Source organism: Indicator indicator, chromosome 33 (assembly GCF_027791375.1).
Source record: "Indicator indicator isolate 239-I01 chromosome 33, UM_Iind_1.1, whole genome shotgun sequence".
In the NCBI taxonomy this organism is placed as follows: domain Eukaryota; kingdom Metazoa; phylum Chordata; class Aves; order Piciformes; family Indicatoridae; genus Indicator; species Indicator indicator.
The window spans coordinates 7,784,476-7,926,153 of NC_072042.1; the positions used below are offsets into that span (position 1 = coordinate 7,784,476).

Genomic DNA, 141,678 nt, shown 5'->3' on the forward strand with positions numbered 1-141,678 from the left:
AGAAGACTGAATAGCAACCCGCAGGTGGTGACACATGTCCCCACCTCCTGTGTGCACACACCTGAGATGCTGGATAGAGTTCTGCCACAAGGTCTTTGAAAGGAAGGGAAAAAGATCAGACAGAGAATAGTTCTGCAATGAGAAGAGACTGGGAGCCATTGGACTGGAAGAGTGAGTAGGAGACCACAAACACAGAGGAAACAAAAGGGCAACACCAGAGGCTTTCCAGTAAAGTCACTTGGTAAGAGACTTAAACCCCAGGTGGTTTTGTCTGCTAAGTTGTAAAATTTACTGCTCCAGAAAAAAAATATTATAAATGTCCATCAGATGTAAATAAATCCAGTAGCTGAATTTGGTGCCATTGGGTGGTCTTTCTGACTCTCCATGTCCTGCTGTGCTGGGTAAGAGGAAGAGCCAGGCACTGTCTGCAGGCCCCTGGGAGATGCCAGCAAGGGGATTAGAACCGGGCAGTCTTGGTAGGTCACTTCAAGCTGTTCCAGAAACTAACTCTCAGGCAGTTACAATCCATTACTTTCTTCCAGTCTGCCAGCAGAACAATTCCTTCCTTTGGACCAAGAGAGCAGGCAGCATCACAGAGAGCACAGAGGAGCAGACCTGGAAGTCTTTAACTCATCTGCCAGCAGTGCCAGCACAGGCTCCTGCCTTTTCCTGTGGAGCGAAGGATCCTGCCTGTAACACCAGGCACTGCTTCCTCCTCAAAGCCATCTCACTGGCAATCTGTAGGCAAACAGGATTCAATAACCTTGTATCTGATTCTTCCACCTACAGGAATGAACGAGGCTCTTCCTCCCACAGGAAACGAAAGAGAACATTTTGAGACAGGAAGATGAAGGCCAGACCATGAGCAAGATTGAAATGAGATGAAAGTGTGAATGTTCGGTGCAGCAGTGCCCACAGCAGCCACGATGCTGTGCAGCAATTAGGCAACAGCAGCCACTGCTTAGCTCCTCCTGTGCTTCAGCTCCTCCTGTGCCATCAGAGCCCAGCAGTGCTGCTGCCACACAAAGGGACAGAGCAGCACTGGGTACAACAGCTGGGGAAGCAGAAAAAGCCTGAGCTGCCTTATCTGAAGGGGACAGAACAGTCAGAACTCAGAGGTTTGAGCTGATAGGTTTGTGGTGGTATGATTCTCCCCCACTTGTGGCCCACTTGTTACAGGGTGCAACTTGCCACTTGGACCACACAGCAGGAAAAGGTTGTGAAAGGCCTTAAGGCACCTCCTGACTCCCCTTTTCTCTGGTGAGCATAAGGACAATCACCTCCTGCAGTGGGCTGCTCAGTGCACCTGGCTCCTACTCCTCTCCTTACTGTCTTGGATGATCACTTAACCCTCTTGCTACTTACTGCCCTGTACTTGGGGTGTGGCACAAAGTAGAGATACCAGGATCCCAAGATCCAGCAAGCTCTGGACTTGCACAGCTAATGGAAAAACACAAGGACTTTAAAAGCTCCAGACATGTGCAAACAAAAATATTCCATCACTGAGTCAGGCCAACATGGAAAAGTACCTGACAAAAGTCAGTTATCATAGACCCTGTGGACAGTGATCCAGAGTGAGACCCTGTGAGCTACCCTGGATCTCAGCCAGCTGCAGCCAGCATCTTCCCTGAGCTGGATGCCTGTCAGGTCCATTTGATGGCAAAGTCAACAAAAGCTCTGGGCAAGACTATCTCTTCCAGTAAATCCTCCTTTTCTCTGTAGGCTGCCACATGGACCTACTGCCCACCCAGGAGCTGGATGCTGAGTGGAAAGAGCAGGTCAGCAAGGACCAGAATCATAGAATGGTCTGGGTTGGAAGGGACCTCCAAAGCTCATCCAAAGCTCATCCCCTACAGTCAGCAGGGACATCCTCCACTAGATCAGGTTGTCCAGAGTCCTGTTGAAACTCCCCTTGAATATCTCCAGGGATGGAGCCTCCACCACCTCCCTGGGCAACCTGTTGCAGTATTCCAGCAGCCTCCTGGTGCAGAACTTGTTCTTCCCATCCAATCTCAATCTGCTCTGCTCTCATTTCAAACCATAGTCCCTGGTCCCATCCCTGCAGGCCTTTGCAAACAGTCCCTCTGCAACCTTCTTGAAGCCCCCTTCAGGTACTGGAAGGCAGCTCTAAGGTCTCCCTGGAGCCTTCTCCTCTCCAGGCTGAACACCCCCAGCTCCCTCAGCCTGTCCTCATAGCTTAGGTTCTCCAGCCCCCTGATCATTTCTGTGGCCTCCTCTAGACCTGCTCCAGCAAGGAGTCTTTCCTGTGTTGAGAGCTCTAGACCTGGATGCAGTATTCCAGGTGAGGTCTCCCCAGAGCACAGTTAAGCCATCCATGACTGTGCTCAGCCCCTGCAATGATGCCAATGCAGCACTTTTCTCATGTTGTGGTCTTGACAGGATCCACAAATGAGATTTTCCTCCATCTCACCTTTGGAACATGATCCGTCAGATTTTGGATTAAAAAATAAAGTCAGCAGACTCCACTATGTGTGGCACAGGTTTGCCCTCATTCCTGTGAGCTTGCTGTCCCTCTGCAGCCTGCCCCATGCTCTGAGAGCTCAGCAGGTTGGATTTAGAGAGAGTAAACCCTCTGAAATGCCAGGGGGTAAAGCCTGGCACGAGGGACTGAAGCTTTTGCTCACTGCCTTTGGGAAAAGAAAACTGGTCAAGCATCATGCAGAAGACAGTGGAGTAAAGCCCAGCAGAAACTACCAAAACTACCCTGATGATCCCACAGAAGCTATTAGAGCTTTGAACTTGCTTTTGAACCTGCCAAGCAGAAGCAGAGCAGACACTGGTGGGATCACTGTGGTCTGACCAAAGTAGCCATCCTCAGAGGTCTCCACCTTCCTGTTTGAGAAGCTGGCATCAAACTCTGATAAGGCAGCCCAGGAAGGGAAGCTCTGTGTGCTCTAGGTGGGGCTCTGCATGTTTAGAATAGAGCAGTTTGTGCTTTACAGACTCCAGGCAGCTGTAGCTCCTGCAGCATCCTGATGGCTTCTGTAGGCACAGAGCTTCCACCTTGCCAGACAAACACTGGTCTGCAGCAAAGGGTTACAGCAAAGCTGAGCACAGCACTATCAGAGGGGCACTCTGCCTCTTTTCTGTGCTAAAGCAGCAGGTTTGCTGTCTCCTTCCCCCAGTGGTCCTCACTGAAATGCACTCACAGAAGGATGCCCTCCAAGAGCACCTTCATTGTAGGAGCAGTTGACCGATGAGCTCTGGGAGATTGCTGTTCCGGTAGAGAGAATGAAAACTACTGCTTCCAGTGGGAATAACATGAGGCTAGCTAGAAGAAAAAGCAGGTCAGCAACGACCCAGGCAAATTCTGCAGACCTCCATGCAGTCTCTGTAGATTTTTGCACAGTGTTTGGCCACTGTGAGCACTTCTGTCCATTCAGGCTTTCCCTTCCTGCAACCTGTGCCATTGGCTCTTGGCTGCTATTCAGCCACAGCACTCAGTGTGTGAAAGTACTGTTTGGGGAGGCAGGGAGCTTTGGGAGGCTTGAGAAGATCAAAGGGATGAAACCTCCCCCCAGAGCCACCGCTTAGCATGATATAAAGCTTCCCCTGCCTGAACAGCAGAGGCTCCATGTCTCTTCTGAGATGCTAAACCCTGAAGAAATGGAGACCATAGCCTGCTCTGGAGCCCTGGGCCCTGGAGCATTTGTAGGAACTCAGACCATTGTTGTTTTTCAATCAGTTACAAACATTTCAAACCCAAACACTTTATTTTGTATCAACTGGAATATTTTTTTGGACTTTCCAGAGAGTCCATTTCACTGTGCCACATTTTTGTCATCATTTTAGCTTTGCTTCTTTGGTGGCTTTCTGCCACCCCTCAGATTCCAGCAGTGCCAGAGGAAATGGAAACAGACTACACATAAATCTATTGAGCTCTAATTTCAGTTGTGATCTAAATTTGTGATTTTCAATAATCTGAAGCACCAAGCAGTGTTCCCAACACAGATTGTGTCCCTGCATTGTGTCTCCTGCTCTCAAAGAGCATTGTCCTCCTTTACACTTTTAGGACCTTTTTTTTTTTTTTTTTTTTGGTGTGTTTTGGAGATTGCAGCACACCCAGGTAACTTTTAGAGCTGCACTGCTGAAAAACAGTTCAAAAAACACAGGAGAAGAAAACTGGAGCCCTCAGATGGAGCCAAGAAGGCTTTGTAAGGCTCATTCATTAAACACTAAAAGCAGTGCTGTGAGTACAGGGAGTCCAAAAGCTTCACACAGGTGGGCGAGTCTCATGATGAGCTGTGAAGAGCTAATCTCTTGTTCTCCCTGCTGAGAAAAGAGAGGTTGGGAGCCAAACCCACAGTGTGCTGCAACACTGCTGCCAACAGATATTTCAGATGAGGCAAGACTCCCTTCTGGCTCTCTGAACAGTGCTGTGAAGTCATCAGGGATATGGTCTGGGTGGCTCTGGAGATGTCACACATGGTGACTTTTTTCTGCTCCATGCACTCAGGAGAGCTCTGCCTTGGAGACCTCCCTGGCTGTGTCAGTACCGTGAGTGTGTCAGGACCTGAACAGTTCACCCACATCTTGGTGTCAGGAGCCTCCTTCCAGTCTGCCAAAGGGGACACAAAGACATTTCCAGAGTATAATTGATGGTGAAGAATGATGAACTTGGATGCACTGATGGGGGCCAGAGATCTGAGCTGTGGTGGGCTGAGGTTCTTGGTCTCTGCTGCACAAGTGGTGGTAGAGGGCATTGAGGGGCTGCTAAGGAGCTCATACCAAGCAGGGGGAGGTTTAGGACCCCGTGCATGCATCCAGAGTGCCTTCGCAGTCTGCCTGTAGCTCCAAGGCAACAGCCTGAGTGGTGGCCCAGTGGGACCCCCATGGCAGGTGGGAGTTCTTGTATGGAGTCCAAACTCCTGAGTGTGTGTGTAGGAGGAATGAGGAAAGTGGTGGTAGGAAAGAGGATCCAGAGCTCAGGGGCTCTGGGATCTAACCACCAGGGGCTTCTGGGATGTGAAAAGGATGAAGACAACTCCCCAGGAATTCCTTCTGCACTGCCTTTGGGCCAGGAACCTCTGCCCAGATGGGAGTTCAAGGAGAAGGGGCAGTGGCCCATGGCTGGGTTGTAGTCTGAGCCCAACTAGCTGGCAACAAAGCCCCCTGCCAGGTCTGCTCCACAGTGTTGACAGGGCAGATGTGAAACCTTGGGCCCCAGTACTGGCCCTGGAGGACACTTAAGCACACAGCAGGGCAGACAGAACCATCTCATCACCTGACTCATGCAGAAATCACCAACAGCTCCCAGTAACCTCAGGAGAAAGCCCAGAATGAAGATATCTCCCTTGGTTCCTTCCCATATCAAGTTCCATCTGCTGCCCGTCTGCTGAGATCTACGTTTGGCTGAGGGAGCTTCTCAAAGAAACTGACCTGTGGCTGAACCTGACACATCCACTGCTTGCTTTTGTGCTGAATCACTTCTGTAGGGCTTCACTCAAACTCTTGTTCAAATCACCAGGGAATGTTGAAGCTGGAGATGATGAAGGTTTGCAGAGGGAATACAGAGTGGGCAAGGAGCAAACCACCAGGGGTTCATTGGAGAAATGGAGGTAGCACTCTGAAAGTAGCTGTTGCCTGGAGTAGCTGTTCAGTTGTCACTGTAGGCAACCATCTAATTTGATCTGCTCTTCTGGAGTCCCCCCAACACCTGCCAGCGGGCAGACTGTGGAGGGGTTCTTCTGGGTGGGACCTGCCCAAGGTTGAAATGGGAAGACTTGGAAAAGTAGGAATCCAAGATTGGAGGGAGGCACCCAGGGGCACTGCCTGAGAGCCAATGGAACTTTCCAGGAAGTTCTGGACTTCGATGGCCTCTGCCTTCACCACCCACATGGAGCCACTGTCTTTCAGCAGACTGGGTGCCTTTGAGAAATGCCTTCCTCCTGAATGGAACTCTCTGGAGTACAAGGAAAGCTCTGCCTTGAGAAGGCATTGAAATAGGCTGGGGTGATGGTTTCAGAGGTCTGTTCCAGCCTCAGTGATTCTGTGAAATAGGCTTTGACTCACAGGGCACACACTGGGACATGGTGTAGGACAAAGAGGGAGCAGAGGTGTACAGCAAGCAGAGCTGGGCTGCTCCCTGCTGCTCCTGAGGGCAGTCACATTCCACCCATCTGCTCACACCTCATAGTGCTGTCTCATTTCAGTGCATCCTTCTCCAGCCCATGCTCCTCCTGTGGTGCAGAGGATGTGTTGCCTTCAAAGAACATTGAGCACATCTCCTAACCCCTATTTCCTTGTGGTAGTTTGAGCTTTGAGTTTAGGAGCTCAAATGATAATAGATATAAATTCCTCCCCTTGCCCCTCTCCCTTTTTCCTCAGCAGGGTGGAGAGAGAGAAGAAAAGAAAAAAAAAAAAGGGTAGGGGAAAAGAAAAAAAAAATTTTGTGACAGAAATATTCTGAAGTCGGTTTGGAAGTAGGAGGAGTAAATTTTTTTTCTTTTTTCACAAAAGGGAAAGGAAAAAGAAATAATTTTTTACATATATATATCAGTAACAGGGGGGGGGTTCACAGAGGTGAGGGATGAGGGTAAGTGGGAAAAAATATACAAAACCAAGCCTGGATGGCCTTGTGTTCCCCTGGATGTCGGTGGATTCAGTTGAGAGAGAGAAAGGGCCCCAGCCACGTGGTCCGGTGCAGGAGACAGTGACAGCAACAGCAGCAGGAAGTCCTCTCGAGCAGACGAGGCAGGAAAAAAGGGGAGAGCAGCAAGATATCCACCCTTTTATAGGCTTGCTGGACAGGAAGGGGAAGTGGAATAGACCACCTCTGAGTCAGGGGACCACCTTCTCCCAGCAGGGGAGGGGCCAAGCCCTCCCCAGATTAAATTCCTTTTGTCCACCTGGGGCTGGGTTCTTCTCAGCCGCATCCAAGATGGGTGTGCCCCAGCACATTCCTTTACAGCCAAAGTGACTGAGCTTTCAGAGCACTGATGAAGAGTCCTCCTTCCACTGGAGAGCCTTGCAAACTGTCTTATCCTCCTCAGTCTGGGCACTGGAGGCCACACAGGTAGGTGTCTTGACAAGGCTGCTTCAGTCTTGCACGGAGGGTATCTCCACAAGGAGAGGGGCCTTGTGGAGATGCCCCTCTCTATACAGGCTCACAGGGCTGGACCAGCAGTCACTGAAGCTTCATCTTAGAGCAGTGCCTCTCACAGAGCTTCATCTCTGCCCTACAGAGGCTTACAAAGCCAACATGTGCACCAGACTGAGGCGCTCAGCTTCCAGAGAATCATAGAATCAAGAAGGCTGGAAGAGACCTCAAAGATCATCGAGTCCAATCTGTCACCCTAAACCTCATGACTATCTAAACCATGGCACCAAGTGCCACGTCCAATCCCCTCTTGAACACCTCCGGGGATGGTGACTCCACCACCTCCTTGGGCAGCACATTCCAATGGCCAACCACTCTCTCTGTGAAGAACTTTCTCCTCACCTCCAGCCTAAACCTCCCCTGGCACAGCTTGAGACTGTGTCCTCTTGTTCTGGTGGTGGTTGTCTGGGAGAAGAGCCCAACCCCCTCCTGGCTACAACCTCCCTTCAGGTAGTTGTAGACAGCAATGAGGTCTCCCCTGAGCCTCCTCTTCTCCAGGCTAAACAGTCCCAGCTCCCTCAGCCTCTCCTCATAGGGCTTGTGCTCAAGGCCTCTCCCCAGCCTCGTTGCCCTTCTCTGGACATGCTCCAGCAATTCAACATCTTTCCTAAACTGAGGGGCCCAGAACTGGACACAGGACTCAAGGTGTGGCCTAACCAGTGCTGTGTACAGGGGTACAATGACCTCCCTGCTCCTGCTGGCCACAGTATGCCTGATGCAGGCCAGGATGCCATTGGCTCTCTTGGCCACCTGGGCACACTGCTGGCTCATGTTCAGGCAGCTGTCAACCAGTACCCCCAGGTCCCTTTCTGCCTGGCTGCTCTCCAGCCACTCTGTCCCCAGCCTGTAGCTCTGCTTGGGGTTGTTGTGGCCAAAGTGCAGCACTCAGCACTTGGATTTGTTGAATGCCATCCTGTTGGACTCTGCCCATCTGTCCAGCCCGTCAAGGTCCCTCTGCAGAGCCCTTCTACCTTCTAACAGATCAACACCTGCTCCCAGCTTGGTGTCATCTGCAAATTTACTGATGATGGACTCAATCCCCTCATCCAGATCCTCAATAAAGATATTGAACAGGATGGGGCCCAGCACTGATCCCTGGGGGACACCACTAGTGACAGGCTGCCAGCTGGATGTGGCACCATTCACCACCACTCTCTGGGCTCTGCCCTCCAGCCAGTTCCTAACCCAGCGCAGAGTGCTGCTGTCCAAGCCACAGGCTAACAGCTTGGCCAGGAGTTTGCTGTGGGGGACAGTGTCAAAGGCCTTGCTGAAGTCCAGGTAGACTACATCCACAGCCTTTCCCACGTCCACCAGGCTGGTCACCTGATCATAGAAGGAGATCAGGTTGGTGAGGCAGGACCTGCCCTTCCTAAATCCATGTTGGCTGGGCCTGATTCCTTGGCCATCCTTCAGGTGCACAGTGATTGCCCCCAAGACAATCTGCTCCATGATTTTCCCTGGCACTGAGGTCAGGCTGACAGGCCTGGAGTTCCCAGGTTCTTCTGTTCGTCCCTTCTTGTGGATGGGTGTCACATTGGCCAGTTTCCAGTCTTCTGGGACCTCTCCAGTGAGCCAGGACTGGTGGAAAATGATGGAGAGAGGCTTGGCCAGCTCATCTGCCAGCTCTTTCAGCACCCTAGGATGAATCCCATCAGGTCCCATGGACTTGTGAATATCCAAGTGACTCAACAAGTCTCGAACTAATTCCACATGGATTTCAGGAGTACAACACTGCTCCTTGACCCCATCGACCAGCTCAGGAGGCCAGTTATCCTGAAGTCCTTCTGCCTTACTGCTGAAAATGGAGGCAAAGAAGGTATTTAGAGCTCTCCTTTCTCCTTGTACTAGTCCCTGCTAGCCCAGTTCCCCTGTTTAAGATATAAATGTTATCCCATGGAAAACCACTGTCCCAGGGCATGTGCCCAGCAGCAGGCATCAACTTTCCTCCGTAAGCATCCAGTCCTTGGCCAGAAGGGGAGAGGCACTAGGGGAGGACGACTCCTCCCCTTCCCATGCCTGCTCTGAGCAAGTCCTTCAGCTTAGCTCCTGGGCTCCAGAGACTTATGGCTGTGTGGTAAAGGTGAAACAGGGCTCACTGGGGGAGCTGGATGTGGAGGTGCTGTTGGACCTGCTGTTCCTCCCTGCTGGAAGGCCATCTCCCTCCATTTCACAGAGGATCTATAGGCTGGCATTGAACCCAGCAGCAGCTTCATGTGGGACCCCTGCAGCCTAGCTGTGCAGTGCCAGCAGTGCCATGCCACCACCAAAACTTGTGAGGGTTTAATGCCACCCAGCTGGTCGGGGGGAAGCTCAGTGTGCTCTTGAGTTATAAACAGTGATAAAACAGTGGCTTGCCACAGAAGTCTTTCTTCTGCTATCTTTAGCCACTTCACAACCATTAATGAATACAGAGAGTCCACTGTACTTCTAAATAAGGCCTGCAAGCATCAGGAGGATCAATGCTGCTGTTCTTTCATCAGACATTCTGGCCCTGATCACACAGCTTTTCCTGGAAGCTGCTGAGGTCAGCTGCAGAGCTGCAAGCATAGAGATTCCATGCAAATGAATCACAAAAACACCCATTTTCAGATATTTTCATGTATCATTCAGGATACAATTAACTGGATCCTGAGTTCTTAAATGTTTTGCTGTTACTGTTTCTGCATTGCCGCTCTTCCCCACTGATGCTGAAAAATCCCTGTCTAATCTGGTCCATCCTGTGGTTTCCCTGACACAACAGATACTGTGCAATGACAGCCAAAAGGGGACCTGCAGCATCTAAATCTAGGAGAACGAGCAAGAAACGTTCCCCACACAGGTTACACCTGGGAGTGGAGACAGCATGAGGGGAAGCTGCTGTTCAAGTTTCAAGATTCCTGCCCTGGGGAAAGAACCAAAGGTTATAAAAATAAATTTTGCCAAACCAGCTGTGTTCTGCTGTGGGTTCTGTTGCCCAGGGGGTGATGTAAAGTGTCTGTGCCTCAGCATGTCAGAACTCGGTTATTTTGGTAGGCTTGGAGATGCTCTGTGGTGGCACAGCTGATGCTGCTGTGCAATTCCAGACGCTAGCACTGATGCTGCTGTGCAATTCCAGAGCTCAGGCAGGCTGAGCTGGGCAGGGACAACCCCTGCCATGGCACAGTCGGTGTTGGAGAGCTGGGGAGGATCATCCTAGGCAGAAAGAAGTGAGGTGCTCAGGTGGATGCAGCCTTGGGGTGAAGAACGGGTAACACAAAGCAGCCTGCAAGGAGCAAACCCTCCTGCAGCGCTCTGACCCTCAGGTCATCACTGTCCTTGCCAGAGACCACATGAAGCACCACAAGCCACAGTCTCAGTGTGAGCCCCTGCCTCCTGCTGCCGTTGTACATCCCAGTGCTTGTCTCCAGCTCTCTTCATCTCCAGAGACCTACAGGGTGTCACACACACCCCTACTGCCCCAAGCCCACATCCTGCACTTCTTAGCCTTTGCCCTTGGGCTTTTTTCACACAGTTTTCCTTCCCCAGACTGCCATCTGTATTTATTGGATTTTTATTCTTGACAGAAGAGTTTCTTTTGTGGTCACCTCCAGGGTGACCATTCTTGGTCTGGAGAGACAAATCCTGTGGAGACACGGAACTCCAGAGAGGATTGAGTCAGACAACGGAACTCATTTCCAGAACAATCTTGTAAAGAACTGGGCCAAAGAGCACAGCATCGAGTGGATATTCCACATTCCCTACTATGCACCAGCTGCAGGGAAGATCGAATGCTACAAGTTTGCTGAAAACCACTCTCAAAGCCATGGGAGGTGGACCTCTGAAAAACTGGGAGAAGCATTTAGCACAATCAACCTGGTTGGTGAATAGTAGAGGTTCAGTGAATCAAGCTGAACCTGCTCAGTCAGATTTATTACAAAAGGAGGAAGGTGATAGAGTTCCTGTTATCAGAGAAAAGAATATGTTAGGTAAAACTGTTTGGGTATTTCCTCCTTCAGGAGAGGCCAAACCTGTCTGAGGGGTGGTTTCTGCTGAAGGTCCTGGTCACACCTATTGGGTGATGCAAGAGAATGGTGAAATTCAGTGTATTCCACAAAGAAATCTAACTTTGGCTGAGAGAGGTTAAATTCAGAGTGTTGTACAGATATGACATCATGCCCAAAGGAAGAATCCATGAGGAATCTATGGTGCACAAACCCTAAGAACCCTGAGAGCCCTGGGTCACCTGAAGATCCCTGTTCCTTTTCTTCCCTCCATCTGTGAAGAAACAAACTGTTTCTGTCTTCCTGGTTTTTTGAACTTTTGAATCGTCTACATCTGAGAGAGACAGAATGGATTATGATCTTTATTCACTTGTTGTAGATACGGTTTTAGATTAGATGGATAGTAGTAGCAGCCAATGGAATCATTTAGAAGGGGTGATGGTTTTAGGGCTATATCTTTAAAATTTTTCACAGATCTTGAGCAGAAAGTAGAAAGAATGTAAATAAATCACTGTTGGGTGTAAAAAAGAAAAATAATGATTATTCTAAACGATTCCACTGGAGGGATAGCTCCCATTAAGATTTAGCACTCAAAACAGAGTTCAGTCTGGTGTGTGTTTCTATTGGGCAGCCAAGCAGGGTGCTTCTGTGTTTCTCTTCTTGCTTTCTTCGCTGAAGACAATAATGCACTGACCTTGAACACTAAGTCTAACATAAATCTCTGCTTTTTCTCCCTCTTTCCTTTGGCCATGGGGGGCTGGGGAAGGCGGGGAAGGGGCAGACAGAGAGACAGCTTTCCTGGCTTTGGCCAGGAGGGGTTTGTGCTGTTTTTGTTAATTGTACATATCTGTAAATATTGTAAATAGTATATATTTGTACATATTCATTGAATTCCATTGTAGACTGTAGTTTTTGCTTGTAAATACAGCTTCATTTGCTCCTCAAACTGAGCTAGTCTGGGGTGGTTAATGTGGGAGGGAAATTTCAACCCACCACAGCCATGATCTCAGCACAGTAGTAACCTGGTTGGTGTCAGCTGAGACACTGCTTGTGTTTAAAGACTGACTGCAGCCAAGTTCTGCCTAGCAAAGAGAAGAGCAATTATCATCTATCAGACTGTTCTGCACTGGGCTGGTCATGTTCTGAAGGCCTAATGCTGTATTTCAGAGGGATCAATTGCCCTCCCTGGAACATGGTTTCTGGTGTTACTGCTTTGCCGTTTAACTTTTCTGTGCCTCTGTGTTAAATCATTCTGTGCTCAGCCATTGTGACAGCCTGGGGTGGAGGGTGGGGGGCAGTGCCCCTCACCACCGTCTGAAGGACTCTGTTAGCTTGGCACAAATTGAGGCAAGTGTACATCAGGACTAGGTTAGTATGTGGATGGGAAAGGTGTAATGAGAGTGTCAAAACCCTGCAGTAAGCAGGGGCTGTGTGATTTGCTGCAGTGCTGCATGCACACAGTCAGCAGTTTTCCTGCAGCAGCACAGCGATGCCACCGCTGAGGCTGGGGGTGGCTTGGCCAGGCAGAGAGGAGCAGCGTGGCTCAAGGACAATTCATTTTGACAGCCAGGAGCCATGAAACACAAGACAATGTCAAACCCTGATTCACCATGGCCCTGTGCCTCCCCTATCTGCAGAGCAATTTCACTCAGATCACAGCCCTCTCCCCACTACTGCAGAACAGCCCCCAGCTGGCACCACGCTGGACAGGAGCTGATTGTCCCTTTAACCAGTGAGCCAAGCACCAGAGATCCCACTTTGATCCCAAATTCCATATTAGCCCTCTCTATCCCAGCACTTTCACAGAATCACGGAACTGTGAGGGTTAGAAGGGACCTCAAGGATCATCCAGTTCCAACGCCCCTGCCATGGGCAGGGACACTTCACATCAGATCAGGTTTTTCAGAGCCATATCCAGCCTGGCCTTAAAAACATCCAGGGATGAGGCTTCCACCACCTCCCTAGGCAAGCTGTTCCTGTTTCTTCTACATCCAGTTCACAGATTAAAACCATGGGTGGCTGTGGCTGGTGCACATCTTTTGGTTCACTTTTCTAGAAAGAAAATTCCTTGAAGCCTGAGGTCAAAGCTCAGTGAGTTGCACAGTGGTGTGCTCCTGACTGACATCCCAGCTCATCATGTATCTGCCAGGGGTGCACAGTAATCCTGGTTACAATAATCCTACACTTTGGGTGGCTGCTGCTGCTTTGTGGGTGCCTCTGTGCCTGGGTGAAAGCTGCGATTGCTGGGGGCTGGGCACTGCCTCCTTTGCATGCAGCAATGTCATCAGGAGGCCAGTGCAGACCAGCCAGCTGAGTTTTCTTTTTAGCTGTTTTTCAGGAAAAATTGCAATTGTGATTTAAATAAACCTTAAAGTGCTTGTGAGTTCAACCCAAGCCTGCAGCACCATGCTTGGGCCAAACTACCACCAAATAGAGAGAACAGCACCCACCTAGGGTACTTCTCCCTGCCCTCTCTGCCTGCAGGATCTAAGCCTCCAGGTGTGCCTCAGGCATCAGCTGAGCATTGATGTTGAGCTGCTCTTGCCTCTGCTGTCTTGTTCTGCCTCTGAGTCACCCAGAGAAGGGCTCGAGGTCACCAGAGGCAGTCCTGCCTGTGAAGCAGGCCCTAGTGCAAGGCCACCAACAGCTCTGCAGTCCGTGGGACAAAGATCCCGGCACAGCCTGAGGGGTGAAGGGGATGAGGATGTGAGCACTGGAAGTGGAGGGTTGCCCTTTACACTTCAGTCAGGTTTACCTTGGACAAACCTGGGACCCAGACCTCCCGAGCTCCCCTAGGAGGATGGTGTGGGACAGTGTCAGTCTTGCTGAAGCTGAGGCAGACAACAGCCACTGATGTCTCCTCACCTGCCCAGCTGTCACCCATCACAGCAGGCTCAGGCATGGTCTTCTCTTTCTGAACCTATGCAGACTCTTCCTGATCATTTTCTGCTCCTCCACATGCTCAGACATGACCTCCAGGATGAGCTGTTCTCATCCAGTCACTTCCCTCACACCAGTTATTCCCTAATGTCTGTGACCTTTGCTGCCCTTTTCTGACCTCCTCCCAGGGCTGGTTCCCCTGAGAACAGAGGGGCAGGCTGCAGACAGCATCACTCTCCAGGAAGACTGAGGTTTCCCAGCCCAGATAAAGACCCTGTGTTCTGTAAGAGCTTCTCACTCTTGACTCCAATCCAGAGCCCACTGCTGTCTGGGTAAGATCAGAAGCACTTTTTTTACACCCTTCCAGTGGTGTCCGTAGCCTTGCTGAGGAGCCATCATGGCCTGGATAAAGGCTGGAAACCTCCACTTCAAATGAGCTCCCCACATGCTGTGAGTGTTTTGGCTTCAGCTGTTATTGTATTTTTAGCAGCATTTTTCACTCTGATTTTCCATCTGTCTCTGTTGTTTTACTGCGCCTGCACAAACATAAACTCCATAAACTCAATAATAAAAATAAACTCAATAAACACAATCAAATCCTAGCTGCTAACCAGACCATGCCAAAAGTCGCTTCTCTTGTGGGTTCCCTGCTCTCTGCTCCAGACTCAGCCCTAAACTTACTTCACCATCACGTCCAGGCTCTGCTGGGGTATCAAAGTCCTCCTTGCTACTCTTGTTCCTGACTCCAGCCTAGAAGGTCCAACGCTGATCTTTTAGCTTTTAGGCCTCTCAGTTTGGTTCAAAAAGTTCCCAAGTTATTCTAGAGCCACTTTCTAACTAAGGAGACTTCAATGTTTTGTTAACACCTGGCGCCACTCCTGCACCAGCACCCGAGACTCTGCTGCACACCATGCATCAGTGACTGCCTCACACCAGCTGTCTGATGGATTTTTTTGTGCCCTCATTTTTAAAACAAGGCTTTCAGGTCTTTCCTGCTGGCACCTGCAAGGAAGAATGAGCCACTTGTAGATATGGGCATTAAGTACAAAACATCACAGCTCTGTAACTCAGGGGTCCTCCCAAGAGCCTGCATCCCACTGGCTATCAGAGGCAACCACTCTGGAATCAATTAGTTTTTATCAAATCCCAGCAGGTGCCTTTGAACTACAGCTGCATAAACCCTGCCCTTAGCCTTCTGCTCTACCACACTCCCTTCTGCCCAAAGCAAATCTAACAATTTCTGCAGCATAAGCAGCAGGAGATTTCCTCTTTGCAGCCATCCTTTCATTCACCCAGCACAGGAAATCACAGCTAATGCTCCTCCATCAGTGCCTTTCTCTGCCAGCACCTGCAGATATCTCCTGCAGCAGTCAGCAGAGCAACATCAAACACAGCATGGTGAGCTGCAGGCTCCTGCCTGGGATGAGCACTAGCAGTTTAAATGCCTTGGCAACTCAACAGCCTCCTTCCTGCTGCCCACCAAGCCTGGCACTAAGTGAATAACGTTTCCCGTAGTGCCATGCCAGGTCAGCCCCGGGATTGTGCAAATGGCCCTGAAATACCTTGATCATTAGAGGTCTGAAGGGCTGCCTGTGCTTCACCCACTCCAGTTCTGCCCCTTCCTTGTGTCCTTACTCTGCACTGCACTCGGGGTCCAGGCTCAGTCTGTCCCATCAGGCAACTGCTTTGGATACAGCAGAACCCTGAGCTATACTGACACCTGACTTCAGGGCCCCTCACAGCCCAGGCCACTGCTGGAAGCTCTTCAGTGTGGCAGCTTAATCCCTCTCTTCCCATCACACCTCTGCATGCACCAGGGCTGATTCCCCATGTCCTTGTTGGAACCCCCAAGGAGTAGAGCTCAGGGCACTCCTGATCTAACCATAACTGATCAGCTGGAACACAACCCATGGGGACAGTTCTTTGAAGAGAGCTGTGAGCCCCATGTTCCTGTCCTGGTAAGAGACAGAGCAGAATCCTCTGAACACTTTTAATACTGTCTCCCATAACATCCTCATAAGAAAGCTCAGGTGATGTGGCATAGAGGGCTGGTCAGTGAGGGGGATTGCAAACTGGCTCCACAACAGAGTTCAGAGGGTTGTCACCAGTGGCACTGAACCAACTTGGAGGCCGGTGGCCAGTGGTGTTCCCCAGGGATGGGTGCTGGGTTCAGTTTTGTTCAATACCTTTATCAACACCTGGGTGAGGTCATTGAGAGTACCCTCAGCAAGTTCCTGATGATACAAAACTGGGGGGGACGGTTGGTGTCAGGTTGTGCAGCCATCCAACATGACCTGGACAGGCTGAGAACAGGCAAACCTCATGAAGCTTAATAAGGACAAGTGCAAGGTCCTACATCTGGGGAGCAGTAACAACAGGCAAGCAGCTGTTTGCTTTGAAACAACACAGATTTTGTTTTGGAAAATAGAGATTTTGCCTCAAGCCAGCAGTATCTGCTCCTGTGGGCAAGCCCAGGGTTTTTCACTAGGACTCTAAGAACATTGGCATGGAGTAACTTTGCTTCCCACCATGTGAGCCAATACAGCTGCAGAAATCTCTTGCTTCCACTCCCTCCTTCACAGATTCACAGGATGGATTGGGGTGGAAGGGACCCCAAAGATCATCCAGTTCCAAGCCCCTGCCATGGCTAGGGACACCTCCCACTAGCCCAGGCTGCTCAAGGCCTCATCCAGCCTGGCATCCACAACCTCCCTGGGCAACCTGTTCCACTGCTAAACTTAGATCCCACAGCACAGAGCGAAGCAGCATCCTGCTCAATCCAACTGCCACAGTCTGGGAGGCAGCCACCACTGTTCTCTCCTTTTAGCTCTTCTGTCCAACCAATCTCTGGTTGGGTCCCTCCTCGGTTTGGTTGCCCTGCACCAGCAGTACCACCAGTAGATGGCTTGTCAGGCCTGGTGCAGGGAAAGCAGAAAGTGCTGCCCACCTGCCTGCCTCTCCGTGCAAAACGTTTCCTTGGGCATGGCAAAGAGCAAGGCAATGATCCCAGCAAACAACCAGCAGAATGAAGGGCACAGAGCCTGCTCCAAACACCATTATCTGAGGGGGAAAACAGACTGCCAGCAACTGCAGCCCAAAGGAAGCCCTGCACCTCAGAAAGGGCCTGAGTTGCGGGAAAAGATGCCTCCAGCAAGCAGAGAGCACACACAGCTTAGGCAGGAAGGTGGAACTGATAGCAGCATCTTGATGTTGACAACTGATTGCTGATGACAACCTTCTCCTGCAACTAGTTGAAAGAGCCAACAAGGAGAAGTGCAATGCTGGACCTGGTATTAACAAACAAAGAAGGCCTGGTTGCAGGTGTTCAGGTTGGGGGTGATCTTGGTTGCAGTGACCGTGACATGTTAGACTTTAATATCAACAGAGTGCCCTTGTGGCCAAGAGAGCCAATGGAGTCCTGGGGTGCAGCAAGAAAAGTGTGGCCAGCAGGGCTAGGGATGTTCTTCTCCCCCTCTCCTCTGTCCTGGTGAGACCTGGTCTGGAATACTGCATCCAGTTTTGGGTTCCCCAGTTCAAGAGAGACAGAGATCTGCTGAAGAGAATCCAACGGAGAGCCATGAGAATAATTAGGGGACTTGAGCATCTCCCCTGCGAAGAGAGACTTGAGAGCCCTGGGGCTGTTTAGTCTGGAGAGGAGAAGGCTGAGAGGGGATCTGATCAATGTCTATCCATATCTGAGGGGTGGGGGAGAAGTGGAGGGAGCCAAGCTCTTTTGGGTGCTGTGCACTAATAAAACAAGGAGCAACAGCCTGAACATAGAAGATTTCACCTCAACATGAGGAAACTTCCTTACAGTGAGGGTGACAGAGCCCTGGAGCAGGCTGCCCAGAGAAGTTGTGGAATCTCCTTCTCTGGAGGCTTTCAGAACCCACCTGGATGCATTCCCATGTGGACTGCCCAAAGTGATCCTACTTTTCAGGGGGGTTGGACTGGATGATCTCTTGAGGTCCCTCCCAGCCTCTAATGTACTGTGATCATGATGGCCAGAAGCTATGACTGAAGCAACAAGCTGCCCCTGGCACAGCACTAGGCAGAGGTGACAGAACAGCCAAGTCATCCAAGGTCATAGCAAAGGTCTATTGTGCCCAGGACAGATCCCCAAAGCGCACTGCAGCTCTAGGACAATGGCAATGATTTGTCCATGTTTTATCTGCAGCTGACTCTGCTGGTTCTTGTTTTCCACATCAGTTCCCAGCTTGTCTTTACCTTGCACACTTTCATCTCCAGTAGCACATGGCAGTAATGCCCCCTTCACCATGGTCTAACTGCACTCATTACAGATACTGCTCAGAGCACTCTTGTACTGCTGCTGATTTAGCAACACCCACCACTGGAACCCTCTTGTGAGCTCTAAGGAGACTTCTGAGGGTGCCTGTAGACATCAGACACAGGCAGGGATGCCTGTGCAGAGCCTGATAGCTCCATCAGGAACCTTGTGGGCAAACGCTTTATAACCCTCCACAGAAGTGACTCTTTGGAAGGTGTCAGATCCCAGACTGGGCACAGTGTGAAATCTCCCCACAAAGGGACCATCCTTTACCCTTACTCAGTACATTTGCATTTGTTCTACTTCTATTCCTGTAGACCTCAAAATAGTCAAATTCTTCCTCTCTGAGGCACAGTCTTCCCTGCACCACCCTCCTCAGGATGCTACCCCACAGGGAATACTTTCAAGACCACCATGTATCAGGAACTGTCCCTGCAATTACCTCTGATCTCTCAGCAGGCCAAAGCACTCTGGATGGAACAAAGAACAGAGACAAAATGTGAGTGTGAACAATGCCTATTTTATTTCATAGCTCCCCTGTACAATTAAACAAATAAATAATAAAAAGCAAACAACTCAGGCTGCTGTGCCTGCAATGGACATTGGGCAGTTAGTACCAGCTGGCATGTTGTGGCCTGTCTCACCTCAGCCATTCTTTTACCATGGCACCTCAAAAAGGAGTAACTGAGAGCAAAAAGCTGGAGCCAGTTGATCTTTGTTGTGCTGCAGACCACAACCTTGCCACAGAGGACCAGGAGGGTGCAATAACTGCCACAAGCAGGGAGGACCCAGGGGTTCTTGCAGGAAGCATCACAGATCATGATGGCCAACAAGAGCTTCAAGGGCTGGCTGCATCTTGTCCCCTCTAGCCAGAGCTGACTAAAAGCCCAAGTACAGCACAAGGGATGAACTCCTCTGCCCAGGAGAGCGGAAGCAAGTGAGAGGACATCCAAGCCATCCAGCCAGCCCACCAAGAGATGACAAACCATGCCATGGTTCAAAGGGGACAATTTAGAGAGCTCCTTGCCTGCAAGGCCCTGGCTTGCCAGTTCTCCAGGCACAGGAACAGGAGACTCCCTGGGTTTAGCACAGGCACCTCTACACCTGGAGATTCTCTCCATACAGGCAGATCCCACAGCAGCCACTGTGACCCTGCAACTCTGCGCTCTGCCTGCTGTGGCCAGTGCCCAACCTTCCCACCCCCAGCAAGACTCTTGCTGATCAGCGACAGAGGAGACCTCTAGCTCCAGCCAGGCTTCACTCCCGGCTGCTGTGGGTCTCTCCAGCAGCCCTCACGAGGGAGCCTGGCTGTGAGCCCTGCACAGTGCTGGGGAGCAGCCCCCCTGCCACTGAACCTCCCACGACACTGGGCACAGGCACACAGCATGCCTCAAAATCATCCCCAGGTGAGGGAAGGAGGTGAGGCAGTTGTGCATTCAAATGATGGCCACCCAAGGATTTCAGAGCACTGAGGTGCCTCAGGATTTGTAACCTGAGACACTGTCCCATTGGAGCTAGACAGGGAACCCCCACACTGGAGAGGGAAGCAGCAGGCTGCAGGGAGCCAGCCAGAGCACAGCAGCTGCAGGCTCTCTGGCTCTCAGATGTGCTGTGCAAACCTTCTCCCTTGAAGGCACCTCAGGTTTGGGTGTGGGAGGCTGGGTGGCAGAACAGGAGCGTGGGAGGCAATTGTGGCAGCCGTGCCAGACAGATAGAGAGAGCTGACTACTGCAGCAGACAAAGCTTGGGGGAGGAGCTGCAGATGTGGATGGCTGCACAAAGGGGGCAATGGGAGTTCACTCAGGTTCAAGAGCAGGAGGTGTGCCTGTGTTTCCAACCATCACACACTGGAACACAGACACCTCTGCAGTGATGCTGCTGTCAGCATCTGGATGTCACCAACCATCAGCTCTCTGTTCCTCCAACAATGAACTTTGTTTGATGGGTGCAAAGAACAGCAAAGCTGCCACAAATTTCAGGTGGAAAGCAGCTGTCTGAAGAGCATCACTCAGAGTAAAGTTTGTTACAAACAAAAAAAATGGAGGGGAAAAGGGAAAAAGATTAAAAAATATAAAAAAAAAAAAAAGATTAAAAAGATTAAAAAAAAAAAAAGGGTAATTTCCCTTCAGCTGGCAGCAGGTTTTCATTCCACTCTGCAGCACAGCCTTTTCCTGGTGGCTGGAAAGCACCTTTGCAGACCTCACCCAAATTAAGTCCCAAGCAGGGCAACTTGCCACCCAAGCTGAGGGCTGCAGGGATGAGACCTCTCCAGCGCTGCTCTCCTCACAGAGATGTTCCCTGCGCCCACTGTGAAACTTCCAGGACACTATTGGCGGGTGCTGAATCTTGCTACTCCCCAGCTCAGCACCATCAGCTTGCTAAGTACCCTTCAAGGAGCTGTATGGTTGCTGCTGGATCACATCCTAGCCCTTTCAGCCATGACCAAGATGTTTCAGGCCAACAGGCATCTCCCTTTTGTTCTGGCAGGCGACCAAGGAGATCAAGGAAACAGCACAGCCCTCTGCAGCCCAGCTGGCAGTTGGAGATCACCATGGGTTTGCAAAGGCTTAATGTTGATTGCTCAGATCAGGCAGGGCGAGAGCTGTCGTACAGCCATGCTGCGAGGCAGGAGCCAGGCCGGGCTGAGGCTGGCAGCAGATCTGGAGCACACCAGTTCAGGTGCCTCCACCAAACCCACCTGCCCTAGGAAGAGCACAGCCAGCTCTGCTCACTCCAGCAAAGAGAGCAGTTTCTGTTATCAATTATTTGTTCTTTCTTTCAATGGATCACAGCAGATGCCAATAGTGTGAGCACAGCACTGCCCCAAAGCACCCAGAGCAGCCCTAAGCAAGGCTTCCTCCTGGGCACACAACTGCAGCTCAGGGCATGTGCCCACAGGCACTGGGGGTTCTGTGCTTCATGGCTCATGTCCCTGGGTTCTGATAATGAGGACATCAGTGCAGCATGACCCAAGCTGCTTCAGGCTTTCTTTCTGCAGTAGGTGGTTCAGCTTTCCACAGCAGCAGGTCAGCTCAAAGCCTAGAAAGCAGGCAAAGATTCAGTTTCTACCCTGCCTCACTCAGCAGGCCCTAGGCTGCCACCAGCCTGACTTTGCTGCTTCAAGCCTTTCCTTCAATGCACTCCAAAGCTAAGGAAGCCTTCTTTAGCCAGCAGAGGCAGTCCTGGAGCTCCTGTGCTGCATCCGCCCTCCCCATGCCAGGGCCCAGTCCTGCTGATCTCTGGACATCCATCTGCCTTCTCATTCAGCATCTCTGGACACACAGAGTCCCCCCAGGACAGGCAGGGGGGACTGTGGCAGCTGCAACTGAAATCTGAAGTGCTCTGTAGCTCTGAGGGGTCACGATCAAAGAGATCTTACTACCTTCCCCCAGAAAAACTCTGTAGGAAATCCATTTATGTGGTTCAGGCAAGAATTTCACAAGGCAAAAAGAAGATGCATAGGCAGAAAGTGCAGGGGAAGACACCAGAAATAAAGAACTGAAAGAGTGAAGGCTAAAGCAGAAACCAAACTTGAATTTTGATTTTTTTTTTCCTATTGGGAATGGTTACAGGGCACACATTTACATTGGATCAGGAGGTCACAACTGATAGTTCACGACACTAATCAGGTAAACAATCACTACCACCTACTCTACTTTAGTTTACTCTTTTTCCATCAGCTCCAGGTGACCCAGGCTCAGACAAGCCATCCACAGGATTTAAAGTGGCACCAGCTCCCCTGCAATGCCATGAGGCCACAGAGGGAGCAACAAACTCTTCTGTAGCTTCCACAGCCACCCAAACAGCCCACAGCAGCAACACCACACCTCCAGTTGTACCAAGTCTTACTCCAACATGACTGTTACCACCTTCAAAGCAATTTGCACACTGGGAGCAGGAAGTTCCAGAAAATCCCACAGTAATTCCCCCAAAGAATGGATTCCTACTTACAAACACCATGGCATGTTCCTGCCAAAAAGGTACTTCCAGTGTTTAGTTTGTAGCGCTTCACAAGGACACAGGTTAAAGCAGAGTGACCCAGAACACAAAAGCATCACAGTCTGCAGGTGCTCCCACCTCAAGCTAGAGCAAAGCAAGGCAAAGCTGCCTGCTGTGTGTCAGAGCCCAGCTCCAGTTCTAATGCTACACGGTTCATGCACTGGTCAATCCAAGATCTGCAGGCTGTGACAAACAACAGCTCTGAAGAATATCTCAGGATCCTTATTCCTGCAGTGCAGCATCTCTGACTACTTTACCATTTCACTCCTCAAAGCACAGCAGGATCTGAAGAACCACAACCAGCCCCAGGGCCATGGTGACAAGAGCTGTTCCCACCTACAGATCAGTTTACTGCATCAGAGCAGCACTAACTGCTGCTCTTCAGCCAAGAGAACACCCAGAGGCTGTGCACATCCAAAGGATGATCTCAGCTCTCTCCTTTCCCCAGACACAACTCACACACCAGGCTGATTCCCAGCCCCTGTACCAAAAGCAGAGAATCACACACTCAAGCACACCCAGGGCATGTTTGGTCATCTTCTGGTGCATTCGAAGGGCAGCAGACAGCTCCTCATCAACAAGCAGCTGATGATTCCTTCATGCCAGTTCTGACTGAAAAGTGTCTCCCTTCTCACCCCATGAAAGCAATTCCTCTGCTTTTCACAGGATGCTAAACTCAAAAGATTTAATCCCAAACTTTTCCCTACCAGGAAAGTCACTGAATTTCAAGGGAATGTAACCTCCCAGCATCCTCCTCCCAGGGAGCAGGCTGCCTGCCACAGGCCACACCACTTACAAGCCCAGAGCTCCTAGGACTGGGCAGGCACAGCACTGCCACAATCTGACAAACCAAGGTCTTGGGGTTTTGTTTGTTTGAACAGCCAACTTCAGACCTTCTGGGTATTTTTATTTTTCATTTGCCAAACTTGTTTATTTATTGCAGGATTCATTCCAACCCTGCTTTCTTGGTCAAGTTTCCAAAACAGCCTGATGCCAGCTCCTGAATTTACACTTCTGCAGTAGTTGTTTTTAGGAGCTGTTCATTCCTGCTGCTCAGGAAGACTAGTACAGCACTGCATGGCAAAGGATTAAGCAACAAGGGGAAAAGTCTGAATCATTCTGCAAGTGTCTGCACAGCTGAAATGCAAAGCAAAACTGAACTGAACTACATGGCACACACCAGAACACTTCAGTGGAAGGAAGGGATTTATACAACACACAAATTCTCACCTCTTGAAAACATCTGTGCAGGCACACAGGCCACCCTCCCCATGCTGCCTGGAAACAACCAAATAGGTGAATATTGCAACAGAGCAAGGGGCTGCACATCAAAGACCACTCCTTGCTGCATTTGTGTACAGCAGCTGTCTTCTCAGTCTTCCTTTGAAACAAAAACTAAGAAGCCAGGATGAAGCCAAACTCCTGATCCTGATGTAAGTGAGAGGTAACTCAGCTTCATGTCACTGCAGGTTCCAGCAGAGATTGGCACCACACCACTAAACTAAACCACAAGACTGTAACTCCAAGACTGTAACAAGACTAAAACCACAAGATTGTAACTCCAATCTTTTTCACCACCATTTCCCAGCAAACATTCAGAATTACTTTTGCTGCTTTGAGTTTGCTTAAAACGTTTGCTCTGATGCACCAGGCAGGAAATACTCCAAGCAGAGAAGCTACCAGAAAAGGTCTCTTGCACTTTGACCTGGCAGTTTAAAATGAAGCTCCCACCCAAAGGAAGTGATGCTGAGTTTCTCTTCTCCTCTTCCCTGCATGATGCTTTCTACAGAGTCCCCTGGTGAAAACAGGGGAGGGGTGGGCACAAGTTGCTGCTGGGGAGATTCAGACCAGATGCCAGAAAAACTTTTTTCACCATTGGAACTATTAAACATTAGAATACACTCCCCAGGGAGGTGCTGGATTCCCCTACATCAGACAGCTTCAAGGCCCAGGTCATTTCAACTCTGTTCTTACCCTGAAAGGTTGGAGTGGATGATCCTGGAGGTGCCTCTCAAGCTACGAATCTATGAACCAAAGGGAATGTGTCACTGAGGACAAGCAACACATGGGAACACTCAGAGCCTTGGAAAACAGCCACAAAGCAATGGCTTCGAAATATATTTATTTGAAAAAGTGGACATTACAAAAGGAGAGAGAGGGTAGGGAACAGATTACACAGGGCAGGTGCAGCTGCTAGTGCACTGCAGAGCACAAGAGAGAACAGAACAGCACAGGTGCAGTGCACACCTGACACACCCACCTGAACTCTCTGCTCCCACCTCTTGCCTCCACAGGCAGATGCTGAAGCTCTTCTAGAAGACAGCTCATCCATGGCCTGTCCTGCAAAAGCACAGGGTGTGCACAGTTCTCAGGACAGTCAAAGACCCAGACTCAAGCATAGCTACAGCATTCTTCCAAGCTGGGGCATTAAGATACTGACAGAATATCCCAAAATGTTGTTCATTTGTTTAATGCCATCCAGATTTCAAGTTCTTATACCACATTTTTCCCCAGGAATAATAAACCACATGGTTCCACCTAGCAAAGGGTGTGTTCCTAGTTACCTAAGGAAGAAATCCTGAGACTTAATGATCTGGCAAAGCATGATTCACAGGCCCAAGATACAACTCAGAGAGCTGAGATCCACATTAGCTAATGCTTCCATGCAGCTGCAGAGCAAGCCCCAGCTACACTTACCCAAACCTGGAATTCTTGTCTTTAGAGCACAGCCAATAGCAACCAGCAGCCCCCATCACAGAGCAGAGAGCAATACTCAGTTGAACTCATAGTGGAGAAATAAATGAGCCTGAGCAGCTCAACATTTTCCAGCCACAGGCACTATACAGACAGTAATTCTCCACCAGGAAGGTGACAGATTCCTCACAGAGCAGACTTTGCATCTGGGTCTGTCTTGAAAGACAGAAAAATTACTCCAGGAAGAGTTAAAAATTTGCTTCTCCAATGGGGTCTCTCTTCCTCCCCATGCTAAGAACATGCCCTGTTTCCTGCACTGCTATGGTTTTGCAGCCATCTGATCAGTCCTACATCTGCCCATAAAACTGTAAGGATTAGGTGAGAAACACTAGAAATTAACCACTGAGGGCTCGGCTGCCAGTCACTGCCCCCTCTCCCCACCAGACTTACCTTCCTTCTCTGCTGCAGTGCAGCTTTTGGACATACTACAAATGAAGGCTTTTGTACCACCACTGAAATTCAGAAATTGAGAGCAGAGAGAAGAATGGCCAAGAGCAGTCTGGCCCCTGAGCTTTCCCCAGAGAGGTCACAGCACCAGGACGAGATAGGAGTACCTGCCAGCAGAGCTCGGGCTGCTTTAGAGCCTGTCCTGCAGCACCTACAAGCACACAAGAGAAGAAAGAATTACATTGCAAACAGAAGGTTACAACAGAGCACAAGTTCTCTAACCTCACTCCAAGGAAAAGAGGAAACTGGCATTTAGCAGGCACAAAAGCAGCAAAGGAGATCTCCACTATAAATAGCATGAACAAAATAAACTTCCCAGCTTGGGAATGGCTCTGCTGCCCTCCTCACTGCTCTGGTGCAGAATGTAATTGAGGTTGCTGGTTATCAACAGCAGTGTGTGACCAACTGTCACACACCGGCATGGCTCAGAGAAGGGCAGTCAGCCTGAGAAGGTGTCACCTGCTCCTGAAGCAGCAGCAGGTGATGGGATTCTGCTGTCACTATGGAGGCCTAGAGCCCTCAAAAATTCACTCAAATCAGCTAAGCCCTTGGCTTCCCAAGTGTAATTTGCATCAAAAAGCATTCAAACAATAAAGCAAAGCCCCAGAGCCAATAAAGGCCAACCACTGGTACTGTTCTGGAAGATGGAAATTCTTCCCAGATGACAGTCAGCAGCGCTAGGAAGACAGCACCGCAGAAGTGGGAAGACCTCAAGAGAACAGGGAGGTAGAGTCAAAGCAGCAGTGCCACCTCCAACACTACCCACCGCTGCCACACCTAAGACATCCACCAAGGCTCCAAGTGATGTCAGGCGGTTCTGCCAGTCTCTGACAAAAACCTACCAAGAAGAATGAGAGAGCAGAAAAGATGAGGAGGAGACTGGAAGAGCAAGTTTTGAGAAGTCCTCATGAGAAGGTAGGGTAAATGGTCACACAGAAAGGAGCACAGAGCCAAGCACACACTTCTGCTGCAGGAGGCATCAACAGCTGAACAGCTGCAACCAAAGCCACGCTTTTTTTTAGTTTGTTTTCTGACAAGATTAGGAACTTCCCTCTCACAGGGCTGTGACAGAGCTGGAAAGGACACAGGCCTAAGAGAGCTGACATGTTTCTGAACAAAGCAGGAGAAGCTGCAGGGAGAGTACAAGCCCCCTTGGGTCCAGGCTTCTGCAATCCAGAAGCAGGTGAGTGTGACCATGCTGCTTTTGGAGGCACAGCCACCCTGCAAACAGCCTGGATGCTCTTCTGAGTCCTGACCCAACTTCTGCTCCACCAGACCTGAATGTGATGACCCAGCACAGCCAGCACAGTTGAGGAGGATCTCAATGGCTCCATGCAGACCTCCTCAGGGGTCCCTGCCCCAGCTCCCCATCACACCCACAGGAACTACATCATTGCCAATAAACTCGTAGGGGTGGTAGTGTGGGTTTGTGGTTGTTCAGAGCATGCTAACTCCTCCCTCTGTGATGCTGCTAACACAGCAGGATTAAAGCAAGCTAGGAAAGCAGAGTTTCACATTGCAAGGGGTGCTAAGGCTCACAAAGTTGCCCGAGGGTCTAATCTTCTCTCTCCAGAAGATGCAGTGCTGTGCAGCTCTTCACCAGGTGATCAAGGAACAAAACAGCAGAAACATCCATCAGATGCTAAAAGAGCAGCCACTGGGCTGCATCTCTGAGGGTACAACTGACCCCCATCTCCTGCTCTGCCCTTCCTGTCACCTGGCTCCACTGAGTCTCACAAGCACTCCATGTGAGCACTGCCAAGCAGCAGGTCTCTCAGGAGGCACTGAGATGAGCCAGGTGACACCCACAAAGCTGTTTTCAGACCAACAGAATGGGCAGTTCCACCAATGATCCTCTAATTTCACCTCCACTGCAACGTAATTAAAAGCCAGCTTCCTAAACACTGCAGTTCAGAAGCACAGCAATCCAGGAGGAGTGAAGCACCCCTTAGTATCTTTTTCTTATTGTTCTTTTTTGTTTTTTCTTAATGTCTGCAAGGACCATCAGTTCTAAACTGCAAAGTGAGTATGAGCCAAGCCGCCTGCCAAGAGTGCTGACTGGAACCACAAGAGGTTGAGAACAATAGAGCCCAAGTCCAGAAAACACCTAGAAAAGGGAAAATACTGAAAAACAAATAAAATTGAGTAATAGATATTGAAGAGAAAGGAGAGTCCTAGAATCCCCTGTTTTATAAGTTTTCTTTTTTTCCTCCCCAAGATGGCTTGCAGAAGGGACACAGAGGAGCCATCTACTGGCATGCTGGAACTCCTTCAGTCAGGGGTTGTGTGCAAAGCTGCACACAGCAGTCACAAATATTTCAAAACAAAGCTTTGCCTGACCCATTTCAATTCCAAAAGCTCTGGGCAAAAGGCAACATGATTCTAGCAGTGAAGCACAGCTTGATGACACCAGGCTTCAGCCCAGCAAGTTTCCAACCATGGAACTTAGCACAAGAACCCAGGAAGTGATCAATGAAGCCTTCCCCCGACTCAGTGTTCTGCAAATACCAGTGGACAGGAGGCGATGCAGCTGCCCCCATCATGCTGGGAGTCACCACCAGAGAAAGGTTTAGTAGGCAAGGTTCTGATCAGTTTCAAAGGACATCCAGGAAACTGTCTGCAAAGGCCTGCAATGACAGGATGAGAGGCAGTGGCTTCAAACTAGAGCAGAACAGATTTAGACCAGATGTGAGGAACAAGTTCTGCACCAGGAGGCTGCTGGAACACTGCAACAGGTTGCCCAGTGAGGTGGTTGAGGCTCCATCCCTGGAGATATTGAAGGTGAGGCTGGTCAGGGCTCTGGGCAACCTGATCTAGTGGAGGATGTCCCTGCTGACTGCAGAGGGGGTTGGACTGGATGAGCTTTGCAGGTCCCTTCCAGCCCAGCCTGTTCCATGGTTCTGTGATCCAATCTGGCTACTGGGACACAATTTGGGCAGACACGTAGGCCTGCAGTACCAGGCTGGCATGGATGGGGAAGGAAAAGCCTGAAACCACCCTTCTCCAGAGGTATAAAGAGAGGTGACTTACCTGCCAGCTCAGTTCTTATGGCACCATGAACATTCTTCAGGGGTTAGGAGACAAGATGGGGATGGAAGCTAAAACATTATTAGTAGATAGAAGGCATCAGGCACTGAAGATACCAAGCAAAAACAGTTCAAACTTTTTTGGAACCTAACTTCTAATTGCTGTTCAGTCAACTAGCATTTTCAAAGCATCTTATTTTATTTAGACAACTGTTTGACCAAGAACGTTTAATAAATCATTTTACACCTACACTTTCAGTCTGCCACCAGGCATCCTCCTCAGACCCAGCTGGGTTGGCTGAACAGCGACTGGAGGAGTCCAGCAAGCAGGTGTCTGTAGACTCACACATTCCATGCCCATTGTCATCAGGCAATCCCAACTCTAATGCACATCATTCCCAGACTCCTGGTATTAAAGCCTGACTTTTCTTGCCAAAAACTTTGTGGTGCCAGCACAGGCACAGGCTCAGTGGATAGAAGCCTGGCTTTACCTCAGAGTAGTGTGGCTTTGCCAGTCCCAAACTTCCTCCTGTAGCTCCTCTTAATACTTCCATCCTGCAGTCCCTCTCCACAGGGATCCAGAAATTCAAGCATTACCATTTCATTTTCACCTACCAACAGAGAAACTCCCAGCAGAGAATCCTCAGGAGTTACAAAGCCAGGATGAAGCTCTCAGGTTCGGTTGCCAGCATCTGAAAGAGGCATTTTAAAAACAGTTACACAAAAGATGGCTGTGGGCTGCCCTGCATTCATTTACTACTTTTTGGAGGCTTTGTAAGAACCATGGTAGCTGAAGAGGTGTGGAACACAACTTCTTTGCATTTCAAGCTTGTAGGACTTCACCCTGAACCATAAACAGATGCAGAAGACAGCACAGAAAGAATTTTGGGTTGTTCCTGGCCACTCCTTCTGCCTGCTTACCAAGCCTCAAGACAACCTGGGCCTTGGGTTCAGATTCCACTCTAGGACAGAGCTGGTCCAGCCCTGCCATGGCTTCTGCCATACACCTCTGAAGTGCTTCACCCTGAGTCCTTACTCAGAAAGGCTGCACCTGAGTGGGACTAATCACACTGCAGGAGACTGAGGTGGAAAGGTACAGACCCCTGTGAGCACACCAAGAGAAAAGGCAGGGGAGAGGGAGGCAGGGGAGAGGGAGGCAGGGGAGAGGGAGGCAGGGGAGAGGGAGGCAGGGGAGAGGGAGGCAGGGGAGAGGGAGGCAGGGGAGAGGGAGGCAGGGGAGAGGGAGGCAGGGGAGAGGGAGGCAGGGGAGAGGGAGGCAGGGGAGAGGGAGGCAGGGGAGAGGGAGGCAGGGGAGAGGGAGGCATAAAAAAAGCAAGTGTTACTTTCTAAGAAAAACAAAACAAAAACCACCCCAACCCCCCAAAGTAAAACCCAACAGCTTTCCCAGGCTTTCCTGGCTTTCTTCTCCCCATTGCTGCTGCTGCTTTGTCCCCCATTAACATATGTAGAAGAATCTAAGGCCTAGGAACACAGAAGCCCAAAGCTACACCATCTGACCACATCTTATTTCTTTTCATGCAACTTCAGTCTCACTGCAAGTGAGACTGCCCCCACAAAATTATTCTAGAAACTCTTCCTACCATTCAGGATTTTTTGCTTCAGCAGTTTGAGATGACCTTAGTGGCCTAACATACCTCAGACCTGAAAGCACTCTGGTAAGGTCTTTACTGGTTTTGTGCTGGGTAGTGTTGGGAGAGGACTCCTTGTTGCAAGAGCACAGAGGCCAGACATGGTTTTCAGCTACATTACAGGGAGACTGAAGGCAAACAGCAGGATTCTCAGGACTGCTCACTACCAGCACTGACTTGCAGCACAGCCCTTCCAAAAGATCTTGGCATGAACCAGAGATGCCACATGCTGCCCTCTTTCCAGCCTTCAGATGGATTTGCCTCCCTGCTGGATATGTCTGCCCCAACTACCACTCCCTCTTTCCAGCCCTGCGCGCAGGCATCACCACCAGGTTATATTTATTTAACCCAAAGGAAAAGCCTACAAAGAACTTGCCAGCTGCTGTCCTCACTGAGGAACTGTCCATCACCACCCTCCTGCACTTTTAGGGGGACATCTGAAATTATTTTGCTGTCCTGGCCTTCCTGCTCCATTCCTGGCAACTTCCTCATGGCCTCCTTGCCATAACTTCTGGTTCTGGTAGGGACTGCCTGACTCACATGAACATACAGCAGGTGGGGCAGCAAGGAGATGGAGCAGCATGCTCCCAGCTGGTGCAATCAAGCTGACAGAAGTACTGCTTGTCCCAAAAGTCAAGTAGGAATTGGTGGGATGCACCACACCTACTCCTTCCTGGTGGGTGAGAAGGGATGGGCTGTGCAAGCCAGCAGTACCTGCTTGGGACCACACCTGAGAGACAGGCACAGATGCACTGCTCTGGCCCTTCCACAGCTGTCACTCCCAACCCTGCACAAAACCTGCATGGAAGCCAAAGCAGAAAGAAGCATTGGGATTCCCTTATGTGAGATCCCCAGTGCAGACAACAGCACCAGCAGAAGAAACACCTGTGCAGGCCTGCTGCCTGCACTGACAGGCTCCCACAAGCTATCTGCACAGCATGACTGGAGGCACTGGCTGGGAGAACTTCCTTCTCACTCCAGCTGCTGGTCAGAGGAAGAGATGAGAGATGAGAAAATAAAGATGAGAGAAAGTGAAAACCAAGACCACTCCCTAAATTTTGTAAAAACTCCAGTCCTTGGCTGTTGAAACAAACAGGGCTCTGACTGCATCAAGTCTGGATGAAAGCCCCCACTCTGACCAGCAGGGCTTCCAGACTTCATACAGGGATAGAAGGACTAAACAGAACTAAACGAAAGATATTATGAGACTATGGTTCCTCCAGCACCTTTAGCAAGCCTGTTCCTGTACTTCACAACTTTCAGGCACACTACCTCGAAGTTCTTTTCCTGGTCAGGGATCGGAACAGACTGCCCAAGGAAGTGTGGAGGTGTTCAAGGAACGTGTAGCTGTGGCACTTGGGGACATGGTTTAGTGGCCATGGTGGTGTTGGGTTGATGGTTAGACCATCTCAGAGGCCTTTTCCAACCAAAGCAATTCTATGGTAGAGCAAATGTGCAGCTCTCCAAGCTTTAGCACTTACCAGCAGTTCATCAGCACAGGTGTGGTCTTAGCAAGGGCAGCACGCAGCAACTGCAGAGGTTTATTTCAGTAGTTAATGGACACAGCCCTGATGTGTACCTTAAACTGAACCGTAAAGGCAGAGAGGCAGGAAGAGATAAATCCACTCCTGAAAGATAATGGCTGGCTGTGTAAGATCACTAAAGTGCATTAAATTACTAAATTGCGGTAAGATTACAAACGAACCACCAAGAGGTGGCTAAAGGAGATCAGCACTGTGGAACATTCCTCTGCAGGATCCTTGTGCTCACTTTGGAAGCTACTGAGGTGTCCATATTTTGACAGACAGATTCTGCAAGCCCCTGCATAGTTCAATCCCCTTGCTCTCACAGTGGTCCCTTTCCAGGGACAACATCAAAGCCCAATGAAAACACAGCCAGCATACACGTGAGCTGACCTCATTTCTGTCTTGACTGAGTAGGGAAGGGCTTAATTCACCAAGTGAAAGGTTTTGGAGAGCCACTCAAAGTCTATGTCACGCCAGTCAGAAGTGCAGTTGGAGGAAGAAATTGTCACAACGGGAGGTTGTGACCCAAGGTAAGTCATTGTCCTCTTCTGGGAGGTCTCTTAGAGCTCCCCACTGGCAGCTCTCTGGAGCAGGCTGGAAGCACCTTGTCACCATGTAGCTCCCCACAGTATAGAGCTGGTATCTACAAACAACGAGCCAGAAGTGTTGGACAGTCTCAATTTGTGCATGTAGGGGTTTCTACCACCTCCTAAGCAATAGGAAGAGTCTCCCACTGCTAGTAAGAAATGGATGAACTCAGGTTGAGTTCATGAGGGCCTGTGCGCACTCAAACACCAAATGCTTTTCTGCCAACACACCTGAGACAAACCACATCCTGCACTCCTAAGAGACCTTTGGGAGGAAGAATGAACTCCAGTCATGAAGCTATTCTGGCCTAATGGGTAACCTCCCTTCCTCCTAGGTTTCTAAAGGTCCTAACCTGTAGAAGGTCCCAACCTTCTCTGGAAGTAGTGAGTACAAAACTTTCCCAGCTAATTCACCTCAACTCTCCTCTCTCATGCAAACAGCACTGAGGAAAGGCTAACTCAGCAGAAAAATCTTTATGTTCAACATTTGCAGCCACCTGCTGTCTCCTGTACCTGCCACTTCAGCCAAGGTAAGCCCACCAAAAAAAACCCAGCTATTTCCCTCGTTCTCCCTAAAATCTCTACCTCACAGAAAAGTCTTCATGGAAAGTCAGGCTATCATATCCTAGGCAAATTTATGTCTTTTATATAACCAGAGAAAACACTGCATTTATGCAAAAACACTAAAAAAATAAGTAAAGCTAAAGGAATAAACATTTCTAGTGGTGCCTCTAAAAAGGAGGATGCCAATTCCCAGCACAGAATTGGACTCTAAACTTTGTGCTCTAATGGATAAACACCAATTTTTGATTTAGTTCTGAGACTGAGATTTCATTTTAAAATCCATTACCACTGGATCTTGGCTGAGGGACTGGTGAAGCTACTCAGCAACCAAGAGCTGGAAAACTGCATTGTCTTCCTCCCTGCAGTATGAGCTCACTGCCATGCCCCACACTGCACGCCCTTACACTAGAGAAATCACTTGGAGCTATTCAAGTATTTAGTCAGCAGCTTCCACTGATACAGACATTTGATGTCCTTTAGCTGCTTCTATTTTAAACCTCAGCTCAGTTGCTAAAAGGCTTTTTTAAGCCACTCCCAATGGATGATGCCCTACATTTGTGGAGCTGCCTCTCCCATTTGCAGGGTGGAAGAGGCAGCACACTGCAGGTGTCCTCCATTGGCCCAACAAAACAGATTTCATTCCTAAGCTTTAGGCTTCAGATGCTGTGCTGTACACCTTTTTGGCTCATAGAATGGCTTAAGCTGGAAGGGACCTCAGAGATCATACACTCCCTAAATGCACTCATCAGGCACAAAGGTAAAGAAATCTATTTGACACGAGAGAAATGGCTAAAAACTGGAGAAATCTATTTGAAAAAAACTTCTATTTGACAGAAGATAGATGGCTAAGCCCAGTCAAGAGCCAGTCAAGGAACAAATAAAGAGAGAAAAGCAAACAAGGCCAATTCTTTTCTATGGATGGCCACTGGGGAATCCCACAGGAGGAACATGCTGCAGAACATCAAATTTTTACAAGGGACATTAAAGAAGATTCATGGTTCAATGCTTTGCAGCCATGAGGAATAATGAATGCTTATTTGCATTGAATGGGCAAATGAAATGCAAAATTGGCTGCAGTGCTGTGTGACATGCATCACCTACACATGCTGACAGAATGAGTAACCTGAGATCTCATAATTCATGTAGGTAAGGTAATACCAAAGCAGTTCAAAGGATGCTGTAATGTTCTGACTTCTATGCATCACATCAAAACTCCTCTGAAGGGTAACAAGGTCCACTGAAAACAAAAGGAACTCCAAATTTGCACCTGTAGCTTGCTGGCTGTACAGATCCTGTATGCAGTGCTGCAGGTAACACTTTTCTCTCTTCTCTCTCCCTGCAAAGAAAGACAAGCAGAGGTGTACACTACCAAAAAGCCTCCAGCCTGCTTTCTTAACTGCAATACATTAGAATGCTGAAAGGTACAGCAAGACAAACCACTGACAGTTATAGAAGCCTGGCACAAGAGGGACTGAGCAGCTACTCATTAGCAGGGCTTCTGTAGTAAACCCCTAAACAACAGCTGAAAGAATGTGTGTGGGGTGGAAAACCAAGCATTGGACAGAAATGCTGAGCATTAAGAGTCTTCTTTAAAGCTGTGTCCACCAAAAATTGACTTTGCCTCCAGAGCTGCTAGGACAAGGGAACAAAGGTGGCTGCTCAGCTTTCTGGATAAGCAGGGCAGTGCTTACTCATGAATTTACTGCTCAGCTATCTGGAGTAACTTTGACAGTGCTTATGTCACCCAAGAACATATTCTGCAGTATGTACTACTCCAGGTTTTGACTCTTCACAATGCCTGGCAATCCTAAGCAATGCCAGCTGGCTATCACCTTCCTGGCTTCTTTCCCACCACTGTATGAAGCCTTTGTATTCCCAGCATCAGAGTTCCATGAACCCCTTACCAAAGACCTCCTAACTTTGATCCTCCTGTAACAGCCTAGAGCCTAGCCTGTGACACCCCAGCTGCTGCACACCCAGACTGAGCAACCACCTGCACAACAACCACACCTGCAACACCAGGAAGCAATGAGGACCCACAGCTCTGCTCCTTCCCCTGGCCAGGCACACAACAAGTCCACAAAGCTGGTGTCTGCCTGGAGCCATCTCTGCCAAGGACTCATTTGCACTGAACAATGCTAAGCTGGATCTCTGCTTTCAAACAGCTGCCTCAGTGGAATGCTCCCCACCTACCTGAGTGGCTAACCCCCACCCGCAACACCACCACTGCCAACCACTTTGCTCTCTGCAGACGCAGAAAGCAAAGCCCCCCAGGATGAAGGGTGCTGGGGGCATGGCCATGCTGCCTTTCCTGCTTCTGTTTTTTTGTGGGGTTTAGTTCATTGGTTGGATTTTTGCTTTTGGTTGGGTTTTTGTTTGTTTGTAGGTTGGGTTTGTGGTACGGTTGTGGTGTTTTGGTTTTTTTGGTGGGGGGGGGAATTTTGTTTGTTTGGGGTTGGTTTTTTTTTTTGTTTTTTTTTTTTTTTTTAAATAAGAGCTGCATGCACTGAATGTTAATTCCATGAACTGGGAAAATGATGAGACAAAGCGGTTTCAACTTTTTGTGAACTGCTGTATTTTGAAACCACAAAACCCCTGAAAAAGGATCATACTCAAAGCAACTTTTTCTATACTGCCCAGCACTGGTAAAACTGATGGCCTGATTCTTCCCAACAGTCTACTTTCCTCTTGCTCTCAACCCACAGAGTCCTTTGGGACACCTTTTTGTAAGCTGGAAAAATCTTTCTGAAGGCATTAAAATCCCCAGTAGTCAGTTTTGGCTACTGATCATAGGGCTGAGAAAATGGCTTTGTGCACGGGAGCTGCACAAATTAACCACACTGGGAGATACTCCTTTGGGTTTTAATATAAGCACTCAAAATAAAGCTTATTTGGAGGAGCCCTTTGAGGCCCTTTGCCCCACCCACACAAATCCTCTAGAAGCCAATACTTGTGATGACATTGCTGTTCCAGCTCTGCCAAACTCAGTGAAGTGCTCAGCTTTGATCTGAAAGCAGCATTCCTGGCATGGCAGAAAGGTGAAGCCACAAGGAAGCACAGCAGGATGAAAACTCGTCTAAGGAGTAAAAATCAGGATGATTTTAGTTCAACTCAACTCAGCACAAGCATGGTATTTGTCAGAAGACACACACCCCTTAGAAGAAATCAGAGAGCTTATGCACCAACACCTGACTGCAGCCAAAAGCTCTGGTCTGCCAAAAACACAAAACAAAAAAAACCAATCAAACAAAAACCAACCACCAAAAAAACCCCAACCAAGTAAACAAAAACAAACAAAGAAAACCCTTGTCCTGGTTTTGAGCCACAAGCTGCCCAGGGCAAAAGGACAGAAAGGTATTTTCCCCCCCAAGGGAGTAAAGTGAAGATGCACGGATGTGGAGGTTAACCGAATGCTATTTACAACTATACACAGAAACACACCAGGTACTGAGGAAAAGGAAGAGATACACAAACTCAACCCAGTTCTCCCCCTGGGCCAGAACCTTCCCAAAACCTCCCCCTCACTCAACCTCAGCAGGCCCCAGAGCAGGCCAAACTCCCAAGACAGGCCTACCGAGGCCTCAATTCCCCCCCTGCAGCAGCACACCAGGCCTTCGTCAGGCCTGATCGCCCCCCATAGGCCTCTCTGCCCCCTCCCCCCCACCAGGCCAATATTGTATAGCAAGAAATTCATTTGCCAGCTCAAGGCCGCAGAAGGCTCAGAGTGACCCACGCCAGCTCAGGGGTAAGAGCTGTGCCATGTCGGAGTGGAGAGAAAGGAGGGAAAGAGAAGGAACAGACTGTCAGGTCTGTCTATACAGGGAGGTGCAGGATGATGGGAATGAAATAACTAAGATTACACTTGCCTGTGTCTACCTCCTTGTACTCTCTGGTACTCTTGGAGGACTTTTTCTCCATGGTGGGACAGCCCCCAGCCTGTAACCCCTCAACACCACCCCCAGACAAACAAAGCCACAAATGAAGAAAACCAAATCATGGAATGCTTTGAGTTGAAATGGACCTTTGAAGGTCATCTAGTCCAGCCCCCTAATCCATCAGGTTATTGACTAGCTATTACAGAGATACTGAACCCTCTGCTGTACAGCTGGAGCACTTAGATCAGTTTGAGTTATGGCAGGAAATGTGCCTCCAGTTCCCTTGAGGCTTAGAGCTGGTTCACAGGCAGCTCATCAGGTTCTTTATTTGCTGTACAACACCTAGAACCTGCCTAAAGACATCTGCATGAGGAGTTTGATCTGCATTTAACAAGGCGACTTTATCTGTTTAACAGTCATTTATTCTTTTGCACCAAAAAAAAAAAAAGATCTGCCTTAAGTGCATCCCAGCCTTCAGAATGGCCATTTCCAGCCCATTTCCCACCCAGAACAAGCTCACAGAAGAGCTCTGCAGCAAAGGCCTGGTGGGAAGCACCAGATCAGCACAAGTTCTTCAGACTGAACTTCACCAGAAGATATGGCAGACAAGACAAAATTTTCCTTCTGACTAAAAGCAGCTGCTACTGATGGGCTGCAGGCTTAGACCTCTTCAGCTACATGGCTTTTCTACCTCTCCTCTTTCTGTTCAGAAGCAGAACAGTAAATAAGAGACATGGATAAGACTGGAACATGTATGCACACCCTAAGAGCTACTGCTGCTGGCTGTTCAAAGGGGAAATGCTCAATAAAACAGGCTGCAGGTGCTGCCTGGTAACAGGAGCCATTGCTGTTCAGCTCTGGGGTTTGCTGGGTAAGTACAGGTTGCAATGACTAATGCATTAACAACAACACTAATGTATTTTGTTAAGCTGCTCATCAGCAGCTTATGGAGCTGTCTCCAGCTGCTTGAATCCTCTGCCTGCTGTTCAAAGGGGAAGGCTCCATGCTGAGTATCTGACCCCAGACAGAATCTCCGGGAAAATCCTCTTCAGATTCCTACCCATGCAACATGTGTCCAAGTCCTCCGGAGTGCCTATCCTCAGTTATGCACCTGACCTATTTTTATCCCAGACTTTCAGCCTAGGCAGCATTTCACTTCCTTTTTTTTTTTTTCAGCAGGAGCTAAAGCAGCACAGCAGGAAATTTAAAATGAGCAAAGCCCATGCACTGCTAAAGACAGCTGAATGCTCTCCAGAATTAGCTTTGCTTTCCTACTGTGAAATCAGTGCTCACACCACACACTCCCTCTTAAATTCAAGTTGGGTTTGCGTTTTCTGCACGCCAGGTTTGAAATGCCTGAATGTCTGTCAGAATCATGTCACAGAAACAAGGCACTGATGCAATGGATCCCTTGAAAATGGAAATGCAACCACCTCTCAGAGGTGAAGATGTAGGCAAAGAGAGGAATCTGTGTGTCCCCTACACTGCCACAAGCTCTGCAGAAAGCTCAGCAGGAAAATGAATGAGCAAGGCTGAACGCTCACTGGTCCTGAGGGAAGTGAAGCTGGACTTTGAAACAAGGAGCACAGGACTACAAGTTTGGTCTGCTCTTCCTTTGACCCTTTTCTTTTTTTCCTTAAAGCAATCTGGCAGATTCCAGTCACAGCAATGCATCTGGAAGTTGTGTTTTAAACTCATAAATCTCACTGCTAAGAATCTGATGCTTCTGTTTCAGGAAGCATAGCTGGTTGTATTCCTGCAGTTACCTCCAGATTCCACAGGAGCAAAAGCCAACCTATTCTTACTGGAACAACCTTGCCATCTGCTTCATTTCCAGAATCCTGAGCATATTCAACAACTCCTACCACACTTATTGTCAGTGACTCCATGTGACTGGGAACACTGAAGAAGGCAGGTGAGAGATCCTCTTATTTCTGTGAAGATCTTTCAAGTTAAAGAGCATTGACAGCTCTGCGCACTCACAACTCTTCTCAGATCAAGGTGCCCCAAGCCAAGTTTATCTGGAACTAAACAAACACTTCAGATCTGAAAAATCCTTACAAAATACCTCTACTCACCAGTTACACTTCTTCTGCAGCTGACTATTCAGGTGCACAATATTGACTGAACCTGGAATGCTCCTGAGCCTAGCAAGCTGCTCCCGACTCCTCTGCAACTTTCAGAGAACTGCACAAAGGGACATCAGGAAGGAAAGGTCTTGATGCCTCTGGATGAGGAAGTATGCAAGATGAGCAGGTGCCACAAAGAACTCAACAAGTCCAAGTGTTCCCAGTCTGATTTGCAAATCTGTTCCTCAGCTTTTGCTGTGTCTGTCTAGAACCAGCAGACCACACCCCCCACAAAACCAGACAATTACTAAAATCCAGAGGTTTATCCCATTATAAACTACAACTGTGCCTTGGCTTAGGGCCAACCCTCTCTCAATTAATGCTAAGCACTACCAAGTGATCCAACCTCATGATATGCCAGGCTTGTGTCTGTTTTCAAGATAAACATTTATTATTTTTATTATTTATTATTCTTTTACAGAGATCTACTTAGACTCATTTCTCAACAGCCTTGCTGGACTTTGCAGAAGTGTGCTCTAAGTTCTTTGCTTTTTCATGGTGGGGGAAAAAACAAACACCCCAGAGCTGCATGGAATTACAGAGGGGAAGTTTAAGTGTTCACAATCTTTTATGCCTTCAGCAACCCTAAAATAGCAGCCAGTTCTCCTCTGAAATACAAGTTACCTTTACTTCCAATCGCTTTCAGCTGTAGGAACACATGCCATGCTCCTCTTGGACATGGACACACCTAAATTTAACCTTTACCTTCTGGGCTGGGAATCCCTCCATGGCAATGGCGGATTTTCAGTAATATTCCAGGGATCAGGCCTGTGGAGCTCATCTCCTCCCTCCTCCCACCCCCAGCCCTTTAATGGTATCGAAGGAAATGAGAAAGTTGTCTTACCGATAGTTCCAAGGTTAATGTCCCTTGCGACCCCCACCTAGCAAGTCGACATCATGACATGTCAGGTCAGCCTCAACCACGCTTCCCTGATAGTCAGGTAAAAGGAAGGAGTTAAAATACAAAAGTGACACTTGCAGACTTCTGGATATCATCAAACGTGATGCAACATATTCTGAACTGTCTTTCAGAGCTTCTGGTAACCTCCGAGATGTTAAAACATTTTTTCAGCAGGACTCTCCTGTTGTAAAATTTCAGCAGTTCCTGATCAACAAATCTTGCAGATCCACATGGATTATTTAGTTAGAAGAAGAATGAAAGCTTTCCATCAGCACCAACAAGGGGGTTAGCCCCTGCTGCACACGTCTGATCAACTAACAAATGCCCATCTTAGCCACTCTGGGTCTCAGAAGACATTTTAGGCCAATAGACTACAACAGCCTCATTCAACTCCAAGTTAACAGAAGCTCTCACTTTTTTTTCCCCCTCTGTTCTTTTGTATTTAGAAAAGGAAGCACAACTTGGTACACTCTTGGCACTCTTTCTATAAGGCTCTGATCTACTGAAGTAGTTCATATAGATGCCAGAATCCAACCTCGCAAACCTGCACTGGCCAAGCAACCCTTAATCACGCAAGTATCCAACTCGGGTCATGTAGGATCAAGGATTGCTCAGGGCAGATCTACAGGGCAGGGTCCTTGCTGTTCTAGGATGTGCTTCATCATCATTTTTGGACAACCAGTCTGGTGAAAATGCACACATCTGCATCATGGTCCACAGCTCCAGGTGGCAAACCCTTTACTACCACTTTCAGGCCTTTTTGCTCAGTTATTTTTCTGCTAGCTTATAAAAAGAGCACCTTCTGCATTCCGCTCTGGGTAGTTCAAAAATACAGAAATGGGCTTCATGTCCAAATGCAGAGGGCAGAAAAAGTGCTCAGGGATCTATACAACCACCAAAACCATGTGGTGAGTTTCTACTGGTTGAGTCTGCAAGGGCTTCAGCAGTCGTCATTCTTCAAGCATTAAGACTACAGAAACCAGGTTCTGGAAACTACTGCCACAAAAATTGAAAATTTTAACACTTTGAAAAAAAATGCAGTTATGTTTAACAAATGAGTAGAATTAAAAACCTAGTTTGGTAAATTGCTTTGTAAATAATGTGGAAGGAAGTTTCTAATAGCACAACAGCTCAGGTGTGGAATTGCTAAGAATGTGTCAAGCTACTTTTTCAGTCAAACACATTATCAAAACAGACATTTAAGCAACTGCTGTAAATGAGTGATCAAATGGTTATTAAAATCCCATTTCATGGCTCCTCCTCCAATGCTAGCAGGACACTCAAAGTTTAATACTGAAATCTATTTTCAACATTCTCTAAGAGGACCTTTGCTAAGTAACACTGAAGGAATGATCAAAACAGATGCATGAGAGGAAATTTAAATTTATTTGGGGTTTTATCCAAATTGTGCCCAGAAGCCAGTGCAAAATTCTTCCCTTGAGTATCTGTCAACAGACAGGGTAGATTTTCCCACTGTGCTACAGTCTCTTTGTTCAATAATTAAGTTCAAGTCCAATATCCACACTACTCAAGGCAGCTGTATGGAGCACAGGCAATTGTTAAGGATTCAGCAAAGCACTGCTGCAAATTTAAAATGGCGAATTTAAGTATCCATAGCTCATGTAAATTGAAGAACTTGGTATGCCTTGTAATCAGCAATTTCTACTAATTTTAACTCTCTTATAAAAATGTATAGCTCAACTTCTGCTGTTCAATAACAACATTAACAGGCCTGGTGCTTTGAGCAGATATCACCAGATCCAAGATGCAGCTTTACAGTTCTCAAGGAAGATACTTGAACATTTTTGTTCCTTAGTTGTTTTGCAAACTTTAGAATTGAAATGCTTCACTTCCTCCCAAACCCCCCCATTAGCATGCACTGGCACTTCCCCTCTCCTGGGCTAACATTTGAAAGGTGCATTAAGGACAGATTAAGTTGCTTCCAGAATCACAGAATGATAGGGGTAGGGAGAGTGCTTTAAGTTTGCTTCCAGTTAGGCTCCCTTTACAATGAAATACTTATTGGTACTACAGGTCCTGCTCAGCACCACAAAAGCTACATAATGATTTTAAGTCAGTCCTTGTATTAAAACAGAATTAGAAGCCAGATTCTTACCCACAAGCCTGAAACCCAGGCAATACCCCTCTGACTTCACCTGCTCAAGTAAGGAACAGAGAGGACAGGATTTGGCCCTATTCACTTGATGTTTAACAATAAATCAATGGAGGCAAAGCAAAAAAACACCACCAAAAATAAAACCCCAAAATCCAAACAGGGTTTGAAACATACCAAATAGGAATTTTGAAAAGCACTTTAGATTATTTATGACCAATTTGAAAAGGAGGGGCAAACCCATTTTTGAGAAGTTCAGGTCAAACTATGCAGTCAGGTACCAGCCCCACAACAGTACAGCATGGGAGACTCAGCCTTCACTTTACATTCTGACATAATACAATTGAGAGACACCAGACAGAAATAGAAGACAAAGGGAGGAGTATGACCACTGAAGTTTAACTTCCTCAACAGCTGTGTTTGGAATGGTGTAAATCAGGTATGAACAATGTATTTGATTTGGATATTTAGAGGTGCAGCAATAGTTTTCTTTAGAGCAAGTTTAAATCCGTTTGTTTCTCTCTTTTCTTGAGAAGCAAATGTTCTTCATTGGGGTACAGAATGGCTCAGATGCAACGGAAGAGCAATGTCATGACCTGCCAGTTAAAAATGACATCTGGGAATGTCCAAGACAAGGGTCAAAGCAACACATAATACCCCAATCACGTAGCCAGTAATTGCCCTCAAAAGGTACTAGGTTGGATTTTTTGAGCAGCCTTTATTACAAGGCATGAGAATTCTAAGGCAAATTGTTCATCATGGCAGAACATCAAATTAAAACATCAAGACAGAAATAAGCAGAATACGGAGAGTTACATTTGTGTGATCTGTAGCAAGAAGTTTACTGTGCCACAGGATCTAATTCATCATTCTCACTCCTAGTCAAATATTATCCTAAATTACGCTAAGATTCTCAAGATCAGACCCACATCCCTTTGTTTGCACACTGAGCGACAGGATCTAGAGCAGGATCCTAGCATGAGAGCCTCTGGAAGGCCTCTGCAGCACAATCAAAAGAACAAAATTAACACCATTGTAGGCTCTGCTTCCTTCTCCACATTGCATTAGAAGATTATATTTAAATTAGATCTCTGTGAACATTTGGATACATTTCAACACTTATTAAAGGGGAAAGAAAAAAAAATCAGCTTCAAAATTAATGCTGGTAAGTTACTGAACAGCAATTACACAAAGAGTGCCCTGGGGGCCAGCTGTGATCTCTGCTAGTTCTCAGTCTGATGTCCGCAGTGCCACATGTTGAAAAGCACAGGAAATTTTGCAGGGATTTGATCACTCACATAGGCAGTTTAGACTTTGAAAACAATTCCCAATGAAAGAATGTTTTAGGACACAATTGAATTTGAAATAGGTAAATGTTTTGAATAGATTTTTGAGTTTTATTGAAATCTTACATGAACAAGAAATTGGAAATACAATCACATCAAGGAACAAATTGCCACGGCTTTGACGTTTTTTTTAAGCCAAACAAATTTTTGTAGGGCAGATTTTCAAAAAGGTGTGAAGTTATAACAATTTAAAAACACAGTTAACCTACTTCTAGGAATGCAAAACATACAATCATGTTATTTTCAATACAGGAAAACTTAAATTTGTTGTAATTTCTTAAAACTACTAAGACAAAGCACTAGCTTTTACTTTTATGTACAGCATACTCCTATGTAGTCTATCCCAAATAAAAAGAAGAAAAAAGGAAAAAAAAAAAGAAAAAATAAAGGAAAAAATAAAGAAAAAACAAACCAAAAAACCTGTCCAAAACCAGAGGTTCTGCAAAATCATGATTGAACAGTGTGCCATTCCTGCTTTTAAACTGCTAAAATGAAGCCTAAAATGATAAAAGCATTGAAACCCCGTATGGAGTTCAGGAATTCTGCAAGCCCAGGAACGTCCAAGTGCGTTATGAAAAAAGAAACCTAAGAGCCTGGAGTATATACACGAGAGAGATTCTTCAGCCAGCACAGGTAGCAACCAATCGCTACGGAAGGATGAACATTAAGCCAATTTTGTTTTGAAGGATGTAGAGCTAGAGCCAATTCTATCTTTCCAATACTCTCTCAAATCCCTCCTCACTTGTCTACTTCCACTGTTGCCCATAAGTATCCTGATAAAATTCCTGGTTGTCATTATTGTAACCATAGTTACCGGCATAGTCACCACCTTGCTGGAGCGGCTGCTGAGCGATGGGTTGGGAGCCCCAGTTCTGCTGGTTGTTGGTCTGGCGGCGCTTGGAATCAGGCTGGTTGTACCCATCTGCCTTTCTCTTGCCTCCTACGTTGCCCCCACGGTTGCCCCTGGCTCCACGAGCACCGCGTCCTCTCTGCTGCTGCGCAGGACCCCCTCTCCCACCCCTGGCTCCTCTCGGCGGTCCCATGGGTGCCCCCCTCTGTGAATAGCCAGCTCTACCTCTTGGTGGTGGTGCTCCCCGCCCCCTAGGTGGTGGAGGGGCACCTCTCCCACCCCTTCCTCCTCCTCCTCTTCCTCTTATAGCATAGCCATCATCGTAGCCATAATACGGATCTTCATAGCCACCACGGTAGTCGTGATAGTCATAGCCATAGTAATCATCATAGTAATCTTCATAGCCATAGTAATCTGGGGGGTAGCCATAGCCACCTCTGCCTCCACGGCCTCTGCCTCTAATAGGAGGTGGCATACGAGGTGGAGGGTAGTAATAATAGTCTTCATACCTAGTAAGAGAAAGAAACATGCAGTTACTGATCTTCAGAAGGCTCCCAAACACCAGCAGACATATCCTCTTGTCCATTAACAACACCCAACACAGAGAAGCCCTTCAGGCTCTTCCAAACTAGCTCCCCTCTGACAGCAGCACCTGGTCTGCAGAGGAGCAGTAGTGCAGGAAGGGACACTCACGCAGTGCTCCTGGAGGCCTGTCTGGCAGCCTGACGCTCTTTCCTTTTCTTATCCGGTGGCTTTGCTAACACTATTTCAATTTCTTCCCCTTCTATTTCTTTCCCATTCATTTCATTCATAGCCTGTAAAAAATTAAAAAGAGAAATATTTAACAATTTCTTTCCATTCAAAAGGAAGCTAAAACCTACTGAAAGAAACTAGATGGAGATAGTTAGGCTGCTCCAGTCCAAACTATGCAACAGGCACAGCCCCTGTGCCACTTCAACAAGATCATAGGCAGCATTCTTTCAAGTCCCACTTTTTCAGCAGTTAGAGAAACAGCATTTAAATAAAAAATTAAATATCTATCTTATAAGGTAAAAGAATGGGATTAAAACATGGCGTTTGTTTTTTAATCAGACATACTGCCATCACCTTATGTGCCTATACGCTCTAGAGAGAGTTCAGACATTCTCACTACTCAGTGGGCCAGGCAGAGAGCAGACACACAGGAGGAAAAGAGCACTTCTGTATGTGGGCTTCCTAGATGGCTCAGTGTGCTGCATGAGTGCCTCTGAGGAAATCAACTATTACTGAGGACTTATACTTTAGGACAAAAACGATGTTACTGAAACCTGGTGATCTCCTCAAGGGAGGCCGGAATCCTCCAGCAGAAGTGATGTCACTTGTCTCAAATGCAGACAGAGATCATCACACACATACACAAAGGACTGCTCTCCCCCACAGCTCTTCACCTGCAATTAGCTGCTTGGCATTTAGTATTTCTGGGTATTACTATTTGCATTAACACAAACTTTCCATATCTGTACAGCTATATGCCTCATGAGCATGAGGGATCATGGTGATTTACTTCAAAGAAGGCATGAAAATAAGCAGGCACTGGAATCAATGAACCAATCCCATACATTCCAGGCATTAATATCATCCTGTTTCCATTAAAAAACAACCAACACGGCCATACACAAAAATCTCTTGTCAAATTCACAAACCAATGTAGTAGCCATAAAGCAGTCACAGGGGGGAGATGTGGGAGCATTCCAGCTGGTGGTCCAGGTAGTACTGCAGAGATGAACATCAGAAGATGCTCTGTTGTGCTGCCTTAGATCTCTCTCCTCTGCTACAAATTTTCAGCTGCTCTTATCCAAAAGCATTCAGCAGTAAGGTCTGCTGGGCAGGGACTGGAGGATGTTTAAAGACACACTACAACAAACCACGGCAGAAGGCACTGGTGACTTACCCTTTCTGCGAACAAGCTCTTACCCTCTCTTGAACATGGTCTAAACCTATTCAAAACAGACTTCAGCTCCATTAACGAGTGGCATTCATCCTAAAGCCAGTGTCAAGAGTATTCTAAACCTTCTTTGGGTGGGTAAGTGATGAAATGCTTATAAAAAGCTGCAAGCAGTTGATTAAAGAGCCTTGGATCTGTGTAGCCACATATACCACATGCAGAATGCTTGCTCAAAACACCCAGGTGCAAAACACTTCCTCCCCTCCTTCTTCCCCCCATAAATTATGGATTTAAAAAGCACATGGAGTAATTTCTATCAAATTCAATCCACTGAAGTACAAACCGCAGAGATTCATGACCTTCAACTGCTCTTAGATACAAAGGAATACATCTTTGAAGCTTACAGTAACTACCCCCAATGTTTAAGAAGTCTTTTAAAGGAAACCTTGTAGGGAGCACGCAGTTAAAGCCAATACATTAAGGGAGCTGCTAGTGCCATTCTTCTCCCCTTGCAATTTCTATTCAATACTTCTGGCACTCCAAAGCTACACACAGCCTTTTAACAGGGGTCTTGGGGAGACAACCAATACCTTCTGTCTGTGTTTCCTCAGAATAAGTGACTAGGTTGGGTTTTTTCCTCTTCTCTAGACTCCTGCACTGGTCTACAGCTCTTTTCCAGTCTACTTGTTAACTTGCTACAGTTTTGTCCTTTGCAAGTCTCACATCCTCCTAGCTACTGGAATCACAGGAACAAAATCATTAGTGTTACAATTGTCACAAGGGGAACCCTATCACATGGGCTCTACAAATGTCTTAGAGATATTCAGTCTAAAGAGGTCTTTAAACCACTTGTACAAAAGAAACCACTGACATCAATTTAGCTGGGAAAGACAAAGCAACCTACCTTCACTGCTGCACCTCTGTCCTCAAAATGAACAAAGGCATAATCCTTCAACTTCTTTACTCTTTCCAGCTTTCCAAATTCAGAAAAGGATTTCTCAAGAATTTCCTCTGTCACAGTAGTGGCCAAGTTTCTTACAAATAAAACTTTAACCTGGTGAAAAAAAGAATGAGAATGAAAAGATGCAATCTCTAAAAGTCAAACCTCAAAGGAAACTAACAGAGACTGTTAAGATCTGATTGCTTTCCTCTCTGCATCAAAATTCAGGGTGACCTTGTGAATGCAGTATTAGTTTTAAAAAAAACAAAACTCAAAACAACCACCACCCCCCACAGCCTTGTAGTTACCTGCATCAAGTTTCTACAACTTCTGTCCTTCCACAGTTTCTTTCCATGACCAGAAGAATATCCAATTTTGATTTGCTGTTTCTGGGATGCTACAAATCCCAGTAAAATTTTAGTAACATGTTAAGAGCAGCAAAGAATTATCCCAGAATACAGAAATAAAGAGGATGTCATTCCTTACACTGCACTTCACCTTCACCTCACTCTAGAGACAGTTTGGCAGAATACCCACCTCACGTTCACGAGCAGCCTGCTGTGCCAGTGCAGGACAGCCCTGCACACTGCCAGTTCAAAGGTGAAGGGCAGCTTACACCAGCACCTTCCCAACCTCTTACCTTACAATAGCAACTCACCTGCAGTGCTCAGACCAGCCCTGTTTACATGGTTCAACACAAAAATGCCCTCTAAGAGCTCTTTCTGCCTCAAAACTACTATTGCTCAGCTGGAGCAAATCTTTGTCACTGTGGTTCAAGGACATTTCTCCTGAAGCACAAAGGCATACAGTTCAGTCTTTTACTTACCTTTGCCATGACTTCTGGGTCAGGTTCCTCTACTGGATCAGCCCATTCCACTGTCACAACGTTTCCCCAGACTTTTACTTTCCCACTCATCAGGCGGCGGCGAGCTTGAGCTGCTGACTTGTGATCCTCATATTCCAAGAAGCAGAATCCTCGATTCTTCTTTTTATCATCAGGTTGATGATATAAGATTACATCCACCAAACCCTCTGAAAAACAGGTCTTTAGTATTCAGCTTCAAAAGGAAAACAAACAAACAAAAGCAAACAAAAACCATACCAGAGGCTGTTCTAAAATGCCTTCCCTTGTTTTGTGTAACACACAGCCTTTAATTTAGCTGCTGAAAGCAGGATGGAGCAGAAGAAAAACAACTCAAATAACAGCTTCCCATCCAATTCACTCACAAAGAGGCTACCCAGCAGAAACTTTCCAGAATAAACTTACCTAACCATTAGGCCTCGCAAAACACCAACCTGAACAGTTCACACTGTGTAAGTTTTCTGTATTTTGTTTTAGCACTTTTATATTTTTGAGAAGCAGTCACCATGTGACATCACTCCTGCCTCCATGGGAAGCTGCAAAGAATTTCTTCCACATTTCTCCAAAGAGGAGAGAGAACTAAATTAACATTCACCTTCTGTTTTCACCACTTCCCTGAAGTACTTATAAATAGCAATCCTTAAAATGAAGCAGCAAGTTAAAACCCTTCTACAGGAGCAAAAGCCAGTGACCAAGAACCTCAAGCTCTCATTTAAAGCAGAAGCATCCTTCCACTGTCACTGAGCTGACATCCCTTCCTCCTACTTGCTGCATACACTGGGGAACAACACTGATGGATTGGGACAGAGACTCATCTGTCATTAAGCATTTCTACAGTAGCATTGCCGTTACAATTATTTGGCACTCCCTCCACCCCATCATTTATCAATAATATGTTTATTTGAGGCTTCCCAAAAACTTCTCAGCTGTGAAAGCAGAATCTACTGCAGATCCAGCTATGAACACACAACCTTCAACAGGAAGCTACAACAGGTAACACAATTAGGACCTTCACATCTTTTCTGAGCTCATTTGTGCTGTTTCCATCTCAATTTGTAAACCGACAACATCATTCATTTAAGAATCAGTCAACCAGACATAAAAGATACCTGATCTATAAATTTTTTACCAGACAAGAATTTGGCATCCGACCTGGGAGCAGTTTAAACGAGAGCTGAACACCTCTGTCAAATACCCAGACTTACAATAGAGAGGGCCTGAAGGGTATTTTGGGATCAGTGCTGAACTCTCACTGAGAAAGTCTTACCTGTGACTTTATTGAACTCTTCCAGTATGTTTTCCTTAGTCTTGTTCTTTGGAATTGACCCAACAAATAACCTGTTGTTTGCCACAGAGATGCACACTCCAAGGTGCTTCCCAGGACGGATTTCATAATTGTCACACTGAGAAAATAAAAAACCATTCATTTGCTTTACCCACATCAATCTGATTATAAAGATTCTCAAAATTATCAAATCAGCTATTTTCTTCAGGATCTACGACTTTTATACACAGCAAGAGGATCACTAAACCTGCAGGTCTGGGGTCTGCCTTCCCTTGCAAGAACACTGCCAAGCACAGGAATGTCCAACATTCTAAGGGAAAGCTGCAAAGAAACTGACAGAGGAGGAACAACCCTGAGCATCCAAACTGGACAGCCTCAACTCATTCACCTACTGCTTGTCCCAGATGTGATCCTAGACAGTTTGTGACTGTTTCCTGTGCTGGGGCTCAGTATCAGCTGTTGCTGTTGTTATTAAGAAGCAAGCACAGAGTATTAGAGATCCTGGGATCTCTAAGAGCTTTGAACACTGAGCACATTTGTTGGGAGATACTCAAGTCTCTATCGGTGCATGACCTTGAACCCACCACCACCTCCCAAGCATGAGGCAGGGATTTTTTTTGACCTTGTAAATGCTAGAGACCTTTGTAGATTTTCTGTGAAATTTAAAACTTCCCATTTAAACAACCTGAGCCCACTGCTTCATACTTGTGCCCACAGTTGGGCTTCCCTGAACACCACCACCCGACAGGTCTTTAAAGGTACAAGGGTTCAGCTTAAAAGAAAGCAAACAAAATAAACCCTCCAAAAAAACCTTTCAAAACACACATCACCTTTGTTTTAGGTAGGATTTTCAACTACAACCTTAGAAAATGGATCACCAGCCAGCTCCTGAAAATCTCAGCCAATTCTTTAAAACCAAGTTTTCAGCCTTTTCCCCTAGCTGAGGCACAGCCATGCAGATGACAGCACAACATTGTCACTAACCTTCATAAAGAACCAGGACAACACTAACCTACCACAGGCCAAGCAAGATCACTTTAAGAAAGATAAAACATTTCAGATTTTTGCTTCATCTACAAGAGTGATTCAGAACACAAAACTTTGTGTTCTAGTGCCATGAACTTAATCTAAATCTGCTTTTCAAATGATGTCTTATCTTACAGAGCCATTTGACCTGCAATCAACCCCATTTCCTCTGCTATCTTCACACATAAGCACGAGGCCCACGCTATAGACAAATGAGACTTCAACATTTCAAATGTATTTTCTGAAAGAAAATGTCACCATCAGTAGCAGATCTCTTGCTACATCTCCTATTTCTTCAGTACCTTGCCCTTCATCTCCCTCAATCAATAAAAATTTAACATAACAGCTCTGAGCATCTCTTTGACCACCTGGTCAAAAAAAAAATAAATAAAATGAAAGTTTCAAAATCATTTTTCCTCCTTGGTGACAATAACTCATACCTACCACCTTCAAACACTGAGTCCCAGAGGCAATCAACTGCAAAAAAACATTCAGGAAACACAAGTAGGTTCTAGAAAAGAAAAACAGCCTCAAGCAGGGACAGACCATTTCCAGCCCCAGAAGAGCCTAACAAAACTGCAACTGTTTCCAAACACAGGGAAGTATCTGAGGCACAAATGGCAGAACAGTTAGAAGCAGCAAGCCCTTATGAAGCCTTTACAATACAGTAGGAAGCATTTTAAAGTCTGACCAGGTTCCCCCCATAGCTTCAACAGGTGTTGAAGTCTCCCCCTCCCTCTCTCACACAGGATCAGCTGAATTCTGCTAAGGCAAACAAGAGCCTAATTTGCTTCAAAGTGTAAGAAGCATTTCATAGCCAACGCCAAAACCTTGTAAGACACACTTTGATCTGCCTAGTTCTACTGGCTCCTCTCAAGCAGAGGCAAGGCCAAATACAGCAGGGCCCCAGTCAGCCTGCTGTCTCTCACGTTAACTCTCCAAGGCTTGCTTTGTGTCCCTTGCTAAGTCACCTCAGCACCGGTGTCCATGTAGTGAACAGACCCCATGACTGCCATTGGAAAGAATTAAAGGGCACTGTAAACCATAAAGAGCAACTTAGAGACCTCCTCCATGGCAGCAGCAAAACAAAGCACCTCTAATCAGCTCTTCTGGTAGGAAGGATGTTAAAGAACAGGGAAGCTTAAAGAATGCACTTTTCCAGCGGTAATCATGTAAACTCTTCCCACAATCCCCAAGTACTCCAACAGACTGCAGGAGGCTGCAGCAGAGTGTGGTCCTAGAAGCAGAACATTGAGGGTATCACATTAAAAAAGTGAAACTGAGTCTGTTAATGAAACACTCCAAGACTTCATTATCTGAGAGATCACCAACCTGTTTGTTGTTTGTATTATCTTGGCCAACCTGAAAAGTAAGTTACTCACCAGTTTGACTGCTTCCTGTGCTGCATCTTTACTACAAAAAGTAATGAAAGCATAGCCTCTGTTTTGTCCAGAAAGAGGATCCATCATGAGGCGCAGGTCCCAGATGGGGCCAGCCTTCTCAAAGAGTGGCACCAGTTCATCTTCATACAGGTCTCGGGGAATCTTACCAACAAAAACCTAAAAAGGAAGAGGACACTTAAACCAAGCTTCTTCAGAAATCCACACTTACTTTTAACACTTTCCTGGGAAAGGAAGATCACTGCAGTACAAACCACCACAGCAGAAACACTGCAGCCATGACTGCAGACAACATTAGTGGATGGTCCTACCGAGACTTCTATACCTCCTGCTCTCAGTACTGGGTTTTACATATGAAGCATCTGGGTTTGTAACTTGTATTGAAGAAACCCACCACTGAAGAGGTAAATGGCTCTTATCTGGTTAGAATTTTAGCAATTAAAAACAAAGACCTTACAGACTACCTATCTGGGTATCCAGGTTAAGGCAGGTGGAGCACTTCCTTGCTCATCTCAGTCATTCTAATGAAGATTGAATTACAGAAAGCTACAGAGAGAAAAAATCTGAACAAATCCTTACACTGCCCAATGCACATTTTCAACTTTTAACATACACTGCAGTCTTATTTCTAGTCTGCATTTGTTTCACCTTCTGCCAACAAAATGTTTGAGTATCTGAGAAAACCTGGAGTCCTCTTATGTTGTAGCTTGCAGAGCAAAGACAATGAACTGTGGTAAAGCTCTGGTAAGGAGCTGAATCTCTTCAGCTGAGGAAGTTCCCCAGCCTCTTATCATTTAATCACTGCAGCTCTCCTCTGAATTGTCAAAAGCTCTGACTTGCTAATACAAGCAAAACATTCCAAACCCCCATAAAGATCAAATTCTATTTATTTTAACTTGTAGTATTTTTTGCATTAAAGTCTTGCCAGTCACAGCTGGTGCTGAAGGACCAGCAGACAACTCCAAAGCTAAAGGCACCTGGAATGCCCACCTAAGCACTAAAACCAGCAAACCCATGAAGAGAGCTTGATGACTCATTTTAGAAGTGTGCAAAACAAATTATTTTCCACCAAAGGAAAGCTAGAACCTTTAGATGCCTAAAATTCAGCCTTCAGAACACTTCTTTCACTTAGCATAGCCTCTCTAAGCTCAGTGTGAATGCCAACTGACCAAGATTTATTTGCTATTGGAGGAAAAAAAAAAAAGGAAAAGAGCTATCATACTGAGCAAAAATGTAAAGGCAGAGCCAACAGGCTCTCCTCCTATCATATTCCCAGAAAGTTCAGAGATCCCTACAGAACAGTAGGCATTGTCAGGACATCACAATTCCCTTTGTCAACCCATTTAGAATATTTAATTCCAAACCCCAGACGACGACAAAACAGACTGATGCCATCATGGAAGCACAGCACAAGAACTCCAAGTTGCTACTGCCACTGTCAGCTGAACTCTCCACAAACTGTAACTAAGTCAGTCAAATGTAAGAAATCCACGTTATGTTGTCTCAGATGCCACCATCTCAACCAGAAACTGAAGGTGATACATCAGAATAGAAAGCTGAAGAAAAATCCCAATCCCAGGTCTACTTTCCCAGCTATTTATCAAAGATTTACCACCCTAAACATTTCTGACTCCTCCCTTCTTTCCAGTCTCTTCAGCTCACTCTACAAACCTTAGAGCACAGCCAGTGCCACCAGACTGCTCTGCCAAGTCAGGCAACACACCCTGGAAACCACCATGAGAAACAGAACCAAGAACATCCTCTGAATCTATTCCCAACTGACCTCTGCTGAAGGCTGCATTGGGAACAGGACTACCCAGCTCTGGAGGAATTACATCCAAGTGGATCTGCTCTGAGCCTGTAAATTTACTATGTTCATCAACACAGGATCAATACAAGGCAGGACAAACAGCAGCTGAACATCTTGCAGGGGACAGAAGAAACATCTGCAGTGCCTTTGTTTTAGATGTGTTGACAGGCTTGAATAGAGTTGCTGAAAACCAGGTGAGTTACACTGGAGTGTAACTAATTGTGGCCAGTCACTACTGGTGTCCCCCAGGGGCCAGTGTTGGGATCACCCTTGTGTAATGTCTTCACTGATCTTGATGATCAGATTAAGAGCACCCTCAGCAAGTTTGCAAATGACACTAAATTGGGTAGGAGTGTGCATCTGAAGGAAGGCAGGCTCTGCAGAAGGACCTGGCCAGGCTGGATCCATGGGCCAAGGTCAGTTGTATGAGGTTCAACAAAGCCATGGGTCCTGCACCTGGGTCAGAACAACCCCATGAACACTCCAGGCTTAGGCAAAGTGGCTGGGAAGCTGCTGCCAGAAAAGAACCTGGGGTACTGGTTGACAGCAGCTGAAGATGAGCCAGCAGCATGTCCAGGTGGCCAAGAAGGCCATGAGCATCATGGCCTGGATCAGCAATGGTGTGGCCAGCAGGAGAAGGGCAGTGATGGTGTCCCTGTACTGGGCACTAGTGAGGCCTTGAGTGCTGGGTTCAGTTTTGGGTCCCTCACTCCAAGAAGGACATTGAGAGGCTGGAACAGGTCCAGAGAAGGGCAACAAAGCTGGGGAAGGGTCTGGAGAACAGGACTGCTGATGAGGAGCAGCTGAGGGACCTGGATTCAACCTGGAGAAGAGGAGGCTGAGGGGAGACCTCACTGTCCTCTACAACTGTCTGAAGAGTCTGGAATGAGGCGAGAGTTGGTCTCTTCTCCCTAGTAACAAGCAACAGGACAGGGGTAAACTACTTCAAGTCGTGCTGGGGGGGGTTTAGGCTAGACATGAGGGAAAACTGTTTGACAGGAAGGGTTCTCAAGCACTGAAACAGGATGCCCAGGGAGGTGGTGGAGTCTCCACCCCTGAAAGTGTTCAAGAAACCTGTGGCCATGGCACTGAGGAACACAGTTTAGTGGCCATAGTGGTGTCGAGTTGATGGTTGGACTTGATCTCAAAGGGCTTTTCCAACCTTAATGACTATGAAACGCCAAAGAATGCAAATATCAGGTGTCTGGGGGTTTTTTCAGTTCCACACTATGAGTACTATGGAAAGCCTTTGGAACCTGGCTCTGTCAATGAACCAATGTCAGACATTTTGTCTCAGCAGGATGTAAGTGCAACACTTCCAGGCCTTTGTTGTAATCTCTTGGCCTTAAGACTTCTTCCAGTTTTGCTTCCCAAAGGACTTGTACAAAGTACTTCATTTTACTTCTTACTACTGTTTTGGATTGATAATGCCAATTCTTAACTAGGAAACAACTGAGCTGCACTTTCCTGAACAACTCTGTAGAGCATTACTGAGGAGTGCATCCCCCTTGTTCACTCTACATGATGTGCTACTCTTCAGTTGTCTCAATAGCTGAGCCTCTTCTGTGGCCGTCGCAAGCTATGAGCAGCGTACAGCAGTGCTGCAAGAGCTTCTTCAAACCCCATCCTTTCAGTGGCGTTCTTTATGTGCTTTGAAGTCGAACTTCCCTGAATACCAGATTTAAATGCTAATTCATATAGGCCACATGACTCACCTCATCTACAATCTTCTTCAAAAAAAAGAGGAAAATCATTCTGGCACAGTGCAATGATTTGGAAGCCCCAGAGCTCTGTCACTACAAAGATGATGTTTCTCATATACTCACCCAATACATTTCAGCTCTGAAAAGGGCATGCAACAATCCCTTCACTGTCTACAATCCAAGCTCCCATACAGATATCTAAGCTTGCACATCGTCTTAGCGCATTATGGGCGAGCAATCTATTTGCAAAGTTTTCAAGTTTTTATTTCATGCCACTGAAAAGCACTGCAACAGAAGTGTCTCAGCCTCAGGAGTTTCTGCTTAATCTTGAGACCCACCAATACCACTGAAACCAATCCAGCAATCAGTACAGACTCTAGCTGATCATAGAATGGTTTGGGTTGGAAAGGACCTCCAAAGCTCATCTAGTCTAACCCCCTCTGCAGTCAGCAGGGACATCCTCCACTAGATCAGGTTGCCCAGAGCCCTGACCAGCCTCACTTTGAGTATCTCCAGGGATGGTTCCTCAACCACCTCCCTGGGCAATCTGTTGCAGTGTTCCAGCAGCCTCCTGGTGCAGAACTTGTTCATCACATCCAATCTAAATCTGCTCTTTTCTTCCTTCATACCAGCTGCACTGTGCCTATTTTAAGAAGGGCTTTCCCCCAACCCCTGTTATTGTGGGGTGCAGGGCTGGTATCTTCCAGCTACCAATGGAGCCTCCTGTTCTTCACTTTATGCCTTATATGGTGGTGTATCAATTTACACCAGAAGGTAAAGGATGGAAATGAAGTGCCACATCAGTCAATTCCTGAGTAGCTGCTGTACCATTAGCCTGGACAGGACCATCTGCATGGCAGACATTTTTTTCTTTTTTTTTCTTTTTTTTTTTTTCTTTTTTTTACAGTGCTCTAAAGAACAAAAAGAATAACCGTTTTTATCTATACGGATCTCTATATGTAAAATAATGGTCCTTCAGTTTTCCTAAATTTCACACCTAAGAACTCCTCAGTCAGCAGACCTGTCTTTTACCCTGTTTATCAAATACAGCTCAGCCCCCTGAGACACCACTCACAAGTGCAGACACTAGAGACAATGTTGGATTTACTACCCAGCATTAACCAGCTAAAACACTGAATGCTTGCCTGGTTTGTATCCAAACTTCATCATCCCTGCCTAGTAGTGGACTTACAACTAAAATTCCTTTTGTTAACTCCTCCCTGCTTGCAACTGAATTTAATGAAACATTTCTAACATTTGATTTCCTTGTCTTGTCTGCACTTGATCTCAAAAACTTACTGAAATTGCTACATAGGTGCTACTGCTGCCTCTGCTATGCTCCCTCCAGCACCGCTGAACAACTGGGTTTATTTTAAACCACAGCAGGACAACATAAAGTAGTTTCATCTAAAAAAATTACTAGATTTTAAGATTTTTTCTTCAGAATTTCTTCCACATACACTTTAGTAAAATAATAAACTACAATTTGCATAGAACAAGCTCACTTAAGCAGAGCTTCAGAAGTCCTGCGAATCACCAGTTACTCAATTTCAGCCTAATCATTTCTTCCCCACCACTTTCATTTGTGGAGTATGAATAATTTCTTTAGAAACCATCTTTACAGTGACACTGCTGAGCATCTTCCTGACAGTACACACAAAAGCTTCAGCATCCCAGAGGAGGGAAAACTACTCTATAAACTGAAAGACATCCAAGGAGTTGATGATTTTATTACATCTCATCTGGTGGTTTACAGAAAAACCTCCAGATGAACTCCTGTTTCAAAGACAAGTCACAACAGTGTGACTGACAGCATTCAAAACATCTAGAGTAACCCAGAAAACTAGCTGCTAGAGCCCAGAGCCTTGCAGAACAGGTAAGAAGGCAACACACAGTTCAAGCATTTTCATGACCAAACCAAAGACTGCTCACAGCTTGCCAGCAAGAGGCACAACTTCAGCCATGACCATGAATTCCCAACCATGCTTCATTGGAGAAAAAAAACCATATATGTTTATTAAAAAAACAAAAATGTATCTTTGAAACTCTTCTAACCATCTTCAACTTTAGAAAGAACAGCTGCTGTAAAGGTAAGGAAAGGCAAGGGCTCAATCTTGTTTAATATCTTTATCAATGGACGAGGGGATTGAGGCACCCTCAGCAAGTTTGCAGATGACAACAAATTGGGTGGCACTGTGGATCTGCTTGAGGATAGGAAGGAAGGATTTGGCCAGGCGGGATCCATGAACCAAGGTCAGTTGTATGAGGTTCATCAAGGCCAAGTGCTGGGTCCTGCACATGGGTCACAACAACCCCATGAACACTTCAGGCTCGGGGCAGAGTGGCTGGGAAGTCGCCTGGTAGAAAAGGACCACACGATGCTGGGTGACAGCAGTGTGCCCAGGTGGCCAAAAAGACCACCAACATTCTGGCTTGTTGTGATGGTTTGAAACTGTCTTTTTAATTTTTCCTTGCAAAGTTCAGAACAGAGAAAGTGAAAGAATGTAAATAAGTCACTATTGGGTGTAAGAAAGCAAAATAACGATTGTTCTAAACACTTCCATTGGATAGATAGAAATGTTTAAGAACTATTACCCAAAACAAAGTAGGCACTCTGCACATTCTGCGTTCGGCAGTGGGGGCAGTTGCTGGGCTGTCTGGCTGCTGTTTCTTCTTCTCTTCTGGCTGAAGATAACACACACTGACCTTGGCAGCTAAGTTAACAACTTTCTGCTCTAACTAAACTGTGCTTCTCTGTCCAGGGGGGGTCTGGGGGGGAAGCTCCTGGGAGAGGGAGGCCCCTTTGGGAGGGTCCCCTTGGGGGGAAGCAAAGGGAGCTTGGTTGTGCTTTTCTGTTGATTGTATATATTTGTTAATTTTGTATGTGAATTTTGTATATTTGTACATATTCATTGCATTTCATCTGCTTGTAAATACAGCTTTTCATTTGCTTCCAGACTGAGCTAGCCTGGTTATTGTCGGTGGGGGGGGAATTTCAGCTCACACCGACACGCTTTTTATTTTTGGCGCCCAACGTGGGGCTCGACTGCTTGTGATTTATTTCTGCTCAGATTAGGAAGCAAAATGAAGCTGTTTTGGGTTCTGAGTCATTCTATTTTGTCTATTATCAGTGTGATTGTCTACAGATGGGCTGTTTCCTGCATGATAGACAAGATTGTGAGATATGTGGCATATAAGTCGTTTCTTTGGGTTAAGAACAAGTTACTGAATGCTGTTGAATTCTGTTGTGGTCTTATTGGGCTTAGAAGATATGGTAACTCAACTATGAATCTGCTAGCAGACACATTTGAGTTTGTTACTCCTCTTACAACTACAGAGGGTCTTTGGAACCAGTGGTACCCTAGATATCTTGTGCTAGCCTTAATTTTGTTGTTTCTTGGAATAATCATATGGCTGCTGATAGCACTGTGTCAAGAAAGACGTAAGGCTACTTGCTCTTCTGACCTGCATAGATGTAAGAGGAAACATAGAAAAGCTCAGAGAGGTTCGGAATTGGTTTCTGATTCTGATTACGGTGACCAGGAAATCACAGTTCAGGTTTGTGAGAAAGCTGCCGATAGTTTTGACTCAGAGCCAGCAGCAGTAGCTGCGGGACCTTTGCCAGAATCTGAGATAACAGACTCGGGTACACAGGCAGACATAGTTACACAGACAGACTCGGCGACACAGACAGACTCGATTACACGGGCAGACAGGGGTACACGGGCAGACAGGGGTACACAGAGAGAAATGGTTGTGCAGACAGACATAGTTACACAGAGAGAAATGGTCACGCAGACAGACATAGCTGTGCAGGCAGACGCCATTAACGAGGCACAGTCTCCTCCTCCTCCCTCTGCTACCCAGACGGACGCAGCAGTGGCTGCAGGATCTCAAAGCACACCACCTGCCAACCCTGCACAGACTCCCTCTGCTCCTCCTAACCCTGCACAAAATTCCTCTACTCCCTCCAACTCTGCTGTGAACGTGAAAGCCAATCCAGTAAATTTGGTGGCCACTGTAAGCAGAAAGCGTAAAGGAGCTGCAGGAGGAGATGCAGATGCTGCAGGAGATGGTGCAGATGGAGATGAGGGTCCTTCTACTCAGGGTCCCTCTGTTAAGATCCTTCTGGTGAGGAAGAGAAGGTTAGCCTTAAAACTCTGGCAGACCTCTTGAGACCCCACATGGATGATGGAGATGTAGACCCTGCTGAATTAGCAACTGCAGGCAGTGCCTCTGAACTCAAGGAAATTCAACGGAGGATTAAAATAGGATTATGGGGACAGCGACCTCAGGATGATGATGATGATGAGAATGACATACAGTCAGCTAATGCACCCAGACAAGAAATTAGACATGTGAGGAAGGATTACATCAGAGGAGATAATGAGCCAGTCCTGTCTTGGCTAGCCAGGTGTTTTGATATGGGAGCCCCAGCACTGGTGGTAGGCGACAAGTCGGCCTCTCAGTTGGGGATGCTCTCAAAGGATACAGGCATAGACAGGCATCTAGGCAAGTGCATTGGTAAAGCTTCTCTGTGGGCACGCCTCTTATTGGCAGTCTCACTGAGGTACCCCAGCAGAGATGATTTACCATGGAACCCTAAGCCCTGGACCACAACAGATGAGGGAATCAAGCGTCCGAGAGAATTTGCTGTGAGAGAAATAATGCATGGAGATCATAAAACTCTGAATCCTGATGAAATTCCTGTTGGAACAGGCCTTGCCAAAAAGCTCATTAAGCTTGCTCCTCCTAATTATGCTACTATTCTGGCAAGCAGGATTGTGGCAAGAAATTATGGTGGAGTGCCTCCCACTGTTGGCCATTTCACTGACCAAATGAGGCAGCTGGAGGATAGTCTCTCACGTACTTCTTTGGTTTCAGCCATTGAAACTCTGTCTGGAGAGATAAAGAATTGCATGAAAGAGCTGAAGGAGGAACTTAAAACCTCCATATCCAACTTGATGAAGGGGGATGATTCTGATTCCTCTTCCTCTAGATGGATACAAGTTTCAGCTGTTAGGAACAGACGTGCTCCAAGAAGGCCATTCCAAAACAGGTCAAACCAAAACAGACAGCAGAGGCAATCACGTGGCAGTATCTAGATAACTCTGCGTGATCAGTTTGGTGAGAACATGAACAGATGGGATGGTCAACCAACTTCTGATCTTTTCAAGAGGTTACAGGAGCTGCAGAGGGGCAGATCCCGAGATAGCAATACCAGGAGGGTAGCTGTCGCTTCCTCAGTTTCCCAGAACAACTCTGATAGCTCCAACAGTAATCCTAATTCTGGTGCTGGACATTGTGCCAGCTGTACATGTGGAGGTAATCCCCACCATTAGGGGTGCCCTGCCTTCCACCAGGGGGAGGTAAGGGATAATGGAGATAACAGAATCTATTGGGATGTGTACATCCAGTGGCCTGGCACTTCAAAATTTCAGAAGTACAGGGCCTTGGTTGACACAGGAGCTCAGTGCACCATAATACCATCAAATTATCAAGGGGGAGAATCTATAACTATTCAGGGAGTCACTGGTGGATCTCAAGAGTTGTTTAAGATAGAGGTTCATATAAGTTTAACTGGGAAGCAGTGGAAGAAACATACTATTGTAACAGGTCCTAATGCACCTTGTATTTTGGGAATTGACTTTCTGAGAGAAGGGCGTTTTAAAGACCCTAAGGGTTACAAATGGGCTTTTGGAATAGCAACTGTAGAAATTGATGGAGGAAAATTGAAGTTGTCCATTAGACCTGAGCTTTCAGATGAATCTGCAGTTGTGGGACAACATGAGATAGAGGACGTAAAGCTGCCAGTTGCTTCTCAAACTGTGCATCACAGACAATACAGAACCAACCGTGACTCTTTGGTGCCCATTCAAAACTTGATTCGTCAGTTGGAGAGTCAGAAGGCCATCAGCAAAACTCATTCACCTTTCAACAGTCCAATCTGGCCTGTGAGAAAGCAGAATGGAGAGTGGCGTCTGACAGTTGATTTCCGTGCCTTGAATGAAGTAACTCCACCCATGAGTGCAGCTGTACCAGACATGATGGAACTCCAATATGAGCTGGAATCCAAGCAGGCCAAATGGTATGCTACCATAGACATTGCTAATGCTTTCTTCTCTATTCCCATAGCAGAGGAATGCAGGCCTCAGTTTGCTTTCACCTGGAGAGGCATTCAGTACACATTCAATCGTTTGCCCCAGGGGTGGATTCACAGTTCAACCATCTGCCATGCAGTGATCCATGATGCTTTGGAGAAAGGTGGAGCTCCAGAACACATTCAGTTCATCGATGACATCATCGTCTGGGGTGAGACTGCTGAAGAAGTCTTCGAGAAAGGTAAAAAAATCCTTGACATTCTCTTGCAAGCTGGTTTCGCTATCAAGCGAGACAAGGTGAAAGGACCTGCCAGAGAAATCCAGTTTCTGGGAGTGCGGTGGCAAGATGGTCGCCGTCACATCCCAATGGATGTGATAAACAGAGTCTCCACCATGGCAAATCCCATCAACAAGAAAGAAACCTTGCGCTTCCTAGGCATAGTGGGATTTTGGAGACTGCACATTCCTGGATACAGTCAGATTGTGAAACCTCTCTATGATGTGACTCGAAAGAGAAACAGTTTCCAATGGGGTCGTGAGCAACAAGCAGCCTTTGACCAGATCAAGCGAGAGGTAGTCCAAGCGATGGGTCTGGGACCTGTCCGAACTGGTCCAGGCATTAAGAACATTCTGTACACGGCCGCGAGTGACAATGGTCCAACCTGGTGCTTATGGCAAAGAGCTCCAGGGGAGACACGAGGACGTCCTCTTGGTTTCTGGGGTCGTGGCTACAGAGGCTCAGAGGCAAACTACACTCCAACAGAGAAAGAGATTTTAGCTGCTTATGAAGGAGTGAAAGCTGCTTCTGAAGTGATTGGAACTGAGTCACAACTTCTTCTAGCTCCTAGATTGCCAGTTCTGAATTGGATGTTCAAGGGCAAAGGTTCTTCACCACATCATGCAACAGATGCTACCTGGTCTAAGTGGATGGCTCTGATAACACAGAGAGCTCGAATGGGAAATCTCGAAAGGCCTGGTTTGGTGGAGGTGATCACAAACTGGCCAGAAGGCACAAGCTGTGCAAAACCTCCAGAGGAGAGAGTAACTCGTGCAGAGGAAGCTCCTCCTTACAGTGATCTGTCTGATGATGACAAGAGATATGCTTTGTTCACAGACGGCTCCTGTCGTCTGGTTGGGAACAAGCAGAGATGGAAATCTGCAGTGTGGAGCCCAACGCGCAGAGCTGCAGAAGCGAGAGATGGAGAAGGAGAATCCAGTCAATTTGCAGAGGTAAAAGCTGTCCAGCTAGCTCTTAACATAGCTGAACGTGAGAGATGGCCAAAGCTTTATCTCTACACTGACTCGTGGATGGTAGCCAATGCCTTGTGGGGTTGGCTGAAAGACTGGAAAAAGAATGGCTGGCAGAGAAAAGGAAAGCCTATCTGGGCTGCAGATCTGTGGCAAGACATTGCTGCTCGCATTGAGAGAATCCCAGTGAAAGTGAGACACATCGATGCTCACGTTCCTAAGAGCAAAGCTACTGAGGAACAACAACACAACCATCAGGCAGATCTAGCTGCAAGAGTTTCCCAGGTGGACACAAACTCTGATCCTGATCCTGATCTTGACTGGAAACACCGAGGTGAGCTGTTCTTAGCTCGGTGGGCCCATGACTCGTCAGGACATCAAGGCAGAGATGCAACCTACCGATGGGCTCGTGACAGATCCATTGACATTTCCATGGATGCTATCACACAAGTCATCCATGACTGTGACATTTGTGCTGCTATTAAGCAGGCAAAGCGGATCAAGCCCTTGTGGTACGGTGACCGATGGTCCAAGTACAAGTATGGTGAAGCCTGGCAGATTGACTACATCACTCTACCTCGTTCTCGATCTGGTAAGCAGTATATGCTGACTATGGTAGAGGCGAGCACTGGATGGCTGGAAACTTATCCAGTTCCTCATGCAACTGCACGTAACACCATTCTTGGTTTGGAAAGACAAATCCTGTGGAGACACGGAACTCCAGAGAGGATTGAGTCAGACAACGGAACTCATTTCAAGAACAATCTTGTAAAAAACTGGGCCAAAGAACACGGCATCGAGTGGATATTCCACATTCCCTACTATGCACCAGCTTCAGGGAAGGTCGAACGCTACAACGGTTTGCTGAAAACCACTCTCAAAGCCATGGGGGGTGGATCTTTGAAAAACTGGGAGAGATATTTAGCACAAGCAACCTGGTTGGTGAATAGTAGAGGTTCAGTGAATCGAGCTGGACCTGCCCAATCAGATTTGTTGCGAAAGGAAGAAGGTGATAGAGTTCCTGTTATCAGAGAAAAGAATCTGTTAGGCAAAACGGTTTGGGTATTTTCTCCTTCAGGAGAGGCCAAACCTGTCCGAGGGGTGGTTTCTGCTGAAGGTCCTGGTCACACCTATTGGGTGATGCAAGAAAATGGTGAAATTCAGTGTATTCCACAAAGAAATCTAACTTTGGCTGAAAGAGGTTAAATTCAGAGTGTTGCGCAGACACAGCATCGCGCCCAAGAGGAGAGTCCATGAGATCTACGGTGCACGAACCCTGAGAGCCTTGAGTCACCTGAGAGTCCCTGTTCCTTTCTTCGTTCCATCTGTGAGGAAACAAGCTGTTTGCTGTTTTTCCTGTGATTTGACTCTTTTGAATCATCTACATCTGAGATAGCCGGAATGGACTATGATCTTTATTCACCTAGTGTTGTAGGTATTATTTTAGATAAATGATAGTAGCAGCCAATGGAATTGTTTAGAAGGGGTGGACTGTGATGGTTTGAAACTGTCTTTTTAATTTTTCCTTGCAAAGTTCAGAACAGAGAAAGTGAAAGAATGTAAATAAGTCACTATTGGGTGTAAGAAAGCAAAATAACGATTGTTGAAAAACACTTCCATTGGATAGATAGAAATGTTTAAGAACTATTACCCAAAACAAAGTAGGCACTCTGCACATTCTGCGTTCGGCAGTGGGGGCAGTTGCTGGGCTGTCTGGCTGCTGTTTCTTCTTCTCTTCTGGCTGAAGACAACACGTACTGACCTTGGCAGCTAAGTTAACAACTTTCTGCTCTAACTAAACTGTGCTTCTCTGTCCAGGGAGGTCTGGGGGGGATGCTCCTGGGAGAGGGAGGCCCCTTTGGGAGGGTCCCCTTGGGGGGAAGCAAAGGGAGCTTGGTTGTGCTTTTCTGTTGATTGTATATATTTGTTAATTTTGTATGTGAATTTTGTATATTTGTACATATTCATTGCATTTCATCTGCTTGTAAATACAGCTTTTCATTTGCTTCCAGACTGAGCTAGCCTGGTTATTGTCAGTGGGGGGGGAATTTCAGCTCACACCAACACACTTGTGTATGGAAGAGTGTCACCAGCAGAAGTAGGGCAGTGATCATGCCCGCTCATTGGTGAGGCCACACTTGAGTGTTCACAATTTCTCACTCCAGGAAGGACATTGAGGATCTGGAGAAGGCCCTGAGAAGGGCAAGGAAACTGGTGAGAGGTCTGGGAGGAACAGCTGAGGGACCTGTGATTGTTCAAGCCTGGAAAAGAGGAGGCTCAGGGAAGACTTTCTAAAAGGAGGTTGCCATAAGGTGGGGGTTGGTCTCTTCTCCCTAGTCTCAGGTGACAGAAGGAGAGGAAATGGCCTGGAATTGTGTCAGGGTGGGTTTAGGTTGGAGATCAATGAAAATAATCTTTGCTGCAATATCAGTCAGGGATTGGAAGAGGCTGCCCAGGGAGATGGTGGAGTCACTGTCCCTGAAGGTGTTCAAGAGACAAGTAAATGTGGCACTTCCAAGATATGGGCTAGTGGTCATGGAGGTGCTGGGTAGAAGATTGGATTGATGACATTAGACTTCTTTTCCAACCAAGGCATGAGTCTATGATTCTATGAAAGGCAAAGAAAAAAGATCTTAGAAATTTGAAGCAAGGAGCACTGTACAAGCCTCTCAAGGATAGGCAGTTACCAAAGACAAAGGAAGGAAAGAAGGAAACAGCAAAGAATTGCTTCCATTCTCATCCCATAAACGTTTCCATGAACATCTCCAAGAATCAACATCATGTGGCCTCACTATAAGAAAAATGTTTTACATTGGAAGAGGAAGTGCTTAAATACAATGAATGCTCAACTTTAATATCAAATCCTACTGCAATTATTTCCTCCTCCTCAATTCTGCACAGCTGTAACTACTTTGCCTTTATTATAGAGTCACTTCCAAAAATGTCCAGCTGCTCCTGGAATTTGAAAGAATACACTGGACAGCTTCACTGACAGAATCCTCCCAGCATCCTATCAGCAGAGTAGTCACTGTGATGATTTGTGAGTGTTCACCATACCAAACAGCACTAAGACTGGTTGTTATTATTTAGGACCTACAATAAGGACAGAGAGAAACTGTTTACAAAGACCTTTACTAACAGGACAAGGGGCAATGGCTTCAAACTAGAGCAGAGCAGACTGAGATTGGATGCAAGGAACAAGTTCTGCAGCAGGAGGCTGCTGGAACACTGCAACAGGTTGCCCAGTGAGGTGGCTGAGGTCCCATCCCCGGAAATACTCAAGATCAGGCTCAACAGGGCTCTGGGCAACCTAATCTAGCTGGGGATGCCCCTGTTGAGTGCAGGGGGTTGGACTGGATTAGCTTTGGAGGTCTCTTCCAACCCAAAACATTCTATGATTCTATGATCAATACTTCAGTAGTACTGCACAATGGTCAAGTATATACTTAGAGCTGGAGCTACAGTTAACATGTCTGAATACCACTGTAATGTTTTAAAGTGATGAATTACCTGGTATACAAATATCTACAGTAAAAAGATCTGATACATTTGGTGCAGTGAGGTGGGGAAGAAGTCTATCTACTACCTGTCATCTTAAAATCTTAACAGTACAGTCTTTAAAAACAAGTTTGCCATTTCTGCCATCAGTGCCAGCTCTGGCATCAACATACCTGAGCTGGCACAAGCTACAGGAGTGTCAGTATTAATTAATTAAGTTTCAAACACAAAATATTCACTGTGACAATCCAAAGGGATACAGCTTGTGTTTTTCATATTTTTACCCACAACATTAGAAAAGCAGCATTTACACTGCTATAGAACCAGAAGTGTTGAAGATAGAAGTGGTTCTCAAAAGCTTAAAGAGACAACAACAACAAAAAACCCACCACAAACCAAGCCAAAAAAATCAGCAAAAAACCCCACCCCAAATCTGCAAAACGCCACCACACCAAAATACATCCACCTCATTCTGAAAAAAAAACAAAAAACAAAAAAACAACCAAAGCCACAAAACTCTCCAGTCACTTGTATTCAAACCTGGTCTGCCTAGTTTACCAAACCATAAAATCACATCTAAGTTGCAGTTGTTGCTCACTGTGCCTTAGGGTTCAACAGCAAGAGCTGAAGACTAAATTTAATTAAGCATACATCAGCTTCAGGAAGGTGTTCAGCATCTCAGCCATGCAAATCAGGCAGCATGTTTGAAGCAGCAATCCTGCACAATGCCAGCAGTAAGTTCATGTGGTAGAGGTATGGTTTTCTCTAAGTAGCTGGCTGAGTTTTGCTACAATCACCAATGCTGACACAGGGCAGCAGCATTTACCTTCTTGCCTTAAGGGAGCTTCCACAAGTTATGCATTCCAGCAAGCTTCAGAAAACTTAATAGTACAAAAATCTACTCTTAATAGTAATACAGCACAGCCAGCTTCATGGCCTTCTTGCTCCATCCTGAAGAGCCTAGCCATTCTGATACTGACTTAAGGTCACTCATGTATTTCCAGGCATGAATAGAACAGCTCAGTTGGAAGTAACCCATAACGACTCTCTGGCCTGACTACCTCACCACCTCAGGGCTGACCAAAGTCAAGGCACATCGCTGAGGGCATTGTTCAAATGCTTCCGAACATCGACAGGCTTGAGGCAGCAACCACCTCTCTAGGGAGCCTGTTCCAGGGTCTGACTGTCCTCTCAGTAAAGAAATGCTTCCTAATGTCAACAGACAGTATAATTAAGGAACACTTTATACCATTACATAATCACCCTGGCAACACCACTAAGTTGGTAAACAACTTCAAGCCACCTTTCTGAACACAAATTTAAAGATTTGCACCAGAAAACAAGCTTCAGGGACTCCTGTGTGGCAATTTGACTGCCAGTCCATGCAAGCAGCAAGGATGTTTTCATGTAGATCAAAACAAAAGCAAATAAACAATTCCTCATCTCAGCTGTCCTCTACCAAACTTCATAAGAGTACCTTCATACAGCACCCAAGTCCTTTGCACTTTCAGCACACTGCATGAAATAGACCTTGTCACTGTCACTTAAATTCCATTGATGTTATAAGCAAAGACTTTTGAATCTCACTTTTACCCAGCTCTACAGCCATCACCTACACTGGTCACTTGCTAAGTGATGGACCATAAGGTTCAGGGTGGGCCATCAAGTCTGGCAGTTTTCTGATCTATTTTACATTCTATCTAGTTTGACATAGCCTTTCCTACTGCATTCCACCTGCTTCCCCCCTCTCAACCTACTTGGATTTTGCAGAACACTGAGGACTACTTTTGATGTATCAGATTGCACAAGCATACAAAATAACCATCAGAGCAGTCTGTAGATACTAACCTCTGTTCCAATACCAGGCTGCACACCTGAATACACAGTATCAGGAGGAGGACCCCCATATTTCCTCTGTCCCGTAGTTACATCCAAAGTGTAACCAGTCCTCTCTAGCAGAGCCTGAAAAAAAATGTGTCACATCAGTTACCAGGAAGTTAAAATACAGAGACCAGAAGTGTCCTAAGATAAGAATTTATCTGCTTCTTACCACATTTGATAACAAGGTATATACAGACAGAACCTAAAAAAAAAAAGTTATTTTTGGAGTTTAAAAAAAAAAAAATCTCCACCACAAATAGCTACATTTTTCTCATGCTCCAAGATCACTGGGAAGAGCTGGTGTTTCTTTTTCCCCATTCTCCATTTCAATTGCAGTACCCCAAGAACTCCGGCACACCAGGTCCTTCTTCTCACCCCTTCTGTACACAGGGTTTTGCACAACAGAAGTGTTTCTTAACACAACAGTAACTTGCTGAAATGTCCCATTAGTCTCAAAGTAGTTTCATGAGTACATTAAAGCTTTAATAAAAAGGACATCTCAGACCATTCTTACACAGATATCAATGTTTTCACAGCCCTTAGGGAACACTAAGTCCAGGCATTTTGGCAATTGTGTTATCAGGAAGATGTGCATTTCAAACAATCACTACCATGCACACATTTCTTTCAAGTACCCAGGTAGTACTGAGCCTTTGTAAGTGCATCCAAAATCACTTGTCTGTGCAATCAGAATCAGAGTTCTTCTAAATGTTACCTTGATTTTTGCTTCATCTGGTCCCTTCGTTGATTCCTGTACTTTGCTGCCTTGTTTCTCTCTTTGCCTGTAGGTCTTCATAACTCCACATAAAAATGCACTTTTGTTCTGTAGATACAATTTACAAAATAATTCAATTGTGTGTATGATGAGCCCTGGGAATCCTGAATCTTACACTCCATACCATGAAGCCACTATATCAACCCAATGCAATAAACGAAATGGCAAAAGAATCCTTTAGAAAAATACAACAATTCATTGAGCAAACTTGTCAGACTGAAAAAAAGGCAGATTCCAGGTAGCATTTTTACCTTCTGTTCTCAATTGCACGCTCATTTTTGTTATCTAGGAGCTTTTGCTTTGCACTCAAATGCCTACGCATTTAAGGCAATTTTTAACAGGCTTGTGATTTGGGTTTGAAATGTAAGAATACAGCAACATCAATGAATTTCTAAGTTACAGCTCTCCTGCCAGTTTTGCCAGAACACTATTTATACTGAAGTGCTCACACTCCTGGAGCTCTCACCTTACCTGTACATGCGACAGGTCACTTTCTTTAAACTGCTGTAATACAGAGAGGGCTCCTTCTTCATTAAATTCCCTAAGAGCATCAATTGCTCTTTCATCAAGATCGACATAAGCTACCAACCCTAAAAGTTAAAGATAAAGAAGTTACAGATTTCTATTGAATTCCATATAAACTAAGAACTAAGCAGTTTGCTTTTAAAATCAAAAGTTACGTTCCATAGCAACAGAATTATACGTTTAAAATCATTACATATTCCTACACAAGTATATGAAAAAACATGAGTACAACAATGAAAAAAGTTAAAATTAAAATGTATATTCCTAAGCACTAACTGATGTGCAAGGTTATACCCCATGTGTAACAGTTTTCTAACATTCAGGACCCCAATCTGCTACATAAAAGCAGCATTACACACCAGGGTTTGAAACAATGAACTCTGGCTCACTTCTAATAATTTGGGGTTTGTTTGTCTTTCACTTAATGTTCAGTCTTCCTTTTCTGGAATGGAGCTAATCTGGAGTAAACTGACATGTGACCATTGCAGGTATTCTACTGTCTGTGACAAGGAGCTACCTAGCTGGCAATCAAATACTTATGAAGCTTTACCCCATAGAATATTCAGAAGCAGAATGGTTTGTTCACTCTTTCCTCCAACTTCAAAAAGCAAAAATCAGTGGACTTCCTGCACATATAAAATAGTATTTTATTTTACGTTTTAACCATTTTGTTGCTTTATGCAGTGCCAAGAGCCAGAATTCAAAAAGAGATCATTTCGAGCCCTGCTATGTACCCGAAAAAGCTATATGTTAATTTTACAGGTACAGACTCCCCCAAGAAACACTGGACCAGTTCTGAAGCACTTTTTTCTTTTTAAGGGTCTTTCCTTATGCACTTGCATAAGCTGTGGAGCATAACAAGTTTAGACCTCAAGATTTGCACTTTTTAAACTACATGGCAAAGTTTAGAACAGATACCAAGAACTCCACATGCTCTGCAACAGCTTGGTCTCCAGAACACAGATTGGTTAATTTACTTCAGTTAAAAAATGCACAGTAGTGCCAAGCCCAAGGACTACATTTCAGAAGTGATCCTGCATATTGGAAGGCACCTGTATCTTTCATGTAAAACCTCAGGAGATTAATAATCCCTAAATTCAACCCCAAATTTAGCTCAAAAGTAGTGTGCTTCACTGACAATGCACAATGCAAACATCTTCTGTGTCATTAAGGAAGTGTGAATAAATGCTTTCAGGTTGCTCATGCAGTGTAATTCTACTAAGTAGTCAGATTCTGGGATGAAAAGCTTTTAAATACCTGGAGAACTCCTCATAACACAACCTAACTGCAACACTTGTTAGAGCCCCACAAGTTCCTCTGCCCAGGCATTTACACCTTCTCTCAAACCATCAAATGCACATCACTGTGACCCACAGTTAGAAAGTGTATGTCTAAAGCTAATGAAAGCTTGATGAAAGCTCACTGTGAATGACTTCCGAAAGACACCACCCACGTGAGCCAAAGCATCACAATGGAGATTGATAAGGTATTGTTTTTGAACTGCCTTCACTTGATCAGTGCCATTTTGACTCTTTTCAACAAAAACTGTCATCTTGCCACCAAGGCATTCAAGATCAGCACATAGAGCAGTTCTACTGCTTCTTGTAAATCTGTTCACAGAACACACTCTAAAGAGGAAAGGGAAGCCTCTGTCTATAGGACAAAATCATAAGAAGGTTACAAAATCAAAATAGAAAAACGTTTGTATGTATAAAGAAACCTTTCTATAAGTTGCAGAGACACTTGCTACCAGCAAGGCATTACTCAATTTGCTAGATAGCTTAGTCCTCAACTTTGTTGAAAAGCAGTTTGTGTCAAACTGAACATTTCAGTGTAATAACCAACATGGATTCAACTGTCCACTCAGAACTAGAGAGAACAAAAAAAATCCACAGGCAGACTCAATTCAAATGTAGTCCCAGGCAAGACAAGCTAGTTGGTTCCTTCCCTAAGTCATCTATCCAGCCTTTCAGTGTTTAAGAATCACTGTGAGGAGTTGACAGTAGAAAAGTAAAAGCAAAATGGTGAATTGAAGAAAAAAAATAAATCAAAGTACAGTTTAGTATGCTCCAACATACATGTTTATTTGACAGGGTCTAGGAAACTAGTGCTCTGTGCCCTAAAGCAACTAAGATATCACATTAAACACTAAGGATGTGTCAAGTATTAGTCAATGTCAAACCCAATTTGCCTTTAGGGAAGTCAAAGTAGCAAAACATTCAGAGCTGCACAGATCAAAAACAATGAATTTTTAAACCTTAATCTATAAAAATTTGAAAATGGTATGCCCTCACTTTCATAACCAGTCAGAAACAAGAAATGCATATTATACCTGTCTGAAATATTTCATCAAGTCTCTCTGCCACCTTCTGTGGGAGGCCTGCCTCTATCAGTGTCTTGTAGTGTTCTGTGTGAGTTACACTGGAAGTATCCATTGGTTCTTCCTCTTCTTTTAACTGTACCGCATTACCATTCACCTGATTAGCCATTTTATTATGCTGCTGGAAAAAATTCAGGAGCTATATTACAATAAGCCAGAAATAACTAGTTTGTAGGACAATGCATGAGTTATCTAAACTAATTTGTATACATGCTGCAAATGACCTGTATCAAAAGTTTTATTTAGTACTTTTTTGGATGCAGCTGATCTAAAGTTTCAAAAGAAAGTACAACTCTTCATACTGTGGCAAATGTACATGGAAGGATTTACATCATCTTAAAAAAAATGGACTTCATGTACATAACGAGGTCTAAACTTTATCTGCTGGTTTGCAGGAAGTCAGCTGGTTACCATAGCAGCTACAATGTATGGGGACACAAGAACAACATCCTTCAACCAGAATCAGAAGAGCTCTAGCACTATTTGCATTTCCCATTCCTCTACTTTTAAAAACAATCATTTAAAATGTAGTGAACACAGAGCCCTGCAGGGTAGCGTCACATACAAAAATGTCAATACTTTCTGCTAATTTTCCACTTTCTTGGCTTGGTGCCATGTCTTCCTTCAAACCCAGCATGCCGCACAAGACTAGGAAAAAAAAAAAAAAAAAACAACAAAACTTTCTGATGGCGTTGTCAGAACTCAAGGAGGACAGGAGGAAAACTGCACTTAATGCACATTAGAATTTGTAACTGCAACTGAACTGTTTCCATGTTATATTCAAACAGGAGCTCTACAAATCACAGCTAGTTATTTTAGAACACATAGTGGTTTACAAGGAAGCCATGACTGCAGCATCTTTAGTTCATATACAAATCAAAAGACTTGCTTTCAGAATCAAACTGATTCCAAAAATGTGCACTGAAAAATGCACAAAGATCTTCTCAGACAATTCCAGTGGGCTTTGCCCAATTTATTAAAAACAGTTCCAATTTCTCAATTAGCCAGCCAGCTGGTATTTAGTAGTTGCAAATAAAAAGGCTGACAAGAGACAATTCAACTACCCAGCAGAGAATATTAGGATGATCAGCTGTTAAGCTCAGAAATGAAATGAGCCTCAGGCTTTAAAATACAGGGAAGAAGTCAATGATCAGCAGTGAAATGATACCCAGATGGACATATGCAGCATGGTGGGAGCAATGCATTAAGTACTGGAATACAGGTATGGAGATGATTCAAGAACAGGGTTTTTTTAAAACGCTGAAGCCTGTAGCTATTTACTATGCTGCAAAGTGAACCTCCAAACATAACCACACCTCAAAGTCATTTCTATGTCCATCCCTTCTAGGCTACAGCTCAGGAACTTTTTGGAAGATATCTTATGAAGATCTGCAAGCTTGAGCAAGGGAAAAGAAAAAAAAAAAAGAAATATTTTTCTTCAAATAGAAAAGCCATAATTTTACTAAAGCTGTCTTGGCTTGAAGGGCAATTCTAGAGACATGTAAGAGCCTCACGCTGCTTCTCTGTCAAACATCACTTTTTTAGGAAATAAATGAAGAAAAGAAAGGAAGTCTTCGGTAGCTACATAGCACATAGGTGTACACAAGCACACACTGTGTTACTTGACAAAGAGGAATTCTTTCTAACCAATTCAGTTCACTTAAAAGCAACCATGACTATAGCTTCATCACAGAAGAAAAAAAAAGAAGTACATGAAGACTACAGTAATGCTTACCAACAGCTATTAACTGCACCCTCAAACCACCAACTGGACATGAATTTTCTATAGGTTACAAAAGTCACAGAAAACAAAAATCATGAAGATGTCTCCTTGCTAGAGAGCCCCTGCAAGATCTCAAATATGAAAACAGGGCATGGCAGAGGGGTTTAGTTCAACTGAAAATGCTCCGAGTACAGGAGCATTCTCAATTCCTCTTCTCAAAAACACATAGGATGATATACACACAAAAAAGCCACACAGCGTGGGGTATTTTGGTATTCACCTTTATACTGCCTTATAAAACCAACTACTTACACATATAAGGTCTTCTCTGTACAACAAACAAACAAAAAAAAACAAACAAAAAGACCCCCACAAAACATCCCACCAAGAACTGTGAGGCTAAACTAATACCTAAAGCACCTTCTAAACTTCAACAGCTTATGGTGGTGCTCCTGGACATGGTTTTTTTTTTCCCAATTAGCTTTCAAGTGTCACATACCCCAAAGTTTAGCACTGTTCTCAGTGGTGTCTACAGCTGAACAAAAGGCTGACTCCTACTCTGAAGAAATGCCTCATCTGCAGTTCACTAACTCAAACTTATGACAGGGAAGATTTGCAGCCTAGCATCATGAAAAGGTATCTACCCTCATCACAAACTACACCAGTGTCTGCAGCACTACCTAACCCCTACATATCAGATTATGGCACAGGACTACCGCTGATCAAATGCTTTATAAAGTAAGCTTCTAGAAAAGGTAAAGTAAGTCTCAGCATTTTAATTCCTTAGCTGAATGGTTTATTTTGGGTTAGGAATTACTATCCTCATAAAGAACTAAAACCAAATGCATGTTCACCAGCAAGGAAAGTTCACTCTGGGTGTTCAAATGTTACCTATTTCCTGTCACAGAAACTTATTTAAAAGATTTTCTTAAAGCAATTTATTTTGGAAAATTTTGAAGTGACATAGCTGTCAAAATATTCAGGTCCTAACAGCATCCAGAAGAAATATATTGTTCACAGATACAGTAATAGGTTCCCTGCTGGCTTTGCAAGCTTGACCTGAAATCTGAGATTAGATTGACTTTTCTTCCTGAATGATCACCAACAGGCAAAATTACATCTCTCACAATACTGAATCTGCACTCTGAGTTCAGCAGAGATACATAGGTGAAAGGCACAGCTGAAAAAGATCATTTGGCTCTCCCTCTAGATAACATGAGCTACACATAGCCATCAAGAGAAATATTTTTTAACAGAATTTTATGAGTAAGGAAAACACATCATGATTTTACTAACAGTTTTGTTGTCCTCTAAAACACGTTAAAAGCGTGTTAAAGAGGAGAGTGATCCCTGTGTCTGCATGGGTAGTGTGTCCATGTGACAACCTCTAACAGGCCAGGCCACACAGAAGAACACACATACACTCAAGTTTTTCATCTGCACTGAGCAAGTCAAGTATCTAGAAAAGAGGGAGACTGGTTGAATCAAAAAACTTTTAATTGTGGATTGTAAGTAAAAGATTATGTACATTAGTATGTTTGGGATACCTACTTGGTTTTAAAACATGCAGAAATGAATGACTTCAAAACAGTGTGTGCAAAAAAAGCACTTACCAAATAAGCAGCAGTACTAAAGACACACTGAAGGCAACTTTACACAGGCAGGGAGAATTTCCTCTGGTATCTGAGAGGTTGCCTCTCAACACCTCAGAGCTGTGCACAGGGAAAGTGAGGATTGCTTTGTTTTAAACTTCACGCTGCTGTTGCAAACAATGTATCTCTGAAGACCATGAATACTTCCTAATGCAAAACACAGGTTTAGCCATCCACTATCTTTCACCTAGGATTCCTGCATCTGAAAAGAGCAACTTGCAAAGAGACTAGTCCATTTTGTTTAAGTTCTAATCACATGACAAGTAGGAGGATAAAACTACAGGTGCTTCTAAATTACCCAGGAACAACCTCAGTCATTTTCCTGGGTGGGGATATAAAAAAACCCACATCTAGGCCTGTGTATGGGGTCTTGAAAACAGAAACTGGACCTCAGCCTCAACCCAACAATCACAGGTTAAATAACCATGATGTTACTATTCCCTGCATTTTATACCTCTTAACAGAGGTTGCCACCCACAGACTATCTAAGTATAACTCCATCCAAGTAATTATAAATTCACAGACTAGTTAACAAAACATGCTTAGTATCAGCTTATATGAACAGGTATGGCAGTGTCTTGCAAAGGGACAATATCTCAAACTACCATAACCAGCTTCATAGTGATTATATATCAGTACTGTTTTCAGCCTTCTGACTTTTGATTTTATAGAAGAATTAAACTTATTTAGCTTACGTGCACAGGCAACATAACTAATTCATACATAAAAACTCTACACCAGAGTAATTCAATTTGCTTATTCATTAGTTTACTCTTTCTACCCAATTTTCATGACAAGCATGAAAAACAGCATTGAGGAGAACTTTGGGGTTTTTTTTTCTTTCTGTTGTTCTTAGTTTATTTTTTATGAACCACAACAAAACATACTTAGCTACCTCTTATAATTAAGCTTTAGACTTCAAGAAGGTTCTTGTCAAAACAGGAAGAAACAAAACACGAGTGCAGGGAAGGTAAGAACTCACAGTGAGAGACTAAAATGGGGATTTATTAAAGCCTCACTTGTTTGCAAACATAACTGACCCATCTCTTTACTCCTTACATGAAGGCACTATAGCCATTTCTTTTGTACCATAGCTTATCAACCACAGAAAGTACATTTTAATAGCTTAATTATTATATAGTTCATTAGCATGAATTATAATAAATCTCAAAGTTATCCAACTCTGAAGACCTTACACATTAGCCAGGTTTCCATACCAGCATTTCAGTGACAGACTCTTTAGAGCAAATGGTAGCTAGCACCCCCACCCCTCCAGCACAGAGTTCTCAGCCTTTCTCACTCCAAAACCCAATGGAATGAAAAAAATCAGAGAACCTCTGTCATGATACTAAGCAAGAGATTAGCACAGCCCGTACACAAACTACAGTTCAACATCTACACAAGCATCACCAAGAGATTACTGCAACACGTTAGCAAGGTGCACATCAGTGCCAGGAGAATACAACACTGACTGCATCAGCAGCTTCTATGTTCTGCTAACCTGCACTCTAAGTTTGTACCTGCTTGTTTCCAACTGGAGTTGGCCATTCATAGCTCATCTGGTTGTCTGGGTTGTACAGAACTTTTATGTCATTCCAGTTCAAAACAACATTTCAACAAAAAGGAGCTTTGTTCAGACAAATTTATCCTCACAGAGTTTTTCAGATCTTTGCCTAAGCAGGCAGGGAATGTCGCCTTTTCTGACAAAACTAGTAAGTTGAGTATGAGCAGGAGGCACAAGTATTATTCCAAATATTATTTGCATCTAGACAGAAAAATTGAGCAGTAAAGATATGAAGTGCTCATGGAAAAAAGTTTCCAAGGTACAAAATTATCAGACAGACTCTGCTAGTTTGCAAACATCAGTTTCCATCAGTAAAAAAAAAAAAAAAAATTACACTGCAAGATGCAGAATTGTAGTTGGATTATTTTCACTTTTAGAAGACAGGTAAAAATTCAGCGCAAAATTGTAACTTCGAAGAAAAAAAATCAAAACAAACAAAAAACCTAAAACCACAAGCAACCAAAAAAAAAAAAAAACCAACAAACCCCCAAAACCTCAGCTTCATGAGCAGTCACATCCTTTGCAGCACAAACTGCTGGTGCGACTCTTTACCATGGTATACAGGAGAAACGGAATCCAAGCAACTTTTTCGAAAAGAGAAGTCTAGTACAGCTTATGTACAGACTTAGCCACGTTCAAATACTGACAAGGCTCTTAAGACCCAGTAACTACAGCCGTACTTTAAAAACGATAATAACAATAATTATTTATTTAAGCAAAACTTTGGAAGATTGAGTAAAGGCTTTTTTGTAAAAGAGCGGTTAAGAAAAGCAACGACTTTGCAACAAAATTCTGGAGCTCCTCCCTTGGAACACTTGTTAGGTGTTACTCTTTCAACCATAGAATTAAACGCGATCTGAGCGCTGCAAGTAGGCGCACCGCTGTCTGCCATCTCTAGAGGCAACTTCATCACAATATGGGCTACGCAGGATTCAGAGAGCACCGCAAGTGCGGTGCATGTTCTACGGAAAGCTTTCTTCAGCCTCTGCCGGCACACTGCGGCGCAGGCTGGGCAGCAGCCGGGGACGCTGCCTAACAGGACGCCCGCACCGTTACACTGTTACTGCTCCGCAGCGCTGGGACAGAACTGGCAACGCATCGCGGACGCACCACCGCTACCCTTCGCAGCAATACCGCGAGACGAGTGCGTTCCATCTCCCCGCCACATGCCAGCGTAATCCGCACGGCCGGACGGAGTCCGCAGCCGTGCCGCCCTCCCCATGCAAGGCCCACACCGGGCCCGGCCGCCCCACCGAGCCGCCCCCCTTCCACCCGTCAGGCCGCAGGGCCCGCCCCCGGCGCCAACTCCCGCGCGCAGCCGGCCCGCCCGCCCCGCCGCGGCCTGCGGAGCAGACATGCCGCGACCAGCACCCCCAGACGCCCCCATCCCGCTCTCCTACGCGGCGATAGCGTCCTAGGCCCACCTCCACCATCGCCCGGCCTCCCCGGAGCCCGCAGCTGCCCGCGCCGACGCGGTGGCGAGGGGTGCCTGCGCGGGAGCCCTCGCCCCCGGCCGCGGAGCACTCCCCCTCTGCGCGAGGCCGACCCCCGGCGCTCCTGGCACCTCCCAAGGACTCACCGGAGCGGGGCCTGCACGGCGCAGCTCGGGCCCAAGCAGCGACGGCAAATGGCGCGCGCTCCTCCTTCTCCTCATGGACGGCGGCGCGACCCCGGCAACACGCGGGGTTTCCCGGAACTGTTTCCAGGGACCGCTGCCTCACCCACTCAGCAGCTCACGCTCCGAATGAGCGGTCGGCGGCGCCTATTAGACGTGGGAGGCGGGACGCGACGTTCCGCCCGAAGACCAATCAAAGGGAGGCGCCATAACCAATCAGGTGGCGCCCTCGGCTCGGCGCGCCGGCAGGGCCGGCGCTGGAAGCACTTACAGGCGCAGTGCCGCCCGTGGCCTCTGAACAAAGGGAGCGCGGCGAGTGCGTGGGGTCGTCTCGTCTCCACCCTCCCGTGCGGCGTAAAGGTGGAGCCGGCTATGGAGCCTCCGCCTGAGGGCAGTGGCTCGTGCGAGGGTTGTTGATCGGTGGGAATACTCATGGCTCGGAGAGTGAGCGGTGGATGGAGCATCTGCTGCGCGGGCTGGGTCCTGCCCAGTCTCTCCCGGATGCTGCTTCCTGCCGTGGGGCCGGCCAGGGCAGCTGTGGGCACAGGCCTGGGCGCAGAGCTCCCAGCCCGCGCTGGCGCTGCTGGGCGAAGGCATCTGGGGCTTTCCCCTGCCTTTAGCCAGCCAGGGCTGGTCACGGTTGGTCTCCAGGCCAGTGACAAGCAATGTCGTGCAAGCAGGAGCAGTTCAGGCCCCTCTCAGGACATCGATGTGATGGACTGTGATGTCTGGGTCTGCTAATCTGAGATTAAATACAGCATTCGTGATTCACTTGATCAGGCTCTTGCTGTCCTTTCAGGAGTATAACCACAACTAACTCTCCTAAAGACTGCCTTCATGTGAGACTCTCTGGTTCCATCACTGCTTGTAGGGAGCCACACTGTGTTGGCTGACCTTGAAAGAAGCTTATGGAACCAGAGGTCGGGGGAGAACTTGTACAGGTGTTTGGAGGTGTTCCGTCAATCCTGCTGAACCTGTCTGGTGGCAGACATGCTGCTCTTGCAAAATCTGTGCTGCCTCTGTGACTTCCCTGTCCTGATGTGGCAGAAGTGACAGCTCTTTGCTGAATGTAGTCTATCGTGGCATGAAGGTGAAAGGAGATAAAATTGTTCATTACCTCATCCATCTAAGTTCACTACAGCCGTTTATTTCACTAGGAGGCAAGTTTAAGGTGTTCTTGCAGCATAAAAATTAGGAAAAATTGAGGAACCTGAGCATCTGTCACTTTAGTGGTGCTTAATAAACATCCTGCCAAGCTCTTAAATACTTTATATTACAGTATCCAAGAGTGAAATATGGAGTGTGCTGACACATCTGTTAGCTGACAACATAATGAGACTACAGCAGAATGTACACTGAGGTACATCTGCGCCTGGCAGTGTGATTGGCTATTGTTGAGCACTGCAAGATGTGCATCAGGAAGATTCCTGATGTACTAATTGCAAAGACAAAAGCCTCCATGGCAGTGCTGACACTGTCTATTGTGCACTGGCATGCAGATAGTTGTGAGCATTAACAGGGGTTTGTGGGCTAGGGCTTTTTTTTTGGTAGCTCATCTTTCCTGCCCAAAATCAATATTGATTTTGTAGTAATCCCGGCATGGTGTTGCCAATACAGCCCTTCAGCACAATATTTTTCTGATGAGAGATTAATAATTTAAGCAGTTCATAAATTGATGTTCAAAAAATAGAATTTGTAATTAAACATGGATTAAGTCTATGCTCCCACCCTGTGTTCTTGAAGAAGATCTAGCACTAGGACATTTTCACTGGAATGTTATACTTGCACTGAAATTATTTCCCTTTTAAAGTGCTTCCATCAAGCAGTCTAGTTGGTATTTTTGGCTATGCTGAGGTACATGAGATTTGATGCAGATGACAACAGAACCCTTACACTGGGAAAACTGGTCTGGAAATTCTGTGTGCTGCAGGGAGCACAGGGCTCCCTGAGCTCTGGTGTGAGGGCATGTCTGCATCCTTCAGTGCTGCTGTGCTTGTCTGTCTGTGTCACCCGGGAAGAGGTTGTTAGCTCTGAGTGAGTCATGCTGCTGTTGGCCCCAGCTGAGGATGGTCTTTTCTTTCCGTTGTTACTCTGGCTGATAACAAAGTGGAGGGGTGAGACCACAGCTCCTGGCAGTGAGCTTCTGCTTTCACGACTCTTTTAGCACCCAGAAGTCACAGATTCACAGAATGGTTTAGGTTGGAAGGGATCTTAAAGCTCGTCCAGTTCCAACCCCTTGCCATGGGCAGGGACACCTCCCACCAGCCCAGCTTGCTCAAGGCCTCATCCAGCCTGGCCTTGAACACCTCCAGGGAGGGGACTTCCACAACCTCATTGGGCAACCTGTGCCAGTGTCTCCCCAGCCTCATTCTCAAGAATTTGTTCCTAATCTCCGGTCTCAATCTGCCCTCCTCAAACTTCAGTCCATTCTCTTTCATCTTATTGCTACAAGCCCTTGTAGAAAGTCCCTCCCCAGCTTTCTTGTAGGTCACCTTCAGGTACTGGAAGGCTGCTCCAAGGTCTCCCTGGAGCTTTCTCTTCTCCAGACTGAGCAGATTCAGCTCACTCAGCCTGTCCCCATAAGGAGGCTGTCCAGCCTTCTGATCATCTTCCTGGCCTCCTCTGGACCTGCTCCAGCAGTTCAATGTCCCTCTTATGCTGGGGGCACCAGAACTGGATGCAGTACTCAAGATGTGCTCTCACAAGTCCCTAGAAGAACAAGAGTTGCTTCTGCTGTAGCTTGGATGTGAGCTGTTAACAGTACATGGAACAGGACATTTTCCAGTGCTTTAGACCAGTTATCAGTGCAAGTATTATGGATAATGTGCTATGGATGTGCCTGCCTCCAGCAAACTTCTTAATCTCTGGTGCTCTTCATGAGGCTCTTCTCAAGTGTTTGCAGAGGCCTAGGCTTCCAACAGGAGGAGATGTGTCTTTAAAAACCTCCACAGGCTTTACTGATCAGTGAGGAACTTTCTGAAAGCCCCCAGTGTGTTCCACCCACCTCTAAAGCAGGGACATACTCAGGAGAAGCTCAGCCTGTAAAGCCATGCTGCTATTACCCTGCCTTCTGCTGAGCCAGTGTGTTCGATCTGGGGGAACACAAAAGCTTGCTTTGTGTTCTGGAGTGGGGAGGACTGGTGTGAGAGAAACCAGACTGGGCAGCCTGGGTACTATGCACTAAAACCAGCTTGCTAAAGATCTTGGATGCATCACTTCCCTCTGTTGTCACTTCTGTCACCACCCCTCAGCCCAGGATTCCTGGCAATTTCACATCATATCTGTGTGGGATGCAGCACAACCTAAGCACCTTGGGAAGGTTGTGTTGGCTGTGGCAATAATCACCAGCTCACTTTTACCTGAGAAAAGTGCACTTTTCCTGCTTCTGCAGTGCGCCATGACCTCTAGGAGCAAAGTGCAGACATGACCTAGGGTAAGGAAAGACATGCATCTCATCAAGATGTAAAAACCACTCCAAGAAGTGAACCTTTGTCTTTCTGAAGCTGCTGTAGGTAGCTGTTAAGAGTTAGGGTGTTGTCAGTGGGGTCAGCCCAACCCTGAGGAACAGATGAGTGATTGGGTGCACTAGGGCTGGCAGGGAAGAGAGAAGAATCCCTTCATTTGTGTAGCCCTATGCCTGTGTCATAGAGAAGGGAGGAATTCAGGCCCTCAGCCCTTCCAGAGCAGTTGAGGAAGCCCAGAACAATCAGCCCTTCTCTGGCTTGTTGTCTGAGTTAAGTGACATCCTTGCAGCCTTACCAGCCTCCAACATCAGCTTTGGGTTCTGTTTGCTCTGCAGCAGAGCTGCCTGGGAATCACAGAATCGCAGAATGGTCTATGCTGGAAGGGACCTCCAAAAGTCATCCAGTCTGACCTCCCCTCACTCAGCAGGCACATCCCCAACTAGATCAAGGCTGCTCAGGGCCTTGTTGAACCTTGCCTTGAATGTCTCCAGGGAAGGAGCCTCAACCACAGCTGGTAGTTGGTAGCTACTCACTTCCAAGAGAACTGAGCCCTGTCCTCCAGGCCACACTGGACTGAGGGGAGATCTGGGAAGATTTCTAGGCAGCTCCTGCCTTCTTAACCTTGCAGCCATCAGGTCAGGTCTGAGGTGGGATCCTGTTTTACTCCGCAGTGCTGCTGCTCCAGAGTTCTACAGCAAACCACAGACGTGGCTACAGTCTGTGGCTGGCATCTCTCCATCTGCTGGCACTAGAAGCGGATGACTGAGCCCCAGGTTTCCCAGGTCACAGAAATGCTCACATATTTTATCAGAAGCCCTTCAGTATTGCAGTGTGCTCCAGGATGACAAACCCTACTGGAGAAATGCTCATCACCTTCAATCCCCTCTGGCTCCTGTGGCAGGAACACTTGTGGTAAGAGCTCTGTCTGTACCTCAGGCATCTTCCACATTTACCTGCCTCGTGTTTTACAATGCAAGCACTGTCCAAGGAAGAAGTTCTTCCCCGTGAGGGTGGTGAGACACTGAAACAGGTTGCCCAAGGAGGTGGTGGAAGCCTTATCCCTGGATGTTTTTAAGGCCAGGCTGGATGTGGCTCTGAGCAACCTAATCTGGTGTGAGGTGTTGTGTCGGTGTGAGCTGAAATTCCCCCCCCCACCAACAATAACCAGGCTAGCTCAGTCTGGAAGCAAATGAAAAGCTGTATTTACAAGCAGAGTCTAAAATCTACAATGAAATGCAATGAATATGTACAAATATACAAAATTCACAACATTCACAAATATATACAATCAACAGAAAAAGCACAATCGATCTCCCTTTGCTTCCCCCCAAGGGGACCCTCCCAAAGGGGCCTCCCTCTCCCAGGAGCTTCCCCCCCAGACCCCCCTGGACAGAGAAGCAGAGTTAGTTAAGCAGAAAGTTGTTAACTTAGCTGCCAAGGTCAGTGTGTTATCTTCAGCCAGAAGAGAAGAAGAAACAGCAGCCAGACAGCCCAGCAACTGCCCCCACTGCCGAACGCAGAATGTGCCGAGTGCCTACTTTGTTTTGGGTAATAGTTCTTAAACATTTCTATCTATCCAATGGAAGTGTTTAGAACAATCGTTATTTTGCTTTCTTACACCCAATAGTGACTTATTTACATTCTTTCACTTTCTCTGTTTTGAACTTTGCAAGGAAAAATTAAAAAGACAGTTTCAAACCATCACAGTCCACCCCTTCTAAACAATTCCATTGGCTGCTACTATCATTTATCTAATCTAAAATAATATCTACAACAATAGGTGAATAAAGACCATAGTCCATTCCGGCTATCTCAGATGTAGATGATTCAAAAGAGTCAAATCACAGGAAAAATAGCAAACAGCTTGTTTCCTCGCAGATGGAGCGAAGAAAGGAACAGGGACTCTCAGGTGACTCAGGGCTCTCAGGGTTCGTGCACCGTAGATCTCATGGACTCTCCTCTTGGGCGCGATGCTGTATCTGCGCAACACTCTGAATTTAACCTCTCTCAGCCAAAGTTAGATTTCTTTGTGGAATACACTGAATTTCACCATTTTCTTGCATCACCCAATAGGTGTGACCAGGACCTTCAGCAGAAACCACCCCTCGGACAGGTTTGGCCTCTCCTGAAGGAGAAAATACCCAAACCGTTTTGCCTAACAGATTCTTTTCTCTGATAACAGGAACTCTATCACCTTCTTCCTTTCGCAACAAATCTGATTGGGCAGGTCCAGCTCGATTCACTGAACCTCTACTATTCACCAACCAGGTTGCTTGTGCTAAATGTTTCTCCCAGTTTTTCAAAGATCCACCCCCCATGGCTTTGAGAGTGGTTTTCAGCAAACCGTTGTAGCGTTCGATCTTCCCTGCAGCTGGTGCATAGTAGGGAATGTGGAATATCCACTCAATGCCGTGCTCTTTGGCCCAGTTTTTTACAAGATTGTTCTTGAAATGAGTTCCGTTGTCCGACTCAATCCTCTCTGGAGTTCCGTGTCTCCACAGGATTTGTCTTTCCAGACCAAGAATGGTGTTACGTGCAGTTGCATGAGGAACTGGATAAGTTTCCAGCCATCCAGTGCTTGCCTCTACCATAGTCAGCACATACTGCTTACCAGATCGAGAACGAGGTAGAGTGATGTAGTCAATCTGCCAGGCTTCACCATACTTGTACTTGGACCATCGGTCACCGTACCACAAGGGCTTGATCCGCTTTGCCTGCTTAATAGCAGCACAGATGTCACAGTCATGGATGACTTGTGTGATAGCATCCATGGAAATGTCAATGGATCTGTCACGAGCCCATCGGTAGGTTGCATCTCTGCCTTGATGTCCTGACGAGTCATGGGCCCACCGAGCTAAGAACAGCTCACCTCGGTGTTTCCAGTCAAGATCAGGATCAGGATCAGAGTTTGTGTCCACCTGGGAAACTCTTGCAGCTAGATCTGCCTGATGGTTGTGTTGTTGTTCCTCAGTAGCTTTGCTCTTAGGAATGTGAGCATCGATGTGTCTCACTTTCACTGGGATTCTCTCAATGTGAGCAGCAATGTCTTGCCACAGATCTGCAGCCCAGATTGGCTTTCCTTTCCTCTGCCAGCCATTCTTCTTCCAGTCTTTCAGCCAACCCCACAAGGCATTGGCTACCATCCACGAGTCGGTGTAGAGATAAAGCTTTGGCCATCTCTCACGTTCAGCTATGTTAAGAGCTAGCTGGACAGCTTTTACCTCTGCAAATTGACTGGATTCTCCTTCTCCATCTCTCGCTTCTGCAACTCTGCGCGTTGGGCTCCACACTGCAGATTTCCATCTCCGCTTGTTCCCAACAAGACGACAGGAACCGTCTGTGAACAAAGCATATCTCTTTTCATCATCAGACAGATCACTGTAAGGAGGAGCTTCCTCTGCACGAGTTACTCTCTCCTCTGGAGGTTTAGCACAGCTTGTGCCTTCTGGCCAGTTTGTGATCACCTCCACCAAACCAGGCCTTTCGAGATTTCCCATTCGAGCTCTCTGTGTTATCAGAGCCATCCACTTAGACCAGGTAGCATCTGTTGCATGATGTGGTGAAGAACCTTTGCCTTTGAACATCCAATTCAGAACTGGCAATCTAGGAGCTAGAAGAAGTTGTGACTCAGTTCCGATGACTTCAGAAGCAGCTTTCACTCCTTCATAAGCAGCTAAAATCTCTTTCTCTGTTGGAGTGTAGTTTGCCTCTGAGCCTCTGTAGCCACGACCCCAGAAACCAAGAGGACGTCCTCGTGTCTCCCCTGGAGCTCTTTGCCATAAGCACCAGGTTGGACCATTGTCACTCACGGCCGTGTACAGAATGTTCTTAATGTCTGGACCAGTTCGGACAGGTCCCAGACCCATCGCTTGGACTACCTCTCGCTTGATCTGGTCAAAGGCTGCCTGTTGCTCAGGACCCCATTGGAAACTGTTTCTCTTTCGAGTCACATCATAGAGAGGTTTCACAATCTGACTGTATCCAGGAATGTGCAGTCTCCAAAATCCCACTATGCCTAAGAAACGCAGAGTTTCTTTCTTGTTGATGGGATTTGCCATGGTGGAGACTCTGTTTATCACATCCATTGGGATGTGACGGCGACCATCTTGCCACCGCACTCCCAGAAACTGGATTTCTCTGGCAGGTCCTTTCACCTTGTCTCGCTTGATAGCAAAACCAGCTTGCAAGAGAATGTCAAGGATTTTGTTACCTTTCTCGAAGACTTCTTCAGCAGTCTCACCCCAGACAATGATGTCATCGATGAACTGAATGTGTTCTGGAGCTCCACCTTTCTCCAAAGCATCATGGATCACTGCATGGCAGATGGTTGAACTGTGAATCCACCCCTGGGGCAAACGATTGAATGTGTACTGAATGCCTCTCCAGGTGAAAGCAAACTGAGGCTGCATTCCTCTGCTATGGGAATAGAGAAGAAAGCATTAGCAATGTCTATGGTAGCATACCATTTGGCCTGCTTGGATTCCAGCTCATATTGGAGTTCCATCATGTCTGGTACAGCTGCACTCATGGGTGGAGTTACTTCATTCAAGGCACGGAAATCAACTGTCAGACGCCACTCTCCATTCTGCTTTCGCACAGGCCAGATTGGACTGTTGAAAGGTGAATGAGTTTTGCTGATGACCTTCTGACTCTCCAACTGACGAATCAAGTTTTGAATGGGCACCAAAGAGTCACGGTTGGTTCTGTATTGTCTGTGATGCACAGTTTGAGAAGCAACCGGCAGCTTTACATCCTCTATCTCATGTTGTCCCACAACTGCAGATTCATCTGAAAGCTCAGGTCTAATGGACAACTTCAATTTTCCTCCATCAATTTCTACAGTTGCTATTCCAAAAGCCCATTTGTAACCCTTAGGGTCTTTAAAACGCCCTTCTCTCAGAAAGTCAATTCCCAAAATACAAGGTGCATTAGGACCTGTTACAATAGTATGTTTCTTCCACTGCTTCCCAGTTAAACTTATATCAACCTCTATCTTAAACAACTCTTGAGATCCACCAGTGACTCCCTGAATAGTTATAGATTCTCCCCCTTGATAATTTGATGGTATTATGGTGCACTGAGCTCCTGTGTCAACCAAGGCCCTGTACTTCTGAAATTTTGAAGTGCCAGGCCACTGGATGTACACATCCCAATAGATTCTGTTATCTCCATTATCCCTTACCTCCCCCTGGCGGAAGGCAGGGCACCCCTAATGGTGGGGATTACCTCCACATGTACAGCCGGCACAATGTCCAGCACCAGAATTAGGATCACTGTTGGAGCTATCAGAGTTGTTCTGGGAAACTGAGGAAGCGACAGCTACCCTCCTGGTATTGCTACCTCGGGATCTGCCCCTCTGCAGCTCCCGTAACCTCTTGAAAAGATCAGAAGTTGGTTGACCATCCCATCTGTTCATGTTCTCACCAAACTGATCACGCAGAGTTATCCAGATACTGCCACATGATTGCCTCTGCTGTCTGTTTTGGTTTGACCTATTCTGGAATGGCCTCCTTGGAGCACGTCTGTTCCTAACAGCTGAAACTTGTATCCATCTGGAGGAAGAGGAATTAGAATCATCCCCCTTCATCAAGTTGGATATGGAGGTTTTAAGTTCCTCCTTCAGCTCTTTCATGCAATTCTTTATTTCTCCAGACAAAGTTTCAATGGCTGAAACCAAAGAAGTACGTGCAAGACTATCCTCCAATTGCCTCATTTGGTCAGTGAAATGGCCAACAGTAGGAGGTGCTCCACCATAATTTCTTGCCACAATCCTGCTTGCCAGAATAGTGGCATAATTAGGAGGAGCAAGCTTAATGAGCTTTTTGGCAAGGCCTGTTCCAACAGGAATTTCATCAGGATTCAGAGTCTTATGATCTCCATACATTACTTCTCTCACAGCAAACTCTCTCAGACGCTTGATTCCCTCAGCTATTGTGGTCCAAGGCTTAGGGTTCCATGGTAAATCATCTCTGCTGGGGTACCTCAGCGAGACTGCCAGTAGGAGGCGTGCCCACAGAGAAACTTTACCAATGCACTTGCCTAGGTGCCTGTCTATGCCTGTATCCTTTGAGAGCATCCCCAACTGAGAGGCTGACTTGTCGCCTACCACCAATGCTGGGGCTCCCATATCAAAACACCTGGCTAGCCAAGACAGGACTGGCTCATTATCTCCTCTGATGTAATCCTTCCTCACATGTCTAATTTCCTGTCTGGGTGCATTAGCTGACTGTATGTCATCCTCATCATCATCATCATCATCATCCTGAGGTCGCTGTCCCCATAATCCTATTTTAATCCTCCGTTGAATTTCCTTGAGTTCAGAGGCACTACCAGCAGTTGCTAATCTACTAGGGTCTACATCCTGACCTACATCTCCATCATCCATGTGGGGTCTCAAGAGGTCTACCAGAGTTTTAAGGCTAACCCTCTCTTCCTCATCAGAAAGATCTTTCTTAACAGAGGGACCCTGAGTAGAAGGACCCTCATCTCCATCTGCACCATCTCCTGCAGCATCTGCATCTCCTTTACGCTTTCTGGTGATAGTGGCAACCAAATTTACTGGCTTGGTTTTCACATTCACAGCAGAGTTGGAAGAGCAAGTAGCCTTATGTCTTTCTTGATACAGTGCTATCAGTAGCCATATGATTATTCCAAGAAGCAACAAATTTAAGATTAAGGCTAGTACAAGATATCTAGGGTACCACTGGTTACAAAGACCCTCTGTAGTTGTAAGAGGAGTAACAAACTCATATGTGTCTGCTAGCAGATCCATAGTTGAGTTACCATAGCTTCTTAGCCCAATAAGACCATAACAGAATTCACCAACATTCAGTAACTTGTTCTTAACCCAAAGGAACGACTTATATGCCACATATCTCACAATCTTGTCTATCATGCAAGAAATGGCCCATCTGTAAACAATCACACCGATAATAGATGAAATAAAATTACTCAAAATCCAAAACAGCTTCATTTTGCTTCCTAATCTGAGCAGAAATAAATCAAACAAGCAATCGAGCCCCGAGTTGGAGCGCCAAAAATAAAAAGTGTGTCGGTGTGAGCTGAAATTCCGCCCCCCACCAACAATAACCAGGCTAGCTCAGTCTGGAAGCAAATGAAAAGCTGTATTTACAAGCAGAGTCTAAAATCTACAATGAAATGCAATGAATATGTACAAATATACAAAATTCACAACATTCACAAATATATACAATCAACAGAAAAAGCACAATCGATCTCCCTTTGCTTCCCCCCAAGGGGACCCTCCCAAAGGGGCCTCCCTCTCCCAGGAGCTTCCCCCCCAGACCCCCCTGGACAGAGAAGCAGAGTTAGTTAAGCAGAAAGTTGTTAACTTAGCTGCCAAGGTCAGTGTGTTATCTTCAGCCAGAAGAGAAGAAGAAACAGCAGCCAGACAGCCCAGCAACTGCCCCCACTGCCGAACGCAGAATGTGCCGAGTGCCTACTTTGTTTTGGGTAATAGTTCTTAAACATTTCTATCTATCCAATGGAAGTGTTTAGAACAATCGTTATTTTGCTTTCTTACACCCAATAGTGACTTATTTACATTCTTTCACTTTCTCTGTTTTGAACTTTGCAAGGAAAAATTAAAAAGACAGTTTCAAACCATCACAGGTGTCCCTACCCATGGCAGGGGAGTTGGAACTGGATGATCCTTGAGGTCCCTTTCAGCCCTGACAATTCTATGATTCTGTGAACTGCAACTGCTCCCAAAATTGCCCCTGGTAAAGAGTTGGTACTAGATAAGGATGGGTGAAGTGATTGTGATTTCTGGAGATAAGTCCAGGAGAGAAGTCTTTTGGTAGGCAGAGATTTGTATTTCAAGGAAATGAAACAAGGAACATCCTATTAACTAAGAATGGCTGAATGTCACCTGCACTAAACTAGAGCAGACTGGTTGTAAAGATAGGTTATTGGGATTCCCTGAAGAGGAGGTCAGTGGGTAGAATATAGTAGAGAAACCTCCAGGAGAACAAATTTAACAGACACTATCAAAGTCATTAAGGTTCACAGCCCTGTGGAATCCCTTCTAGGTGGATGGCTGCAAAATAAATTACTATGCCAGCTGGATAAAAATAGAGGCCTCTACCATTTAGCAAAGTTAATTTCAAGAGGTGAGATGAGACTGCTCCCCAACTGCCTTTCCCCTCAATGCTTGCCACATCTGCTTGCTAGGGATTTTGGTACTTTGGGACTCCACAAGCCATTCAGTTTGTTAACCTAGCCAAAGATTCACCAGGCTCAGAACAAAAATAGTGAAGCAGCAGGCTGAGTGGCTTCCCCCAGGAGTCCAACACACCTGGGAGTAAAAGGGAGGAGAACAGGTGCCAGCAGCAGGGAAACCATCCGCTCTGCACAGCAGCATCATTAATCTGTTCAGTTTCTCCAGCAGTAACAGTCTGTGGGTGTGGATTTATGATCGTCATCTGCGTGCCAAACTGCAGCCAAAAGGGACTTCTCTCCCCAGCCCTGCCTGTGCTCCCATTACCACAGCCTGAGGTTCAGGGTGACTGCAAAGTAGGGGATTAACTGGATGTTCCTCTCCAGAACATGAGATGGGTTTGTGAGCATGTGGTAAGGGACCCAGCACCTCTACCAGCATAGGTGCCCTCCTGAAACTTTTGCAAAGTTGGAACATGAGGAAAAACCAATTTCAGAAGGCACTCACAGGCAAGACAGCTCTCTGCTCTGTAGCAAGATCCTGTATCAAATACCTGAGCTACAGGGGACATTAGAGTGCTTGTGGCATGGTAGATGACAGCAGTCTAAGTCACAACACTGAGTCTCACAGCAAATTCTCCTTTCCCTTACAGGCACTTGGGTGGAAGTTCTGTGGCTGAGCTCATATGGCATAGCTACGACCATTGTTGTGGTGTACAACAATGCAGAGTAAATCCCAAAACATTAAGCCCTTATCTGTTCCCTTCAGAGTATAAAGTTGTCCTAATGTTTATTTCAGCTGTTTCATCGTCCACTGTAACTTTGATGCCAACAAATTGGTCTTCAGTGGGGATATCTCATGTTTGGCTCCACAGCTTTTGGGGGAAAACAAATAACTGATAGATAAATTGGGAAAGAGATTTTTAAAAGGGTAGAAACTAAGCAGGTCAGTAGTCAATTGCTTTGCATGATGTGTTTCCTTCCACCAGCTTTCATACTCCAGGGGGAGACAGCAATATTTTTGTCTCACTTTAGCCAGCCCTGAGTAAAAAGAATGAAGCCCACAGCCAGCTCCTGCGCAACCATCTCCCAGACTGAGCAGAGACAGACAAAGGACCCTTCCAACCCCTAACATCCTGTGAATGAAGCATGTCGCAGTGCACCCTTTCTCTTTGCATTGGGTTTGGCTGGGCTGGAGTTAATTCTCCTCAGAGCATCTTTCTAGAGCTGTGTTTTGCAGTCCTGGAGCTGGGTGTTGATAACAGCAGTGTTTTGGCTACTGCTGAACAAGCATCCAGGCTATGCTTTTCCAACATTCCCCTGCCCCAAGAGTACACTGAGGGGTGGGCAAGATCTTGGGAGAGGACATAGCCAAGCCAGCTGACCAAACTGGCCAAAGGGGTGCTCCATGCCATGTGACATCAGATCAGATGTAAGAACAAAGCAAAAGCAGGCCATGTGGGAGATTGGTCCATGGTGTCTGTCCTCCAGAACAACTGATAGGTGCAGAGCCCTGCCCAGGAGCAACCACCCTGTGCTGATGGGCAGCAGAGATTCACATCTCTGTGCTCTTGCTTCCATGCAGCCTTTGTGCTTATTATGATTATTAAATTGCTTCCATCTTATTACTGGGGTTTGTTATATTTTCCCCTCTCCCATGTCCATCTAAGAAGGAGCAGCTTTGGTGGGCACTTGGCCCCCAGCCAGGGCCAAACCACCACACACCTGCAGGTGACATTTTCATTAACAAGTTTTTAAGGTCATGGACCCTTCAGTAGAGTGACAGCCCTGTCCTGTACTGTGCAGACAAGACACCACTGGCTGCAACATTTCCTGTGCCCAAGGAGAGCAGCTGGCTGGAGATGCACCTGGGACACCTTCAGCCAGTTGTACCCTTGCAAAAGCACCTTCTACAGTAAAGGCTCTGACCTGGCACCTCCTGTTTCAGAGGGGGCAATTCCAGCCACTTCTCCCCCCAGTCCGCATCCACTTCAACACTCTGCAGCAGACTGGGACACAGGTGGCTTTCACCAGCAGTAGAAACAAAGCCTGCTGAGGCTGATTTATGGGCAGGACAGTGCAGGTGCAGAAGGGCTGTTTGCTTGCTACATAGAATCACAGGATCATAGGATGTTGGGGGTTGGAAGGGACCTCCAAAGATCACCGAGTCCAACACCCCTGCTAGAGCAGGGCCATAGAATCCAGCACAGGTCACACAGGAGCACATCAAGACAGGGCTGGAAAGTCTCCAGAGAAGGAGACTCCACAACCCCTCCACCCCTTCTTCCTCTCCTGTCCCTTCTGAACAGCTTGTAGCCATCCCAGTCACAGGATTCATCCCACCAAGTGTCTGTAACTGCCACCATGTCAAAGCTTTCCTCTAGCAGGGCAGCTTCCAGCTCCTCCTGTGTGGCAGTTTAGGCTGGGTGCTCCCTGCCACTGCCACATGAGATACACCTCTGGTGTCCTGGGTGCCCATCCAATAGGGGTGGACACAGGAAGCAGCATATTTCTACCCATGAATCCTGCGCCCATTAAAGCCATCTGCAGAGTCATTATCTTCCTCTTTCTTCCCTCTCTGCCCCTGTGGGAGATGCTCTCTCTCTTATTGGGTAACGGTGGGGGAGTATCTCTCTAGGCCTTTTAGGCCTGACTAGCCCTAATGCCAGGAGGAGAATGGAGGGGGAGCAGTCTCAGACCTGGCCAGCCTGAGACTTGCTTAGCAGTGAGAGGGGGAAGAAAGAGCCCTGGGGGGTTCTGGGTATACCCCCAGGTGGGAGGAGGGAAGGATTGGAAGCCTCTGGGTACTATGTAAGGGCTCTGTATGCTTTGGGATACTCTTTGCCACTATGCTTTGTAGTTTTCTGTAGCTTCACCAATCGCTTTTCCATTTAAACTTTCCATCACTCTCCAATCCGTTTGTGTGTGTCACTCTTTTGTCCCTCTCGGGGCAAAAGATGATCTGTCTGGCCCCAAACCAGGACACTCCTGCTTGCTGCCCATGCTGTGTGCATTGGTGCAGAGAAACTTCAGCCAGGCTGCCAGCCAGGTCACCTTCTGAGAGGGGCACCCCACTGCTCCCCCAAGGTGCTTCATGGGAGCTACTTTCCTGTCTCCTATTAACTCAGAGGGTCCTGGTTCAGCTCTGTCAGACCTTGCCCTTGCTGCAGTGTTCACAGCATGCTTCAGGGCAACAGGTTGGAGGCCCTTACTGTGACCCCATCCTTCCAACCCTGGGTGTCTTCCTGCCATTTGTCACAGACAATTTTGATATTGTCCCCACCTCTCACCTCAAGTGAAACAGCAGACTGAAGGCTGTCCTTAGGCTCATCTCTAGTGCACCTGTGTTTAATCCCCTCCCCTTCAAGCCTAGTTAAAGCCCTTTCAACAAGCCCTGCCAACTCCTGTGCCAGGATCTTTCCCCCACCCCGAGACTCTTGTACTCCATCTGCATCTAGCAGAACTGGTGCCATATAAAGTTCCCCAAGATCAAAACCCCCAAACTTCTGTTGGTGGCACCAGTCTCTGAGCCACTTGTTAATCACTCCTGATTTCCTGTTCCTTTCAGTATCCTTCCTGCCACTAATGGTCACAAGATCATAGGATGTTAGGTTGGAAGGGACCTTCAAAGATCATCAAGTCCAACCCCCCCCTGCCAGAGCAGAACCATAGAATCCAGCACAGGTCACACAGGAACACATCCAGATGGGTCTTGAAAGTCTCCAGAGAAGGAGACTCCACAACCTCTCTGGGGAGCCTGCTCCAGTGCTCTGTGACCCTCACAGTGAAGAAGTTCCTCCTCCTGTTGAGGTGGAACCTCCTGTGCTGTAGTTATATCCACTGCCCCTTGTCCTATCCCAGGGCACAACTGAGCAGAGCCTGTCCCTGTCCCCTCCCTCTTGATCCCCAGCCCTCAGCTATTGATAAACATTTATCAAATCCCCTCTCAGTCTTCTCCTCTCCAGCCTAAACAGCCCCAGGGCTCTCAGCCTCTCCTCCCCAGGCAGTGCTCCAGTCCCTTCAGCATCCTTGCAGCCCTCCCTTGGACTCCCTCCAGCAGATCTCTGTCCCTCCTGAACTGGGGAGCCCAGAACTGGATGAAATACTCCAGGTGAGGTCTCACCAGGGCAGAGTAGAGGGGAAAAGAACCTCCCTGGATCTGCTGGACACACTCTTAATGCACCCCAGGACCCCCTTGGCCTTCTTGGCCACCAGGGCACATTGCTGTCCCATGCAGAACTTGTTGTCCACCAGCACTCCCAGGTCCTTCTCCACAGGGCTGCTCTCCAGCAGATCCCCTCCCAACCTGTACTGCTGCAGTTTATTCTTCTCAGCTCTCAGTCTGTCCAAATCTCTGAATGGCCTCACAGCCTTCAGGTGTCTCAGCCAAGCCTCCCAGTTTGGTATCATCAGCAAACTTACTGAGAAGACTCTGTCTGCTATGCCCTCATCAATGTCATTGATGAAGATGTTGAACAGGACTGGACCCAGCACTGATCCCTGGTTACAGCTCTCCTTGTGGACTTGGCACCATAGACCACCACTCGTTGAACTCTATTTTCGTGCCAGAGCTTAGTGCTTTAAGGCCACACAATTTCGTTATGTCTCTTGCCATGTTTTGCAACACATTTCTTGTATTAAAGTTGCAAAAGTGACTGAACTTACATAAAATGAATCTTAATCCATTCTTCTTGGGAAAAGGACTTAGATAAGAAAGCTCAAGATTTAGAGACATTCACCATGGGGCACTTAAAGTCTTTGCAGAAAAGAACATCCCTGCAGAAGTCAGTTCTCAGCTGTATTACACCAGAACTTGTACCACCACAAGTGAAATCAGAATGATTCTTAGAACCAGATTCAGGATAGTATTTAGTGCCATAAACTGAGAGAAAAGTACTAAGTGTAGCAAAAGATCCTTAATTTTCATAGTGGAGAGCCATGCCTCTCCCCCAATAGCACAGCAACAATCTTTTTTGGTCTGAATCCACACAGGTACCATTTTTGCCCCAACTTTACTTGCAGCTTTAACTATGTGCACAGTAGGTACGTGCAGTCATTTCATTAAATGGACCTAAAGAAAAGAATGCAGTTCTGTACAGGACTGCCCTACACAAGGGCATATCCTTATTTTGGAAGAACAGTGTTGTTTAAAAACGAACAGTGCACATTTTTGTGTTTCATGAAGCAGTTAGTGACCAGAAGAGAGAGACCGAGTAGTTTATTTGACATTGCTGCAGACCACAATACAATTGCATGAATTTGGATTATGGTGGCCAAAGCACACAGTCTTCAATCAGTATTGGCCATGTACATTCAAAAACAGCATCAGCTTAATTATCTTTAAGTTTCTTGATCTTATGCTTATGACGCTCGATTTCTTTCTGCAGACGCTCTATCTCTTTCTGGTGGTGATCAATTTCTTCCTCATGGTGTTTCCGTAAGGCTGAGAGCTGCTCCTTCTCCTTCTCCCTGCAAGAAAGCACGGCGACGGTGCAGCAGCCGCACACCCCAGGCCGGCCGCAACCCTCGAGCACGGGGCTCAGGAGCCGGCGGCTACAAGCAAGGCTGGCAGAGGCCCAGCGACAGGCCACCTTGCCGGGCCCTGTAGTGCTCATCTGGATGGCTGGGGAAAGCTGCCTTTGCAGACACCCGCGACAGGCCGCACGGCGCTCACCTGAAGTACCGCTCCTCCTCGGCCGCCTGCTTCTTCCCGAAGGCGCCCCCGGCCTCGCGGATGGTGCCGCCGCCACCGCCGCCCTTCCCGGCGCCTTTGCCCAGCTCGCCCAGCTGCAAGGAGAGAAGGCGGTGAACGGGGAGAGACTGAAAAGAGGGACAGGACGGACAGGACTGGACTGGACTGGCCAGGCCAGGCCCGGCCCGGCCCGGCCCGCCGCGCTACCCCGCGTCCACCTGATCGGCGCCCGAGCCCGAGCTCCAGCGCTGCTGTTGCACCAAGAGGGCCCCTCGCAAGCCGCCCCGTGCCGCCGCCGCCGCCGCCGCCATGGTTCAGCTGCCCTTGGAACGCCGCGGACGAGACTCACCCCTGCGGCGGGGCCGCGCCCAGCCCGCGCGTCACGGATCGCGCATGCGCAGCCTTCGCTCCCAGGCCACCTCTTCCTTCTGTGGTCCGGGCGGCGCTGGAGGCTCTAAGCCTGCACGGCCCTGGGCCTGCAGGCCGGCGGGCGCTGCCCCGGGCGGAGAGGCGCGGGGAGAGCCGCGCCGGACCGGCGGTCGGGCGCCCGCCTCCACAGTCGGGCCGCGCGGGAAGGGGCGGGGCCTGTTGCTATGGCGCGCGAGGCGGTCACGTGCCGAGGGAGCCGCCGGCCTCAGTGCCTTGCTCACGTGCGCGCGCGCGGCGTCACGTGGTGCAGGCGATGGCGGCGGCGGGGGAGCCCGGGGCGGGGGGAGCCGCGGAGGAGGCTTTTCTCACCTTCTACAGCGAGGTACTGGCACCTCGTCCGCCCTCGCGGCGCCGCCCGCCCGCGCTCCTCGGCTTTTCCTCACAGCGCCGGGGCCAAGCCCGCCTGGGGCCAGCCGCCATGGGAGGATCCTTCCGGGCCCTGAGCCTGGCCTTGGCGCTTCCTGGGGCCGTCCGGGGCTGCTGGCTGGCGGGAGGGAGGGCGGACGAGCGGGGCGGGAGAAGCCGCAGGCGGTGTTGGGCAGGGGACTAGTGAGTGGCCGGGGTGGGCGATCGGCAGGTGCCGGTGGGGCTCAGCTAGGCCTGGGGAGAGCGATGCTCGCTGCCGCTGGCCCCGCGGCGGTTCCCCCCCTCCAGAGAGCTTCTGTTGTGGTTGGGGGAAGCAGCTGAGCGGTCGGCCCCCGTTTCGCCTCCTCGCGTAAATTCGGTGGGAGTTGTGCGTCCCGCGGCCTCTGAGCGCATCCCTCTGCTGTGCTCCATGGCTCGGCCTGTGTGTGGACAGAGAGCCCTGCGGCGGTGCGCGGTCCCGCAGCCGCTCTCAGGCTCTGTTCCTGTGCACGGCTTGGTCTGCCTCGGCCTGTCCGCGCAGCGCCGGTGCCGCGGCGGTGGGTGCGCGTTAGATGAAGGCACACGATTTACTTTATTGTGAAAAACAAAAAGTTATTGGAAGTGAACTAAATGAGCTGTGGTCAGAATGAAGTGGACTTGTAAACTTGTCCCGGGCTTGCTGTGTGGCTGCGATGGCAACGGCAGGTTAGATGATGTGGGTAGGTTTCCAAGGAATCCCCATGATGGTGCTAGAGCAGGAGCAAAGTGAGGGGAACACAGCTGTTGAGCAAGCCATAGGAGAGACAGAAGTGCATTCTAGGGTTTGTTACAGTTAAAATGTAATGTTAAAAATACTGTTAAGCTGTAGAAAAGGCTATAAAATGTGCTTGGTTAAAAGAACTACAGGTATTGTGAATTGCATGGGATGATGCTGCCTGATGCAGTAATTGCCTGCGAGCCAGGTGTAAGCACCTTGTGATGGTCAGTTAACATAGGTCACTTCTTCTTCAGGTAAAGCAAATTGAAAAACGAGACTCTGTTTTAACATCAAAAAACCAGATTGACAGGCTGACTCGACCTGGATCTTCCTACTTCAACCTGAACCCGTTTGAGGTTAGTTCGAATGTTTTATTCTCTCTTCTGAGTTGGTATAACAACTGGCAGATTTACTGCGTATTTATTTCAGTAGAAAGACCAAATGTAAAGGAAGGAAAAAATTCTCCAGGTGTAGATAGCAGCACAGAAGACAGAAGGATGATGTGTATGTACTGCCTCTTTTTCACTGGTTTATGAGAGGCACACTCTATTCTTTTGACACATTGCCCTCATGTAACAGCACTGGAAGGTTTGGCAGAGGAGAGTCAGGTGTTTTCTGAATGCTGCAAGTGGCATGCTCTGCAGGTTCTGTTCTGATCAGCCTTCACTCATCATTCCTAGTTGTGTCTTTTCTTTTGGGTGTTCATCCCACTGACCCTGTTTTGTACATGGAATGGGCAAAGGGCTGTCAGTGCTCACACGAGTGAGCAATCTGAGGAGTCACTGCAAAAATTCCCTTGCACGTTGTCACAGAACCATAGAATGGTCTGGTTTGGAAAGGACGTGCCAAAGCCATCTAGTCCACCCCCCCCTGCACTCAGCAGGGACATCCTCCACTAGATCAGGTTGCCCAGAGCCCTGTTGAGCCTCACCTTCAATATCTCCAGGGATGGGGCCCCAACCACCTCCCTGGGCAACCTATTCCAGTGTTCCACTTACATTGTTTGTAGGTTTGCTGATGACACCAAGTTGTGTGGTACAGCAGACACTCTGGAGGGAAGGGATCCATCCAGAGGGACATGGGCAGGCTGCAGAGCTGGGCCCATGATAACCTCCTGAAGTTCAGCAAGACCAAGGGCAAGGTCCTGCAGCTGGGTTGGGACAATCCCAAGCACTGGTATAGGCTGGGCAGGGACTGGCTTGAGAGCAGCCCTGAAGAAAAGGATTTGGGGGTGCTGGTGGATGAGAAGCTCAACAAGAGCCAGCAGTGAGCACTTGCAGCCCAGAGAGCCAAGCAGAGCCTGGGCTGCAGCAGGAGAAGTGTGGCCAGCAGGGCCAGGGAGGGGATTCTGCCCCTCTGCTCCACTCTGCTGAGACCACACCTGGAGCTCTGTGTCCAGTTCTGGAGCCTCTGTTCCAGGAAGGATCTGGAGGTGCTGGAAGGTGTCCAGAGAAGGGCCACAAGGATGAGCAGAGAGCTAGAGCTGCTCTCCTAAGAAGACAAATTGAGAGAGTTTGGGCTGTTCAGTCTGGAGAAGTCTCCAAGGAGACCTTCTTGTGCCCTTCCAGTATCTGAAGGGGGCTACAAGAAATCTGGGGAAGGACTTTTTAGGGTGTCAGGGAGTGAACTGGGGAGGAATGGAACAAAAGTAGAAGTGGGGAGATTCAGATTGGATGTTAGAAAGAAGCTCTTCATCATGAGGGTAGTGAGACACTGGAACAGGTTGCCCAGGGAGGTGGTGGAAGCCTCATCCCTGTGTGTTTTGAAGGCCAGGCTGGATGTGACTGTGAGTAACCTGCTGTAGTGTGAGGTGTCCCTGCCCATGGCAGGGGGGGTTGGAACTGAATGATCCTTGAAGTCCCTTCCAACCCTGACAATTCTGTGATTCCCACTGCAGTCAGTTCTAAAGTCTTAATGAGTATGAAAGCCTGAAGGCAGTAAATAAAAGAAGCCTTTGTTATATGGGGTTGGCTTTCCTCATGTGTATTTCTCCCTGAGATCGTCATCATCTGCCTTTCTTAAAGCCTTGGGTGCATTTTGTAGTCCTAGTTTAGGGCTGGTCAGACATACCAGTTGGCAGATTCACCTTGACAACACCGAGTTCGCTGAAGATCTTGGTGTACCTGACTTGGAGGGTAAATGAAGAAAGCCAAGGTAGACTGTAGCTTTCCTCCAAGAGTGTTTTGGTTACAGGTTCTCAGTGTCAGACCAGCACGAGTAGGCTCACTTGTTGCTTAGGACTTGTGTTCAGTAAGAACAGACAAGAGCTCCTGAAGTCTGCTACATCCCTAAAGAGCAGTAGGCAAGTGGCTTATTCATGGAATCCAGTCAGTCAGACTCTGCTGTCTTCTTTCATCATGATGGAATGAGTAAATCCACACAAAGCAGTATACTTCCTGCCCAGAGTTCTCACTTACAAATCATCTTACAGTGTCCCAAAGCCACCACATGCTTCTGTTTCTGCCAGACTGAGTGTTGCTACAGGCTTGGTTGAAGGGTTAGACCAGTTGTGGCTGTTTAGCTGTCTGTATGAGAGCTGAGTGTGGAAAGGACACCAGCACAGCCAGAGCAATGTAGTGTGCTGGAAGCAGAACACCCCAAACATGATGTCTCTCTAAACATTTCTGGTTTACTGCATGAAATTTCATGACTTGCAGCAGCTCCCTCGTAGGGAGAGCTTTGTGCCATTGTATGCCAGAGAACCAAGTGTTTAGAGCTTGCTGCCAGGAACCTGAAACATGGGAAGTGTTGTCAAACTAGATCTGCTCTTGTGGTCTCTTTTAGGTACTGCAGATGGATCCTGAAGCCACAGATGAAGAGATAAAGAAAAGATTCCGGCAGGTATTTAGCTTTTGCACTTGAAGCCTCTGGAAGGAAACTAGAAGCTCAGTAGAGATGTGCAGCCGTGCTTGGGAACAAGAAAAATGTTGGCAAAGCTATATCTGGGTAGAGGGAAGAAATGCATAGAACAATCTTTGTCTCAGCAAGAGGAGAGCTGCAGAAGTGTCCTTGCTGCATGCATGGTGTGCTGCTGCTTTGCCTATGCAGTGTGATGGGGCTGCTGCAAACTGATATGCCCAGGTGTAATCAGCTTGATGAGCTTCAGTTCTGAGAAGGTCAGAATTCATCAGAAGGTAAGAGCTGAGAAAGGGTATTTTGCCTCAGACGTCTGGGCTTGGATAAGGGCATTTTCTCTGAGGTTTCTTTAAGAGTTTCAGTGGTCCTTGGTGGTGGTGAACAGCAGCAGCTCTGCTCACTGACTTCTCTGAAGGGCCCTGTGCAGTGCAAAAACCAAGACCCCAGACTTACTCTGCTGACAGATCTGCAGGAGGAATTTGAGTTTGATGAGTGCATGCAGCAAAGAGAGTATTTGGAGGCTGGAGCCTGCCACCTGAACAAGCTGCCAGAGGAACATGCCTGCCAAGTTGGGCTATGGCCTGCTTGTAGGTATGGGAAGCATGAGGATAACCTTTTAGACTCTTGTGGACTTCTCAGTTCTGCAAATCAATGAACTGAGACTGTCTTAGCTTTAGGCTGATGGAATAACAGAGAAATGCTTTTAAGTCAGTGTGATGAAATGGAAAAAAGAGCATGGAGCTGCGTATTGAAGAAATCAAACACCTAAATATGGAACAGGCAGCAGAAGGGAAAAGACTTTGGCTGTAGCAAATCAGAGAGTAAATCAGCAGCATGCTGCTGCTTAGGGCTGGAGGCAGACCTGTTCCTGGGGGCTAGAATGTGCCATCTATAGAGTTTAGGAAAGAATTATTTTGTGTTCTTTGTCACTGATGCCATTTTGGTTGCTTCACTATGACTGATTTTGAACATTGGAGTGGGAAAGATGCAGCTAAACGAGAGACTCCAGAGTCCAGACAGCAGCAGCAAAACCAGAGTGGGCTGGGAGGGAGAAAAAAAGCCACGTGGAGAAAGCTTGAAGGAATTTTCTCTTTCTCTGGCAGAGGAAGGTGTAGGATGTGCTTTCCTGCCCATTTAAGATTACCCTGGTATGATGGGTAGTGATCAGTGTCCTGTCTCTGCTGGAGAGAGCAGAGAGGAAGGAGTTTTAACTTTCGTTAAAGGAGCCTAAGGAAAAGTTACCTCCTGGTTTGATAGTTGAAGAGCCTTAGGGATACTGGAGAATGGTTGAGGAGGATTTTTGTAAATCTGTTTCTTCTTAAGATGAAGGACAGTTGGGTGACCAAGGGGTTGGTGCTTGTCCCAGGCCCTCTAGCTGAAGGGTGTCTCAGGACGCTGGTGTTCCCAGCCAGCCCATTCATTACAGGGCTTATATTTGCTTCAGAAGCACATTTCTACTTACCAGCTGGTGTCTGTTTCCAAAGGAGTGTGCCCCCTGTGGTTCTGTCGTAGATGGTTTCCCTCCCCTCACAAACACCCCTGAAGCACTCCCCTTCCACAGTGGTGTTGACAGCCAGGTCCTCTCTCTCGCAGTTGTCCATATTGGTGCATCCAGACAAGAACCAGGACGATGCAGACAGAGCCCAGAAGGCATTTGAAGGTAATGCTCTCACCTGGTTCTGGGCTGCTGAGTGATCGTAGTCAGACCTCTGTTTCCTGTAGCTGCTTTTCCTGCTGGCTCTGGGGCAGCCCCCGGCAGAATTGCCGCGGGGGAGGGCGAGGCTGGAGTTGTCGCTAGGTGGCAGTCACGGTGCTGGCATTGCCTGCTGGGGACAAACTCGGCCCTGGGCTTTCCATGCTGTTAGCAAGCTGTTTGAGCTGTGATTTGTATTCAGAGACCACACACAGCAGTAGTCCGATGTTCCCTGTGTGCTCTGTGTCACAGTGGGGCATTCTGCACCTTAACCTTACCTCATGCCCCGTACCTTGGCAGCACTGATGCTTTCACAGAATCACACAGAATCAATAAGGTTGGAAAAGACCTCAAGGATCATCAAAGTCCAACCTGTCACCCAAGACCTCATGACCACTAAACCATGGCACCAAGTGCCACGTCCAATCCCCTCTTGAGCACCTCCAGGGATGGTGACTCCACCACCTCCCTGGGCAGCCCATTCCCAGGGCTAACAACTCTCTCTGGAAAGAACTTTCTCCTCACCTCAAGCCTAAACTTCCCCTAGCACAGCTTGAGACTGTGTCCTCTTGTTCTGCTGCTGCTTGCCTCTGAAAAGAGACCAACCCCCTCCTAATCTAATCACTTGCCCATATACATTTAAACCAACAAACAAAACCTAACCAAAAACCCCCCAAATTCAGGAAGCAAAATGTGTGTGATCAGCAGGTTGCAATGCTGTGCTGCCTTGTGGCTCTGCCTGCTGCTGCGATTGATGGTGATGCTCTTTTTTGGTAGCTGTAGATAAAGCATACAAGTTGCTGCTGGATCAGGAGCAGAAGAAGAGGGCCTTGGATGTGATACAAGCAGGAAAAGAATATGTGGAACACACTGTAAGTATGCTATAGCAATGCCCAGAAGTGCAGGTGAGTGGTAGTCAGTCATTCATAACATGCTTTTTGGTTCACCTGCTGCATGTGTAGGTCATTGAAAGGTGAGCTGAGAGCTAATGAAGGTGTGCAGGTAGACTCAGCTCTTCAGCACGTGAGCAGATGTGCTTGATCCAAGACTGATGCTGAGCTCAGTGCAAGACACTTTGGTGAAATTCAGTACTTCACAGAATTAGGTCAGACCACATGATCTGACCTCAATTTTTTTTTTTTTCAAGTTTGTGAATGAATGATGCAGTTGAGTTGTGTGTAGGTGGAGGAAAGTGAGTGGCGACAGCAGGAAACCGAGAAGTTTTGGGGAAAATGACCTACAAGATAAGAAAAGGAGCTTGGATTGTGCTGAGCAAGAAGTTAGTTGAGTTGTGTGGATGGACTACAACACAAGAAGCTCGGGAAAGAAGATGATATGGGGGCACTCAGATACTTTCAATGAGGAACAATTTATGCTCTGCTGGTTGTTGTTAGTCTTTTGAGTATTACAAAACAAACTAAATTTCTGCTGGTCTGGGTGGTGCATGTTAGTGTATCTTAAACAGAAAGCAGCAGAGGGACCGGGTTGAATGAATAGTATCTAACATGGGATTTTTAATTAATACAGTTCAGCTGATAGTGATCTTGTGTGTGTTTATCTAGACTTAGGACCAGAGGTTTTGGTCTGAAATAAAACATTGATCCAAATCAAGAGTTTGCTGTCATCCAGAGTTCTTCCTGCACCATGCTGTAGAATCACGGAATGGGTTGGGTTGGAAGGGACTTCCAAACCTCATCCAATCCAACCTTCTGCACTCAGCAGGGACATCCTCCACTAGATCAGGTTGCCCAGAGCCCTATTGAGCTTCACATTGAATAGCTCCAGGGATGGGGCCTGCACCACCTCCCTGGGCAACCTGTTGCAGTGTTCCAGCAGCCTCCTGGTTCAGAACTTGTTCCTCACATCCAATCTCAATCTGCTCTACTCTCATTTCAAACCATTGTCTCTCTCCTGTCCCTGCAGGCCTTTGGGAACAGTCCCTCTGCAGCCTTCTTGCAGCCCTTCAGGTACTGGAAGGCTACTCTAAGGTCTCCCTGGAGTGTTCTTCAGGCTGAACACTGCCAGCTCCCTCAGCCTGTCCCCATAGCAGAGATTCTCCAGCCCCCTGATCATTTTTGTGGCTCTGCTCTGGCCCTGCTTGATCAGCTCCATTTCCTTCCTGTGCTGAGGGCTCCAGAGCTGGACACAGTACAGAGTAGGACTGCAGAACTGCATGGGTGTAATTTTTTAAGCCCTGTAAAACTTTTTAGGCTCTTATTTTTGTTCTTAATCTTTAGGTGAAAGAAAAAAAGAAGCAGTTGAAGAAGGATGGAAAACCTCCCACTGTAGAAGAGGATGATCCTGAAGTTGTAAGTTATAGTAACTGTTCAGAGGAACTGGGTAGTACAAGGTGTGTTTTGAGGAGTTAAGTGTCAAAACCAGTACTGGATTATATTATAGATTAGTTAGTGTTCTGCATCCTTACTCTTAGAGAGAAATGAGTTCTGGTCACGCTAGAGTACAGTGTGTTGGGTAACAGCTATGCACTTTAGAAAGCAGTTCACCTGTAGTGTAAAGAGTAAATATATCAGAAAATTATGTAGCTCCCAATATCCAGGTCTTTTCTTGGAGCAAGTCTTCCTTGCTTATGCCTCATGCAGTCTTCCTGAATGTTACATTCTGTATGCTGGAGCTGTGGTGTCCTTGCTGCCAGCAGAACATGCTGAGCACCTCTCCAGTGTGCTCTTGGGAGCATGGTAGTGAGCAGTGGCTGGGCTGTGTGCCATGCAGGACCTGAGGACTGCTGTGAGGATTGCTGTGCTGCTCTGCAGCAGTCACTGTCAGTGAAACAGGCAGGACACAGCTGAGCTCTTCCCTGGCTTCTAGCCTGAAACAGCCAAGTGATGTTAGAGGCTTTAGCACCATGGCAGGGGATTGCTAAGCACTGTCTTACTGTTGCTACCTTTTTGCCTTTCCACAACATTATTTTTCCCTCTTGATGTTACCACAGTATCCAACCCCAGACCAGGTTATTTTCCATTCAGAAGTCTCTTGTCCTCCTTTAATGCTGGAGTTTGGTTTAGAATCATAGAATCAACCAGGTTGGAAGAGACCTCCAAGATCATCCAGTCCAACCGATCACCCAGCCCTAAGCAATCAACCAGACCATGGCACTAAGTGCCTCATCCAGTCTCCTCTTGAACGTCTCCAGTGATGGCGACTCCACCACCTCCCTGGGCAGCACATTCCAATGGGCAATCACCCTCTCTGTGAAGAACTTCTTCCTAATATCCAGCCTATCCCTCCCCTGGCACAGCTTGAGACTGTGTCCTCTTGTTCTGGTGCTGGTTGCCTGGGAGAAGAGACGAAACCCCACCTGGCTACAACCTCCCCTCAGGTAGTTGTAGAGAGCAATGAGGTCTCCCCTGAGCGTCCTCTTCTCCAGGCTAAACACCCCCAGCTCCCTCAGCCTCTCCTCACAGGGTTTGTGTTCCAGGCCCCTCACCAGCTTCATTGCCCTTCTCTGGACACGTTCTAGTACCTCAACATCTCTCTTGAATTGAGGAGGCCAGAACTGGACACAGGTGTGGCCTGACCAGAGCTGAGTATAGGGGAAGAATAACCTCCCTTGTCCTGCTGGCTACACCATTCCTGATCCAGGCCAGGATGCCATTCGCTCCCCTGGCCACCTGGGCACACTGCTGGCTCATGTTCAGCCTCCTATCAACCAGCACCCCCAGGTCCCTCTCTCTCTGGCCACTCTCCAGCCACTCTGTTCCCAGCCTGTAGCACTGCTTGGGGTTGTTGTGGCCAAAGTGCAGAACCCTGCACTTAGCCTTGTTAAATCTCATCCCATTGGCCTCTGCCCACCCATTGAGCCTGTCCAGGTCCCTCTGCAGGGCCCTTCTACCCTGCAACAGATCAACTCCTGCTCCTAACTTGGTGTCATCTGCAAACTTACTGATGATGGACTCAGTTCCTTCATCCACATCATCAATAAAGATATTGAACAGGACGGGGCCCAGCACTGATCCCTAGGGGACACCACTGGTGCCTGGCCGCCAACTGGATGTGGCACCATTCACCACCACTCTCTGGGCACCGTTCACCACCACTCTCTGGGCACCGTTCACCACCACTCTCTGGGCACCGTTCACCACCACTCTCTGGGCACCGTTCACCACCACTCTCTGGGCACCATTCACCACCACTCTCTGGGCCCGGGCCTCCAGACAGTTCTTGACCTATTTCAGAGTGAATCTGTCCAAACCGTGAGCTGCCAGCTTTGCCAGGAGCTTCTTGTGGCAGACAGTGTCAAAGGCTTTGCTGAAGTCCAGGCAGACTACATCCACAGCCTTCCCCGCACTCACCAGACAGTAACCTGATCATAAAAGCAGATCAGGTTGGTCAGGCAGGACCTGCCCCTCCTGAATCCATGCTGGCTGGGCCTGATCCCTGAGCATCTTGTAGGTTCTGTGTGATTTCACTCCAGATGACCTGTTCCATAACCTTGCCTGCACTGAGGTCAGGTTGACAGGTCTGGAATTTCCTGGTTCCTCTTTCAGGCCCTTTTTGTGGATGGGCATCACCTTGGCCAGCCTCCAGTCATCAGGGACCTCACCTGTGAGCCAGGACTGCTGATAAATGATGGAGAGTGGCTTGGCCAGCTCATCTGCCAGCTCTCTCAGCACCCTAGGATGGATCCCATCAGGTCCCTTGGACTTGTGAGGATCCAACTGGATCAGCAGGTCCCTTACTGCTTCCTCCTGGATTACAGGGGGAGTATACTGGTCCCCAACTCCAGCTGCCAGATCAGGAAGCCAGTTGTCCTGAAGACAGCCTGTCCCACTATTGCAGACTGAGACAAAGAAGGTGTTAAGTACCTCTGCCTTATCCTCATCTTTTGTTACTATATTCCCCTCCACATCCAATAAGGAGTGGAGGTTGTCCTTGCGTCTTCTTTTGCCATTAATATATTTGTAGAAATATTTTTTATTGTCCTTTATGGCAGTGGCCAGTCTAAGTTCTAAATGGGCTTTTGCCTCTCTAATTTTTTTCCTACAAGACTTAGCAATGTCCTTAAACTCATCCTGGGATACCTCTCCTTGCTCATCCAGTCCGGTTGTCTCCCTCATCGGCTCCTCTTCTGGCACATGGGCACAGACTGTTCCTGTGCCTTCAGGAGTTCTTTCTTGAAGTCAGTACAGCCTTCCTGGACCCCTTTGTTTTTAAGGGCTGTTTCCCAAGGAACTTTGCGAGTTAGTTCCTTGAATAAGCCAAAGTCTGCCCTTTGGAAGTCCATGGTGGAGGTTTTGGTGCTGCTCCTCCTGGTTTCACTGTATATTGAAAACTCAATTATTTCGTTGGAAAGCCAATGCTAGACTTGTGCAACAAATCAAGAAGCTCTGTTGGGAAATCACTGTCTATGCAGTGACCATTTGACCTTTTTTTTGGTCAAATATAACCTTGCAAGATTTAACAGAGGATTAAGAGATCTTGAAATGAACAGTTCTGTTTAGACACAAATGAAAATGAGACCAATATGAGGCTAGTGAGAGTTATTTGCTGGTGTCGGGACCAGAATTTAATCAGCAGTGTTTTCTACCTGTCCATGTGCCTCTGCTACTGCCTGCTGTCAAGGCAGGACAGAGGGGCTTTGTGAGCAGTCTTATGTGAAGCAGAGTTCTCTGACTGTGTTAGTGGGCATTATTTTAAGACTGAATTTGTATTTTACAGTTCAAACAAGCTGTATACAAACAGACAATGAAGCTTTTTGCTGAACTGGAAATCAAGAGAAAAGAAAGAGAAGCAAAAGAAATGCATGAAAGGTATGAGCAGCATTCTGCTTCAGGCTCTTCCTTCTCCCTCAGGCTTCCTCAGAGGAGATAAGAGCCTTGGAAAAGTTCTAAATTGGAACAGACCTCTGGAGATCATCTGGTCCAGCTTCCTGCTGAAAGCAAGGCCTTGGATTAGATTAGCAAGGGTCATGTCAAGCTGACTTCCAGTGATTAGAATCCCTCTTCTATGGGTAACCTGTGGAGTTTGGAGCTCTGTGCTTGAGAACTGCCAACAGGAAGCTTGCCCTGCTGTGTGCACAGTGGGAGCCAGCCTCAGCACTGCAATGTTGTCAAGAATTGATTTTTAAATTCTAATTCAGTGCCAGAAATACCCTGTAGCATTGTGACCAAGAGCTGGTTTAGGTGTTCTGAATGCATTGCTGAGTGCTCCCTGTGGCTGCACCTCGTGCAGGGCCTTTGTGTTGGTCACTAAGGGCAGTCCAGGAGGTGACTGCAGGGCACTACTTCTGATTACAGATTAGGGGAAACCCCTTGATTCTTACCTTGCATCCTCAAGTGCTTATTAACCTCTCAAAATGTGCACTCTCAACTCTTTTAGAGACTTGGCACTACTTGGCCCTAGGTTTTTAAAAGCGTCCAAGTTGTTTTGCTGAGTGAGAGAAGCTGACTCACTGATGCTTGGTGTCAGTCGTGCCAGACCATCTTCTCTGCTCCCTGCTCTTCCAGATCTGAAATCAAATTCTGTCTTATATGTGTGTATTTATCTTTTCTGATAGCACTTTCATCTCTCAGGATAGCAGAAGAGCATTCTGAGGTGTTCTGGAAGTATTTCTGTGTTTCTCTGAAGTAGGTGCTTGTGGGTTCAGAACTTCTCTGTGGCTTCCCTTCCAGGAAGCGGCAGAGGGAAGAGGAAATCGAAGCACAAGAGAAAGCAAAACGAGAGCGAGAATGGCAGAAGAACTTTGAGGTAATCAGCAGCTTAACTTGCAGCATGGCCTCAGCAGTTCTTGCCCATGCTGCAGGGAATGCTTCTAGAGAGTATCTAGAGATTTATTGTCTGCAGGAGTTGTAAGATAATCCAAATGGACACAGTGAAAGACCCTGCAGCAGCGCAGGGGGTGTCCTGCTGTCGGGGGGAAAGCCACTGATGGAGCTTTGGTATCGCTGTCCTGAAAAAGGTCTGATAAACTGAGGTGTGGTGTTCTGGTTTCCAGCTCTGACAGCAGCTCATTCTTGTCCCTAGTCAGAAGTTTGAATTGCTGCTTAGCCCACCTCACTGGTGACCAGTAAAGGTTAATCTGGCAGCTGTTCAGTCGCCCTGGTTGGTACTTTCCAGTCTGACTGCTAGTTCAGGATCCCCATCTCCCATGTAGGTCAGAGGCCTGAGTGGGTCCTTGTCACTTTCACCCTCCCTGTACTCAGGGTTGAGGCCATTAGCAGCAGCTTTTTGGTGGTTGTGCTGCTATGCAAGGGGCCAAACCTGCTACCTGCCAAAATATTTGGTAGAACCTCCAAGTCTGCCCTTGTTACACAGCAGTCTTGTGACATGCAGGGGCAGGGGGCAGGAAGGAGGTCAGCAGTGGTGTGCAGAACCTCAGGACAAGGTGAGCTGGATTGTTCATTTAATCCAAAGCTGGATCTCAGTCTGTGTTCAAGAGGACTTTAAAAAAGAGGGTGTCTGGGAGAGAGGTGCCTGAGCTGGGTTGGCAGCCTGTGGCAAGCAGCCAGCCAGGATGCATCTGGAGGCTCAGCTGGGGAATTTGTGTTCATGTGCTACATAACAGGGATGTGTTGGAGAGCTTCTGCACTGCTGCTGTGGCTTTGTCATGTCATGCTAGAGAGATAGTGAGCATGGCACTGGCCTTGCTGCTGGCAGGAGTTCTGTGTCTTGTGCCAGCATGGCCACAGAAGTTGGGTGTCATTGCTGCAGGGATGTAGTGAAGCAGAGCAGCTGAGGAGATGTGAGCAAGTGCTGCAAGCAGCTCAGGAGGGACCAAACAGGGGAGCTGCAGAACTGCTGGTACTGCAGCTGGCATGTCCTCCACCACTCCTGGCAGCTGAACCTCTGCTCTTGCAGCTGTCTCCTCCAGCCTTGCTGGTGCCCATTGAATCCATTTGAACAGAGTATCAGAGCTTGGTGTTAGTGTCCAGAATGGTCACTGCAGTGCACAAGAATGAGAAACTGCCATTGATGGTGACTGGAGGCAAAAATACCTGAATGCTTGGCTGCTCCTGTGGCTGCTAGTTCAGTGGCTGCCTTCAGAGGCTATCCCAAAGGAAGAGCTGTCTGGCTGCTTCAGATGGTGTTCCAGCTATTAGAAAGACCCCTGAGCTGCTGTCCTACAACTGGGCTTCTGTCTACCAGCAAACTAAGAAACAAGTATAAAACAGAAGCTGCTAGACAGCCTTGTCCCTAGCAAAAGTGTGGTCACAGAATGGCTGAGGCTAGAAGGGACCCCTGCGGTCCGTCTGATCCAACTTCCCTGATCAGGCAGGGCCACCTAGAGCAGCTTCTCTGGGCAACCTGTTCCAGTGCTCAGTTACTCTCAACAGAAATGTGTTTGCAGATGTTCAGGTGAAGCCTCCTGTGTTTCTGTTGGTACCTTTGGCCTCTGGCCTTAGCACTGGACATCAAGAAGAGCCTGGCTCAGTCTTCTTCCCAACATCATTCAGATACTTGTGCACATCGATGAGACCCCCCTTGAGCCTTGTCTTCTCCAGGCTGAACACTGCTCACCCAGCAGCCATGCTTGTGGCCCTTTGTTGGGCTCACTCCAGTATGTCCATGTCTCTCTCTATACTGGGGAGCGCAGAACTGGACACAGCACTCCAGGTGTGGCCTCACCAGTGCTCACCACTGCATCTCCTCCCCTGACCTGCTGACCGCACTTTGCCTAATGCAGCCCAGGACACTGCTGCCCTTTTTTGAAGCAAGGGCACATTGTTGGCTCACAATCAACCTGGTATCCACCAGGACCTCCAGCTGCTCTTCTGCCAAGCTCTTTTCCAGGCAGGTGGCCCCCAGCATGTGCCAGGGGTTGTTCCTTCCCAGGGGCAGGACTTGTCTCCTTGTTGAACTGCATGAGGCTCTCCATGCTCATGTCTCCAGCCTGATGAGGTCCCTCTAGACGGCAGCATGACCCTCTGGCCTGTCAGCTTCTCCTAGTTTTGTGTCCCCTGCAAACTTGCTGAGGGTGTGCTCAGCCCCATCACCAGGTCACTGCTGGTGTTGGCCTCCATCGTGCCATGGTGAAGGAAGGCAGTGAAGCAGGTGCTGTGTGGGCAGGTGGATCTTGAGTGCATGGATCCCATGCTGTGGAGAGGATCGTTCCATACATACTTCTGTCCTACTGTGTGCAACCTTCAGCCTGCAGGGATCATAGGCTGGCTTTGTGGGGAGTCTTTTTGGTTCTGTTTTTTTATAGGAGGGATTTCTGTCACTCTGCAGGTAGGTCAGGGAGAGGAGAAAAGAAGGCACTAGAGACCTGTTCTCACTGTGTCTTGATGGTGAAGCTTGGGGCAAGAAGCATGAGAGAAGAGAGCAGTGTGGTTCCCTTCCCTTTCTGCCTGTGTCCAGGCTGCAGCTCAAGGAGAGCTGCCTCAGGGGTGTGGGACAGAGCAAGGAAATGGCATCTTCTGGGCTGGCAGATTAGTGCCCTCCCCTGAGGATGAGGTTTCTTGTTTCCTTTGCACATCAGAGAATTCAGCACCACTCAGGACTGCGCATCTCAAGCTGGTTGCTCCTGAAACAAGATTAATGCTTGTGCTGGTGTTTGTGAGCTCACTTGTGGTTCCACTGAGCTGTCTGTTGTTGTGGCTCCTCACAGTGTCTGTCTGTCCTGGCTGCCAGGGCGCTCCATGCTAGATAGCTGGGAAATCGCTGCTGTTCTGCTGACACCAGTGTGTGCTGCCTGTGCTCTGATTCTTGCACTTCTTCACTCTGCCATTGCCTCTCTCTCATTCCCAGGAAAGTCGAGATGGTCGTGTGGACAGCTGGAGAAATTTCCAGGCAAATACAAAGGGGAAGAAGGAAAAGAAGAACAGGACCTTCCTGAGACCTCCCAAAGTAAAAATGGAGCAGCGCGAATGATCCTGGCAGCACTGCCCAAGTGCAGCTCCTCACTTCCCTCCCTGCTTTTAAGGACTCATTGGCACCTAGAGTAAGAATTGCTTTTTAGTAGACTCTTTGTTTCCAGTACAATTAATTATTGGTCAAAGTATTTTTTTGTACTCTGTCCATCTGAACTAGGGCCATGGTAGGAACTTGGCCAGGAACCTGCTCCACGTAGAACACTTGGCTTAGGAGGGTCCCCCCTACCCCTGCTGTCCTGTTTGTCTGCTGCCCTGTAACTTGATGTTTTGTACTTCACAAATTGTGCTGTTTCACCACTTCCATTTCTAGTCTGAGAGCTGAACAAAATATTGGGAATGCATCCCTCCCTTCCCAGGCATTGTCTTGCTCAGCAAGTTCAGCTTTGGAAAGGCTGAGCTGACCCTGGGAATCTGCTGCCAGCACTGTGCAGTGCAGCTGACTGCAGCTCCAGTCCTGCAGCTCCTCACTGAACTGAGTGGTGCTTGGAAGAGCTCTTCCCCAAGATCTGATTTCCAAACTAAAATCCCAGCTCTCAGGCTTATACTTCTGTTAATCTCAGACCAGCTGGTCCCTTCCTGCAAAGGAACAATAACCTCTCCTGACAATTAGTTAAGTTGCAATGGTCTGTATGTAAAATAAATTTTTACCCAAGTTACCTTTTTTTTTGGTGGAGTTATTCAAAGGTGCATTTGCAGGGCTGTGGGTTGAGTGCTGCCCACTGAGGTGTGGTTGCTCTTCAGCATGCTTAGGGTCTGCTGGCATCCCAAGGTCTGCTGAGTTGAAGTGGCAGTGCTGCTGGGTGGCTCCTGGGAGGACAGGATTCCTCTGCTCTGCCTGAGGCTGCAGGTGTGCCATGCTGAAAGCTGAGCTGCTGCTGTGCCTTTGGGGAGCCTGGATGGGCTGGGAGGCCTTGGGCACCTGTTGGGAGTGGACCTCCTCAGAGCTGTGGGATGAGCTTAACCCAGGAGTTTTGATTTTTTTAATTTTTTTTTTTAATGCTGCTTTGTGAGATTATCAGCTGCTCCAAGGCTGCAGATTGGTTTTCATGGCACGATCCTCTGCAGACCTTCCCACAAACCCTCCCCAGCTGCCCTGATGGCCAGCTCCATACTTTGGTCTTATGGGTAGCCTCCCTCCATGAAGATGCTGCCAGCTCCTTCCAGCTGGGCTTGCTGCCCCATGTGCCTTCATCTTCAGCTATGCACTCCCCTTTGTGCTGCTCTTTGTGTCTCAGGCACTCACAAGGTCTCTTCAGAAAAACTGCTTCTGCTGCCCCTGAGGAGATGCAATCTTCTGGTGTCTCTACTTCTAAAGCTCTGAGTAATTGCCTTCCATTTTTGCCTGCTAGGGATGAGCAACATGATGGAGGTCTGCAGGGAAGGTGGAGCTTGCTGACAGGGCTCAGGACAGGTGAACCTGCTGAAAGGTGGCTGATGCCTTCTGCTGCACTGGTCTGTGTGAGCAGATGTAAAGTGAAATGCTCTCCCCTAGCACAAGGAAGGTGTTTTGTTTTGAGCATTACCTAGCTCTGAGAGCAGTAGAGAGCAGTTCCTGTTTTCTCTTGTGGTGAGTTGAGACTACCCCCAACAAATTTGGAGAATTACCCCCAAAATAAATTAGCAGACTAGCCCAGTTGGTTTGAAAGCAGAATGAAGCTGTATTTACAAAGCAAGCAAAATCTAGACGTATAAAATGCAATGAATATGTACAAAATATATTTATATATATTTACAATTCAGAAACAACACAAATACCAGGACCCCCTTGAATCGTTCCCAGACCCCTCTGGGCAGTCCAGGGAGGCTGCTCACAACCTCCTTCCTTTTCCCTTCCCCAGTACCTTCAGAGACACAACACAAAGTCAGTCCAGCCAGCGGAAGGTCAGGAAAGAGAGCGAGCCAGGGAAGCCACAGAGAGCAAGTGAAAAGAGACAGAGATGTTTATGCAGCTAACTTCTGTCCCAGTCAGCAAAGCCAATGGAGTGATGCAGACAGATCAGTTGTTACTGTTTTCCATCCAATGGTCATTTATTTACCTCTTTATTCAAAAGATGTCTGGAAGGTTCCTATTCTTGTTTGTGCAGTTAGGAACTAGGCAAAAGTTCCACCTTCAAACCAAACCGTCTCTCCAAACACAGGAACACAATTAATTTGCCTTCCATCCTGCTAGACATAACCTGCTAGCGAGGTAACTTGAACTGAACCTCGAGGGGCAAAACATACTTCAGAACTAACGTGTCAGTGCTGGCTGGGTGCCAGAGCCAAACAGTGACTAGCAGCAGACCAAGGTGGGCTGCCAGCTCTGGGGGACACTCAGCTGTGCAGCACTGCTCTGTACAGACCCTGGAATTCCTTTTTTTTTTGGCAGAGCCTGATCCTGCATTGCCTGGGTGGGGCTGGTTGGTATGACACAACCTCCTTGTCAGGGTCAAAACTGGCCAGGTTTGTTCTGGGGTCAGTGTCAGCTACCCTTGGTCTGCTGCCTCTCAGATGCAATCTTTCTGCTTTCCAGGTGTCAGAAACAAGCAGTGCAGGGCAGTGGCTCAGGTGACTGCAGTGTGTCTGAGTGCAGTCTCTCTCCCATGGGACAGGGAGGTGCTGGCCTTCTGACTGGCCTGCCTCTTGTTCTTCTATTGAAGCATTTCTAGCTCAGCGACCTGTCCCAGAATCCTTCCTTCTGAATCTGCAGTGCTGCTCTTTTGAGTAGCATCTCCTTCAGATGGTGTCAGAGGCAGTCACCTTCCAGAGCTTTTGTTTACTTTTTCCAGGTAGCTCAGGATGAGTCCTGGGAGAACTGGACACATTTATAAGAGCTGTGTTCTGCTTCTGCAGAGTTTGACCTGTGGAGTTGGCTCAGCAGACTCTGGAGCCTGTGCTTCAGTCCTTTGTTCCTCTGGGGGTGAGCTGGCTGGGCAGTAGCCATTGTCATTTATGACAAAGTTTTCATCTTCAGTTCAGATGTTCCTGCTTCCTTTTCTTCCTGTCCTGGCCAGTCTCTCATGAGGAAAGGCTGAAGAGGATCCTGAAAACATGAGATTTACAAATTTCTATGATGAAGAAGAGGAGGCTGAGAGGAGACCTCACTGGGGTGAGGCTCGTGTTGGCCTTTTCTCCCAGCTAACCAAGGACAGGACAATGAAATGGCCTCAAGCTGCACCATAGGAGGTTTAGGTTCCATATCAGGGAAAATTTCTTTCCTGCAAGAGTGGTCAGGCACTGGAACAGGCTGCCCAGGGAGGTGTCACCATCCCTGGAGGTGTGACACCTCAGGACGTGGTCTAGGGGTCATGGAGATGCTGGGTAGAAGGCTGGATTGATGATCTTTTCCAGCTCTATGATTCTATGCCTATGCTAGGCTTCTGTGTCTGACTCTGCAGTATTTCTCCTGTCTTCCTCAGCCAAGTCCTGTGAAGCTCTCCCCTGGCCAGGCAGGCTATAGCTGCAGCAAAATCCCTGGGCCTTTGCTAGGTATTTCTTTGCTCCACTGGAGGGAACCAAGGAGGTTCATTTTGAGCCTTGTGTTCAGGCTCTATAGAAGCAAACTGCTTAGCATGGGCTGGGTGGCAGGAAGGGAAGGCACCGTGTGGATGGACTCCTGCAGATGCAGGCAGTGGCACTGAGATGAATTAATTGAAATGTTGCCTGATTTCAGGAGGCAGAAATGTTGTGGGGGGAGAGATGCTGAGGCCTCCTTCCAGCTCTTTTTGTCAGTGGTCCTTGTAGTCTAAAATATTTGTCCTGGTTATGCAGGGCAAGAAAATCCACTGTGGGAACAAGGAGTAATGTTTTCTTTTGGAGGGAGGAAAGATAGCTCAAGCCAGCCTTACAGCAGGGGCTGGGCTTTAGTCTTCTGTGTCCAGCTCCCACAGAATGTAGCTGGGGCTCTGCCAGAGTCCAGTTCAGTTTCTGGGAGTCCAATGACTGCTCCTGAAGCTCCTGATTTGGTCTGAGGCAAGGAAGTTTGCAAGGACATATCTTCTGTTCAGCAGCAGTGAGATGGAGCCTTCAGAGCTGGGTCAAAGGTTGGGCTGGATGATCTTGAAGGTCTCTTCCAACCAAACATATTCTGTGGTGGAGTCCCCATCCCTGGAGGTGCTCCAGAAATGTGTGGCCATGGCACTTCAGGACATGGTTTGATGGCCATGGTGGCATTGGGTAGATCTCGGACTGGATGATCTCAGATGATCTTTTCCAACCCAAACCATTGTATGATTCTGTGACCTTTGCAAGTTATTTGACTTTGTGGATTGAAGGGGCCGGGGGCAGGATGCTTTTGTCTGCTGTGTAGCCTGAGGATAGGCCTAGGTCTAGGTGTCACCAAATGGTCCCTGCATTAGCTGCATTGCATCGTGGAGAAGAAAACTGCTCAGTAAAGGCCAGACCAGGTTATGGCAGGTGTAGAAAGCCTGGGTGATCAGCCAGGGATGGGACCTGTGCTTGATAAAATACCCCCAAGTGTGGTACTTAGCAGTTCTCTTAGTCTGGCAAACAGGGGGTGCTCTGGATGAGCTCCCCAGCCCTTCCCTGGGGGCAGCAGCAGCTCTTGCCCTGCCTGCAGTTGGTGCTTCAGGGGCACTGCTGGTTCTGTGGGAGGAGTGCAGCCAGCTTGGTGCTGGGTGAAGGGACCTCGGTGGGAGAGGTCATGGCTTGTGCTCTCCTTCAGCTGAGAGCTTCTTTTGCTGCTCTTTCTCTGTCCTTGTACGACAACTGAACCGGGAGGGGCACTGTGAGGGGTTGGCCTTGCTGCAGGAAGTTTCCCTCAGGCAGGGCAGGGTGATGGCAAGCAGCACCTGGAGCCCTTGTCCTGTGCCAACACAGCCTGCCTGGCCCTGTCGGTGTGTGGGGCTGTGCCAAATGGCTTCAAAACCTCCTTTCTGTTTTCCATCACTCCTGCTGGGGCTCTGCTGCCTTCAGCCCTGGGGGGAACTCCTTTTGCTCCTTGAGCAGTGAAGATCTCACAGCCATGGCTTCAAGCTGTGCACACAGTGAGCAGGTGTTTGGGAGTGCTGCTCCCCTAGGCTGGGGCCACAGAATCATACCATGGAATGATTTGGGTTGCAAGGGACCTTCAAAGTCCCTTTATCCAGTTCTAACCCCCTTGCCATGGGCAGGGACATCTCCAACTAGATCAAGTTGCTCAAAGCCCCATCCAGCCTACCTTAACACTTCCAGGGATGGGCTTCCACAACTTCTCTGGGCAACCTGTGCCAGTCTCTCACCACCCTCATAGTGAAGAATTTCTTCCTTATACCTAATCTAAACCTCCCCTCTTCCAGTCTGAAACTGTCACCCCTCATCCTATCACTACAAGCCCTTGTAAAAAAAATCCCTCTCCAGCTCTATTGTAGGCACCCTTTAGTGGGGCAAGGCTGAGAGGCTGCTCTGAGGCATCCCTGGTGCCATCCCCAACTCTCCCAGCCTGGCCTCACAACAGAGGGCTTTCAGCTCTCCCCTCATTGCAATGGCTTCCCCTGGCCCTGCTCCAACTGGTCCCTGTCTGTGCTGAGGACGCCAAAGCTGCCTGTAGTGAAGGCACCGCATGCCCAGAATTATGCCCCCAGATACCAGCAAACTCGTCCCAATATGTTTTGGTAAGTCCCCACTTTCACCCTCCTTTCAGGAAGGGAGGACAAAGGCCCAGGCACCAACCTGTCTCCTAAGGAGTAAACAACTGCATGCACCCATCGCATGGCATGCTCATGCTCTTGCCATCTAAGGGCATAATTCTAGCTTCACCCTTTCTATAGGTTGAAGCAGGTTGTTGACAAGTGTGCCCATTGGCCAGATCCAGCCTCGAGAAATCTATTAAGTACTACTCCATTTGTTTACTACCTTGCTCTCTCCCGCTTTGGCTGAGTTACGGAAGCTCGTAACCCTTAAATCTTCTCACTCCCACATGCAAGCGCACTAGAAGCCTCTGCAGTATGGCAAGAAACCAGCTTCCCAAGCTGCTGAGGAACCAGCAAACAGGACAATCGCTTTGCTGATGCAGATGCCAGTGTCGTAAGCCCAGTCGAAAGGACTGAGGAAACCCTGAGAGAGGGTAAGCTTTAGCCCAGAAGGGGAAGGACTACCCCCAAGCCTGGCAGTCCAGATCTGCTGCAGCCATAAGCAGCCATAAGCAGAAACGCACCTTGCGTAACCCCTGCTCTTTGCCGGAGAGAAAGGGAGCTGCCCACCGTAGCCGCTCCACAGCCCTGTGTCATCAGGGCAAAGCACCCGGGATTTCCCTGAGAGAGGAGAGAGAGAAAACATCCTCTTCATTGAGATCAAGCCAAAGACTTCAGTATTGTCACCTTAAATGGGAGCAGTCACCTAGATTTGGCATAGTCAGCTCACACCAAGCTGAGGGGGAAGCGTCATGGCACCCCTTCCCCGGTCCCACCTACCAGGAACCGTCACCTCGATGACGACGGCCAACCCCGCTAAGGGAAACCGCCGATCGTCGATCGTCGGAAAGCAAGCCGCCCCTCCCTGCGACTGCGGGAGGAGAAAGGAAAGCCTCGCCCCTCTGCGGCTGTGGGAGGAGAAAGCAAGCCTCACCCCACCCGTGGAGGCGGGAGGAGAAAGAAGGGCACCGCCCAGATGGGACCAGCCTGGGCTGACAAACAGCAAGTAGCCAGCATAACCCAGCAACTTGCCTCGCTACAAAGAAAGAAAGAATGTATCTTTCCATGTGTGCAACATTCAGTAACATTATATTCAAAGCGCCCGTGTGGCTCCGTGATATTCCAGTTTAACTTGCCTCGTGATAACATTATAAATATCTTTGTACACAGTTGCAAGCTGCAAGCGTCTTGTTGAGTCTCCATCTAGTGGACAAGCGGCGGAACTGCACCTTCCGTTCCCTAAATTAGAAATTGACTGTAAATATTATAATTGGCTCAAATTGTATATACTGAACCAGTTATGGACTATATTTTTACAACCATGCATTCGAATCAATATATATACAGTGATTAATTGGTTATTCATAATTTTAACAAATAATAATTTTAATCATTCATATTTCATAATTCATAAATAATAACCATTATCCTCCATCCCTAATCACCCCCCTCCACGACACTGGACCAGCACTGCAGGGGGGGTCTCAGCAGGGAGGAGCAGAGGAGCAGAATCATCTCCCTTGACCTGCTGGCAAAGTTTCTCTGAATGTAGTTTAGGACAATGTTGGCTTTCTGGACTACCAGTGACCATTTCCAGCTCATGTTGAGCTTCTCATCAACCAACACCGCTGCAATTCTTTCTCTGCAGTCCTCACAGATCTCAGTCCCTACCCATCATCCAGCCTGGATTTGTGCTTGGGATTGGCCTGACCCAGCTGTAGGACCTTGCACTTGGCCCTGTTGACCTTCATGAGGTTGTCCAGCTCTGCAGCCTTTCCAGGTCCCTCTGGATGGACCCCCTCCCTCCAGCATGGCAGCCACACCACACAGCTTGGTGTCCTCCACAAACTTACTGAAGGTCCCAGTGTCCCCCTTCCCCGTGCTGATCTCAGCACTGTGCCCACCTCAGGTAGCTGTGGGATGTTTCTGAGCTGCCTGGCTCGCCACTGAGGCTGGTAGCCTCCCTACCAGGGAGCGTCCCTGTGACACCAGCTGGAGAGCTTCACACTCCCAGAACAAGGCTGGGCACATGCCTCAAAGCACTCAGCTCCACCCTTTCTAGCAGGAGCTCCCAGCCTGCCCTGTGCCATAGGAATTGGTTCTCCTGCACTGCTGACCTCCCTGGCCACCTGCTGCGTTCATGCTCCCTCCTGGGCTGTTCAGGTGTCCTGCAGCAACAGGGGGGTCCAGATGTAGCGTTACAGTCCTCTGCTTCACAGCCACTGCCAGACTCTTACTGAAGTAAAGGAGGCTGAGTCTGACCATCACTGATGGCATTTATAGTCTGCTGGGCTATGCTCAATCTCTGCCTTCTCAAATGCTGGCAGGTCCTGCCTGGGCATTTGGGGAGCAGATTTCTGGGTGGGATGGGGCTTGCTTTGTGATGATGTGGAGAGCAGCTGTGAAGGAAGACACTGGCACACATGCCAGGGCAAGTCACAGAACTGAAATGTTCTGGGGAAGTATCTCTGCAGGTCTCCAGCTGGACCTTGTGTCTGAAGCAGGGCTGTCACTAGGTGAGGTCAGCGATGGCTGTGTCCAGCCTCTCTGTGTGCCTGCCCCATGGGAGCACAGCCCTTGTGCTGAAGATATCTCACCAGTGTGAAGCACCTGAGTGCCCTGCACCCTGGGTTGTGCCTGCTGGCCCTTGTCACATCATTTGCCACCACCAAGAAGAGTTTGTTTCTGTCCTCTGCAACGTCCAACAACTGTGGATAGTGATCACAGAATCATTCAGGTTGGAAAAGACCCTTGAGACCATCAGGTCCAACCACTGACCCTGCTCTACCAAGGTCACCACAAACATATTGCTAAGTGCCACATTTAAATGACCTTTACACACCTCTAGGGATGGTGACTCCACCACCTCCCTGGGCAGGTGTGACAATCCTTGACCAGACTTGTTTCCTAATGCCCAGTCTAAACCTCCCCTGATGCAGCTTGAGGCCATTCCCTCTTGTTCTATCACTAATGATCTGTGAGACCACCACCAATCTCTCTGTCGTCCTTTCAGAGAAATGTAGAGCGTAATGAGGTCTCCCCTCAGTCTTCTCTTCCTCAAACTAAACAGTCCCAGCTCCCTCAGCTGCTCTTCAGCATTCTCAGGGCCCTTCACCAGCTTAGTTGCTCTTTGCACCCACCCCAGCCCATCAATGTCCTTCTTGTATTAAGGGGCTCAAAACTGACCCCAGTACTTGAGGTGCAGCCTCACCAGTGCCCAGCACAAGGGCACAATCCCTGCCCTGCTCCTGCTGGCCACACCATTGCTGATCCAGGCCAGGATGCCATTGGCTTTCTTTGCCACCTGGACACACTGCTGGCTCATCTTCAGCCTCTTGTCCATTAGCACCGCCAGGTCCTTTTCTGCCAGCAGCTTTCCAGTCACACTGCCCCAGTCCTGTAGCCTTCACAGGGTTGTTGTGACAAAAGGGCAGGATCCAGCACTTGGCCTTGTTGGAACTCATCCCATTGACCTCGGCCCACATCCAATCAGGTCATCCCTCAGCCTCTGGGCTATCCCAGACCAGCTTCCTCCTGGAGATCAGACCACGCTGACAGCTTTCTGTCAGTGCCCCTCCAGTTCTCCATGTCCCATTTGAGGTGTTCACACAGCTCCAGGTGCAGCACCAGTACCAAGCAGAGAGGATATTAACTGTCCTCAGCCTGCTGGCTGTGCTCCCAGCCAGCCCAGCCTCCCCCATTCCCAGTAGCATGCTGGCAAAGCTTCCTGCTGGGCCAGGCAGATCAACTGGGGCAGCTCTGCTGCTCAGCTGGGGTGTAGAAATTTGCTGCAGCTCCACACATTACAGGCTTTGATGAGGGCTACAGGACAGCCAAACAGCCAATTCCTGCTGCTGGCAGTGCAGGTGCAGGTGGGGTTGCCTGCTCAGCTCTGCTTTCCATATCAGTTGTGACTATCTGGCTCTTGAGGGTTGTCTGAGACCTCATAGTTTCTTCCTTGCAGAAGGCAGTGCCAGTTCTTAGCAGCCAAGACAGTCCAACAGCATTTCCTTGTCCAAGCCCACGGTGGCTCAGGGGCAGGCAGCCACATGTGTGGGCTCTTGTTCTGGGGCAGGTGACTCAGGCGGATGTGGAAGCCGTGCCCCAGGAGATGCCAGTGCCACAGGACAGCTCCGGGGAAATCCCATCTGAAACCTGAGCAGAGGAATGCTGGAGGAACGCAGCAGCGAGCAGTGGGTCCCTCCTGTGCCCACCCCTTTTTCTGAGGCTGCAGGAGCTCAAGAGCCCAGGGGAGTGGGGGGGTGTAAAGCTTCAGAGGGGACAGGGATCACAGCAGAGCAGCCTCACCCCGCAGCAGCAGGGTCCCACCCCCAGTGGAAGGCTCTGAACAGGCTCTGCTGCTGCTGCGCTGGCTCCGGCCCCGCGGCTGGCAGGAAATGAGGAGTCCAGGGTACAGATCAGCCGCTCGCTCCCTCCACCCAAGCCCCTGCACCTCTCTGACCTTGGCCGGGAAACGACACTGCCCTGGGGTTGCCGCAAGGCAGGGCCACCCCATCTCTGCGAGGCACCCGGGGACACAGAAGCCCCTGGCCAGGAAGGAGCCTCTGCCGCCGGTTCCCTGCCATCTCCTGCTCCAGGAAGGGCCACGGGAGTCTGTGTCAAGCTGCGAGGTGCAACTGGGGCACTTCTGAGCAACTGCCAGGAGGGAAGTGAGTCACCCACCTGCGAGTGAGTGCCGTGTCCTCCCCACCCTCCGTGTCCTCCTCCCCACCCTCCGTGTCCTTCCCACCCGAGTCTCTTCCACGCTGACGGCTCTGCCCTGCCGGTGGCTCCGCTTGCAGCAGGGCCCTGGCAGACTGCCGTCTGCTGGGCCAGGTGCCGTGTCCCGAGGTAAGAGGCTCCTCTGCCTTCTGCTTGCTTTCCCGGAGTGATGGCCTCCCTCTCCGCCCTCCATAGGTTTCTTCTCTGTCTGGCTGTCTTGGGACACCCCCCCGGATCTCTGAGCCGTGGCATCTCAGACAGCTTTAGGGGCTTCAGAGCTGTCCTCGTCCTGCCCAGCAAGCAGGATGAGCTGTGCCCTGCTGGGTCAGACTGTGCAGATGGGGACTGCCCTCATCTGGGTCCGGGCCCACACCTGGGTAGCCTTGCTGGGACACTGCAAAGCGAGGTGAGGAGTTCTGCCACGGACCTTCCTCCTGCAAGGAAGAGGAGGCAATGCTCAAAGGCTCTCACGGAGCCGAGGTTCCTCACCCTGCTGGTGCATGGTCCATGTCCTTGCTCCCGTCAGGCTGGGGCAGGGAGGAGCGTGGCCAGGGCAGAGGGCAGGCAGCTGCTGTTGGGAGGCATCCTGGAGCAGCAGGGGCAGAGCGGCCTGGCCGTGGGCTGAAGCTTTTCCCTCTGGCAGAGCTACAGCAGCCCGGGGATGCAGCACACGGCCCCGGTGCGGTGCCCAGCGGAGCTCAGCCCTGTCTGCTGGGCTCGGGCTCCAGTCGCCGAGGCCAGCCGGGCTCTGCACTGCTCTATGCTTTGCCCGCTGCTGGCAGGGCTGCCCAGTTCCGGCAATGCCACTCCTGCCAGGCTGGGTTATCCCAGGAGCTGTCCCCTGCCTCTGCAGCTGTCAAATGGTTACCGGGAAGCATGGCCCCGGAAGGGGCTCCTGGCGGCTGGGCTGGGTGCATTTCCCTGCCAAGCAACCGGTGCTCCGGGCACATTCCTGCGGCGCTGGTAAGGAGGTGGGCTCGGAAACGCTGGCAGGGGAGAGCTGTAGGGGCGGTAGCATTTCCATTGCTTTCCTGCAACAAACAAAAGGAAATTGTGCAGAGGGTGCAGGATGAGCAGTGGAGGCTCACAGAGTGCTTAGTGCTCTCAGTGCTCTGGTTCAGAAGAACTTTTACAGGCCTCTGTGGCCAGGACCAGCAGGGATCATGCTCAGCTGTGTGCTGGCCCTGCATGCTGTGTGCGCCACACAGCTCTGAGCTCTCAGGTGATCTCACTAGCTCCAAGTATTTCCTCTTGTCCTTGTTCCATGCTCTTGTCACCAAACAGCAACTGGCTGCAGGCAGAACCTGTAGGCTGCAGCATTGCCCCTCTGCACTCTGTGGAGAGCTCCTCCCCACTAACAGGATGTGGCTTTGCTCTGGAAGGAATTGTTTGGCTCTTTGTTTTCATGACCGGGAGAGTTTCTGACCCTTGCAAAGTGTACGTGTGGTCATCCAAAGTGGGGACAGCTACCAGGCTGCATCTCAGAAGGAAGCGACAACAGGAGGCAGTGAGCATCTTCCACAGCAGTGTGCATGAGAGTGTGGACATGGTGCCAGGAGCAAGAGGACCATCCCACTGCCCACCAGCAATTTACAATTTGCATGAAGTTGTCCCCAGGAAACAGCACTTGCAAAGCTGCTGTACAAGAGCCTGAAGAGCCAAAGAGCTCTGCTGCTCATCAGCCTTGTGTGGGAGTCAGCTGTGGTAGAAGCTGATTTGTTTTGATGAGAGTGCAAACCTGCTTGAGATAAGACAGTTAAGATTGTTTTGAACTTGACTTTGCCTGGCATTCAGGGTTCGTGTGCCCAGGCTGAAAAGAGGGCAGCCAAAGCCTGCAGGGCAATGCGCCAGGCCCCTGCCAGCAGAAAGCTTTGAGTGCTGGGCCCTGAGCCATGCACACAGGGAAGACAGTGGCCCAGGAGGGCAGGGAGAGGAGTCCTCAGGCTGGAAGGGATGCAGAGCAGGGAGTGCTGGCTGTGGGCACAGCACAGGGGGCACTGGGGTGTGTCAGTGCAAAACAGGCACAGTGCAGTGCAGGAGTGGGGCTGGGACTGTTCTCACCCTTTCTCAGTTGCCTTGGCACTGTGAGTGCTGAATCTTGGTCCTCTTCTGCCTTTCATGCTTTAAATGCAGCAGCTGACAGGAGGTGGTGAGGAAGGGAACTCCCCACCTAGCTCAGAGCTGCACAGGGCAGGGCAAACCCAGCCAGAGGCTGGTCTACATCACCAAGCATGCTATGGGCACTTCTTGGTGTGCTTGCAGCTTGCTTCTCTGGGCTTTACAAACTTTGCTGAACTTCAGGGCCATGCGTGTGTCCCATAAGAGGCAGAGCCAAAGCAGGCCAAGCAGAGGAAGGATGAAGATTCTGAGGAGAGCTCTTCCCCAGCTCTGAGCCTCCTGGGCTTTCATTTCCTCTAAGGACTTCGCTGGGGCAGGACAGCAAACTCTGGCCACTGCTGCAGCCTCTGCAAGCTTCCCTTCCCGTGTCTCCATGAGCAGACATCCTTGCTGGCTGCTACCAGCCTCCTTAGCTCCCATTTGTTTGGGTTCTAATTTAAGCTTCCAGAAGCAGTTAGGGGCATAACTGGGGCTCTGCCCAGCCTGTGAAGGGTCTGGTTCCTTGGTTCTTCTTTACAGGGGCTGATGGGGAAGGGGGAAGGAGGGAGGAGGGCAGGTGGCAGAGGGACAGAGACTGCTGCAGTCTGTACCCCAGCACAGGTCTGCAGCAGGAGCCTCAGGTCACCATTCAGGTCACCCTACCTTGGCCAGACAGAGTCAGAGTCTGGGTGTTCCCTGACCCCCTGGTGCAGACCACCCTGCTGGGGCAGGGCAGGGCAGGGCCTCTCACCCCATGCAGGGCTGCGTCTGTGGGATTGCCTTGCTCTGGGGGAGTTTGGGTCCTGCTCAGATTCGGTATCTTCCAAGTTCCTTAGACACTCCAGGCTGTTGATGTGGGAGACAAGAGTGATCCCAGAGCAGCTCAGGGCATGTCCAGCTGTGGTGCCACTTGCGATGTCCACTCACCTCTGGGTGGTTTGGAGCTTCCTCTGAGCAGGACCTGAAGCAGCAGGACACCCTGGATTGCACGGCAGTTTGCTGAGCACTTGCACAACCCCTGCCAGGCTGGGAGCTGGGCTGGGGCTCAGGGTGCCTGCAGGCAGCTGGGTGCACCCCTGAGCACCAAGAAGTGCACCCCAGCTGCTTCCATCTATAATGGCCCTGGGAAAGCTGCCTGCAACGTCTGGAGAAGGACTAGGGCAGAGGTGACTGAGGCAAAGAAGCCCAGATCAGTGCTGGGGTTTGCCAGGCCCATAGCTGGGGACATCCAGGCCCTGCATGGACAGAGGGTCGGTCCTAGCACACAGCTGCCCTGATGTCGTGCAGCCCTTTGGCTCTAGGTGCCCAAGGCCAAGGAAGCCAAAAGTAAGCACCTTGGTAGAGCAGTGCTGCTGCTGTCCCTCTTGCCCTCTCCATCAGGGCCTCATCTCCCCAGCTTGCTCCAGGTTGCTGTGTCCCACTTGGAGCTAGGGCTCACCAGCCCAACAGCAAAAGCTCCATGCCAGCTCCTGGCTCTTGGAGAGCTTTGGATGGTGCCCAGGCGACACAACCCTCAGCCTGTCCCTGGTGGCTCTCCCAGGATGTGGCTCCACACCATGGGGGTCTCTGGTGCTCCTCACAGTGTGGACATGGCCAGGACCTACCATCGGTTTGCCATAGATAGCATTTCATGAGAAAAGCAGGAGAGCAAGGGTGCACCATGTGGTGCTTCAGCCTGGGCCATGCTGTTCCTCAGCAGCCTTGTTGCAGGCTCTCTTGTGCTGGTGATGGACTTTGTGGCTCTGCTCTGTGTGTTTCTGTCCCTGCAGGTGTTTGCAGTTGTGAGATCTGTGCAGGCCATGGTGCTGATGCTCCAAACTCACTTCTGTGTGCAGATGTAAGAGCAGTGTCCATGGGGGAAGGTTAACCATCAGCCTGTGAGCTGCAGGGTGGGATTTATGGCTTGGCTGGGACCATGTGTGCAGCTTTGCTCTTCACCAGCACTCCCTGAGCATTCCAGCAGTTTGCATCACTGAGATAAGTTATCTTCAGGCAGCCACATATGATGGTGGTTGTGATGTGAAGGTCAATGAGCAGGTAAGGACCTGCCATGCTGTGGTGTCTCAGTGTCCACTGAAGGTCCCTGACAGAAAAGGAGACTTGAGATGGCTCTGTTCCTGGCTCTGCTGAGCCCAAACACATGGATGAAGACTCTGCTAGGAAATGAGTCTGCCCATTGGATATCTGAGTTTTCTGACACTTCCTTTTCTAGAAGTCATTAAGCGAAAGCTGCTCTCCTTGGAAGAAGGATGCTCAAATACTCTCTAATTCCAAATCTAGCCAGGGACATTCTGTCTCTAGAGGAAAATCCCAACATTGTCCTCTTTCAGGCTCACCAGCAGCAGAAGTACTTTGAGGAAACAGCTTTAAGGACTTTCCAGATCTTGGCTGTGGTTAATTGCCTCTACAGCTTATTTTCTCTCTCATTTCCTTTGAGCTGATGTCACAAATTTCCTCTTCTCTAGTGACTCTGCATCATGCTGCAGTTGCTCCCACCCTGGTGTCCTCTTCTTGAGAGCTGCTGGTGTGGAGACCTTCCAGCTCCAGGTCAAAGAAAATAACACTTGCCTGAGCATCTGCAGTAAAACCTCCTCACTGCTCTGCCAAAGCTGAAGATGGATACCCTGTGCTGAATCCTTCTGACTGTGGTAAGCAGAAAATATCCTTTATTAGTCCTGCTGCTATTGCAACACTGCTGTGGATGGCACAGCTTCTGTTGGCATGGCTCCTGCACCCCACAGCCAGGAGCCAGCTCAGCCTCACCAGGAGAGCATGGCCCATGGGAGCCTGCAGACCCCCAGAGCCCCAGCTGTGCCCTGCTCACAGCAGCCACAGGGTGATGTCAGCACTGGTTGGGGCACCACTGGCTGGGGTGCTCATGGTCAAGGTAGTGCCTGGGCTGGAGCTGTCAGAGCCCAGCCTGCTGCCACAGAGGACAGGACACGCCTGACAGCAGTGCCCATGCACAGCTCCATGCACTGCTCCACAGCCTGGGGCTTAGAGCACCTCACAAGTAACAGGAGATGGAAGCTCAAATTCCTCAGTGGGCACTGAGTGCATTCAGTGGGCAGCGCTGCCATGCTCTCCTCTGTCTGTGTGTTGTAGAATGTCTGGCTTGGCAAGCAAGAAGATCTCTGGTGATTCCCTGAAGGACCTTGGCATTGGCACTGCACAGCCTACCCATGCAAAGATGGATGAGTGAGCTGAACCAAGTGCTGCTAGGGGCCAGAGCCAGCACTGCCATCTCCCACTGCCCACCTCAGTTAGCTCTGCTTTCCAGCCCATCTGCCAGACCTGGCAGCTGATGGGCAAGCTTGGGCACCCCCCAGTAAAGTTCTGAGCAAAGTCTGGAGGCACCAGAAATGGAGAGGCAGTGTCTCACAGCACAGCCTGAAGGTACACTGAGCACGACCCTTGCGCCTGGCTATGGGGTGTAGGCACACCCCTCTGCCTCAGCAGTTCTGCTGGTGGGATTCAGCCTCTTTGGGGTTTTCCCCACTCTTGGTATATTCAGTTGTGGAGCCCCAGTGACAGAGCACCTTGCACTGCAAAGATCCCAGCCCCAGGCACCAGAGCTGTTTGCTGAAGCTGGCAGCAAGTCAGAACAGTGGAGCTGTGATCCAGCTTTGATCCAGTGCTCTAATTACCACAGCTAATTAGCTTTTGTTTTTTATTCTAACACCAGAATCCTGTGTCAAACACAAAGCTCTCCACTAGTTTCTCTTGCCCTTGCACAGTCTCACTCCTTGCCTGACTGTCTGCATCTGCCAGGTGCCCTTCTGAGCTGAGAGATGCAAACTGGTCCTGCAGTGGGTGGCAGAGCTGGTCTGGGCCATGGGCATTTATTTAAGGCAGTGTTGTGACAACTGCCACTCTCCATAGATGAGGATGTGGAAACAGACCATGAGATGACTGTGGGACTTGCCTTGGGTCCTGTGTGAAGCAAATGAGGGCCAGGGAACAGCACAGACCCTTGCCTGCTCTGGGACCTCTCCACAGGCCAGCAGCAGTGACAAGTTATTCATCAGGGATGTGCCAGACCCTGAGGTGTCACAGCCCTGACCATCCTGGCTACCACCACCTGCATTAGCTGTTGCCCTTTGAGACCAGTGGGTTCTCAGCAGGGTGAGAGAGATCAAGGCAAAAGAGGACAGAGACTTGTGTCACCTGGCCAGCTGCTAGAACTGCTGCAGCTACCTCAATGGTTTTCCGGCCCAGACTACTCTGATGCATGTGAAATGTGGCCAAAGATGGTATTGAACCACACACAACCCCCAGTGCTGCCCAGCATGCAGCAGCCTGTGAAGGTCCAAGGACAAGATGTGGCCATCTGTAATTGTCATGTCCTTAGAGGACCTGTGAGGGACAGGCTCAGGAAAATGACTGTTGCCTTCCTCTCCAAAGCACCCAGGGGGCTGCAGAGTGTTCCTAAGAAAGGGGACCCTGCTTGATTCAGAGCTGACTTCCTCATTTGCAAAGGAAAATTGCAAAGGTGCCAATGTAAGTGAGGAACCAACAGCAGACTGGCACCAAGAGAGACTCAGCCCTGAGAGGGTGAGGTGTGGCTTCATGCCACCCTCTTCTGCTGGGGGAGATCCAGGAGGTGTGGAGGCAGGAAGGTGCTGCTGAGGAGGCAGTGGCCTTCAGGGCAAAATGCTTCAGGCTGGCAGGGCTGAGGTGAGCAGGTCACAGTGTGCAGCACCCAGTCTTCCCCTCACAACTCACACCAGGAACTTGGGCCTCATGACTGGGAGTGCAGTGTGCTCACTCTCAGGGAATGCCACCATCTTCTGCAAATCAGGCTAAACCCAGCGATTTTCCACCAGCGAGCAGCCTGACGTCCTTGCTGGCAGCTCTCCAGCTGCTTTTGCTGCTGTCCGTGAAGGAAAAGGGAGAGAAACCCAAGCAGATGTGCAAGATGGTGTCATGGAGAGCTGAGTGCCTGCTGACACTGCAGCCAAGGACATCCTCTGACAGGTGAAAGCCGCAGGGAAAGGGCACAGGGGTTAGACCCAATCCATGTAGAAGAGACAGGAGCAGTGCAGTGTGGCTATGCAGGGATTTGGTGTGTCCAAACTGTAAGCAAGATCTGAAGAAATCCTGAGGTGGAGATTGGTAACATCCAAAACCTGAAGTGTTTGCCAACAGCCTCACCAGTGACACAAGGAAGTACAGAACTGCTGCTGCTGCCACAGGCATTTGAGGCAGAAGTGGTAGGGAAGGCAAAAAGCAGCTAGATTGGTTTAGTGACATCTTGAATGCAAAATGATGACACAAGAGACAACAGCCAGGATGTAAAGAGAAATAAACTGTAGTTAAACCCAACAAAGCACCACAAAACACCACTCTGGTGACTCATCTTTTTCATCAGTCAGTGAGTAAAGCAACTGAGAGGTCTGAAGTGAGTGTGAGATCCTGCAGTGCACAATCTTGAGAAGGAGAGGGTCAGAGAACAGGTAGGAGTGACTCTGGACATGGCACTAGTGAGATATCTTTACCAGATATTGTTTCACTTCTGGAATTTCTCGGTCAAAATAAACAAAGTCAGGTTAGAAAGCACTTAGGAACCACAGGGGTGGGGAAAAGAGACCCAGAAACCTCTTTGCTTTACCAGATATTGTTTCACTTCTGGAATTTCTAGGTCAAAATAAACACAGTCAGGTTAGAAAGCACTTAGGAACCACAGGGGTGGGGAAAAGAGACCCAGAAACGTCTTTGCTTACAGTAAAAGATGGAGCAGAGGACAGCTGACTGTATCTAAGAACCTTCTGAGATTAGGTATCTGGGATCCACACTGTAGCAAACAGTGCTGGCTGAAGACACAAAAGCTGGCATGGTGTGGGAATGGGATCAAAGAGAGGACCGAGGGGACAGGGCTGATGTCTGTGACTAGAGGCGAATCCAAGCCTGCTCCAAGGCATAGAATCACAGAGGCATAGAATGGTTTGGGTTGGAACGGACCTTAAAGGCCATTTAGTTCCAACCCCTTGTGGTAGGCAGGGACACCTCCCATTACAGCAGACGTGGAGCAGAACTCTTGATGCTACAGACAGCTGAAGATGCCAAGTGGGGTTTGTCTTAGGGATGGCACCACAACAATCAGCTCATTCCATGTTTGTATTTCTAGGTAAGAAGAAAAGCCCCAGCAGGACTTTCTGTTTCAGACCTGCCCCACTCAGCACCACAATGTCTGGAAAGGGTAAGGCTGGTGCTGAAGGTGCTGCTGACTCCTACATTTCATGCCACATAGACTCTGAGTTTCGCTACAACCTCTTCACTGTTTTCTACAGCATCATTTTCATCCTGGGCTTTGCTGCCAACTGCTACGTGCTGTGGATCTTCAGCCGCATCTACCCCACCAAGAAGCTGAATGAGATCAAGATATTCATGGTGAACCTGACGGTGGCTGACCTGCTCTTCCTGGTGACGATGCCCATGTGGATCGTGTACTATCACCACCATGGGGACTGGATCATGCCCGAGTTCCTCTGCAGCATGGCTGGCTGTTTGTTTTTCGTGAACACCTACTCCTCCGTTGCCTTTCTGATGGTCATCACCTACAACCGTTACCAGGCCGTGACCAACCCCATCAAAGCTGCTCAGTTCACCACCCAGAGAAGAGGAATCTACTTATCAGCAGCTATCTGGATCATCATAGTGGGCAGCTCTTTGTATTACCTCTTTGACAACAACACTAACCAGGAGGAGGTTGGCTCCAAGAATTTCACGCGGTGCTTCGAGCGCTACGACTCCTCTGGCAGCGTCTCAGCAGTGCTTGCCATTCACGTCATCATCTGCATCCTCTTCTACATCATCTTCCTCTTCATACTGGGCTGGAACATCATCATCATCAGGACCCTGTTCTCCAAATCAGGGCAGCCACGGAAGAGTGCCCACGTCAAGCAGAGGGCACTCTGGATGGTCTGCACAGTGCTGGCAGTGTTCATCATCAGCTTTGTGCCTCATCACATCGTGGACTTGCCCTGGACCCTGACTGTCCTGGAGCAGTGGAAAAAGGAGAACTGTCAGCTGCGCCAACAGCTCAACGATGCTCACCAGGTGACTCTGTGCCTTTTGAGCACAAACTGTGTGCTGGACCCTATCATCTACTGCTTCCTCACCAAGAAGTTCCAGAAGCACGTTTCAGAGAACCTGAAAAGCATGAAAGGGAGCCGCAAGTGCTCCAGGCAGACCACAGACACAGTGATTGAGGGAACCATTCACCAGGAGGATGCCATTGGGATCTAGTTCAGCTCTGCTCTTCTGCAGGCCGAGGTGTGCGAATCAGTCACTCAGCTCAGGGAGACACACTGAGGGACACAGCAGAGGACCAGGATGTTGCCTTTCCCTTTCCCCATCAGACAGCAGAGTGCTCATTTCTTCAGTCACATGCAGCTGGCAGAACTGGAACCTGTAGTAATCTGCAGAAGAACATCTTCTGTCTGGGCTGAAGTTCTTTCTCATGGACACTATGTGAAAGAAGTTCAGCACCAAGTCTCTGCAGTGAGGAGCTAGAAGCTAAGTGCACTGAAATTATAGAATAACAGAATTGTCACAGTTGGAAGGTACCTCAAGGATCATCTAGTTCCAACCCCCCTGCTGTGGGTATCCACCAGGTCAGCCCAGACAGCACTGTCCCTGGTCCTCTGCCTTCCCATCTCCCATGGGGAATCCAGCATCAAAGCTGTAAGAGACTTCTAGAAGACCTGGAAGAACAGACTGAGCTGCTAGTGCCAAGTGACTTTTCTAAGCAGCTTGCATGGTTCTGTGAAGAAAGTGTGAGCTGAAGAAGCTCTGAGGTGGCTGGAAGGGGTGGAGTCCATGGAGATCCCTAAACACCATCAAAGAAGAGATCTGCACCCCTGATCCCTTCTTACCTACTCTCATGGTCTGCTGGGGTCCATGCTTGACAGATCTTTGGAAGTGCCCATTATGATCATTTGCCTTTGCTCCCAGCTCCTGGAGCAGCCACCTAACTGGACTTGCGGGCAGGAAAAGGAAGAGCCTCAGCCCCCATCTCCAGGTCAGCATTATGCCCAAAGGGGACTCTTGGCTCCCCTGGCTTCTTGTATGAGAGCAGAACTGCCAACCAGTGGTCTCTTGCACTCAATTTAGTAATTTTTGACTGACTGATGTGTCTGTGAAATCCAACCTCACTTTGGAAGCTCCAGGGAACAGAAGATTTTTGGCAATGTGAGCATTATGATAAAAAAATAAAAGCCTAAAATGCTTCAGTATCTTTGTTCTCATTTAGTTAAATACTGGTTGTAGTAAGCAGCTGCACCTCATTCCTTCCCCAGCTTTTCTATTTCTGCTATGAAGAAGCGAAACCGACTCCTTCTTGATGTCCTACCACAAGTGAAGTATTAGGTGAGGTCATGGTCACTTTCCCAGGTCTGCAGAGGGTCACAGTGCAGAGGACCACAGGTAATTGGCTCTCTCTGGCAGGATGGAGACTCAGGGCTGGCTGCAGTCAGTTGGGGCCCAGGATGTTGTTTTCCAAGGGTGCTGAGTTCTGTTTCCTGTCATGAGACACTGTGGGTTCCCTTTCTAACCCAAATTGCTCAATCCAGGGCAGGGAAGGGAAGGGAACTTAATTGTTTTCACAAGAGTTTTTGGTTCCCTAAACTACATGGTAGAGCCTGGCTGATGACAGGAAATGTTTCTGACCTGTGACACTGCTAATTCGTGTGCAAGACAGCAGCCTTCTCACAGCCACCAGAGAATGTGATAGGTGAGCTCCAGGGTCTCCAAAGATAGGACCAGGCTGTACCAGACTTTGCCTACACTCAGTGGACATAGAGGTCCTTTTGATGCATCTCCTGAAGATTCTCAGGCAGCTTCTATTCCAGGCCCAGTGCCAGGTAGAGGAAAGAATCTGATCACAAAGTGAATGCATTTCCCTCCTGGTACTGGCCTCTGCTCCAGTAATGGCCACCTGCCATGGTCTGAACACTGGACTCGTGATGGTTTGTTACTGTGATCTCAAAATGCAAAGAACTCAGGCGACTCACGCCAGGGGACTTCAATCAGCAGCAAAATTTTATTGTTTTACCTATATGAGGTAGAGGAAAGTGAGGGGAGAAAGGGAAAAGTAGGGTAAGGTGAAGAGAGAAAAGGGAAAGAGGTCTACAGCTACCAACAATGCAAGGGTCCAAAGATGTCTCTCTGGTCCCAGGTCCAGTCCTGCTGGTCCTTCTTGAAAAAAAAAGCTTTGAAAGCTTTCCTTCGATGTCTTCTTCTTGTTGCTTCACACACATACACACTCCCTCCCCACACCCCCCCAGAAAACTCCCATACACTCACTCTCACACTTCTCCCACCCCATTGCTAGGGAGACATCTTTTACAATCAACTTCACACCTGTTGATGTCTGAACTCTGCCTATCTCTGCCCCTTGTGCCCCCACGAGGAGGGCTTCCAGCATGCTCAAGGAGGTGTGTCTGAGGCATGGTCTGCCTTGGAGGCAGGTAGCCTGAGGCCAGGAGGTGTTTTTGTATTATAATGAACATTATAATGAGCAGAGTTCACTGAAGTTCCCTGTTCCCTTGGCAACACCAGGACATCGGTCTTTCTTGACTGCAGTTCCGTTTCTCCGTTCCAAAGTGAAATCACAAGCAGTAGGATCTTCCATCACACTTGGTGGGTATGGACCCTTGGTACCATCTAGGTCTCCCCCAAGGAACCTGCACCTGGAAAACTGTGGAGACCGCATTCCAGTGCATAGGCTCAGTCACTTAATCAGTAGCTTATTATGGAGTAGGCCACTGCAGAACTCATGCTAAGATGTTAGCCTGACTTTCAGTCCTTCTCCCTGGCGAAAGGGGGTCCTGATTCCTGATGACAATGATGAGATAAATGAGGCTCTCCAGACCGCTCCTTACACCACCCACACACAACACCTGCTGCCAGCTCTCAGCAGAGCTAAGGGCCTGGCTATGCTCCGCAGAGGCTTTGTTCTCAGTCTACAGTCATCTGAGCCTCAGCACACAGCAAGGGAGGGCATTTCTCTAATTTAAAAGGCTGAATCCCACTTGCTGGAGGAATCTGCCTCTGTATTTCTGTCCTCACAACACACAGCATGTTCTGGCTGAGGAGCTTTGGCAGCTGTCAGATGAGGTGGAGCTGTCCCCCTTTCCTCTTACCACCTGAGGCAGTAGCGGATAGAGCTCTCTTGCTTCACAGCCCCTGAGGCACTGGGTAGATGGAGTTCAGCAGCTCCGCTGAGGAAATGGAAAAGCATTTTTAGTGAAGATCTAGTAAATGTGTGACCTACTTCTATCGATTCCTGGAAAGCTTGCAACAGAGTTTACAGTTTGGGTTACCTAATGTGGGTCAAGAACAAGATCTGCTCCAGATAAACAGCTGTAAGGCCAGTGTGGGCTCAGAGGACAAATGTAAACTGGCATCTGAGAAAAGGGATAAGGAGGAAAAGGCCCTTCAGGCCTTTGCAGTAAAGTTAGGGTGGTAACAATGAGCTTCCGAAAACCAGTCTGAGGTTCTCCTTCTGCTCCTGGAATTGCTTTCTCAGTGTTACCACAATGCTGCTCTGCTTTGCAGTAAAACAGATCCTCAGAAGATCCTCTTTAAAAGGAACCGTGTTCCCCAAGCATCTGGCCCTCGAACTTCGCCCACTTCTCATCTTTCTGTATTCATGCTCAAGGCAAAAGCCTCAGTACCACCCTGACACAGACTGGGTTTGGTGTGGTTTTTAAATGCAGAGGTGAAATCAAAAGCTTAGCAAGTTCTGTCATGGAGGTAACAACTTCTAAAAAAACTGCTAGAGCTCTCCAAAACCCAACCAGCCAAACTCTGACCCGCGCACATGGGAAATTCCCTACAGACACCCGCACCATGCAGCTTCGACAGCGCGACTGGAAGGTGACAGCCGACTGAAGCAGCCGGCACTGCCCGGCCACAGCCGCCAGACCGCTGCCCAGGGGCACGGCCGCAGGCGTATCACAGAATGTAAGGGGTTGGAAGGGACCTCCAGAGACCACCGAGTCCAACGCCCCTGCCAAAGCAGGATGACCTAGGGCAAGTCACACAGGAATATCCAGGTGCATTTTGAAAGTCTCCAGACAAGGAGACTCCACAACCTCCCCGGGCAGCCTGCTCCAGGGCTCCAGCACCCTCTCACCAAAGAAACTTCTCCCCATGTTGAGGTGGAACCTCTTGGGTTCCAGTTTGTATCAATCGCCCCTTGTCCTATCCCAGGACACCACTGGAAAGAGCCTGGCCCCTTCTTCTTGCCCCCTACACTGCAGCTATTTGTAACCACTGCTCAGATCCCCTCTGGGGCTGCTCCTCTCCAGCCTAACCAGCCTCACGGTTCTCAGCCTTTCCTCCTCACACAGATGGTCCAGGCCCTTCAGCATCCTCGCAGCCCCCAGTGGACTCTCTTCAGTAGTTCCTTGTCCCTCTTCAACTGGGGAGCCCAGAACTGGACAGAGCCCCGAAACAAAGCAACGTCCACAGTTGCCGCCGCATCGTCGCGGGCACACCCGGCTCCACCGCCCCGCCTCGGGCCAGGCCCGCCCGCCGCCGCCCTCGGGCCCAAGGCGTCACTTCCGGCGCTGCCAGATCTGCTTCCGGGTGGCGTCGCGGCGGGCGGGGCGGGGAGGCGTGGGGCTGCCGCTGCCATGTCCGCTGCGGGACGCGCTCCCGGGCTCGGCTGCGGAGCCGCCTCTCGGTAAGAGCCCGTTGAGGGGACGCGGCCAGCGCTGCGCGCCCGGCGCCAGTGAGGGGAGGGCGGCGCGGAGGTTTCCCCGCCCTGGGCACTACCCCCCGCGCAGCCCCCGGGGCCGCTCCCCTCCTCGGGCCGAGGCCCAGAGGGCCCGAGCTCGTCGGCCGTGGGGCACACGCGACGCTTGTGTGAAGTGTCTGCTCCCGCCCCGGTCCGAGCATGGGCCCCAGGGGGTGCCGGGGGGCGCTGCGGTCAGGGCAGGAGCGGCGGTGCTGGGCTGGAGCCCAGGGCTCGTTGCCCCGAGCACCGCTGCCCCGGAGCACGGCGACGTGTTCCCAGCAGCCCCTGTGCCTCAGCTGCTGGTGCTTGGAGAAACAGCCAAAAGGTGCAGAAAGACACTAACTGATTCCCTTAGCTTAGCTCAGGTAATGAGGAGTGGCTTGGCGGAGGTAACCGACAAAACTTGCCCTGGGATGTGCCCGGGGCTAGCAGCAGGAGGTAGCCTCAGCTCAGGGCGGCCCTGCTCAAATTCTGCTAGCTGTGCACGGACCCAGCTAAACATAGCTGCACTTCTTACCCTTGGATGGGTTTAGCTGCTCACATTGCAGCTTGTGTAGACAAGTCCAAGAGGATGGTTTCGTGCTTGGCAGAGCCAGGATCAGTTGGGCTTTGCAAGCTATGCTGGATCCAGCTTGGCTCTGCTGGGCATTCCTGGTTCTGGGAATGCTGTGCTGAGTTGCTGTAGCTGTATGTGGTGTCAGCTCAAGCACAGCAGGCCTTAGAATTTGTTTTCTGCACTGCATGGTGTGGTTAAATTGTTTCCAGGCTAGAGCTAGCCCTTGATGCAACATAGCTGTGGTAATTCAGATGGAGCGTTGTACAAAACAGGCTTGGTGGACATTGCCTTTGGAATGGAGCAGGTTTACTGCTGCTTCTGTAATGCACTTCATCTGTAGCATGGTAACTTCCACCTGGTAATTAAGTCAACTCTACTTAGCAAGATAATGTTTTTACAGTTATTATTATCTGCCTCTATTGTTTGGTTTCCTTTAATTTTGTCTGTTGCAGATTATCTTAAATTCATCATACTGGGTTAAGTATTGTTGGGAGCTGTGGCAATTCACATGCCTTGAGTTGCTGTCATAATCAGCTGCTTTTCAAAATGCATGAAGATAGTGGCTTCCTCAACCTGCAGACCCACTGGCCTTATCGGAGTCACCTATCACATTTTTTTCTTAACACCTCATGCTGTGATGTTTCTTACTTGCAATCTTCCTCAATCCCACTTTTGCCATGCAGACAGCAGCAGGTCCACTCTCAGTGCTGTGGCTGAAAGGCAAGTTAAGGTCTCACAGTTCACAGGCCACTGGAGTGTCTGCACAGGGTCTTTCTGTGGCCTTTGCCTCCCAGGCAACCACAGCACCTTGCTATGGCACCTTGGTCACTGCATTGTTGAGTTGCGTGGCAGATTTTCAGTCAGAGCTGTAACTTGCCCATTACAGATGGATGCAGAGGTTGCATTAACTCCTGAGTAATTGGTGACCTCAGAAGGGTTTATGGCTTCTCAGAGCCTTGCCCTGTAAATGTCTGGATGAGTCTTGAATATTAAGCAGTTTCCATGCTGTGTGTGAGGGGTTGGAGTACCCCCACAGCAGATGAATCAATGATTTCGTAACTTCTGTGTGCCAGAGGGTTGTTGTGTATCACTGGACATAGAACTGGATAAAACACACTGAAATAGTTGAAGAGTCTGGCAAGTAGCACAGTCTGTGAGCAGGTCATGAAGAGCTAATCATGAAGATCTGAGGCCTCAAGCAGGTAATGTGTCACTGTGGACAGGAGTAACTCAGTGCCTGTATCCTGGGTTATCAGAAGTAGGAATATGGGGTTTTCCCTCTCTGCAACTCTCTGGAGCCGTTTTTTCCCCTGAAAGGTGCTCCTAGACAATGGATATTTGTTACAACTTGTACTGGCTCTGCAAAACCCTGTGACTGGAAAAGGAGTTGTCAGGATGGAGATGTAGAGGAAACTTCTGAGGCCTTAAATGGAATGATGGCAGGATGTAGCAGCTGGAGTTGTGTGTGGTGTCACACTGAGCAGTGTCTGCAGACAGCTCATCCTCAGATAGCTTTGTCTCTTGCAGCTCCTGACAGCTTCTGTCACCTAAACCATGAGCAGTGGCACACAGTGGTTAGACTGTGTGAGTCAAGGAAGGTCGTCTTCATCTCTTTCTTGCTTTGTCTTATTAATTTATTTTCTTTCTTTTATCCTAATTTATCCTGAAGTTTTTTCTTTGGTTAGTTAAAAGGCAACAGACCAATCTCTTCAGCCCCCCTCTAGCAGTGATCTGAGGATGGTCAATGTGGATGCTGTAACTGGAGGCACTCCAGTCCCTCAGGCAGTAACTTCCTCTCAAACCTCTCTTCCTTCTTGAAGCCACATCCAGAGCTGTAGTGCAGGTGGTGCTGCAAGGCTCTACTCTCCTAATGTCTTACTGACATTGAGGAGAGTGCTGTGGGCAGAGGACCTGGTGTGGTGCAGAAGGTCCTTCAGCCTGTGGTGGCATTTTGAGCCATGCCACACCAGGCACTACTGTCTTGGCTTTCCCACGTTGTCACTGATCTGTCCCATAACAAGAACTAGAACCCAAGCTTTTATTTAGGAAAATAATTTAGTATTATGATGAAGCTAACTGGGAACTTTTTCAATCTCTTGTATCCTTAATCCCATGCTTATGTGACTTGTCTGATTCCAGAGGTGGCTGAACAGTTCTGCTGGAGGTCTCTCCTGAGCTGAGGGCCATCTACAGAGCTGTTCTTACATCCCAAGAGCTTCCTTCCAGGTCTTGCTATCTGCACTGTTTGTGTTTGAGTACTGACAGAGCTGCTTCTCTGTCATCAGCTGAAACATAACGAAGTCTATGGCAGCTTTAGACCTTGGGCATGGTCCATATGTCTCTCAACATCACCTGCAATTCTGTGCTGTCATCTGGGGTTCCATGTCTCATACTAATGTCTTTCCTATGAAAATTTTTCAATAATTCTGTTCAAGAGAGGTTAAGAAATTCTTCCTTAACTATGATTGATTGAAGTTGGTCAGAATACTTGGAACCAGGATCATTTGAAACAACAGGTGAGGAATTGTTTTCAAAGCAGAAAAGAAAGTGGCAGCTGTTCTGAAGACGAGGTGGAAGAGCTCTGAAGTAGGCTTGGCCACTGGGTTCCTCTCAGAGTTTCCCCATGCTGTTTTTTGAAGGTTGTTCTTTTCTCCCTTTGGGGAAAATACTGTCACAGAAAACTACCCCATTGGTTCAGGGCTTTGGAGTTTAGCACAGAGGTTTGGTCTCATTTGCAATATTGTAGAATGGCTCAGGTTGGAAGGAACCTTGGAGATCATCTACTCCCACCCCCCTGCCATGGGCAGGGACACCTCTCAACTAGACTCAGCTGCTCAAGGCCTCAAGCAGCCTGGCCTTGACCACCCCCAGGAGGGAGGCAGCCACAGCCTCCCTGGGCAGCCTGTGCTAGAGTCTCACCACCCTCATGCTGATAAACTTCTTCCTCAGCTCCAGTCTAACCCTGCTCTGCCTCAGCTTCAAACCATTTCCCCTTGTCCTATCTCTAGACACCCTCAGGAAAAGTCCCTCTGCAGCCTTCCTGGAGGTATCTTCAGGTACTGGAGGGCAGCTCTGAGGTCCCCTGGAGTCTTCTCCAGGCTGAACACCCCCAGCTCCCTCAGCCTGTGCTTACAGCAGAGCTGCTCCAGCTCTGGATCATCTTTGTGGCCTTCTTCTGCTGGGGACACCAGACCTGGAGGCAGGATTGGAGGTGGGGTCTCAGCAGAACAGAGCCAAGAGGCAAAATCCCCTCTCTTGCCCTGTTGGCCAATGTCTGATATTTTGTTCATACCTTTATAACAGCTCTTGATATTTCAGAAGCTGTTGCCTTGACTATTCTGTGTGCTTTAAGCCCCCATTTCCTGTCCATCTAGAGCTTTCAGGGTATTAGCTGGCCTGCCTAGAAGATAAAGGTACTTAAAGATGACTGGGACTACTTTTTTTTAGTTATTTTTCTTCACTAGCTTGTCTGGAATGCTGGAGAAGTATAGAGACACACAAGGGTTAATTTTTCTACTCTGTTACTATGTTTTTCTATTCAGTAATCAGCTCTCATGCCAAGCCCGCTGCCATGTTGACCTTTCTGGATGTGAGGAGAAATGAATTCTTCTGGCTTAAAGAAAGAGAGAAGTTACAGAATCCTCACTCTTGCCTGACTTGAAGAGAGTCAAAAATTCTCCACTGCTCCCAGCATTTGAAAAGAGGTAGCAAAAGCAGTTTGGCAGTTCCCTGATGTGTTACTGATCTGTGAAGTAGCTTTCCAGGACCCAAAGAGTGTAGCTTTGTTCTGAAGGAAAAACAGCACCAAGTTGTTAAGCTTCTCTGATCTCTGAATGGGATGAGGCCTTTTGTGAGTGCTGCTATGAAGAGCAAAAGTCATTGGTCTTCACTGAGAGTGTTGGTTCTTGCTGAGTTGCTGCCAGGATGCAGTGCATGGCATGCAGCTTCTGTTTGCAGTGAGGGAAGCAGAAAGTGGAGCGGTCAAGTGAGTTTGGGCAAACTCCATTAGCTGCAGCAGGCCTAAGCCAAAGGTGGCAGCCCTAGGGGGGTTTTCTTGGTGTTGACTGATTCTGGAGCTAAAAGGTAGCAGGAAATCTTGTGGATTCTGGTTCCTCAAAGGTTATCTTAGCTGTGGTGAGCAAGCAGACAGAAATTGCTTAGCCTGAGGCTGTGTCATCCTGTGGGTCCTCTTGGTCCCCAGGCTGCCCAGGGGCACAGGGCTGTGAAGATGAGCTGTGGCTGTACTCCTTGCCCATCTCAGCTGTCAGGTAACTCACTGGTGTGGGGGGTTAGCCTGTCTGGCTCCAGCTGCAGCAGTTTGCTTGGTGTGGTTCACTTTGCAGCTGATGCCAGCTAAAGCTGAAATGCAGGACGCTGCCCCTTGCCACAACTCAGCTGGTTACCAGTGTCTTGGTAAGACAATCTCTGCTCATTGCTCTGCCCACCTTCACTCTGTGCTCTGGATTCTCTGCAACCATCAGAAACTTCAGCACACACAGCAGGTTTTGCTGGTGTTTATTTGTTGTCTGGTTAGGGATTAGCTCTCAGTGAGGAGATCTGAAGAAAGTGTATTTATGGCATAGAATCATAGAATCAACAAGGTTGGAAAAGGATCATCAAGTCCAACCTATCACCCAGCACCTCATGACTAACTAAACCATGGCACCAAGTGCCATGTCCAATCCTTTTTTGAACACCTCCAGGGATGGTGACTCCACCACCTCCCTGGGCAGCACATTCCATGGCCAATTACTCTTTCTGGGAAGAACTTTCTCCTCACCTCCAGCCTAAACTTCCCCTGGCATAGCTTGAGACTGTGTCCTCTTGTTCTGGTGCTGCCTTGCAGGTTGTTGGCCTTCACCCCCCAGTCTGCTCTTACCCACAGATCTATTTCTGTTTTGAAGGGGTGTTCTGTACTCTTGCACTGGTCACCAGGAAGGTGTTGATGTTGTGTCCATAACAGCACTTGGAGGTAGCTTTTCTGCTACCAGCCTAGTTAGATTGTAGAGCTGTAATCAAAAGGATGTTTTGAACCTGGCAGCAGTACACCTGTAGTGTGTCCTTGGTTTCCACCTGCTCAGTGTGGCTGCAAGGCTGCTGAAGGACTCTGCATGAGTAAAGTTATACAAAATATTTACAGCTGTCATTCCTCAGAGCAAAGAATTGAATCAGGAAGGGCAGTCAGGTTGGATCCCTGGTGGATCCATGCTTATTCCCAATTGCATTGTTGTCCTTAACTGGTGTGTGGATGGTCTCTGTGGATTTGCTCCACAGTCTCCCAAAGCACTGGAGGGAGGCAGGCAAGTCTGACTGGCCTGTATCTCCCTTACTGCCTGTCTTGAAGGGGACATTTGCCCTTTTGCACTGATCAGTCACTTCCCATGATGACCCCTCAAACATGATAGAAAGCATCTTCTGCTGCATCCTGTTTGGTCTCAGGGAGTTGCATATGTCCAGTTATCTTAAGGTGGTCTCATCAAAGCTTAATCTTTCTGTACATTGTTAGTGTCTGGGAGCAGCAGGGACTTGCTGTCCCCAAGGGCAGGGAGTACTCAGTGCAAGGCAGGCAGCAGGAGTGGCCTCACAAGCAGGGGTTACAGTCTGGCAGGACAAGCCAGTAAATGGCTGGTAGCAGGCTTAAGGCAGGAGCCTCGGCTGGCAGATGGATGCATGGTGAGGCAGCTTTGCAATCAAGCCTGCAGCTCAGGTTTGTGCCAAAGATGAGAGGCACAGCTTAAAAGTAGCTCCCAAGGCAGGGCTTGGAGATTTTTGCTGAAGT

At 48.3% G+C, this 141,678-nt stretch overlaps 4 protein-coding genes across 7 annotated transcripts; 2 read left to right on the forward strand and 2 right to left on the reverse strand.

Annotated features, from left to right (window-relative positions):
* Positions 1 to 43,582: 43,582 nt before the first annotated feature.
* Positions 43,583 to 77,939, reverse strand: HNRNPR (heterogeneous nuclear ribonucleoprotein R). Of its 4 annotated transcripts, XM_054395405.1 has the most exons (11): positions 77,890 to 77,937; positions 71,324 to 71,489; positions 68,938 to 69,056; positions 68,407 to 68,514; positions 67,659 to 67,772; positions 51,433 to 51,609; positions 49,007 to 49,142; positions 47,704 to 47,909; positions 46,842 to 46,991; positions 44,707 to 44,828; positions 43,583 to 44,522 (listed from the first exon to the last, which is right to left on the reverse strand). In XM_054395405.1, exons 2-11 carry the CDS (start codon positions 71,478 to 71,480, stop codon positions 43,910 to 43,912), a joined length of 1,902 nt encoding a protein of 633 aa, XP_054251380.1. In that variant the 5' UTR covers positions 71,481 to 71,489; positions 77,890 to 77,937; the 3' UTR covers positions 43,583 to 43,909. The 4 variants fall into 4 exon arrangements, with proteins under 4 accessions (XP_054251380.1, XP_054251383.1, XP_054251381.1 ...); XM_054395408.1 differs by lacking the exon at positions 77,890 to 77,937 and having other exon boundaries at positions 47,809 to 47,909; positions 71,324 to 71,379; XM_054395406.1 differs by lacking the exons at positions 68,938 to 69,056; positions 71,324 to 71,489 and having other exon boundaries at positions 77,890 to 77,939.
* Positions 77,940 to 94,758: 16,819 nt separating this feature from the next.
* Positions 94,759 to 95,570, reverse strand: ATP5IF1 (ATP synthase inhibitory factor subunit 1). The gene is made up of 3 exons (XM_054395449.1): positions 95,478 to 95,570; positions 95,242 to 95,354; positions 94,759 to 95,036 (listed from the first exon to the last, which is right to left on the reverse strand). Exons 1-3 carry the CDS (start codon positions 95,568 to 95,570, stop codon positions 94,898 to 94,900), a joined length of 345 nt encoding a protein of 114 aa, XP_054251424.1. The 3' UTR covers positions 94,759 to 94,897.
* Positions 95,571 to 95,935: 365 nt separating this feature from the next.
* On the forward strand, positions 95,936 to 111,816 carry DNAJC8 (DnaJ heat shock protein family (Hsp40) member C8). Its single transcript, XM_054395311.1, has 9 exons — positions 95,936 to 96,010; positions 97,045 to 97,146; positions 99,575 to 99,631; positions 101,240 to 101,306; positions 102,117 to 102,211; positions 103,577 to 103,648; positions 107,016 to 107,107; positions 107,969 to 108,044; positions 111,045 to 111,816. Exons 1-9 carry the CDS (start codon positions 95,942 to 95,944, stop codon positions 111,165 to 111,167), a joined length of 753 nt encoding a protein of 250 aa, XP_054251286.1. The 5' UTR covers positions 95,936 to 95,941; the 3' UTR covers positions 111,168 to 111,816.
* Positions 111,817 to 129,774: 17,958 nt separating this feature from the next.
* On the forward strand, positions 129,775 to 130,845 carry PTAFR (platelet activating factor receptor). Its single transcript, XM_054395437.1, has one exon. The coding sequence runs from the start codon at positions 129,784 to 129,786 to the stop codon at positions 130,843 to 130,845; it is 1,062 nt and encodes a 353-aa protein (XP_054251412.1). The 5' UTR covers positions 129,775 to 129,783.
* Positions 130,846 to 141,678: the final 10,833 nt, after the last annotated feature.

What these genes read in the sequence shown, in the direction of transcription:
- DNAJC8 (XM_054395311.1), top strand. Translation starts at nt 95,942, where the DNA reads ATGGCGGCGGCGGGGGAGCCCGGGGCGGGGGGAGCCGCGGAGGAGGCT. An exon ending in TCAACCTGAACCCGTTTGAG is followed by an intron (nt 97,147 to 99,574) that starts GTTAGTTCGAAT and finishes GGTCTCTTTTAG; the next exon opens with GTACTGCAGATGGATCCTGA. An exon ending in AATGGCAGAAGAACTTTGAG is followed by an intron (nt 108,045 to 111,044) that starts GTAATCAGCAGC and finishes TCTCATTCCCAG; the next exon opens with GAAAGTCGAGATGGTCGTGT.
- PTAFR (XM_054395437.1), top strand. Translation starts at nt 129,784, where the DNA reads ATGTCTGGAAAGGGTAAGGCTGGTGCTGAAGGTGCTGCTGACTCCTAC.
- HNRNPR (XM_054395405.1), bottom strand. Translation starts at nt 71,480, where the DNA reads ATGGCTAATCAGGTGAATGGTAATGCGGTACAGTTAAAAGAAGAGGAA. An exon ending in TGATGAAATATTTCAGACAG is followed by an intron (nt 69,057 to 71,323) that starts GTATAATATGCA and finishes TTTAACTTTTAG; the next exon opens with GGTTGGTAGCTTATGTCGAT. An exon ending in AGAGTTCAATAAAGTCACAG is followed by an intron (nt 47,910 to 49,006) that starts GTAAGACTTTCT and finishes CCTGTTTTTCAG; the next exon opens with AGGGTTTGGTGGATGTAATC.
- ATP5IF1 (XM_054395449.1), bottom strand. Translation starts at nt 95,570, where the DNA reads ATGGCGGCGGCGGCGGCGGCGGCACGGGGCGGCTTGCGAGGGGCCCTC. An exon ending in CGGGCTCGGGCGCCGATCAG is followed by an intron (nt 95,355 to 95,477) that starts GTGGACGCGGGG and finishes CTCTCCTTGCAG; the next exon opens with CTGGGCGAGCTGGGCAAAGG. An exon ending in GAGGAGGAGCGGTACTTCAG is followed by an intron (nt 95,037 to 95,241) that starts GTGAGCGCCGTG and finishes GCTTTCTTGCAG; the next exon opens with GGAGAAGGAGAAGGAGCAGC.